Source organism: Arvicola amphibius, chromosome 5, assembly GCF_903992535.2.
Source record: "Arvicola amphibius chromosome 5, mArvAmp1.2, whole genome shotgun sequence".
Classification (NCBI taxonomy): domain Eukaryota; kingdom Metazoa; phylum Chordata; class Mammalia; order Rodentia; family Cricetidae; genus Arvicola; species Arvicola amphibius.
Window position 1 is genome coordinate 85,845,197 of NC_052051.1, and position 144,179 is coordinate 85,989,375.

Here is a 144,179-nt window from a genome sequence, read left to right on the forward strand (position 1 = left end):
AGGATTCCCCCTGTGATAAAGGCAAAGGGCAAAGCCACAGAAGCTTCTAGAACTGGCCGTCCTGTCTTTTTCACAGCGCAGGCTAAGGTTTCCTGAGTCTGAGTGGTGTGTGTTCCCGGCTCTCCTCATCTTCTGTGGCCCCTGTAAAGCTGGAGTCGTGACCATCAGCTCGGAGTGAAGGCACTCCCTCTGTCAAGTTAAAACAAGGCTCCCGCCTCCACACACACAGTGCTTAAACCAAAAGGGAAAAGACTAGTGACATCTTGAATCCATCTATAGTTGCTCAAACATGAATCATCCCAATTCCAAGAATATAAATCTGGTTTCAAGATACAGGGCAGGACTTGGTCCCCCAAATCCCAGCTTGGCACCTGGGAACTGTTTGGGCCATCTCTACCTCCAGGAGTCTTTCTTTCTCGGGGTAGTTCTTTCTCCGGCAGGTTCTAAATGAGGGGCTGGGAGTCCAAAAGCACACCTGGGTGCGTGGTGACAGACACCACCAGCAAAGGATGGCCATGGACATCCTGAAGGCCAGGAAGCAGAGAGTTTGGAGGCTTTGTGCTTCCCAGTTTGCTTTGTAAGCAGTGTGTTCCTTAAACATTAGTTGAACTTTTGAGCAACCAAAAAGACCATCACATCCCACCCAACTGATACTTGGACGAGGAACCTCGCTAGCAAAATATTTAGGACTGAATTCAGCTAAATTAAGCCTAAGAGGTTTCATGTTCTCATGGCAGCTGCAGCTTCTCCACCTTGTATGGGCCAGGAGTGCTCACGGCAGCTGCAGCTTCTCCACCTTGTATGGGCCAGGAATGCTAGTGTGCACCTGTCGTTCCAGCTCCTGGGAGGCTGAGACTGGATAACACAGTGAGACCATGTCTAATAACAAGTTTCCGTTTCATAGATAGGGTAGGGCATGCCTACATCACACTGGGGAGGCTGAGGCAGGAGTTCACGTCTGAGGCCAGCCTGGGCTACAGAGTGAGTGCTGCAAACACTTGCTTCCTCCACCCTTCTTTCTCCAGGGGTCTCAGCCTGCGACCTCACCAGGACTGACAAGTTCTGAGGTGGCATGGGTGCAAGGAAATTGGCTGTAGAGGTGTGTACTGGGTGGTGTGTGTGTGTGTGTGTGTGTGTGTGTGTGTGTGTGTGTGGGAACTTGACACAAGCTAGAGTCTTCAGAGGAAGGAGCCTCAGCTGAGGAAATGGCTCCATGACATCCAGCTGTAGGGCATTTTCTCATTTAGTGATCAATGGGGAGGGCCCAGCTCATTGTGTATGGTGCCCCCTGGGCTGGTTGACCTGTGTTTTACATGAAGGTGGGTTGAGCAAGACACATGGAACAAGTCAGTAAGCAGCTCCCCTCCATGGCCTCTGCATCAGCTCCTGCCTCTGGGATCCTGCCCTGTTTGAGCTCCTGCCCTGAGGTCTTCAGTGATGAACAGCAATGCTCAAGTGTAAGCCAAAGAAACCCTTTCCTCTCTAACTTGCTTTTTGGTCTTGATGTTTGGTCACAGCGACAGAAACCCTGAGTACAAAAAGTGGCTGAGACTTGATCTTCACACACACATTTATGTATATACAAAAGAACAAAATATTTTAATTCTTTTTTTCCAAGGCCATAGCTTTCTTCAGTGAAGAAACACCTGTATAACTACCAGGTGACAGCATGGTCAGTACTTCAGGACAGGCAGCCCCAGAATGAATCAGGACAAGTCACAATTTTGTAATAACAATCAACTTAACCACAGCTTGAAAGGTAGTTTGTCCCAGCTGCAAAAGCCACAAGACTTCAATCATGCGTCTTACCCCCAATACAGACTTTTAAAACATATACACACATATGTATTTAGCACAATAAACGCGCTCATTATGCACTCTAACATAGAGTACAGGAATACACGCTATGGAGTGCAGCCCTCATGTCTCCACAGGCAGGAGCTAGAGAGTTAAACAGAAGCCCGTGGTGTGGCAGCAGGAAGTTCCGAGCGCCACTCTACACGACTTACCCTACACCAGGAACTGCTGCCCCTCTGGTGGGTGGCAGGCACAGTCTCTAAACAGTGTTATTTCCTAAGAGCAGAGATGTCACCCTGGATCTGAGTCATTGTTACCTAGAAATCATTGTAAGTCAGCTCCATAGAAGGTGGGGATTGGCTTGGGAGTCAAGTGTCTCAGTGCCCCTAAGACACTTGCACACCTACACCCTTGTGCCCAGGGAAAGTGCACTTCCGATGGCAGATATAAAAATAGATTGGCACGCTCTTGACACAGGGAGAGGGAACTTTAAGCAGCTTCTCCCAACCTTGCACATTCGGCTCCCTCTGTCCTAGCACAGCATGTTCCCAGTCAGAACCAGTCTGCAGGAAAGGCCCTGAGCAGCTTCGGACTTCACATGCGCCTGGGACCCGGGAAGGCCTCATCCCCAGCACACGCTCCTCCTGGTGAGCCTGAGCGACATCTCCCTAGCTGGTTCCAGGTACGGCTTCTCCGTAAAAAATACAGCTGCCAGGAGACCAGCACGGTAGGCCCAGCTCTAGCCCTCCTCTCTGGTAGCAACGAGGCCGCTGCCCTCAGAGGACGGGTCCTTGGTCCTCCTGGGGCCTGTGCTAGGAGCTCTGGATCAGGCGTCTGTAGTGGGGCATGACTTCGTGCTCTGGAAGATGAAGCGCGAACTCCAAAGCCACCAACACCGGAAATTCAAAGGCAATCAGCTCTCTCCTGTTCAGCCGGAACTTCTCTTCCAGTTTCTGTAAAGTCAACAGAGCCATTTTAGTTTTGCATTTAACAACTCAGGCTTTTTTGTTTGTTTTTTTTTTTCCAAATGCAACGTTTCTACCATCAAGCTAGTGAGTATCATGGACGCATCTGCTCTCCACTGCTGTAACAGAACTTTGGGTTCTGGGGGATTTTAAAAGAAGAGAGGTCCTGGAGGTCGGGCAGACGCGTCTGGTAAAGGCATTGTGCCGTTCCATCTCGGGCAGGCTGTGTCCACGCCCTCCAGAAATCGGGACGCACATGCTGCTCTTGTAGTTACTCTAGCTTCAGGAGATATCAACTCCCAAAAGATGGCACAAGTCCTCCTTGGTGTCCCCTCCCAACACCACTGCAGTGGAAATCAAATTCCAGTGTGAGTTTCAGGGGTGAGGAAATCATGCCCAGACCATCGTCCATCTGTCCGTCTGTCCGTCCAGACAGCGAACCGTCCCCAAGGGCCAGCCGTCTGTCTGGGGATTCAGGACAACTCCATTCACTACTCTGTTGATGTTGCCTTTGTGCCCACTTTGCAGGTGGCTAATCTGCAGTCACGTGGCCAGGAAACTGCTGCACAGAGCCACCTAGCTGGGATTCTCATTGCACCTGCCATAACTGAGTCAGGCTTAGCGATCAGAGACCTTGGCTAGCAAGCATCACAGGCAGTCTCGGCATGGCATGAGATTTGGGATTTAGTCTTTTCCTCTCTCATGGGGACCCAAGTCCCTGTGAGGCTGTCGGCTGAGTGGCAATGATGCCTCACCTGTTCATTCGGCAAGACAGGCTTCCAGGATCAGAACCAGAAGAGACACGGGGATAGAAAGTTCCCTCTTTGGCTAGAGCACTTGGTCTCAGTTTAAGCTCAGCTTTTGGCTAATGAAGAATCTCACAGAGCAGTGGCTGATGGTACTGAGGTAAAACTGAGAGGAGACCTCACATCAGGGTGCTACTTTCAGATCAGAACTGTTGCTCTGTGTTGATACCATCAGCTTCTGCCATGTGGCAGAGTACTGAGCTCTGATAAATGCGCACCGTATGAATATGCTTAGAACTGTATGAGCGTTACTTCTAAAGATGCATTCGTTATATGCATAGTATGTTTACTTCCCACTTTATCTGGGGACTCCCAAGTCCTGAAAACAAAATACCACATCCTCTCGATATGTAATAAAATAGTATATCTATAGTAAAACTTGACTTATTGTGCCCGATTTATAAGTTCAACAGCAACTGAAACAGTAACTATAGTGTAGAAGTTCCACAAACGTGTTTTCTCTGTTGCTTATTCTGGGCTGAGCCATGCAGTGCCTGTGTGATGAGAGGAAGACATCGTGACCCAGGCTGTCATAGACATGCACACTATGATGCCGGGGCAGTCAGTCTAGCAAACACGGTGGCGACAAGACACATGGCGATTCGCGTCTGAGGTGGACAGGGAGAACTTTCACCACACTCTGAGCCTGGTGCACAACATAAAACATACAAATGGCATTTTAGTACTTTCCTATGCAGTATTTTGGGCTGTGGTTGCCTTGGGTAACTGAAACCAGGAAAGGCCAATAGATAAAATGGGAGAACTGTATAAGCCTATTGATGCTCAGCCTGGGTTTGCCACTCAATGGTCACTTCCATGTTCATGTATCTACTGCACACACTGGACCCTGTACCATTTCTGAAAATTAGTAAACCATGACCTAAATAATATTCTTTCTTAAAAAATATAGCAAGTACCTACCTTACTCTCTTCATCAGTAGAGACAGTGGGTACTCAGATACATAGGACATCGTACCAACTGTCTGCTCGGAGCTGTCAGCTTATCCTCATTGCTGTCCCTGCCTTCCCTGAGCACACTCCTCCTGCTGCCCCCAACAGTTAGTCATAGCCTGTGAGCCCGACATGACATCCTGGCAGATCTGCCCTGTGGCTAGGATCGCTTATCAGAGTGTGACTCCTGCCCATGAACCTGGTGAATCCAGCTGCTCTGAGATCTCAGCCTTGCAATGAGTCTGCCTTGAAGCCCTTTCTTTGGGACCATCCTGGAACCAGGTCTGCAGAGTTTGCAGAGAGCACAGCAGAGCCTCGGGACTTGAGCAGTAAGCTGGATGATCACTTTTTGTGGACGCAGAACTGCTAACATTTACAGGGCACTTAATTGTGCATGCCAGGCTTTGAGCACTTCTGACACCCACTCCTCAAATGCTCCAGTCAGCAGTGGACACTCCTGTGAGGACACTTTTAAAACGCAAGCGTTCCAGATCCTTCCTTCACACTGATGAGGCTGCTGTTCACCTGCAGGCAGTCCAGCACAGACAGGCATTCTTCAACCTGGCCACTCCTAGGCCTACACACCCGCCTGGTGAGAACCCCTTCCTGGAAACAATAATGAAGACTCTTGCCCACAATTCTTCCCTTTCCTTCTGCCCCCACAGGGTTCTGATCATATGCACTGAAGGCGTGGCCTTCACAAATGAACGGTGCTAACCTTGGCCCCAGTGAAGAGCAGTTAGGAGATAAGGCCTCTGAAGATAATTAGGCTCAGAGGAGTTGGGTGGTCTTAATGAACTTGGTGACCTCAAAGGAGACCTGATTCAGAAAAAAAGGCACATCTGGCTTTCACAGCGGTATGATGTCAGTTTCTGTTGTTTAAACCAGCCGTTCCATGGCTATGCTACAGCAGCCCTCAGGAAGGTCCTTTCTCTTGGGAACTGTGAGTGATAGCATATTTTCTCAGTGGCTCTTGATCGGCTTTTCTTTGTTTATTTATACACTACAGTACACACACAACATATAATATACATTTGTGTATTAGGAATGGGAACCTTGGGCCTCACATGTGCTAGGCACCCCTGGACTGAGTGCACCCTCCACCCCCCATCAAGACCCAGCTCACTTACATCAATTAGATGCTTGACTTCATGCTTTTTGAGGTCACTTCCGACCTTGGCTGCCAGCAGCACACACGCTCCAGCACAGAGCTTCCGGTTCTGCTTGTTCAGCTTCCCCTTGAGGGCGAGCTTCTCAAAGTAGACAAAGGCCATGGCCACCGTGGGCTCCTCAAAGCCACAATCCTCCTGGGCAAGCTTCCGCATCTCTCTCTTCAGACTGGAGAAAGACAGGAAGCAAGGAGTCCTGAGAGAGCTCTGGGGACCCACAAGACGACTATGACACCATCTGGAAAGCATTTTCTCTATTTCCGTCCCGCAGGGGGATGTAGGCTGAGATTAATCCACACTGATGTGGGAGCAGACCGTGTAGCTAGGGCTCTGGCCCCTCTGTGGGTCTACTAACACAGACACAGCAGGGCCTAGATCACCACTTCCAAGGATTACGGGCAGGCAGGGTTCCAAATAGCAGGAGACAGATGCCACAGAACATTGTGTATATCTGAGTTCCCTGGAAAATGGGCGGGGTTCCTCAAAGTGAAGAAAGGGATCCATGCTTATTTTAGAGCTATAGCAAGTGCTTGGTCTAAGTTCTGCCAAGTACTGATTAGACTCTAAGTCAGGTAGAAGTGTTCGGCTAAAGGCAGAACCACTAGGGTCCTTGGGAAAGTGGCCTAGCAAATGCACAAAGCATGGGTCTTAATTCTTATTATTCTTTGGCTTAGAAAATGCCAGAATCAAATCTGTGTTAGGATACACTAGGGTAAACCCTGCACATGCTCCAGCATCTCAGAGGTGGTGAGCACACGCCTATGATGTTGGAGGCATGTGGATGCCACAAGATGAGTCGGCACCTCTCTAGCTTGACAGGGTAAGCAGCTGGCAGATGTGGATCACCGCAAACCCATCCAATCACCTGCATGGGAAATCTGGGCCTGTGTCTCTGTTTTGGCTATTTTGGTGGCTGTTCAAAGATAGGGCCTTGAAGTCATGTCTAGGTAGGTGGAGTTATCTCATGCCTTCAGGTGCCAATTCTGTGCACTTCTGTTTTGCCTGCATCTCAGAAAGCTGAGACCTGAATGCTGCCCACCACGGTTCGATTGTTTTTAGACATGACTCGTGTTTTCAGATTTCTGTCTCACTCTCCCAAGTGCTGGGATTACAGGACTGTATAACACACCTGGGTTGTGTCCTGAGGGAGCATGAGCCCAAGTCTCTGTGCATGGAAGCCCAGCACTCTGCCAACTGAGACCCATCCCCAGCTCCATCCTCTCACTTCTTATAACCTGTTTCTCTGAGCTGGCAAGCTACAGGCAGACAGCATGAAACAGTTTTTTCTCACTGAATGACTCCCCAAGAGCTATGCCAACTAGCAGGTCAGGAGTTTGGCCTGATGCCTGATGCCCTGGGTTCTCCCATGACATCCAGACACGAGTCAGTCAGTAGCAGAAGAGTGCCTACTGAACGTGACTGTATTTCTTTTCCTGAGGAACAAGGAGAACTATAATACAATGTGAGCTTGAAGCGGGCCTGGAGGGGGCCTGGCTGGAAAGTCCAGGGTGATACATAGCTCCCATACCTCCTGATTTTGCTGAGTGTTAACTTAATATGAGGAAACTTTTCCTTAAAGGTTTCATTCATGTCCTTCTTGAGATCTGAGGGCTTCACGTAGTCAATCACCGTGGTCTGTAATAGAGGAGGCAAGAAACGTCACTGTAATCACGGGTCAGATGTATGAACACTGTACAAGTTAGGTCCGAAGCAGCCAGTAGACAGACCACAGGCACGTGTCTCAACCTGCTGTCCATAGGGGTTAGGATTCAAAGGCTCCACCGTCAGCCTCTCCCTGGCTTGACTTTGGGAGACTCATTTACCTCACATCTCACGTCCCACCTCCCCTGGTTATCTTGGGAACCACGAGAGGTGCTCTGTACAAGTCCCGGCACATTACAGATGATCAACACATTTCAGCCACTGTTTAAATATTTTTGTTTTTGTAAAATGCGACAAAACATGCATAAAATTCACCATTTAAGGCATCATATAGTGTCATTCAGGACTTTCACCTTGTTATGCAACCGTTACCACAACTGTATCCGGTATTCCATCCAACCATCTCCCTGTTCACTTTCTTGAGCCCCAGCAAGCATTTTCGTTTCTTTGCTTGTTTCTGAGACAGGGCTTTAGTAGTCAAGACTGGCCTTGAACTCTGCATTCTTCCTGCTGGGATTTCATATGTGAGTGCTATGTCCAGATATTTTTTTTTTCTTTTAAACACTGCCTGACCCATTATCTGTAGCCTCTTATTGGTTAATTCTCACATCTTCCTTTAACCCATATTTAGTAATCCGTGTAGCACCACGAGTTGTGGCTTACCAGGAGAGATCTTAACCTGCGTCCATCTCAGAGAGGAGAATCATGGTGACTGCCTGAAGCGTCTCCCCTCTCTTTCCCAGAATTCTGTTCTGTCTACTCCACCTACCTAATTTTCTGTCTCTTAAAGGGCCAAGGCAGTTTTCTTTATTAATTAACCAATGAAAGTAACATAGATAGATAACTCTCCTCCATCATTTCCCCTTTTTCTGTTTAAACAAAAAAGAAAGGCTTCAACTTTAACATAGCAAAATTACATATAACAAAACAGTTATCAAGCAAGTATTACAGTTACAATATTTAAATCTATTTTATCTTTTATCATAACTAAGGAAAGCTATAACTATCTATTTATTTTTCAACTCCATCAAAGACTCCAGAAGGATATAATATTACCTAAGTAAACAAGTCGTATGCAACTTTCAAACTCTAGAAATGACAGAGACAACTCGCTGCCTGGACAGTCACCCAAAGTTCCTCTGTACTGTTGGGGCATCCATAGCTCTGGCAAGTGCTATACCACTGAGCTACACCCTAGCTTGACAAGACTTAGAATAGGCACATGAACTGCATTTGGTGGCAACTAGAAGCCACATATGCCCAATGAAGTGATCTCAATGGCATTTTCCTTCCCTGGAACACAAATACTGTTAGCTATATTAACTTGATTCTGCTAATCCAGCTCACATTTGGGGAGACGAGAAATCAGGTAACACCAAGCAGACATCCAATTCAAATGGGCATTTGCATCTTCCAACAGGTCCGTCCAAACATTTGAGGAGGCCCAGATCCTTTCCTGCAGTTAGTACTACAGCTGGCTGGGTGTGGGAATCTGAAAGCTCACCTAACGCTTCTCTGAATGCACCCCATTTCAACTTGCATGTGACGAAACCGAGGCCCAGTGATGTGGGGAAGCTTGTCCCAACCTCGGCAAGCTGCAGGCAGGGCCAGCAGTGAAATCCTGGCCTTCTACTTTGGTCCTTCCAGCTCCCCTTACACACTGTCTTCCAGGCTGTTTTTCCCTAATCAGACGATGGACAGCTGACAGTAGCTGCCTTCTCATGGGGCTGTCACAAAGAGGTGTGACTACAGACAGGACCAGAGAAGTGATCACCTTAGCAAGTCAAAAGTCACCCATCTCTGGTCTAGGAGCCAAGATATGTCTACCACGACTTATTTTTTAGTTGTCTTCTATGCCTGAAGTCTAGAGACTTGCGTATCAGATTATCCTTGCCACGCAACAATCCTTTCCATTCTATTCTGTGACGCTACATCCCGAGACTCATCCAGCTAAGTTCCCTAGCACACAGGCTGTTTTCCCTACAACTAACTTTCCCTAAACTTTCCATTTCATTCTGGGAAGCTTTACTCCGTTACAAAGACCAAGAGCTAGCAGATATGTTTCCTGACTCTTGCAGCTGGGATGACAAATACATTTCTGACTGGAGAAGAGGTGGCACTCCTGTTATTTCTGCTACCGGGAGAGGCTGAGCAGCTCTAGTTCACTGGCTGTAGATGTCTCTCTTGTAGGTGAAGACCCCAGCAAGAGCAGCGCAGCCTGCAGCCGGCAGTACTGCTAGTGGGTTCCCAGCTGCAGTAGTTGGGAGTGGACAACAACCAGAGGACAACCTCAAGTAGCATCTTTAGGAATGCTGTGACAGGGCCCTTCGCTGACCCGGAGTTCACCAATTAGATAGGGAGCTTTGCGGAATCCTTTCTGTCGCTCCGTCTCCCCAAAGATGGAATTACAAGTGTGATGTCAGGCCCAGCCTTTTTCACATGGGTCCTGAGACCCAAGCTCAGGTCTTCAGGCTTACAAGGCAAGTACTTTCCCAACAGAACCATGTAGCCCCACCCGGAGTGGATGCTGAGTAGTCTGTAACAGACACATATGTGCAGTTGGGGTAAGGAGCTCGGGTGTCCTTCGCTGGTAGTGAGGTGAGTACAGGAGGGCAACTGAGTACTGATGAGAGACCCTCAGCCCAGTCCTTAGTCTTCAACTCCCTGGATGGCAAAGCTCTCAAGTTCACAGGGATGCCACTGGCAGGCACAAGTGGCATCTGTACCACTCTCAGCCTACGGTGTGCTTGTTTCTAGCTGGAGTCCCATGTCCTCTCGACTGTTCACAGCACATAAGGCTCAGCTCCAATCTGACATCTGATCTGCTCATTTATTTGGGTTCCACCTGTCCCCCTAGTATCACCATGTATCCCAGGCTTGCCTTCAACTCCCAATCCTCTTGCTTTAGCCTCGAGTGCTGCCCCGCCATGCTGTTGACGTCAAGTCTTTCCTGAGTTAGATAATTCATTTTGAGGCACGTGTAGGGTCCTCTGCAAACATCAGCTGTGGTCAAAGCCCAGTAATAGGCACTGTGAAGACGAGAAACCACTTACTTGATCTTCAGGGAGGCTGTCTCTCTTCAAGCTTCAGCCTCTGACTGCCAAGAAGTTGGTAGTCCTCCAGGAAGAGTGACAGAGGAAGCCCAAACAAAGGTGTTCCTCACACGAAGCATGAGATCGGCGCATGGCCAGGTGGAACCACTGGTCCAGGACCCTAGAGGGAGGTTGCTGTACTCTAGACAGCCCACGTCACTGAGGCAAGGGCCCAGTAACAGCCACTCTAGCCTGTCTGCCTCAGTCTATTTTGGGGTGTGTAGGGGGCAGTGAAATGCCTCTAGATAGGAGGGGAAGATTAGCAGTGGTAAGCTGTGCTCTGCGAGACTGGCTGAGAACAGGAAGTGGCCGCTTTGGTTTCCTGGCCTGCTGTAACAAGCTTCCACCGTCTGGGTAGCTTTGAAAACCGCAGGTTGGAGACCTAGTTGAAAGTCTACAATCTGGGCAGGTCAGCAGGCTGTACTCACGGAGCATCAGAATGTTCCTTGCTCTGACCAAGCTTCAGATCTCCAAGACTGGCAGATGCTTCACTACAACACCCCGTCCTTTCTTCCCTTCCTACGACACAATCATGTCAGACCAGGGCTCACATTCCTCTCCACTCACCTCACTTTACCTCGTTCACATCTACAGAGAACAATGCCCTTAGGTCAGGAAGTCACAGCATCTCTTAGAGGGATAGAGTCCTGGCCACAGTCGTGGGCTGGACCTCACGGTGCTGCTGTGTAACCTTGCTAGCCTCTGACCCCACCTGTTTCCCCCTGTCCCAGCGCCATCTTGGCCTCCCAAGAGTCAGCCTTAACCTCAGTCTGCGGGGTAGGGGAGCTTCACAGGCACCTCCTTTCCCTGCTTGCTGTGGCAGCTCTCCTGGTCTCACTGTTGCTGCTTCTCAGGGAGACTCAGCCAGAGCTCTGCTTCTGCACCCAGCTCTGCCACATGGTATCCAGGTAGCCTGGAGCACACGGTTGGAGTACTCAGCCCTCAGTTCCCTCCTCTGGCATCTCTACAAGATAGCTGCTTTGTGCTGATGGCCACAGGACATCTGATCGGGAGGGCTGTCCCTGTGTTCACCTGCCTGGAGTTAATTAGGCTGAGTGGGCAGCCCCCAGTATAGTGGTCTGACTCTGAACCTTGTAGACTGCAGAAGGACTACCCTCCACCCTAGCCACCACTGTCTTCTGAGCTATAGGTCTCCATGGAGAAAAGAGCAAGACAAGCCCTCTTGAGGGAGCTGTACACGGCTGACCCTCCCAGTCACCCCACAGACCACTGTTCTTGCAGTGCTGACATGAGCCAGAGAGGCGGTAGTGGGAGACTCAGCAGGCAGGCACGGGATTCCCAGTCCCTGCTAGCCACACTTTCTGGTGCGAGGAAGGACAAATGAAACACAGAGCTGATACTTTAGGCTTACTACAGGTCTAACACACCAGTGACAGAAACTTACAATGCTGGATTTTGCCAGGCGTGTTACTATCAATCAAAGCGCTAACCAAACAGGGTACAGCTCCTTCCTGGCCTGGAAGCACAGCACATTATCACCTAACTCCAGGCCACAAGGGGCCAATCAAAGGGAGGTCCCTGGATGCACTTGTGTGCAGCTTTCTGGCCTCAGGAAGGAGTGTGCACTCAGCTGTGTAAAGGAAAAGAGGAGGGTCAGCTGAGGGGAGGACCCCATCCCAACGACAGCTTTGCGATTCACAAAGGAGAGTGGGCCTCACCAGAGGCAGGAGCAGGGAGAAGTCGGGGGGAGGACCCAGAAAAAGATGAAAGGCCTACAGCTGACACTGGGTTACACTGCTTTCTATAGTTACTCCACCTTGACTCATGAAGGAGGGTAGTCCAAGAGGTGAACTTGGACTCCACTCAGCCACATCAGCTATGATAATGTGAAGAGAGACCCTGGAGTGCAGTGGCGGAGGGGAGGGGCCATATGCCTCAGTAATGATCCCGGAAGAAGGCAGAATGTTAGGAGCTAAGAGGTGGCTGAGGGTGGAGCGCTGGCCTCCTTCCGCGAGGGCTTGGAGTCTGAGCATCCTCACAAGCAGCTCCGAATAGAGGCAGGCATGTTGCCCACTCTGCTACTGTCTCTTGGGGCCAAAATTCACCCTTACCCTAGTGGGAACATTCCAAGGAAGTGCCTGCCTCAGTTTCCCCATCGTGCCTTAAAAGGAAGGAGCAGTAGCAGGCAGTGATCTGGGCAGCCCTTTCTAGTCCTACAAACATGGGTGCCCAGTTCTGCTTTGGCTGCACTTGTCCGAGAGCCATGAGCATCCTCAGTAGAGTGGAGCAGCGGAGAGTGGATGTTCTACTTGTTCAGGGTATTAGACGGGGCACTGGGGACGAAATCCATCTGACTGACACCGGTGGGCATTTAATCTGCTTTCTGGAGACAACAGTGAACGATAAGGAGAAGGATAACAATAGGGATAAGCTGGTGGCTAAGTCTATGTCTGGGATTCCCAACACTGGAGCCTTGAAGGAAGCAGAGTGTACCTCACACAGACACATCAGGGGGGGGGGGGTCCTGCTGTCAGTCAGCGTGTCCACTGTCAGACATTTGATGGGCAGCAAATGCTTCACGTCTTGGATATTCTGCAACCAGGTGGGCACCTAAGCCACCAGTATAATTCTTAATGAAAACAAGCAACAAGAATAATTCTATCTATGGAGGTGGGGGCAGAGTCCAGCCACCAAGCACCAAGCAGAGCAGGCCAAATGAATCTTTATACCGAGTCCTCCATTTCCCATTGCTTAGCATTTCATAGTGGATTGGAAATCAGAATCCTAAAATACATTTCTACAGCTTAAGGGTGATGCAAGCATGCTGTGGGCTTGCCAAAGGGCTAGGATGCTTCAGGTAAGTACATGGAATGAGAAGAGTATCACCACAGACCTATCTACCAGGTATTCTGTTGAGATGTGAGTATCTACAGACATCATCAAGAATGTCTGTCAGTTTTTTATGTCAGAGCAGAACAAGGAACAAGGGAACAGAAAAGAACTCACCAATCCATTCATTAGGATTAATTTTGTTGCCCTTAGCTCAGTTCTTTCTCATAGTCTCTCCTTAATTGCTTTTCACACCCACAAAGGAGAGAGGAAACCAGGTAATAACGAGACCACTGCCAGTACAGGCTGCCAGGCTCTAATGATAAAGAACCACTCTCCAGTGAAACTCAATTATGCAGCAGGCAGTGCAAGGCACAGGAAGCGTGGTCCTGACAGGACTCTCTCGCCCTCTGGCTGGACATTAGCTAATGCCCGACAAGAGCCTGCATGCAGCCAAGCAGCCTGACGTGCCTTCATGGTTTGTGGTCTCCTTTTATGACGTGCTTTCGTGCTCTGCGGTCACCTTCTAGAAGTTTGTAGGCTGAACCACAAGCACAGCTGCACTGTGGTTTCCATACCTGCCCTGGGAGGTTGCAAGTTCAACATCTAGTGCAAGGTCACCTTAGTGCCACTTCCACTCTGAAGTGAGGGACTTCTCCTGTAACCCCCCCCCCAACAGGCTGAGTGACAAGTGGCTCTTTGACATATCACTTGGAACAGTGGCAGTGGAAGCATCTATCCATCTACCGCCTGGATGGCTGATGCTGAATGACCACCCATAGGGACTTATCCAGGGAAAAAAGAAATCCATGCCCACAAAAATCACACACAGAAATATCGACGGCAGCAGTTTTTAGGATAGCCTTACACCAGAGACAGCTAGGTGGCCATCGGTGGGAGAATGGGTAAACTGTGTTTATCCAGCACTGCTCAGCAATTAAATATAACTCTCTGGGTGAGTTTCACTAACACCAAGTTGTGTGAACAATGGACCAAAGAGAATGTATGGCCTCGAATTCCATTTGCACAAACTTCCAGGATAGGTGAAAAACTAAATACAGTTCCAGAAGTTAGAAGAGTAATAGCCTTAGTGAAGATGGGGAATTAGAAAAACAGACTAGATCTATACTGGGACCAAAGGACGGTGACAGAATTCATGAGACTACACACTTAAAATGGCTTTAATGGGGCCTGAAATGCCATGGCACACAGTCCCAAGGCCTCAGGCTTGGGTTCTCCACTGGTTTAGACAGAACTGTGGTCTGAGAAGATGATGCTGAACAGCAGTATCCAGAGGTTGGTGGTCCCTTGCTCCCCTGAGCTGGCAGAAGCGGCAGCAGGAAGCGCTGGGGCCAGCAGACAGGAGAGCCCAGCCTCAGAGACCTGGCATCTACCTGATGGGATGGTTGTCGGGGTGAGGAAGCACTGGGGCCAGCAGACAGGAGAACCCAGCCTCAGAGACCTGGCATCTACCTGATGGGATGGCTGTCGGGGTGTTATTCTTCCTCATGGGCCTCAGGTTTCTACTGAGGGCCCTTCAGCAACTGCTCAAATAACTCCAACTCTCACCATCCCTCTTGGGAGTCATCAGCCCATTACAGATGCAGGCTTGCCACTCTATGGTCTCAACTCCACTCTGCACACACCCTTGCCTTCCACAGGGAACCACCTCTGACCCCCCTTGTCAACTCCTATCACTTCTCTAGGATGGCATCTTCCACACCCTCCTCACGAACACAGTCATTTGCTTCCTTGCTTGCTGCTGGGCTTTCCTTCTCATTGTAAGGCCCATGAGAGGGGACTACAGATGGTTAGTTCTCCAATAAACAAGAACGCAAATAGTAGGGTGGCAACTACATTTGCGGAACAAGCAAATTCTATACTTGCTCCCCAGCATACAAGTCAGGCAAACCTGTGAAAAGAAAGAATCTTGCACTCTAGTTCCTAGGAGATCAATCTAAATCCCCTGTAGGCTATAGGCTCCTCTGAATTGCAGAAGCTGGCCTGAAGCTGTTTGTCATACATTGTCAACAATTTAACTGATAACACAAAAGAATGGACTCCTGTCTTTTATCAAAAGTACCACTGTCTGGTGCCAGAATAGGTGGAGAAGCCTCATGGCGTGGACTAGGAAATGTAGCCAAAGAATGATGGCATTCTGTAAAACATAGACTCTTCCTGGAAGCCCAGTGTCAGCACATGAAAAACGACCCACTTGGGAACACAGGATGAGGAGGGCTGGACACATATTCTCACTTGGAAAGCCATCCAAGTGTCCAAGGGGTGCAAATTAGCTGTGTCATCTGTGTCTGCACAGATTGGGGCCAGAACTTCAAAGCTCACGATAAAATAGGGAGGTATATGGGATCTGGAACCTGCCATTCTTGTTGAAGGGAAGTCAGTGCTGCCACAAGACAACCTCTCCATAGGGGAGTCCCCTGCAGGACCCCACCATCAGACACAAGCAGTGCACCTTCATACTCTCTCAAACTTCTAGACATCTGTTCATCTGCATCTGCCCTTAGGTCTCACTGCTGACTGCACAGAGACAGGCCATTCAGAAACAGGCAGGCAAAATCATTGAGCTGAGCCCGACTCAGGAGCCAGCCTCTGGCTCCTCACTTCCTGCCAATAGCAAAGGGTCTCCCTGGGGTTCTGAGCAAGTTTCCTGCTCAAATTAGTTAATAAAGTGATTATCCATAGACAAAGTGGGCCACACTGAAAATGCATGTCCTCATGCAGACAGCCACTCCCCAGTGGCTCCTTTAGCACGAGGCACAGGATGTTGTCACTGAGGTGAATGAGTCTTGCTGTGTTCCCTGCATGAACAGGGCATGGAACAGAAGCAAACAAAAAACCCTGCGAACATTTAAACCCAACAATCTCCACCTATACACAACCATGTTAGGAGCTGAGGGGTAAGTAGTAAAAAGTAAGGACAGAGGTCACTTTAAATTAAATGACTTTGGAAGTGCATTCTACTCTGACTGCAAACACTGATAGTAACCGGCAAAGACCCAGTGCTCACCAGGGGTTCTAAACTCAAAACACAAATACAGGAGTTGCTTTGCTTCTTGGCATCTATAGATGCAAAAGACCTTGGTGAGACTCCTTGGGCTCAATGCTGAGGGTAGGGCTTCTAAGATAAGGAGTTAGAGTGAGCCAGGGGAGGAAGTGCCCATGGGATGCAGAAGGCATAGAGAGGCAGGGCATCTGGGCAGATGTTCCCTCTGCTGATGCTGTGATTGACAGGCCTGGTCAGGCCATTTCTCTGCACAGTAGACTCTTTCCTGCTCCCAGCAATTAGGACAGCTCTACCAGAGCCCGCCTCAGTAGGGAAGCAGCCAGAATGTGTCATCAAAATCACACAAGGGAAACCAGGAAGTCATAGAATACACACAGCAAGAGCAGTGTTGCTTGTAACACCCGTGTCCTACTCACCCGTGGTTTGGGGTATTGTGGAGACTTACAGTCACTGAGGTGATCCAAACACAGCTCAGCTTGAACTTGGTGCTCTCGTGGAAAGGTCAGACCCTTCCCTGGTGGAGTCTGGGGTATGTCTATTCTGGCATGCCCTTCTCAGAAGTGAAGACCTCTAAAGCTAGGTGGTAGCTTTCATGTCCACTGGACCCAACTTTCTCAGCCTCTCTCTAAGCGGCATTCCTAGGCTGGTTAACCAGAATCCTGCAACTCTGATTAGAGAACTCAATAGAATGTCCCAGGTGCAAAGTCCAGAGAGCTCCCGAGGCCTCTGCAGGATGCTGTGAGCACTAACAGACCCTCTAGCCCGTCAGCAGGCACCACTCACCATGTAGGAAGGGAAAGTCAGGACGCGCTTGTGCTTGCCGCAGGGCCACTGGGGGTCATCCAGGAGATTTGGGTCATAGTCCAAAAAGTCTCCCAGGTCACTTCCTGAACGGCACAAGCAAAAAGGTAATTAGGGACCCCAGACTCCAGCTGAGGCTGCTGGGAAAATGCTGAGGACAGTTACTGAAGACAGGTGGCTTCAGGGCCACTTGTCTCGGAGTCATACCAATGGCTTTGACGTCTAGGGACCGCCTCTGCTTGGCAATTAGGTATTATCCACACGCTTACAAAAAGACTGGCCAGTTCTTACCATTCTGATGTTTTGTAATGCTAGTAAATTACGTGGTCATTTCCCTGACCCAGAAGAACACAAAGCTTGACACAGCATGTGCCCTATGCTCTTGTAGGTCACAGCACATGGTCCTAGACCAGCCTCAGAGAGAATTGCTAAACTCATCTGTGACATTCGGGGCCATGACCTGGGTAAATGCTTCCAGACAGGCTGCTGTGTGTGAATCATGTCCCAGCTGTGATAGCTACTAGAAAACACAGACACAAATGACTTTTGCAGGTGATGGGGAATTGGGACAGGGGCAGACTGACCGAGGGAATTTCAGCTTCACTTGGGATTTCGTGTGTAAGTGTATGCATGAGTTTGTAAGTCTGTGTGCAGGTATTCAGTGTGTGTGTAGAGATCAGAGGTTGATATAATGTTTCTCTTAATTACTTTTCTACCATCTTTGAGGCAGGGTCTTTCATTGAACCTGGAGTTCACCAATACTGCCAGACTAGTGACCAGCAACACTCGTGGGTCTGCCTGTCTGTCTCCTTAGTGCTGGCCTTTTTTACATGGCTGCCACGGATTTGAACTCAGGCCCTCATGTTTCTGTGGCTGGTACTTTGCCAGCCATTTCTGAGACTCTCACCTGGAATTTCACTAAGAGTTTCCATCCTTGTAGCTGTGTATGGGCAAACACGGAACGTGCAGCTTATCCTTCAAAAGTCATCCCCATTCATAACTGTGAGCAACGGAAATGCGCACCCAGCCCTGCACTTCAGGACCCAGTTATGTGGAAAATGCAGAAGGCAGAACACACAACAGAATACAGAAGCATAAGGAGCTGGGAGGCTGGGAGAGAGCAATGGCTTTGGCTTCTCCCACATAGGTAGGCCCTGAGGGCTGGTAACAGAGCAGCTAATTAAGAGAAAGGTCTTCTGGGTATATGTTTGAGCCTATGTGACCTGAGCTCATACCTGGTGCCTCCCTGCCTCACCTCACCCGTGGACCTTGTCGCATTTGTACTGTAAACTGAGGCACCTCCTGCCACGAGTCACCAGACCCTCTGAGCTAACGTACCTGTGTCAAGGCTCCCCTGGGTGCTGTTGGCCCGGCCTATGGAGAGGCTGCGGTGGCTCAGGTTCCGGAACTGGGAGAAGGAGGAGGTGGAGTCGATGGTATTTCTCCGGGTTCCGAAGGCATTGGTGGGTAATAGGAACTGGGTATAGGACACTGTCTAAAAGGGAAGAACAAACACAGAGCGGTGGTTATGCCTGGGGTGGCCAGCTTGTCTTCTGCTCTGTTGCTACTCTAAGATCAGGTTTGCTTTTCAAAAAACATGCAATTCTGGAATCTAATGGGATTGGAAAAATGCAACTGGTGGCCGAGCCTGGTGGGCCCGTCTTTAATCCTAACACTCTCGAAGCAAAGGCAGACAGATCTCTGAGTTCCAAGGCAGCCTGGTCTACATAGAGAGACCCTGTCTCAAAAACAAAACAAAAGAAAGGAAGAAAAAGGCAGCTTGTTTGGTATTCATTTTTGCCAAATTGGTGCCACTTTCATACCCAAGCCTCACCTGAACAGATTCTGAACTGTGTAGTTTAACTGACCCTATCCGGTCTGTCTTTCCTGGTGGGTGGCTGAATGTTCACATGCCAGACAATAAGGCACCATGTCAGAATGTGCTGGAATGTTATGCCACGTACAAGGTATCTTATAATCCAGGAGAGGATTCAGGAATACACCAGGCCTCAGGAGTCTCCGATAAGGACTTCCGGCTCCTCTCATGCGTCCCTGAAGGTGCTGGCCGTGACCCCCTGCTCGACCCCAACCTTTCTCCTTCCTCAGTGAACACTCGCTCTTTAGGATGAAGACGAGCACATACCCCACATACAGCCTGGACTAGCGACTGACACAGAGGTGACAGCTGCCCTGAGGCAGGCACACTGGGAGCTTCCGCCCAGGGGTGCGGGCTTTTGGAGGTTGTATGGAGACGACCTATTACCCAGTACCAGAGGTCACTATATAACAGCTCCCTGTACTGTGGGTGAAAGAGGAATGTGCTTGTGTAGTGGGACATCAAACCGACCACGGTTTAGTGGCCACTGGGCTGGTCCAGGATCAGGAGAAGACCAAACTTCACTAGTGGTTGGACCACTGCTCACCAGTACCTCCAGTTCATAGATAGGCGAACCATCACCCCATCCTGGAATGTGGACGTGTGCTCATGTGTGAGTGAGTATTGCACAATCATCTATAAACAGTGTTAGCAGAGAAATGCACATACTTCGGAGCCTCCTGCCGGGCCTCTGCTGACTTACTGACTCGCGGTTTTTGTCTGCACACTAGCAGAATTGCAGTGATGTGGTGCAGCTTTGCAAGTAAGTCTTACATCCTAGCTCTCTGTGTTGCATCCTGGGCCTGGTGTCGGATACCGGAAACCTTACCTTCCCATCAGCACCCAGCTCCACACCATCAAGGCCAACGATCTCCTTCAGGCTCATGGCCCCTGCTGACTGCCTCCCTCCATCCAACTTCAGGTCCCTAGGAAGGACAAGCCAAGAGGAAATGCTTGTGTGTGTTTTCCAAAATGTGACACTTACTGCATGAAACAGCAGTCACCCTGTGAAACAACGGTTTTTCTGCCTTTCTCTGGGGGCTTCAGTGTGCTCCGGGGGTCACTCTCGCATACCGTCTTCAGTGTATGTGAAATCCAATGAACAGAACAGGTGAAGAGGAGGGGCTCGGAAGCCCTTGGCTACCAACATCCTCAGCATGGCCCGTGTTTTGAGGCACGCAGGCTTTCCTGGTAAACAGTGGGTCTCTTGGCTTCTTTTTGAAGTTACTAAGATGACCTTGCCTTGCCACTCTATCAGCTGCGACAAATCCAGCTGCTAGGTGCTGGCTAGCAACGACAGGGTCGGAGCCACGGTAGTTAGGCCAAGCTCCATAGCAGTGCGCGTCCCAGTAATAACAATGAGCCTTCCAACAGCATGGCCTCTCACCATTACGTGTTTGGGGATGATATTACCATTAACCCATTTTACAGAGCACGAAATTGAGGCTTGTCAAGGCCACCAAGACAGCATGTTGTGGGGAGTGAGTCTTTATAGAATGCTCGTCCTGACACTTAGCGCCACCCCGGAGATGCGAGATAGGGTCACTGTGAATACATTCAGGTAGAATTACTCACTGTGTCAAAGGATGAGCCCTTCCAGAGTCACCTAGTGTCGTTCTGACTACCTATGACAGTCGTCCAGGCATCCTGTGTTAGTCAGTACAGGACTGAGCAGGAGATCCAGGGCTTTCTGTGACACCCCAGGGCTCTAGACTGCAGTCATGTCTGGCCCTGCCTTCCAGCTTCTGTCAGATACAGTGCTTGCTGGTGAAGGCCTCTTTAGACTGGCAGAATGACTCACCATGGGACCCGGACGGAGACTTCTGAGAATCAGCAAGAGAAAGCCATATGGAAAGGCCAACGGTAACCCAGGAAGACAGAAAGGGCTGGGAAGTGATGAGCAAAAGAGAAGGGAAAGAATACCACTTCCAACACAGGAAAGCAAACACCTCCGGCTCAGCTGAGTCACTGCTTTGATCTGTGTACCTGCCAAGGATGGCCTGGGGCAGTCTTCAAAATCAACCAGCAGACCTAGGCTGGTTGTACCTAGGTGCACTACATTCTTAAAGCCATTTTCTTGAGGAGATGGTTCACCACGCTCAAAATGACATCACAGTCACATAGGAGAAAGGCAAGCAAATCTTAGAATTCTCAGTTTATAGAGTCTCCTCCCTTTCTATATGTCTGTCCTTTCCCCGTCTCTTCCTCCCTCCCTCCAATGAACATTATAAATACTTCTCAAGACCCACCCCATGTATGTAATTCCCAACATCAAGCTTGCCTTCCATGTTTGGGAGTATAGCATAGCAAGACTTAAAACAAGGAGCTGGGTGTTAGTAACACACATATTTAATCCCAGCACTTGAGAGGCAGAGACAGGTGGATCTCTGAGTTCGATGCCAGCCTGGTCTGCAGAGCTAGTGCCAGGAGAGGCTCCAAAGGTACAGAGAAACCCTGTCTCGAAAAACAAAACCAAACCAAACAAACCAAAAAAAATGTAACAAGGAAGCACAAGTCATCCAAATGAGGACTTCAAGAATGTTCTAGGCAAGGCAACTGCTTTCATGTGTATCGAAGTCCTTCTGTGATGTCCTCTCTGATAGAGACTACCCTCCTTGAGGGCTAGGGTGTCCAGGATTATGTGTATAGCTTTTCAGAGCTGCTCTGCTGACTTTGAACCTGCTGCTAGGAGGACAGAGCATGCTAGGGAAAGAGAAATCAGTGCCTACAGAGGCCACCGGGTCCCCTGGAACTAGTTAACCCCAGAGAAACATCACCTGACTGATCTGCCTGCACATGAGCTACCTATAGTGATTCTCAAAATCTATCACAAATATTGGGGGAGGGGCAGCATGCGTATCATTAAAACCATGAAGGCTGACTTTGTAGAAAGGTAGGTACCATCTTCTGGGGGTATGGAGGCAAGAAGAACCAGAGAAATAAATTTCAAAGCCACCTGTGTGCAGGGGCCTATGGGAGCGTTTTATGTCTCGTCCATTTGCACGTATCTCATAGGTAAAGAAGCTACGGCATTTGCCAGTGACGGTGTGGCTGTCTTGTGGTGCTCTGTGGCTCCCAGCAGGCTCCCTCTCAGCCGCCCGAGTCCTCAGGACAGCCTGACTCCAGTCAGTTATTAGAAGTGCACAACACAGTGGACAGGACGAGCCAGTCATGCCTCTTTCCACACAAGGCAAATAAAGCTATAACAAAACTTCTTCATACAGGATTCCTCCCAGGAGCAGACCCACAATCTCTGTGTAGAGAATCACAGATTCATGGGCCCAGCAAATTGTCCAAGTGTTCAGGGACACTTGGGTCCTCAGAGGTCAGGCTAGGCTCCACCCTAGGCTTCCCTGCGTGTGTCAATTCATGTGACCTGCTAGTGTCACCATTTCCCCCTATGTCATTTTACCTTCTAATAGAATATGCGCCGTGCCTTGGCCAGGGTCAAGCTGGGTGAGAGATGAACCTTCAACTCAGAAAGCTAATTTTTCTATAAATGGAGACTGTGCTTTTGTTTCCTGGCCCCCCGGACCTGAATATCATACAGATAATATATAATACAGTATATATTATAATACTGTTTGGCCAATGGCTCACGAATATTTTTAGTTAGCTCCTACATCTTAAATTAACCCATTCTATTAATCCATGTATCACCATGAGGTGGCTTATCGGTAATGTTCTGGCATCTTTCTCCTTCAGCAACTACATGGCATAGCCTCAACTTCACCTACTTTCTCTATCTCTGTTTAGATTTCCTGCCTGGCTTTGTTCTGCTAAGCTATTGGCCAAAATAGCTTTATTCACCAACCAATATAATCAAGACATATACAGACAGGCATCCCACATCATTTTTCAGTTGTATAAATTGTGTATGTATGTGTGTGTGTGAGCGCGCACACGCACGTGCGTGCATGTGTGAGAGAGAGAGAGAGAGAGAGAGAGAGAGAGAGAGAGAGAGAGAGAGTCTCACTCTATAGCCTATGCTAGTCCACGATCCTCCTGCTTCAGTTCCCAGAGTGTGGAGGTTAGAGGTATGTACTACCACCATGCCCATATTAAGGGTATGAAATTTTAATAAGCTTAATGTAAATATCCATTGGTGGCTAGTGGCTACCATACTGGGCTTAACTCTTAGTCCTTTCCTGTAAGGACTGTGACTTCCATTCATTGGTAACTTCCATGATAAAACTATACAGTCACATACAATGTGTTTAAAAATGTGGATCTGGTCTCCCCATTTATTTCCCCAAAGTAGCCTGGCCATTTGCTGTCTGTAGCCTCAGGGATGTTTACCTTTCAAGCCAAAGTTCTCTGAGGAGGCTGTGCAGGCATCCTCAGGGCAGGAAGAACAATGAGAACAGCAAGGTGACCCTCAATGGGGAGGCAATGGTGAAGAAGAAGGGTCTTCTTGCTTGGCATTCTGTCAGTACTCCAAAACCCACAGCTACAAGTGGCCCAGGGCATACTGGAGGGCCCATGGGGGAGGGGGTGTGGTAATCTACAGTGCAGGTGGCACAGGCATATTGAAGGGGCCATGGGGGGTGTAGTAACCCACAGTGCAGGTGGCACAGGCATACTGGATGGCCACGGGGGGGGGGGGGGCTGTAGTAGACTGTTGGCAGTGTCAGGACACATCAGTAAGCAATGATCAGTGTGTGGCCCCCCAGGTCCTAGGCATTACAAAATCCCCTGGCCAGCAGCTTTCAACCTGTGAGTAGCAACCTCTTTGGGGGTCGAATGACCCTTTCACAGGGGTCACACATCAGATAGCCTGCATTAAGATTTATAACAGTTATAAAGTATCAATAAAATAATTTTATGGTTGGGGGGTCACCACAACATGAGGAACTGTATTAAAGGGTCGCAGCATTAGGAAGGTTGAGAACACTACCCTGTGTCTGTCTTCGTATAGCCATGGAGATTGGAAAGGGAGGTGAGGGAGGACAAAGCCAGCTACTCTAGAACATAACTTTGTGATGTTTGGGATACAGGCTTCTGTGCATTCTCTCAGGTTGGCTCTTGGGCGTGAGTTAAGAGCACACACACACATATGTGCCTCGAGAGTCAGATCCAGAAAACAGCTCACTCATGACATTTCTGATCATCACTGAATGTGGTTTTTCCATTTTAGGATCTGATCTACAGCCCAGGGTGGCTTTGAAACTCACTAAGCAGCAGAAAAGGATCTTGAACTTCTGGTCCTTCTGTTTCTACGTTCTAAGGACTGGGGCCACAGGTGCGTGCCACTATGCCCAGTCGTCTGTGGTGCTGGGACAGGGGCCACAGGCAGGTGCCATGATGCCCAGTCATCTGTGGTGCTAGAGACCGAACCCAGGGCTTTGCACATGTTAGGCGAATATTCTACCAGCTGAGCTACATCTTCAGGAATGTATCCATTTCCTTTCCTGAATCCATACGTAGCAACAATAGCCAGCATCTGAAAGCACAAGGATGCTGGCCATCCATCTTCTCTGGGTTGGGTTTTTCCCACTAAGTGCTCCAATAAATGTCACTGAAACCTGGCATTAGCACGAATGCAGGAAATTGCCGTTGGAGCCATACTTGACTGGCATAATAACAGCAATTTCACAATGCGCTCCCTAATATTACAGCTAACTGCCTTGGCCTCATGTGTGGGTTAATAGAGCCACGTGTGTTGCCGGCTGCTCTCTCAGGAGCCTGAATGACTGGAAGTGCCCGCAGAAAGGAACTAGGAGTTGCACTGATGTACCCAAAGACAAGCTTCAAAACAATATCCAGTGAAAAAAAATTAACCAAAGTCCCACTAGAGTAGGGATAAAATCTTAATGTTTTCTAAGACCATTGTTGTAAAATCTTATAAAATGTTATTAAAAATATAATGGGACTCACTCACCGCCAGCCTTAAACTCATAGTATGGACAACAATACAGAGCGATGGCTGAATGAAGCCATTAAAAGCAGATTCAAGCTGGACGTTCTCTGAGAAGCCTAGGAGCTTCTATCAATATATATATATATATATATATATATATATATATATATATATATATATATATATATATGTAAAGTTCAAATGTTAATTTACTGAGACTCCAACTGCTTTTAAAAATCAAAAAGGCAGTGGGCATGGTGGCATATGCCATTAATCCCAGCATTTGGAGGCAGGGGTAGGTACCAGGCCTGCAGTACCTGTCTTTTAAAAGCATGGCAAGTTCAAGTCCCGCTTGGGGTAGTCCAGATTTGTACATATTAAGGCTCACATGTGGTACTTTTGCCCGGAGACAAATATGGCTTATGAGGTTGTAGGAGAACATCTACTTACTTCCATGGGTGTCACAAAGCACTGGTGAAGAGCCACGGACAACTTCGGGTTCTAATTCCTTGTCACCCCAGCTCCAGGGGACACTGCAGCTTAGCCCGGCTTCCCACTCAGCTCAACTCTCAGGCTAAACAAACTTGAACAGTTTGCAAATGCAGGGAGAAGACCAACCATGGAACCGGTCAGTTGGGGAATGGAAGGGGATAGAGACAGGACCAGGGTGGCAAGATGAGAAGGGGATTATAATAGATGCAAGCATGTTCAGGGAGACAGCCAGCAGCAGTTACATGCTTAAAAAAAACCAGGCTGGTTCATCTGGGGCTCCAGCGTCCTTCACAGCAGTGCGCCACAACCCTGAGTCCTGTGTGTAAGCAGGACAGCCCCTGGACCCCAGGCTTACCCTCAGCGGCTACAGCACAAAGCCAGCACATCACATTCACCACTGCTGAGTCACCTGATCAAAGCCACCTGTCAACCTACATTATCATGTTCTTCAAGGTTGTGCACCCCTCCCCCATTAATCTCTACATAGCCAGCTCCAACTCTGTGTTTTCTAAAAGGCTCGGCTGGCTATCACTAATGCACACAACTGATCTTGGTAGGAAAACAGGGTTCCCTACCAGACGAGAAGTTCAGAGTCCTTTCTTTCCTTTGGAGGCAAAAATCAATGACCCAATCTAAAAAAATACGATTGCAAACCAGTGTGTAAAGTTGGCTGCAATGCAAACCAGCTGAGCTAGTGTGATCCCCAGGACGCATGGAAAGGTAGCGGAGAATCACCTCCAAGAAGTTAACCTCTGACCCTCACATACATGCACCCCCCATCACATACACTCCCCCACAATAATACTTAAAAAAGTAAAAAATTGAAAAAATTGAATACTTACACCTGGAAAGTAGACGTGTGATCCAGTTAGGGACTTTCCAAGGCTTTCTGCTTCTAAGAGTTGGCTGCCCTGACCTCTGTCCATGGTGACATCTCTAATGGTGTCTTAAGCTCAGACTCACAGAGCAGCTGGGAGCACCAGCTGGGAGTACCACCCAGTGACTTGCTCTTTAAAGGACCACAATGGTTCAAACCCTTGGATGTGTAAATAATTTAAGGGCCAATTAAATATTAACAGGATTTCTAGACCCTTCAAAAAGAAGAGACCAGGAGAAGGCCGAGCTCTGAAAACTGGCCTGGGAAAGGAAATACCACTTGTGAGCGAGTCTTAATTAAGAGATCACATACCATGGGACTCCAGGACACAGGTGCGCTGTCAGGAAGCCCCATTTGTAGTCTGCTGTAGTTTGTCCCTCAAAGGTCAAGTGCTAAATGGCTTGCTCCCTCGCCTGGTGAACTACTGGGAGGTAGAGGAGTCCCTAGGAGGGCCCAATGGAGGACTTAGGTCAGGAGGTGGCCCTAGAAGGGGCTACTGGGAAAACTCCCATCCCCACATCCCTACCATGAGGGCCTTGACTCAGCTCCAGCACCTGTAGTGAATGAAACATGGACTGAAAATGTGTATGTGCATGTACATGTATGTGTGGGTGTGTGTATGTGTGGAAGCCTGTACATGTATGTGAGGGTGTGTGTATGTGTGGAAGCCACAGGGCAGCTTTGTATGTTGTTCCTGGGAGCAGTGTGCCCTCTTGAGACAGTGCCTCGCTGGCCTGGAGCTTGCCTGATAGACTAGGCTCCCTGGCTACAGAGCCCAGGGGATCCACTTGTCTGCCTCTCCAGCAACAGGGTTTCAAATATGTGCCACTGATCTATGGCTTTCTCATGTGGGCACCAGGAATCGAACTCAGGTCTTTATGCATGACCTACCCCCCAGCCCCAGACTGAAACTTCTAAAACCACAAACATATTAACCTTTTCCTTTTCCTAAGTTCATCATATCTAGTATTTGTCAGTTACAGAGCTAACACTACTCCTTCAAGTACAGTGGACATCCTGGATCAGTTTCTCCCGCTCGCATGGAGGCAGAGTTATACCACCAAAGTTCAAAGTCAATGAACAAAGGCCACAGCAGACAGAAAAAAAGTGAAATCAAAGGCAGCTTTTAGCTGAGAAATCTTGGCCTCTCAGACTCTGCACATCACGGGAAAGTCATCCCCAGAAGGGCGACTGGCAGACAATGAAGAGGTCTTAACGGAGCTTATACCAAACTCTGTCTAAAGGCAGCTCTTGCAAACAGCCCGATAATGGCATGATTCACCCATTAGATCATGCAGAATCGGTCGCTGTGTGGGAATATGCTTGGTGTGAGGAAAGAAACAGTTTGGAAAAGAGATGTTTCTGGGGCGAGTGGGTGGGTGGGGGGGCAGACCAGGCAGTGCACTTAGGCTTGACAGCTCTCTAAGAATAGAATTTGTTCTGTGTCACGGAATGACCACTTATCAGGAAATGGGCCCAAGCAGATGACCTCATCTGATTGCCTCATGCCAAAAGCTTAGGACACAAACACCATGTGGAAGCTGTTGACAATTTAGGACACACCCCCAAAGACACCTTGCACCCCACTCAGCAATTGGCCCCCTGCTGAGCTGGTAGACAGTGGATTCAGTACCTACTGGTCAACTGAGGACTGACACACAAATGGTTCTGTGTCCACACAGCGTATCATAGACACTGGTTTGTCCAGAATCACCTAGCTTGTGTTTCCAACTCTCCAAATAGCAAATCAACCACCAGGTCATTCTTACTTTCTTCTTTCTGGTCAGATGCCTAGGCAGAATCACCCACTGATGTCTGCATATTTCAGGAAAGAAGCCTTTGGGCGCAGATGCAATACCTTTAGCATGGAAACAGTGCTGGGATAACCCTTTACATTCTGCCAGTCTCACTCTAGTGCATTGTGCTCTAAAACCCTCAGAGCGGGCAGTCTGGAACCTGAATGCACCTTCCTAATGGATGCAATGTTATAAAGGGGGATTGGCCACACTACACCCTTTCAGCCTCTAATGGAAGTGAGCCAGCCTCGAATTACAAGCCAGAGGTTTGAAGTACAAACTCATCTGAGCAAAAGGCCAGGGGAAAGACACTAGAGGAAGCCAAGTCTCTCTCTTGATTTCCTAGTTTGGGACTGACCCTTAACCAAATGTTTAAAAGGTCAAATTTGCAGTATTCTACCTTCCTCTCTGATCTGCCCTTGCCTTCTTTCTCCGAGGCCATTCCAGCTTCCATCACCATTTCTTCCATGTCTATATCTAACTCCACAAATCCTTTGTGGCACCTAGAGGTTCCACTCCTGGTCCCATGGTGGGGGCACCAAAGCCCAGGGTAGGGGCGGGAGGGTGAGAGGAGAGGAGAGTCAGGTGGGGCGCATGGCACGCTGGTTATGAAGTGAGGAAGAGTCCAGAAGTGCATGTCAGTCATTTGATGTGCTGAGAGCTTCCAGGCCTGCCTGCAGGGCCATACTACAAGGCAGAGGGCAATGACTAATGTGGGTAAAGCCTTGGCAACTACTCGCTGGAGGAGGAGGAGAAGCTTGTTTAGGCTGGGGACTCTTCCAGAGAATGGTACAATTTACAAGCTCCATCGGAGAAGTGTGCTTACGGCAACGAGAAGGCTTGAATTCAAGCCACGGGAGAAGAGATGGGCCACATCTGTCACCTTCCCTATTACTGTGCTTCACCAACCAGCATGCTGTGAAAGGTGGGGTCTGCCAAAACAAACCAACCATGAAAACCACCTCTGTTGTGTCCTGTATTCGTGAAATCACTAGAGGGAAAGACAATTTTGGAGGAAAATGGACCAAAATGTTAACAATGGCTTTGTTGAGGTCTGGCTTGCTAATTTTGACCTTATTTTTATGTATTTTCTAAACTTGCTTTAACATGCATGTACTGAGAGGGAAAAAATAAAAGAAAATCTGAAGATGAACACACAGTACCTGGCGAACCGCACTGCTGGCTGACTGCCTGGAAGCTAGGCTGGATTGCATCTGTTACTGGACAGAATGACCTCCCATTGATGTAACCCATATCACCACCGCCTGGCAGGTGCTCTGAGCCCCCTCACGTGAACACCTGAGTCCCCTAACTGGAGTCAGCAGGGCTGCCAGCTCCATCCCCTGGGCTGACCCCTTGCCTGGCTTCAGGTGCCCATTGACACAGATTGCCAAGATGGCTCTGGGAGCAGTGGACTTCCCCACCCCTTTAGAGCAGTTTTATGGGGAACCTCTTTAGGAACTGGAGTTCCAAGTAAACTTGTGTTGCCAGAACTTCTAGGCACCGTGAGGTGAAAGGGGGACAGCTAACTTGATGTCACTAAAGTTCTTCTCCAAGCCTCCTGACCTGAAGACGCTGCCTTTGTTGAAGCCGCTGGAACTGGCATTGCTGGGATACCCACCATTTCAAAATCCTTCACAAATGACCTCCGGGAAGGGCTCCCATGTCCTCAGAAGCACTTTGTTCTTGAAGCTCTGCCTGTGAGCTGCTGGGTGAGGTGGAACCCACCCTTGGTGACTATCGGTGGGACACCAACCTCACATCTGGGTAATTTGAAAAAAAATGGGCACAACCCACAGCCCTTTTCAGTCCAAGTGGGTCAGTATTCCTGCATCTTTCTAAGGTGTGTACTTAGACAGAGAAGGAGCCAAGAAGAAAAAACTACAGGGCGTGATTAGGATGCATAATGGCAGGGATGTCACCTCGCCCCAAGATGAAATACCCTGTCTCCACTCTGTCTCCACAGCACTGACCTTGGGAAAACTGCCCCCTTCTAACTAGCTGGCTTCCACCTAAAAGGCCTGTTATTTAAACAAAAGCAGGGTACAACTAAAGAAAAAGTGTGTTGACCTGCGGGGGGGGGGGGGCATGTGCTATTTATCTTTTGATCTGTTTTAGATACAGTCCAGCAACCAGCTCTGACAAAAGTCAGGAGACACCAGTGGGGCCTAGGAAAAGATAGAACGCAGAAGCCACGTGACCTTAGCAATGAGCTTGAATGCCCAGCATGGCTCACCTGCCATACCAGTGAGGTAAAATGCAATCTGCGCCAGCTGTGTGGACGTTGGGTCATCTGGCTAGTGAGCACAGAGGAGGGGCCTAGCTGGGGTTCACCAGAGCATAGGGTGTAGCTGTTTCTTGTTGCTGTGACAAAGTCACTTGGAGAGAGGCAGAGTCCATGGCCCCAGTTGGATCACCTTATTAGTCCCTCCAATGGCCATCTGTCCAGCTCTCTGCTTCTCTGGAGATGCCCCTAAGGAACACGCCAAGGGCTCCACAGAACACCTGCTCTCACCAGAGCATGCTTCCTGTCACATTTGGTGGTGCCGTGCTCTGCTTCCTCCATGAAATGAGCAAATCCTCAAAGCCTAGAAATTCAGCCCTGACAAACATGTCACCCATTCGTTCAGTTATCTAGGAAAGCGATGTGTTCACTGTGTTTCATGCAGAACTCTGGGGCTCCTTTGAGAACTAAGACACAGTCCATGTCTACAAGTTAAAATACAGGTTGTGACCCGTGCGGTGGTGGCGCACACCTTTAATCCCAGCACTCAGGAGGCAGAGGTAGGTGGATCACTGTGAGTTCGAGGCCAGCCTGGTCTACAAGAGCTAGTGCCAGGACAAACCCTGTCTCAAAAAAACAAAAAAAAAACACAACAAAAACAAACAAACAAACAAAAACCCAAAACAACAACAACAAAAACCATGCTATGTGCACGTCCAGAGGCCTCACCAAAGGCACTGGACAGAGGTTCTTAGCAGAGCCTTGGTGAGGTATGGGGGTGGGGAAGGAGCCTACAGAAGCTGTTTGGAACGGCTGACTTCCTTCAGACTAGGCTGGGATCAGCAAGTGACAGAGCAGGATTCCAGATGGAAACCCCTAAGGAAGGGAAGCCGAACAAACATGTACAGGCATCTTGCTGGCTGAGATGCCATGGGGAGAGACGGTGCTAGAAAGACCCTTGCCGATGTGTAGATGCTCAGGACCACAAAAGAGGGTGAGCAGAGGCCTAGGCATTCAGTGAGAAAGACGATGTGATGATTAAATACCAAGTGCCCACCCCAGAAGGCTCATGTATTCTGAGTGGCTCTGTCGACCTTGACTGATGAGACCTAGGTGGAGGGAATGGGTCTCTGGGTGAAGGGGGTGTTACTGGGGCATTATATCATTGCCTGCCCCAGGCAAGGAGACAAGAGCATGGGGCTCTCAGAACAGTCACACAGAGAAACCACACGAGAGTGATGGAGGATTCTCATTGGCTAATAAACAAACTGCCTTGGCTTTTTGATAGGGCAAGATTTAGATAGGTGGAGTACACAGAACAGGAAAAAGGAAGTGAGGTAGATGGCTCAGACAATTGCCCTGCCTCTCCTCTCTGGCACAGACTGCCGTGCCTCTCCTCAGGGAGAGAGTCGCCATGAAGCCAGCCATCAGGACAGACGTGCTGAATCTTTCCTGGTAAGACACCACTTTGTGGTGTTACACAGATTATTCGATATGGGTTAGTCAAGATGTGAGTAAGAGGCTGAAAATAATGGGCCAGGCAGTGTTTAAATGAATACAGTTTGTGTGTTGTTATTTCGGGTGTAAAGCTAGCCATGTGGGATCCGGGCACGATGAAAAGCCAGCCCACAGCTCCTCACTACGAGAGGCTCACGTCAGTGCTACAGGAAGGACTGAGCGGGCAGATCAGGGACCAGTGTCCTCAGACACCACCCCAAACCCCAGGCTGAGGGTGAATGAATGGATGGATAGGTGGTTCTACTTGCTGCTGAGCTCAGGGCCCAGGGAATACAGCTCCCTGCACTTGAGAACCCTCCTTGGATGACTGGAATCTGATGAGCAGGTGTCTTTAAGGGGAACAAGGGGAACACACCTGGGGGGGGGATAGAAATTCTTAGGGATCTGTGTTGCCTTGGGAGCTCCTTCTGCGAACGATGCTGGAAAGGGGGCTTCTTCACTGGCCTCCCCAGGTTCAAAGTGAACACAAGAGGGATCTTCAGTGAACCGAACCACTGTTGCCAAGACCACAGGCTCCAGAAAGCTGGAAAACCACATTTCCCAGCTCACCAGAGGTGGCCCAGGCTCTGTTAGAGTTAAGTGCTCCAGTGAAGCCTGCTGGAGGAAATGAGTCACACCTGGGCAAGACAGGCATTCTCGGCAAGCCCGGGGGACCCACGGGAACTGCAAGGGTAGTGTTTCCGTGGGAGAGGCCCGGAGGTGTGGCATCTGTCTGCCTTGGCTGCACTGCCTCCCACTGGGCTATTCCTGGCACCGATGCCAGTTTTTTTTCTTCCTGGAGAGTCTGTGAGGTCTCGGGTGCCTCCCACAACCCTGACCATGATAGGAATTCTGCATTTGCTGCTCAGGACACCGAGTGTCCACTGCGACCCTGCATGCACTCGTGTGTGCAGGGCCACTGTAGGGCATGTCACATGGGTGTCCTACTGCAGGCAAGACCCGTGTTTCTAATGTGAAGGCTCAGAAAAAGGAGCTATCAAAATAGTAATGGATGATTTTCTGAAATGTAACATATAGGCAACTATGTAAGTCAAACCACATTTAGGAGCAGTTAAAGCTTTGTGGGGTCTGGAGAGATGGCTCAGTGGTTAACATGTACTGTTTTTGCAAAGGACCTGAATTTGGTCCCAGCACCCATATAAGGTGGCTCACAATCACTTGTAACTCCAGCTCCAGGGGCGTCTGATGCCTCCGGCCCGTGAAGGCATTTCCACTCACACATGCCCCATACATGAATAAAATTAAGTTGGGTAGAAAGAAAACTGTTTTGAAAGTTCTGTCGCCCATGGGGGCAGTGATGACATGTCTTCTGCTATGAAGAATGACCCCTCTTACAGAAACGCTGGACCCCCAAGAGAGGCAACAGTCACACGTTGGGTCTAGACTTGGGGACAAACATAAGTCCCGAAATCCCTTTCCAATACTAGAAGAGGAGTCCAGCAGCCTAGATGGGCCCTGTGGGGAGGTGCTGGGAGGATCAAGTGGGAGCACCTCAGGACAGCACCAGGAACAGCCATTCCTCCCTCTGTTGACTAAAGACAGGAAACACCAAATGGGGAAATTATTTTTCATTTAAGACTCCCCCCAGAGCAGGCATGGTGGCACATCCCCATAATTCCCATTACTCAAAAGCATCATGAGTTTGAGGCCAGCCTGGGCAATGTAGCAAGACCTTACCTCAAAATAAAAACAAGCAAGTAATCAGGGCTGCAGCTGTGGTTCAGTGGTAGAGAATTTGCTCTGGGTTCAGCACAGGGAGAGGGAGGGTCTTCCCACTGCTACCTGGAGCTACTCTCGGGGATGTTAATGTCATAGGGTAAATAGCACCCCTCACCTTCTGAAAGCCATCGCTCAACAGCTTGACCATCAAAGTTCCCAGGAAGTGACCCCTGTGTGACCCCTATAAGTACCATAGTCATGAGCCAGCAAGTCCAACCCTAAAAGTGTGGTTGAGGGGGAGGACAGCTGGGGCTAAGTGCTGTGGACTGAGCTATCCCATGGCAGTGGACAGTCCTGCTACCCTCTGCCCTCACTGTCCTCAGCTGAGGTTGCCTATTCCCACTGTATCTCATCCTTCTCAAGTAAAATGATAACACAGAACCTATCTTATCCAGTACTAGGAGAAAGAATTGAGCACACACAGTGGGAGGTGCTAGGAAATGGCCCCCCATGCTTAGTACTTTGGTTTTAGCACACAAAACTGTAGCTACATCCTCTGAGAATCATAACAAAAAACGTTCTCCCTAACAGCTTTCCCTACACACTGAGGGAGTCTGAACTTTGGGGCAACTGTCAAATAACCAGGTCATCTGCGTTATTTGCGTGCTGGTGCTGGAGCTCCAGCCACGAGCTAGCACACACCTGGAGGCTTGCATGTACGCTGAGTATTCCACATTGTTCTCAAGCCAAGGAATTCAAGTCCTGTCTCATCACCCAGACTGTGCATGCCTGCAAATCTGAAAGTTTAAAAAGCCCCATGAAGAATAATTTTTCAGGTGAGTGCTAGAAGCCACTGATTGTTGACAGTGGGGAGTGTGAACCACGTCTCGCTCACGGACTCTCAACAGGACTTTACTGCTACCATACCAGCCGTGCAGACAAGGTCGGAATAACCACTGGAGTTCACAGCCGCCTGGGAGACATGAGCCAAATATTCCAAACAGTAATCATAAGGGAATAGGGGTGAAGGGCTGAGTGATGGTCGGTCCTGTGAGACCTGGGGACTCCCTATGACCGGGACTCCTGGCAAAGCTTCCATCAGATTTCTTCTGTACCAGGGTGGAATCCTGGCTCCAATGCAGAATCCCAGCTTGGACATGGTTCTCTATTGAATTCTTTCCATGTAGCAAGCCGTTAACCATGCCAGAAGCCATCTTACCCTCAGACATCTTTGGAAATTCACAGTGTCTCAAACATTACTATGTCCCCACGGGCTCACACATCCAGCGCAGTACACCTGCATGGGGGAGCACCCCACTACCCAGCTGTCTGGATTCTCCCAGTCCCTTCTTCTGGGCGGACTCAGCTGTTGGTTGGTTGGTTTGGTAGGAAGTTTGTCTAGTCTCTATGAGAAGAGACACTTTTGTGCTCACCATGCCCGCTGCCTTGAACAGGCCTGGCAACCATCAGGCTGGCTCTGGATTCCAAGAACAGGACCGAATCCTGCGGTAGTGAGGCCTGAACACGCACACAGGGAGAGGAGAGGGGGTGGGGCCGCAGATCCTACACGGCAAAGGATTCTGATGATGATTTAGGGCAAGGACGTGTTCTCTCTCCATCAGGGCTTCATGCACACTGGCGACTACAAAGGACTGAATGCAAAAACAGTGAGAAATGGATGGGGAAACCTAACGACCAATCTGGCAGCATCACTCAGCTGGTGTCAGGCACCAAAATCAGTGTTCACTTCAGGTGAAAAAAACCACACACAAGGCTCCGGGCCACAGCAGGAGATGAAGCAAGACTAAGGGAGATGGAGCTGGGAAGTTGCCATGCCGTAAGAGAGGTCAGAAAACACACCCAGGAAGACAAGGCTGCCTATCTGAGAGACACTTGCCCAGCAAAGGAGATTCAAGTACATGCAGAGGAACTAGGGAGTTTCCTGTTTTTGTGACCCTCTTGTGATGAAGCTAGGGGTGTGTAGCATCTCCCCCATTGGTGTGTGCTGTACTCAACAGTCTGGAATAACAAGGTCCTCTTCCTGGTCCACACAGAGAAACACAAAGGAGACACAGGAACCAGAAAACAGCTCAGGGTTCTACAGCTGATACACAACTCCCACCTTGGTCCCACCTTGGCCACCCCGGAATCAAAGCAGGTCTTGGACTGCTGTGACAGATGGCTATGTCACAGGACAAGCTTCCTCCACGTGGAAATGTATTGTATAATAGGTCAGTGTGTGCATGAGCTAAGACAGCAAGTGTTGTTACTAACAGATACTACCGTGGTGGACTGACATGTATGCTTTCTTAGATGTGTCTATTAATATACCTTTATTTCAACAGTTATTTCCCATTAATCATTAATGAAAGAACTGTAGTTATCAGTGGATAATTATGGCAAATGGGTTATTATTTATTTATAAACAGGATGTCTGTTTATTAAAATGTCAAGAGCATAGTACACCACCTGGCCACTCACAGTTTCCTTGTTACTTTGGTAGAAGGTAGCTGTTACAGACAACAGGCTGGTCCCCCTGTGGGTTTTCCAAAGAAATTGTATTCTTTGGGTATAGAATTCATTGTTGGGCCCCTTAGTTTCCTCAACTAAAAACCTTTGAGAAATGGTAGACTAGAATATGCTCACATCTAAGACATAAGGTTACATCCAAATGTCTCTCTCTCCAGGGCCACAGTGCAGAACAGCCAGGCTCACAGGCGGTTTAAGAGGCAGGCAGGCATTCCTAGCATCAGGGACACCAGGCATGAACAGACGCTGTTCAGGGACCAGCTACCTGGCAGCCCGCATTTCCCAAGGTATCTAAAAATGTAGAAGGCCACATGGAGCCACGTTGAGACAGATGATTTGGATAAGCTCCATTCAAACATCTTTAAGGAAAATACCCAAACCTTCAAAGCCACAGCTGAAAAACATACAGTCTTCAAAGTTCTCCACACTGACTCTTCATTTTTGCTGTCAAAAAAGGGGGGTCTTGACCAGTGGGCTCCACTCACTTACCTTTCAGCAGCCATGTGCCATGCTGGGAACCTTGTGTCCACAAACCCCTGTGAGCCCCGGGTGCCCTCTGGGAAGGAGATAACATCAATGCTCCATCCCGGAAAGATTGCCACAGTAGTGGAACTTGTGTGGCTTGTCTGAGGGGGCGGGGGTGGCAATTCAAATGGTTCCCGTTCCCACTCTTGCCTGGGACCACTGCTCTCACAGATCACAGTGTGAACTGCTAAGCTCTTGGTACAGCAGTGAGTGGTACCTGCATATGGAAATTAACCCCTGGGGAGTGAATCTAATGTGAACATTTCAAAGATGAATTGTATGGAGAAGCCAAATTTTCTTACAGAAGTGGAATGAGTCCTCGGCTAGGAAGGGGCAGTGGTCCTGCTGGAACATCTTCAGCATTGATTTAAAACAGTGACATCATATATATGTAATCTGATTTGTCTTCCCCTCATAGAGTAAGTTCAAGAGGATGGGTACCATGCCCATCCTCTCTCCATGCATCGCCAGTGCCTGGTCATGTGGTTAAGTAGTATGCAAAGAAATGAAAGAATGGGCTGGAGCAGGAGAAAGAATGCGTCCATCAGAAGGGTCAGCAAAGGAGGGCAGAGAAATGAGGAGGTTCCCTAGGACCCATCCGGGTCATGGCCAGAAGATGCTTGCCCAGAGAGATCCACCGGCTGCTGGCACAGACCTCCCCGGGGCCGCAGAACAGGCAGGCTGTTCACACTCAGATGCTCTGGGCCTTGCCACAGTTGGTTTCCCTGGAAACGGGCTGCCTTTCTGATACAGCTGTGGCCATGGCAAGTTAGGCAGGTAAAGAAAGCTTCTGTGGGACATCCTTCAAGCCAGCCCATGGCTGCTCCTACATGAGCCCCAAACCTCCAAGCCATAAGATCTGCTGCTACTTTTTCCTAAACATACCTACTTTGAAAGGTTGTTCTAAGGGTGTAGAAGTAAAAAGGTCGACACTTGGTGGCTCTGTAAGTCATTTATCTGGCCAGTAGATGCTCTTGTTGTAATCACGTAGAGTCCTCGTAAGGATCAGGCAAGTTTATCAGGCTAAACGCTTAACCCACAGGGAGGAGAGTTCAAAGCCGGCAGCAGAGCCTTGGGACAGCTTGTGGGACCGGTGCAGGGTGGGTAAGCAGTGAAACAGCAGCAGAGCCACACTGTCCCCAAGGGCTGTGATCTACAGAGTCTGTTGTCTCAATGACAAGAGGGCAGCTCCAGTCCCTAGTGAACAGGCAGGAGTCAGCACCCAGTGATGTGCCTGACACAGGTGGCACACTGCCCTCCCCAAATACCAGCAGCTCCCATGACAGGTGCTAGAGCAGGGCTGAGTCTAGAAAAGGGAGGAACCAAAGGCTGCAGGCAGTGGTGAGGAGAGGTGATCATGCAAGTCCAGAGCCCCTACCATTGCTTTCTGCTCAGAGTCAGAGGCAGGGTAGGTTAATCCAGCGAGGGGAGCTTTTCTCTCGCCAGACTCCAGTTATGCACATCTGTTCCTGGTGCTACTTTGCTGTGACATGTTTGCCCTGCGGTGGCAGTCTCGCTCCAAACCAGAGCCAAGACACAAGATGTAGTCCAGTCGCAGGACTGAGGGCTCACCCAACCTACCTTTTCCAACAGTCAGAGCGAGCCAGGGGCATACGGTGAACCTCCTATTTTTCTTGGTTTACAGTGATGGACAAGGTGATAAAACGGACATTTAGAAACAGGCAGATGGTGGGGAAGTTGCACTCATGAGTGCACGCGCGCGCGCGCGCGCGCGCGCGCACACACACACACACACACACACACACACAACCAAGAAAGTTTTCTGGCTTAAAAGAAAGTAGAACATACCCCCAAAATCAGACACTGAATTTGTAACATCAAATTTAGGCAAATTCAGAACAGAGAAAGGCAAGTCACATTGTGCACATTGGTGTCTGAGCTTTTCACCCAGAGAACTGTAAAGCATGCATGCATATACATACCCGACTTGGGTACTGTCTCGGTACGGCAGCACGGAAAATATACTACAGAAGGATCTTCTGCCACTGATAAGGACTATTCTAAAAAGTAAAAACAAAAAACAAAAAAAACAAACAACTAACTAAATGCAAAGACTCCAAATTAAAAAAAAAAAACAAACTTAAAATAAGTTCTACAGCAAATTAAGCATTCACGGAATTCACAGCAGCTTCTGCATACTCCAGCACCTCCTCCAACAGATGGCATTCTGCTCTTCTTGCAAAACACAAGGCTCAGCACAGCAGAAGTTTGCTGCCTTTCCCCACCCAAATATTAGCACGTGCGAGACCAGCCATACGTGAGAGGTGCTGCTGGGGACGTGAGCTGTGCAGACAGGTGGAGCAGACCGCACTGAATCTTGGGTGGCCAGTTCAGGCATGGTGAACACCACATCAGGACTACTGATTTCTGCCCCACAGTAAACAATGTGAGGGCAACCGTGCCCAGAACCGTGAGTTGGAAAGATGTCCAGATCCATTACCATCGTTAACTTTTCATATTCTGGCAACATGTGAGGTTCTGAGAATAGACTGAGGGAACAATTATATAATCAGCCTTAGCCACCATCCCTGATAGAAAGAATCCACTGGAGTGAATCTACACGATGTTCTTATGCAATCAAAGCCACTTGAAAAAACACTGAAAACAAAAACAAAACCCCTCAAAGCACTTATCCTGCCATCTGAGAATAACTTTTGCCAAGGGGAATTGCTAGTGAAAAAAATAAAGAAATGAGTGGAAGAAAATAAAAATCATTCTTTCTGGCACGAGGTCAATAGAGTTCACATATGGAGTTATTTACTTTTCAAATTTCCTTCAGTATTACAATGTCACAAGCAGGGAAAACAGCACTACTGAGTGAATCAGGGTTTGGAGATCTTAACCTTGTTTTGAAACTATGATGTTAAATTGCCCACAGCCCTGGGATGAAGTCAGCTCACATTGCTGGCCTTGCCTCTCCAATGTAGGTGACATGGTTTTTCCCATGCGTCTTACCATGTCTGCATGCTGAGTACTTGCAGTGCTCCACCTACTGAAAAAGCCAGTTTAATCCTGTGTCTTTACATGCTATTTCTTCAGTCTGTGATGTCCTGCTTGGGCATACTCGGAAAACTCCCACTGAGTCTTCCAAACCCAATTGGGAAGTCACCCCACGGCCAGGTGAGTGGCGCACACTGGGGAAGACAGGCTCCTAGTCACTTGTCTCCTCTTCTAGAGGGCAAGACCAAGGGGTCTCTACAGATGTGTACCCAGTGTGTCTGACACAGTCTGGAAGCAGAGAAGCAGCTAAGCACCAACCAGGGAGACTTAAGACTGTAGCTCTCCATTGGCCCTATAATGGTTCCTATTTGTGGGGACAAAGAGGATCAAGGCAAAGCTCCCAGCTCCTGATACCAGCCTTGTCACCTTGTCTCTCTTTTGAGCCTTGATTTCCCCATCTAAAAAATGGTACTGAGTTGGGCATGGAAGCACATACCTGTTTTCTCAGTACTTGGGAGGCAGAGGCATGAGGATCCGGTGTTCAAGCCCAGCCTTGACTATACAACAAATTGAGACTAATATGGGCTGCACAGGATTCTGTCTGAAGAAACAAAACATGAGTGAGTGAATTAATGAATGAATGAACAAATGCGTGAAATGGCGTAAAATCAGTAATGATCTGATTGGGAAGCTGGAAAAAGAAAATGAATTTGTAGTAGAAAAACCCTTGGGGCATTGCCTGGCAGACCCGATGCATGTTAAATAGGATTCACTTCCAGTGTAGACAGGTTTCTTGGGTGGAATTGCATTTAGAATCTCTCCAGATCTCAGTGCTGCTAAGAGGAAGAAAGGCAAAGCTGGAGGCAGCTGAAAGAGCGAACACAGGGCCCAAATGATGTAACACACAGAGCTCATTAGCTATCAGACCCAGTGTAAACAGGGTGAGGGCCAAGACTGTCACACCTGAATCCCAGAGAGAACTTCCCACATGGTGTGTCTGTGCAAATGTACTTGCACTGACACAATAATGATTGAAATGATTATGTGCCAGGAACTAAATGCTGGAGTCAGTAGGGCACACACTAGTGAAGGGCTCACTGAAGGTGAGCAGGCATGGCAGCCCCAGGTAGGACCCTGAGCTCTTCCTGGCCATGAATTCATCTCCCTAACTTTGTATAAGATCTGCCTTCAGGCACTTAGCTGGGCACCCATGGGCTTCCTGGACACCAACGAGCCTGCCTTTACCTGTGTGTTCCATAGTAGCTCTCTAGTCCTGCCTGCAGGTCACCCTGTGAGTGACGGATCACGCACTACCACCATCAGAACTGCTGGAGCCACAGAGGCTCCACCCTCCACTCTGCTCCACCTTGACCCTGGCTCCCCAAACCCCCAGTCACTCAACATCAGTGACCCTGAAACACAGAGGAAAGAGGGCGTTGACCAAACTCAATGGTCTTACTACTGCGGCACCTTCTTCGTTACTAGTACTGATGTGTCTCCCTTTCCCACACACCAAATCTGTTTGGACACCTTTAATAGAAGAAGAAAATGAGAGACGATCAGTGCCAAGGGCAATCCAAGTCTTCTGTCTAACATCTCGCCCACAAAGGCGCCCAGCAGGAAATGTTGATACTATGGATCTCATTCAGAAACTTGTGTTACTATATTAGTGAGCCAAGTTTAGCAAACAGGAACACAGACTGTTTCCCAACAATTCCACTAGGGTGGGTTTCTCCTTGGCCAGTCTGGAGAGAGGAGCCCTGTATTTTTGAGTCGTTCCTGCCATTTCTCGGCTCAACCTTCCCATGGACTCCGCTCTGGACAGTGACCAGAGGAAGAAGCCATGGCAGAGACTCATGACAACATCACCAGCATTGCCACTGGGGTTCCTGGGAACACGTCTTTCACATTTCCCGGAGTGGATGTGGCCTCCAGCAGGGACTCCAGGCCTTAGCCAGAACAGGCAGGCAACAACAAGTCCAGAATGAGACTCCTCATGCAGGCAACTCTAAGGCATGCTAGAACCAAAAGCTCATGGGAATGTGCAGGTTGGCTCTGCTCTCAAGAGCCATCCATCACAAGGGAGACACCTTAGAAGAAAATCCAACTTGTTTGCCTCCTTCAAGGGTGTCTGCTCTTTCTGAGAGAATTAAGTTCAACACTGGTGGTCATGAATGGCATGAGAAAACCACATACCATTTCCAGTGGGCTCTGAACTGAACACGCCCGTGTCCTTACCTCCAACCGCAGATGCTACCTTCGTCACACATGGCACACAAAAAGCTCATACGACCTTCCCCATCTGGGACATCTAACGCTATATTGAAGTCAAGATGTCCCGAAAGCTTATTATGATTTCAATAGCGGAATCAATCCCAGGAAGATGGGTCTATGAGAAAGCAAAGGTCACATTTCCATATAAATGTCTCCAGAGAAAAGAACAAACAGCTAAGGAGAAGCCTCCATGGGGCTGTGGGTCAGGCTGACTCTGGATACACACAACATTTTCTAAAGCCTCCAGGAGGTTCCGAGCATGCCCAGCAGCCTGGGACAGGCTTGGGTTTCTTACCCACAGAGGGTCATGCCCACGCTCTTGGGGCGTACAACCTGTCAAAGGGATCTTCCAACTTCTACACAAACTTTCCATGGCCATCCTCTTTCACGGAATTTGCTTTCACACCCTTAGTGTTGGTGACCTTCTATAACATCACCCAGGATCTTTATGTGTTGCTTGATGCCAAAAACCATCTTTTTGTTCCATTTCCTTGAGGACTCTGCTGATCTTGAGAAATTTCAACCTTATTCCATAACAGCAGAAATATTCCATAATGACAAGCAGTTCAATGGCATTAAAGAAATATCACACTTCTAACATTGGGGGCAGTGTTACAATGTAACAGCGTCTAAACACAGTCCAGGTCTATATCAAGATCTGAACAAATGCAGATTCACTCTTTCCACGCCTGGGAAGTGCTGCGGGAGCTCCTTCCTCGCCTTCAGCCAATAGCCGCTGAGATACCAGCCCACTGGGGCGTGGTCTCTTTCTCTTTAAAAAGCAGTGGCAGCCCTCTGCTCGCTCTCTCTTGCTCCAGCAACTAGACTCCTTTCCTGGCTGTCTGTTGTGTAGGACGGTGTTCTGTAAGTTTTTCCCCTCAAATAAATAACCCTTTGAATCCAAACTGGTGTGGGATTGTTTTGCGCTTTAGGGAAGCAAGAGAAAATAGTGATAACGGTGGTACTGGGCGCTGACCTGTGAAGTCCCGGCCCTGCCCTCTGTGGATACAGCCTGTGTGAAAGCCAGGGTAGGAAGAAACGCTGCGCTGAAGCTGGCCTCACGTGACTGTGAGACAGAGATGAGGTGATGCTGCTGAGGCGGAGGGTGCCTAGGACTACTGCCAACCGCGATGATGACAGAAGTTCTCCCTGGAGCCTCCGGGGAACATGGTCCTGCGTGCCAAGCCTCCAGAAATGACAGAACCACCCCGCTCTGGGTGCTTTGTAAGGCAGCCCAGGAAATGAATATCGCTGCCATTTGGATCTGTTCCTTCTGGCTGGATCTGTGCCCCCATCCCACCCGGCATAGATCCTCTGAGCACACATTGTGCTTCTGTGCCTAGAGGAGGTCAAAAGAACAGCATGGTGTCTGGAAAACCCAGTCCTTTCCCAGTTCCACTCAGACCGCCTTTCCCACAGCCGCTCCTTCTTCCGCTCACAAAGCTCAATTAAAAGCGGGCAGGACTTGACCCCTTTCTCTTGTGCCTGAAGTTGGTAATTGCATAATGAGTGTTGAATGAACACTGCCACAATAACAAAAAAACGTTCTTCTGTGCCCCATTTACACACTCGCTAGCCACTGGGGGACAAGTTCCCTCCTTTATGTCACATACCCTCTCCCTATTGGATGGCCCACTAAGGACAAGGGCAAAGCAGAAGTCTATGGGGCTTCCAAGAACATTCTTCACAAAGCAATATGTTCCCATTCATCCAGAAATGGGATAGATACTGTTTCTGTGTGAGGAGTTGGCAGGAAGAAAGAGCCCTGAGAAAGGCTGCTGGAACCCTGCTGTGAGTGTTTGGTACCTGGGGCAGGCTCTAGATTCTAGCAGGTAAGCATATTGGGACTCGGGCAGTGATGTGGCGCTACAAGGACCTCAGGAGCCCAGGGACTGGAAGACAGCTGGTCTGGGTTAAGAGGGATGACGCACTGAAGATCTAACCTAAGTGTCCCAGTGATTCCTGCAGCGGCAGGTGTCGGTTTGCTCCTCTATTCCTGCAGCACCTCCACCGCTATGTCCTTCACTCCTAACGTAATCCTACCACTTCCCAGGTCCTTAGAACCGCTAGGGAGGTGAAGCTTATCTTGCCATCTAGGGAGAGGCAGGAGGCTTCTGAGAAACAAGCTAGCTGGTCCTCCGTCCTCCCTCTCTCTTCAACAGACACTTTCTAAGCACACCTTCCAGCCAGGCATCGGACGATGCCTTGGGGATCTGAGGAATGATGCAGGCAAGAGCCCTGCCCCCAGGAAGTTGATTGTTGGGTGGAAGGACAGATGGTCACCTGACACAGAGACAGACATTCTGCGATAGGCAAGCAGAGGGGACTGCTGAAGAACATCCAAACTAGATGAAGGTAGGCTGCCCGAGGAACCGACCTGTGGGCGAGTGACAATCAGCCTAAGATGAAAAAAAGTGGAGGGAGCGGCCCGGGGAGATAAACAAGACAGAGCTAAGAGAACTTAGAGGACCACAGTGCGGAGAGCAGCACTGCCTCTGGCCACCCGACCTGACCGCAGCATTCTTACTTAGGGCCTGCACGCTGGGTTGGAAGGCTCACCACACCGAGTCGGGCTAATAACACTCAGTTTTATGGAGGCTCCATTTCTAATTAGACTTGTCCCATAAAGACTACAAAGATAAATGGGGTATGACAGCACACTCCTGCAACCCCAGCACTCTGGAGGCTAGGGCACAATTACTGCGAGTTCAAAGCCAGCCTGGAATACACAGTGAGTTTAAGGCCCACCTGGGCTACATTTACTCCTGAGTGGTTTAAACATCAGGATTTCTCTCTCAGTCTTGGGGCCAGAGGTCCAAGATCAAGGTGTAGAGAGGGCCATGTGCCCTTTGAAGAGAATTCCGTTTACAAGGATGGCTTCCAAACACAGGGCTTACTAAGGCCAAGTCCTCCCTGAGCAGGGTCTTCTTCTTAAGGCCATCACTCCCACTGGACTCCGCCCTCTAATCAATGACCTCAGCTTACCCGATTACACACACAAGGACTCCGTCTCCCACCCTGAGGGATATGGTTAGGGTGTCAACACATGAATCAGGGGACCCACCAGCCCAGGACTGTGGGGTCTGGGGATGCTGAACACAATGTCATAGAAGTTCGTCTCCTAGGAAAACTAGCTCCTCCAGGACAGCACTTGGAGCCATAAGGTGGCTCTGGCCTGAAGCCGCTGGCCAGAAGTAATTATAGTTTCTCCTCTGAGCAGTATCACCTCACTGGCCAGTACCAAAGCCTGGCCTCCCCCAGTCACCTGGAAACAAAGGAGAGGATGGACACTAACCATCAGCAAGAATGGCAGTGTGCACCTGCAATCCTGGCACTTGGGAAGCAGAGGCAGGAATATTCTAAGGACTCCCATCACTCTGTGGGACAATCATAAGGTCCAGACCGACTGGTCTGGGCTGCACAGGTGGTCTCCACAATAATACAATGACCTGATACACCCAAGAAAGATTTGGTTCAAATGGAACTGGTTCCCACCTAAAGCTGGCTGTCCCCTGTGACTGGATTCTTGCTTCTTATAAATTTCTAGCTGAAAACAGCAATAAGGACCTACAGGCAGCAAAGACAGGCAGACATACACACTCACACTTACACACTCACACACCACAGGGAAGCCGTGTCATGGCTATGCTTTCTATAGACTGGTTTTGTTTGTTTTGGGACAGGGTCCTGCTATGTTGCCCAAGCTGTCCTCAAATAACCCTCCTACGTCACCCTGGCAAGTCACTGGGAGTAGAGGCATGCATGTCTGCGCCAGCAGTCTGTACTGTTCCGGGACTTTTAAAGACAGGCTGGCCTGGACCTTACGATCCTCACACCTCAGTCACTTGAATGACAGGACTACGTGTATCCCCATCACAGTCAGATGACCGCCATGCTTTTTTTTTTTTTTTTTTAAAGCATACTTTCTAAAAAAAAAAATTGTAAGGTCAGTGCATGTGTTAGGTGCTGAGTGCCAGCTAGGGGCAGCCTTCTTCCTCCTACCATGCATCAGCACTGGAGGCAGTTACAGGGAACAAGGCAGGCAGGGGCTGCTGAAGATGAGCGGTGAGCACGGACAGGGATGGAGGTGTCACCCATTGCCTCCGCACATGGCGGTGACAGTGAGATCTAGTCTATTCATGAGGACAGAACTCTGGGAAGACACACACCGTCTACACAGTAGATGGATTTGCTCCGTCGAGGGGCGATGCCATCTTCTTTGGAGGCTGTCAGGTTGCTTGTAGATTTTGAAAAGTGCCGCTTTCCTCGAACTCATTTTCCCAAACTGTGTTAGTCTTGGGGTTAAGATGAAGAGATCACAAGCCAGGTCTTCATGTTTTTCTGACCGAGATGCCCCTTCCCCTCCAAAACTTTCTGGTCCACAAAGGAAAAAGCCACAGTGTCATTTCAGCTCCTGTTCTCCTGTCCCCTTATTCTAAAAAGCTGCTTTAAAAAAAGGGGTTCTTTTAAACACTTTGAAAGTTCCTCTCACAGGACACAGTGGCAGAGAGTGTTTCTTGATCTTTCACAAGGAAATGATTCTCAAAGCAGTCCCATCAGGAAATGACACTTTCAGGGCACCGTGGCAGCTACACCAGGCAGCAGGGAGGCACTCAAAGCCAGCCAGCTTAGGGCTCCACACAGGTGCTTATGGGACTCGAGGGCTGCAAGCACCAAGAGGCGAGGTCTATCTTTCCTAATAGACTGTACAGGTGAGAAGTCATGATAGCCATGTGTTCAGCGTGGGAGCCTGTCACTCTGCGGGCTCAGGTCCAGTTTCCCAGCAATGAACTTTCAAGGAGGCAGCAGATCCTTGCTCCTGTGAGGCTGTAAGGGCCTGTTACTGTCCCAGTGCATCTATACCTGACAGAGACTCTTGTTTAACCTTCACCCTTCGGTTCACAGTAGGACATTCGGTGAAGATGAAACTAGCAGGAGCTGACAGTTCCTCTGGCAACCACCCCGACCCAGGGCATCCAGGTATTACAGCATGGGGCAGCTGGCCACCCTTCTTCCTCCACAAAGGGCCATCTCGACAAAGGGCTGGCACACATGTCTGCAGATGGCTTTTTACAATTTCAAGTTGTTTTAAAACTTCATATCGAGATGGGTTCACTTTAAGGAGACCATTTACACCACTCTTTAGTTTTTGACAAAAGTCACTCTAAGTGACCCCTACTATTTGTCCTTGGCTTCTGGTTGCCTTGACAAAGCCAAGCCAGACCATATCCTCTTGCCTCCATTCATGAAGGTTCCTGCACGGCCAGCTCTCTAAGTGGGCAATTCCCAGTTCTCAGGGCTCAGCTCCTCTTTTTGTCTCTGTTCTCACTCTGTCCCACCTTGCTGGTTTTCCTGCAGTTTCTCAAATACACCCTACATGTTCTGTCTCCACTTACTAGATGCTCCTCCTACTGACTGCCATAGGGCCCTTACCTCCTTCACACCACTGCTGCAAGGCTTCCTCCGATGTCTCTCACTCACCACCCTGCTGTATCTCCTGGTATGTATTAAACCATTTACCGCCCGCCTCTCTCCAGATAGGCTCTGACTCCTAGATGCAGGATGCATTGAATTGCATTGGATGAACTGCACACATGCACCACTGCATCCCATGCAGTCAGTAAACTGCTAACTAGAAAAAGGGAGGTGAAATTTCAATACAATCACCTGACAGCAAAACATATTCCCTGTATTGAAGGGGGCAGTGGGAGGGGAAAGCTGCACACTATAGCACGTGATGGTGGAGGGCGGGAACGAGCTCCACTGACTCCTCATTTTTAAGTGTGTGTTTGTGTGTGGTACATGCATATGAACATGGAGGGCATGTGCTAGGAACGGAGGATATCACATGTCATTAGCACTCTTGGCTTTATCTCCTTGAGACAGGGTACCTCGCGGAGCCAGAGGCCACTGTTTTGACTAGGTTGGCCATCTCTGAAGTCTCTGGATGCCCCTGCCTCTGCACCCCAATGCTGGGAATATAGCTAGGAGCAATCATACATGAATTTGACATGGGTCCTGGGGCTCTGACTCAGGTTCTCATACTTATTATACAAGCACGCTTGCTCCCATACTTAAAAAGGGATTAGTCAATGGTCAAGGATTTAGGAAAAACTGGCTCAAGTAAACATGTATGAGAGGTGTGAGCAAAAGAAACAGCATCTAGAATGGACTATGAGAAAGGAGACAAAGTCTGACTCCCACAAGGGCACCTGGTGTCCGGGTGCACGGGGCTGACTACCATGGGCCACCCTGTTACAAGCTAACATCCTAAGTAAGACATGACACTCACATCAGCCACAATGTGACTGTTGGGACTAACTCTAACCGGGTACAAAAGCCATACATGTATCAGGGCAGGCGAACATAGGCTGTACTGTGGTTAAGTCAGCATCCTGTCCATCTTAACACCGACAGCCTTTGACATGGCGCCTCGTCTATACCACAGCTAATACGCATCTATTCTTGATAAACTTGATCTCGCTGAACTAGGCCCAGTACTTCTAGCTGATGAAGCAATTGCACCTCGGTTCCTGTCTGTACCAGACATTCTCCACTCTGGTCCTTTGTGGGCTGGTCACGAGAGTCATAGCTTAGTCTCCCATCTCTGTTCCACACAGCAGAGCTCATGCTTACCCCGTGCCCGTCTACTCTAGGCCCTATGGTGGAGGGTGGTCAACCAGCTAGCAAACAGGCCAGTGCACACGCACAGTGCCAGTGCACACGCACAGAGCCAGTGCACACGCACAGAGCCAGTGCACACACACACAGTGCCAGTGCCCACACACACACAGTGCCAGTGCCCACGCACAGTGCCAGTGCGCACACACAGGGCCAGTGCCCACACACAGTGCCAGTGCCCACGCACAGTGCCAGTGCCCACGCACAGTGCCAGTGCCCACGCACAGGGCCAGTGCCCACGCACAGGGCCAATGCACACACACACAGTGCCAGTGCCCACGCACAGTGCCAGTGCGCATGCACAGTGCCAGTGTGCACACACAGGGCCAGTACACACACACACAGTGCCAGTGCACACAGTGTCAGTGCACACGCACAGTGCCAGTGCACACGCACAGTGCCAGTGCGCATGCACAGTGCCAGTGCGCACATACAGGGCCAGTGCACACATACAGGGCCAGTGCGCACGCACAGGGCCAGTGTACACACACACAGGGTCAGTGCGCACACACAGTGCCAGTGCACAGCTGCCCCTCCGTCCCACCCACTGGGATTTGCTGTAATGAAGAACAGCCTCATGTTTTGCTGAAATCAAGAAATGCAATGTCTATAGCACTCTCCTAATTTACTAACCTAGTTATTCCATCAATGAGGAAATGAAGCTAATTTAACAAGACTTCTCAGTGTACTTATGTGGATGGCTAGGAACCTCCACTCTCTCTAAAACACACACCATCTGGTCCTTGTCTCTGCCAGCACACAGCCAGAGGCCTGTTGGGCTGATAATTAAAGTTTACCCTCTGCCACCATCACAGACTCCTTTAGACTTTCTTAAGGTAACGCTTGCTTGGCGTTAGGCTAAGAACTTTAAAAATTCTTCATGGTGTACCGAAGACCATTTCATATTGTTAATTCCTTCCACCCCCAGGTTCTGGTCCTGAAGCTGCAGCTCCGCTCCCACGGCCTCGGTACTCAGTTTGTCCGTGTGTGTGGGTACCTACTGTGTGGCTGGCACACTGCTTCATTTCTGTGCTCTCCAGTTCTCCTTGAGGAGGCTGAGCCAGCGGCTGACCTTTAACCCTAACAAGTACATTATTCTTCTCTTCCTCTGAAATGGTTTTTAAAGTCTTGTCCCTATTGTCAGTGTTTGGTTATTTTATCTTAGCAAAATATAATAAAATGTAAAACATGCCATTAGACAATGTGTCAGTACAACTTGGGGTGACAGCGTCTAGTCACAGTATGTGCACAAGTCACCCCAAGCTCTGCGCCCTCTCCTTGTGACCTGTTAACCTCACCTATTTTCCGCCTCTCTGAATTCACTGCACATTTCGTAGAAATGTGGTTCTACAACATCTGGCCTCTGTATCTAGTTTAATCCACCCGTGCCACAGCTTTTCGTAAAGTCCAGATTAGCTGCACTGGGTGCCATTCGGCCCTTCGCATGGCTGGAGAGCGCCCCTCTGCGTGCAACCATGCTCGATCTCTACTCTTCTCCAGGCCTTGGTTACCATGAAGACCGCTGCCCTGGTGCACAGACGCCGGTCTGGACCCTTCTTTTCCATTCCTGTAAGCGTGTGCCTTGTCTGTTACAACCACTTGATGCTCTGCTGACTGAGCGTTTCCCATGGCAACCAGACCGCTTCACAGTCCCACCTGCGCTGCAGTGGATGGACAGCCCGCTCTCACATGATGAAAGGGTGTGCAGTCACACAACTGGGCTGCAGCTCCGCCTTCCTCTTTTCAGTATTTGCTCTGTTGGCTACCAGGGTCCATAACGTACTGGCTTAGAGCAACAAACCTTTTACCTTCTAATTCTAGTGCCAGCCGCTATATGGGCCTGCGGGCACCAGCACCAGGCTGGTCACGAGAAGAACTGGTTCAATGGTCCATTTAGCTGCTTGTGGCCACTTGCATTCCTTGTCTTTAGCCCTGTTTCTGCCTTCAACGCCAATCAAGGCAAGAAAATGTCACATCCCATCATAGAGTCCCTCTTCCGCCTTGAAGGACTTTGATTTTAAAGGCCTCACCTCCAACTTGAAGGTGAGCTCTCATTAGTAACTTCAGAGTCTCCTTGAGATGCAGCTGTTCCATGCTCAACAGGTGTGGGACAAAGAGGGAGACACCTTAGTGGTGAGACGCTATTGTGACAGTTGTCTGTGCCCACAGGTGTGTGTGGGAGACACCTTAGTGGTGAGACGCTATTGTGACAGCTGTCTGTGCTCACAGGTGTGTGTGGGGCACCTTAGTGGTGAGACGCTATTGTGACAGCTGTCTCTGCCCACAGGTGTGTGGGGGGACACCTTAGTGGTGAGATATTATTGTGACAGCTGTCTGTGCTCATAGGTGTAGGGGGCACCTTAGTGGTGAGACGCTATTGTGACAGCTGTCTGTGCCCACGGGTGTAGGGTGGGTGGGGAGGACACTTTAGTGGTGAGACATTACTCTGTTTAAGTACAAACAAGGGAGTCTTCCTTATAAAAATCCAAGGATTACTTCTCCGTGTTGTGTTAATTGGAGATGAAGCCTGGGTCTCACACATGTTAGGTAGGTTCTCTAGCACCAAGCTGTAGCTCAAGCCCTGATTATTTGTATTTATGGTTCTTTCCATTCCTTGAATGCTGGCCCTGAAAACTACAGCTCATTCCAAAGGCACCTACTCGTGTCCAACAAATACTGAGTTATATTTTTCAGTGCTGGCATCAAACTCAGGGCCTTCTACCTGCTGGGTAGCACAGATCTCCAACAGGCTACATCCCCGCCTTTGTTTTTGTGACAGGGACTCCCCTCCCAAACGCTGAGATCACAGGCGTGCATTACACTTGGACAGCCTACTGAGGTTCCTGAGTTTTGAGACAAGGTTTTACTATGTTGTCCTGACTGGCCTGGGACTCAAAGAGATCCACCTGCTTCTGCCTCCTGGGTAGTGGGATTGACGATGTGTGGCAGACCACCTGTTGAGTTTTTAGTTGATAAAACAAAGTGTATCAAGGGCTTCCAGACTGGCACCCGTGCTACTGAGCCACCTGGTGCTAGTGAGCGTTGCTCACTGGCATCTCACGATGGTGGCTACTTTCTCAACTCTTTGGCGATGTAATCCTTGCTATAGGACTCCACGTCTTAGCTGGGACCACGTTGCTTTCCTATTATTTTCACAACAACCTGCTTCCCCCAGGGCTGGAGCATCAGCCTGCCTCCCATGCGGGGCCTAGAACAGCAGGTCCCATTCCAGTTCCCTTGCCTGCCGGTTACCTATCTCACAGGTTTATCTACGTCACAGGGACGCTGTTTCTCAGTAGGGAATAGTGCACCTCAATGCCAGGGATTATTCTTCAGCAGACACTCTGATGCTGCCGACTAAGAGGCCAACTCAGGTTTTATATTCCTTGTGTGTGTGTGTGTGTGTGTGTGTGTGTGTGTGTGTTTGCTTTCCAATGCTATAATACTGTATCCCATTATATAGTTCTCAGTTTGGGAGTACCTTTTTCTCATTTCTCTCTAAAAATTATGTGTCAAACTCATTTCTAGCCCAGAGTCCTGTGCTGACATTCTTGTTTGTTTTCTGAGAGGCCAACTGGCTTCATTGATGGCCTCTATCACACTGCCAGACATCTTGGGGTCAGGAGAGCCCCTACTAGCATCTTCAGGGGAGATGAGCCAAGGGCCCATGGTTTGCACTTAGATTAAGAAACTAGTCTATGAGTTCAAGAGAAATCACCAGAAGGCCTGGGGAATTGTGCACAGCAGTAAGCAGAAATCCACCATGCCAAGAGCCATGACCGATACTGCTCAGATGGGAGCCAAGCATTCATACCCCTACTCCTGAGGCAGGATACAAGGAACTTCAGCCACCACACAGACCCACCCCCCAAAGCACATGACTAGAGGTCCCTCTACCCAGTGGGGCTGGGCCTGAGGCTCACCTGAATGTCTGGGCAAATCCACAGGAGATCTGCATCCAGGCAAAGCGGCTGGTCTGCTTTCTGAAGGGCCAGCCCACATTCTCCCTTTCCTCAACCCCAGTCACTGATCCCTTCTCTTCCCTCAGAAACCTATTTTCTTCCTGGCTTCCTTCCTAGTTTTGTTTCACACAAGGACAACCCGTCCTTACTATAAATCCCAGGGTGTAAAGTGAACGCCAGTGGCTCACTTACAGCCTGTGGTTCTTCTTCCAGCTCTCTCAGGTAGAGCGCCCCCTACAGCCTGTGGTTCTTACAGCTGTCAGGTAGAGCGCCCCCTACAGCCTGTGGTTCTCACAGCTCTGGTTTCCACCTTTACCACCTGTCCCAGTTCTTCAGGGAGGCTGTGTCCTTGACAGCGGCTTGTGGCTCATTAGCAGAAGTTCTGACCACAGCCTCTCTGGACTGTAACTGTTAGTTATAATGGTCCCTGGGGGAAGGGGTGTCAGCGCCACACTGTAACTTCAAATCCCATTCTATTGATCCTTCATCAGCTACATCCTCTCACTGCCTGCCCATGCCTGGGGACCCTCTGGTGGTGTGCCTAGGTGGTCAGGACTGAACGCAGAATCCTGTAAACTGGGCTCATCTCTGGGAACCCTCTCGTGGTGTGCCTGGGTGGTCAGGACGAAAGCAGAATCCTTTAAGCGGGGCTCATCTCTGGCTTTGTCACTGATTTGATTTGGGAATTACAGCCTTTCTGTGTTTATGTTACAGTTAAAGAGATACTGGGGAAAAACCCCAAAGATTTAAATAAAGACTTAAAATGGCATAAAAACAGCCTCAAAAGCAAACAGAAATGGTGAGTGAATGAACGTGGCACAATGATCTGAGAGAGACAGCGAGCATCAGAGTCAAAACAAAAATTCAAAAAAATCGCACAATGCAAGCACTGGCTGGAGAACCATAACGGGAAGATCACATAAAGTCTGGAAAGTATGAGGGGACCTTGATGGTGCGGTTTTGACACCATCACAACCGTTATAAAGTTATATTCTGATGTGCCTCAAAAAATAGAGGTATAGCCGGGCGGTGGTGGCGCACGCCTTTAATCCCAGCACTCGGGAGGTAGAGGCAGGCGGATCTCTGAGTTCGGGGCCAGCCTGGTCTACAAGAGCTAGTTCCAGAACAGGCTCTAAAAACTACAAGGAAACCGTCTCGAAAAACCAAAAAAAAAAAAAAAATAGAGGTATAAACCTTGAGAAAGAAGGCCTTTAAAAACCTACTCCCCTGTGTCCCTGTACAAGACATAACTGTGTCTCCTACCCAGTGTCACTGCACAAGACGTAACTGTGTCTCCCACCCAGTGTCACTGCACAAGACGTAACTGTGTCTCCCACCCAGTGTCACTGCACAAGACATAACTGTGTCTCCCACCTGCAGAAGAACAGGAAAGCTGAGCCTCAATGAGCATCACTGAGACATCTCAGCTATTTCATTTTGTAAGAACTGGTGAGTGTTGAAAAGACCACGTGGTCTTCTAGAAATCCTATCAAATGAGGTGGGCTTGGAACCAGGCCCTCTGCTCTTAGCATGCCAGCTAAGAGGACATCCTTTAGGGTCAGGGGGCATCAGTGGACACCAGAGGTCTCGGATGAATGGCTGGTAAAGATGCTAGCAGCAATGCTATTCTCTGGAGAATTTTAATATGAAGGTTGTACACTTTTTGACCATAATTGTTATTTAGTGAAGGGATGGAGAAAGCTTTCCAATAAGTGTCAGCAGACCCAGAACCCGCTGAGGAAAGATCTGCCTGCCAAAGTCCAGATTCCATCCTCCTAAAGAGTTGCCTACATAGCCAAGGCCAAGTTCAGGCATAGATCTGGCAGCCTTTATTGACCAGCCCAGACAGTGCTGCTCAGCAATGAAAACAAACCCAACAAAACAGAAAACAACAACAAAAAGCAACTGTTTCTCTGTGCAAAGTTTTCTGTGAACGCATACTCATGTCCTGTCAGAACTCTCTTCGGGTTCTCCAGGTGGAGATGTCTGGACGCGTGGCATTGGCTATGACCTGCTTAGCTGTGGTCACTAAGCGGTCCTCTCCCTTCCTCTGCCCACCCTCCTGGTGGCCCTGGCAGCTTGGTGCCGCTGTGGTACCTGCCGTTCCTGGTATCGTGCTGGCGCATGTTCTTGATAAAATGAATCTTCTTAAAATTCTTTGGTCTGGGAGAACCTGAGAGTGTTCGACATCTGAAAAAAAAAAGTCATTTTAAAAAACACTATCCTTGCCGAGTGGACAACTGAGCCATCCACACAAAGACAGGAAGGAAAGACCAGACAAAAGGCTGAGTCACCTCGAGGCAGGCAGGAGTGGGGGTGGGGTAGCCTAAGGAAAACAATACAGCCAGCCCAGAGCAAGGAAACTTTTAAAAACCCAATGACAGACAATTTCCTTGCTAATACTGATAACATTTTATGTGCTTCTCTGAAAAGCTAGCTAACTGTTGTCCCCAGTTACAATAATGTAACCTAAATGGGTCCCAAGGACATTAGTCTTGCTGTCATCCTAAATCAACCCAGGTAAAGGGAATAGAACCTTGTAAATTTAAAAGATTTGGGGCTGCAGGGATAACATGCAACATTCATTTCAAAAACAAGCCTGAGTCATTTTCTTCTGGAGCAGGGTCTGGCCTGGAAACCTTGGACAGCTGCCCCAGCTCCTGACTCTGCTTGGGAAGTCACAGCTTAATCTGAATGAGAATTGGGACCTATGTAGTTTCTGTTTCATTTTATTGCTTCAGAATAAATTTTAATAATCAAATACCTATTGAACCAAAGCGACCAAATTTAAAAAGTAAAATCCCTCCTGGAAGTGGGCAGCATTGCTGACTGTGCTTCTCTGCCAGACCACAGCTGAGGAGACTGTTGTAAACTGGGAATGCTGACTTACAGAACCACATGGACACCACTGCCAGAGCCAAAAATACCACCACGACGAGGCTGGAGTTTTGTCTTTATTGTGCCCAGAGTGCGGAGCCCCCCAGCACCAACCAGGAGACCGAGTTCTGTATGCAAAGCAAAGAGCCTTTACTCTTATTCAAGTTCGAACTTGGACTCTCCGTGTGTCTAATGCATCAGCACGATCAGAGAGCCCCAGCTCAGTTGGGGTGGGGGTTTTCTAACAGCAGAGGTTGGGGTGAGGGATTTCTAAGGTTCAGGACCCCTGACTGGCTGACATTTGTCTGGGTGCCCTGGTTAAAGCAGATGGGTGTGTGCTGGGCTAAGGGACATCAGGTGATCCTATCTACAATGGTTGGAATGTTAGGTACTTTCCCCAGTGGATGCGGGTTAATCCATTCCTGGGTGGTCCCAGTTTGTGCTTTTTTCTGGAGTCAGGTGTTGCCTGCCTACTTTCTGGTTGTCTCTCTAGAGCCTGTCTTGGCTGCCCAGGGCCCCACAGTCTTGTCTTGACAAAGCGGATTATGTCCCTTCTATGAGAATCCTTCCTGACTCTGAGCCCAAGAACTGGCTCCTACTGTAGGATGTGGATGTCTATAACCTCACGCTTTCAGAAACAAGCTCTTGAAAAGCACTCCCCACTGAGCTCTGGGTGCGGACAGATCTGTCTCAAGGCCACAAAGGAGGACGTGACTGCACGGGGGGGGGGGGGGGGGGGGGGGGGGGGGGGGGGGGGGTAAGACACCACTTGTGGTGCTACACAGATTATTAGAAGTGGGTTAAGCAAGATGTGAGAATTAGACAATAAGAGGCTGGAACTAATGGGCCAGGCAGTGTTTAAAAAAATACAGTTTGTGTGTTGTTATTTCGGGGCATAAGCTAGCCAGGCAGCCGGGAGCTGGGAGGCAGGAACATAGCCCACAGCTCATCACTACACTAGGCTACAGGGCAACTCCAGTCTTTACTCTCCTGCAGGGCAATCTCCAAGATGGGGGTGGGCCTGGTCCACCCCCATTTACCCTGACTAACCCCTCCAGCAGAGGCCAGCCTTTCTGGAAGCCCTTTCTTAGAGTCCAGATCACAATATATTTAAAAAACAAAACAAAACCACCCTAAAATATAACCTCACAATAATGCAAATCAATGCAGGCCCAAACAAAGGCATTACAGCCAGACAGTGTCCTCTGGTGGGTTTACTAGGAAACACCCTCCCGTGGGCTGTGTGTCCAGAGGGAAGCCCCACTTCCTGTCACTGTTCATTCCAGTGGGCTGAAGCTTCAGCAGACCATGGTCCTCCCAGCCTCCAACCCTGAAGTTACTGTACCCTTGATCACGACCACTCAGGGTTCGCAACTAACAACTCTGTTAGCAACTCTTCCAGTCCCCAACGCCATTAACACTGTGAGAACTAAATGTATATGCACACATGTGTGTGTGTTTCATAAACGGCCAAGTAACCATTGGCATGAAGGCACTTACACACGTGCATGCACACACAGTCATATACAAATCTCAAGTGTTACATTATTAATAAGCTGTGAGGTGGGTGGGAGGAGGGGGATGGGCCTCCATATTCTCAAGACAGCAACCCTTATTAAAGGCTTGGAATTCGGAGCTTTAAGCGGAATTTCTTTGGAAGCCTTCAGAGTGCTGCCTGAAGAAAGCAAGTAAAGGCAGAACCAGAGGGGGCCTCCACCTTTAAGAAGGGGCTCAAGGGAACACAGAATGAAACAGACCCAGAACCCCAAACTGCTCCCATGCTGACTCCAGGTTTACCAGCCCCTTGAGGTTCCCACTGTCTTACACAGAAGGGGTGGCCGAGGGGGAAAGAACGGTTGAGGTTTACTCATAAAAGAAGCTGTGCCTCCAGGGGATTCTGGGTAGGGCCGTAAGTTTAAGACTGTCCTGTTCTTCACTCTGCCCCAACCCCAAACCAGAGCTTTCTGCACCAGCCAGTCTGACCCGAAGCAGGATGGTGAGCTCACCAAGTCTGTCACCTGACAAGCTCTGGATCCTACTGGGCCCTGACGACAGAATGAAGGGGAACAACCCGGGGGCTGCAGAGAGGAACCCTCATTCCTTGGGCTGCCGTGGAGACTGGAGGCAGCAAGAAGGGCCACAGCTGGATGAGTAGGTGGCCGCAGCGACAACAGAGGTGGCTCCAACACCCAAGTCTAGGAAAGCGGGCAGACGCTGGCGACTGCCACGGCCACAGGAGGCCAATCAAGGCTGCGTTCCTAGTGTGCTGTTTGGGGGTCCCCAGTAATCACCAAGCGGTGGCAAACTCCTCAAAGTCCTCCCATTCTTGGAGCTCTGGGTGTGCTCAGGAAACACTGACTGTGATACACTGAGAAAGGATAACAATAGAAGTCCTATCTCTGGGTGTCAGCTCCATGCACCCCACTAACCTAAGCCTTACTCAGCAAGCTGCGTGCTATGCTGCTTCTTAAAAAGCATCTAACCAAAACACCAGGGAATCAAAGACACGCTTTAAGAGCGCTATTAGCAACAATTGCCAAGGAAACTGGAACACTGGGCCACAGGTGACAGCAGGTCAGGCAGAGGATGATTCACAAAGCTGGCTGCATTATCATGTAAATACCTATTTAAAAGCACACACTTTGAGTGAAGCTAAATTAAATGAGGAGAGAATTAAATTAAAAACTAATTCAATGAACATTTAGCTCTTCCTTGTTAGCGCTGATTATAGGATACACTTAATTACGCTTTAATAGGTGCCAAGGAGGCAACTGCTTTGCATACTAACCTTAAAAGCAGACTGGGCTCAGAGCCTTCCTCACACCCGTGTCTTCCCACCATCCCCAGAACACTTCAGTGCCACTGCTGGGACATTTCCTGTCAGAGGCGGCAAACCGACTTCACAGGTCAGCCTTTCTGGGCCTTCACATTTTATGGATGGGAGAACCGAGGTTCAACTACTGCCAGCGAGTCCTACACTCCCAACTAGCGTGGCTTCTTCTACATGGCTTATTTCCTGGGAGCAGGACATCTTAGCAAATGCGAACGCCTTTTCTGTAGTGGTCACGCTTATTTGCTTATTTATGTATGTAGGTACTGACTAATGGGGCACACGTGGGCCACGCAGCGCTGTGTGGAGACCAAGAACAATCCTATAGGTTGTTCTCTGCTACTTGTGGGCTCCAGGGACCAAACTCCAGGCAGCAGGACTGACGGCCAGTGCCCTCGCCCACTGAGAATTTCACTGGCCCTGAGAAGTTGGGGTTTTTTATTGTTTTGTTTTGGAAGTTCATTTAGAGAAATAAAGACTTAAAAAACTGCCTTTGTTTTTAGGTTACTTTTAGATGTTTACATTTACACAAGTTCCCTTTGAAATTCAGGAGAATCTTCTGTAAGCACAGTCCGGAGAAGTCAGTTACTGCAGGATAGGCTGTTCTCACTCTTCCTCCAGTCTGGGGCTAATGGGACCCAAGCCAATCTCAGCCCTCTAACTTCCTGGGGACAAAATGGCCTGATCTTGAACCCTCGTGAGGGCAATTTTTACCTCTACCCAGATCGGCTGGGGTTCTTCTGCTAACAATTGTCACACAACTCCAAACACTGGCTTGGAGAGCACTAGGCCCCTCTCCTTTCTCCTTGCTGAGGTCGGGGTGGAGGCAGAGATGACGTGCCGCTCTGAGGCCAGTCACGTGCTGCCACCTGGGAGCGTTGCCTTTCCTCCTCCCTGCTCACCAATTACTTGGACCAAAGCCAGTTCCCAGCCTTGCGTTTCAATGGAGCTGGTGTGTGGTGCCTTCAGGGAAGTGGCTTCTTCCTGTCCGCCTCACAGAACATGTCCTTTGGGGCTTCTGGGAGTCTGGTATATTTCCAGAGACTTCAAAAGTAGAGACCAGCCTACCAGACCCTGGCCTTCAGGATGATGTCAGTGACCACATTCACAGTCACCTGATATCTGGGTTTGTTCCTCTGCTCCCCAGATTGGTGAGGAGCCCTCTCAGGACATCGCTCTGCCCTCCACCGTGGCACGGCCCAGGCTCCAGGGAGAAGCTACATCCTAGAGTGTAGCCAAGCAGATGGAACCCAGATGCAGGCTCAGGAAGGGCTGAAGTCAGTCCACACCTGTCTCCTTGGCCTTGGCTATTTCAAAGGATGGAGCCAGACACTTTTCCCTTGCCAGCTTGGAGCTGCAGGGAGAAGGCAAGAAGACACAACATGCAAGTGTTTTCTCCTTCACAAGGAAAGCCTGAACAGAGCTGTGCATCGATGTGGGCCAAAGGAGAGGGCAGGACGAGGGGAGGGAACCTGCCGTCACAAGCAATTGCTGTCATCCCAAAAATGTGCTTTGCTATGCTAGCACGTTTTCTAATCTGGAAGGAAAAATGGAATGGAATGCTGCCAAACCCAAGGGAGTACTTGCAACTATCTTCACCAGGTTGCCCCAGCAACTAGCTAAGGAGTGATGTCACTATCACCTCCTGAGGAGATCTGGTTGCTTCTCCTGCTGAGAGAGAAGCCTAAGATCTTAAGTACTGTGTAATGCCAGGGCTAATATGGCTCTGTTTCCATAAAGAGCCACTTTTAAGATGAAAGGGCAGCTGGGGCTGAGACTCAAGAGCCACCACAGATGGCAAGAGGAGGCCTTGGGTGCCATCCTCAGCTCCTCAGATCAACAACAACCACAGGAAAAAGAACCACCAAGTCTGCAAGCAGCTTGGCCTGCCCCAGTCTATTGATGGAGCATCCTAGTTTTCACGTCTTCAGGGTTGGGTTCCACATAGAACTCTTTGTCCCTGGGAGTCAATTACTTATCCTCAAAATTTAGTTCAGAAGATTAGGAGCTAAAAACTGCCAGCTGTTACACACATGAAGCACGGAGAACTTACCTCCGGAGAGGGGCATTCTCCTCAATATCTTCCAGGGTCTCTAAAGACGATCTCTGGGAGATAAGGCGACGCCTACAGAGACAGAAATCCAGGAGTTATTAGTGCACAGTAAAACTGATCAGAAACTGTGGGAATTTCTATCAGGAGAAAAACAAAACAAAAACAAACCCCAGCATAATGTGGCTCTCAGTACATTCTAAACAACTGTCCTACGCCCACAGGCAGTGTGGTCCTCACCCCTCATCAAGGAAACTTTGTGGTGATATTTCATTTGCGTTTGACCAAACAAAGCTTGCCTGAAGATCAGAGTGCAGAGTTAAGCCACTAGAGGCCAGGGAGTGGTGGCACACACCTTTAATCCCACGACTCAGGGACAGAGGCAGAGGGATCTCTGTTAGTTCAAGGCCACTCTGGGCTACACTAGATTAATCCAGTCTCAAAAGAAACAGAGACAGGCAGTGGTGGCTCACACCTTTAATCCTAGCACTTGGGATCCCATGCCTTTAATCCCAGCACACGGGAGGTGGAGACAGGAAGGGATACGGAGAGAGGAATATAAGGCAGGAGGAGACAGGAGCTCAGTGCAGTCTGAGATTTGGTGGAGACCGATGGAGTCTGGAGATGCATCAGTCTGAGGACAGCCTGAGGGTCTGGTGGAGGTAAAAGGTTCTCTCTAGTGGCTGACTGCTCTGCTTCTCTGATCTCTCAGCTTTCATCCCTAATATCTGACTCTGGGTTTTTATTAAGAACAGTTAGAATCCGTGCTATAAAACTTCACTTTGCAACAGACACAGACCACTACAGAAAGTCACGGCCAATCAAAATGCAAAGCTGTGGAGCCCAGGCCCAGTGGACACAAAACACCCTACCCCTAAGGGTCAGGGAACATTGTGGGAGAGGCAGTAGAAGGATTATAAGGGCCAGAGGGCCAAGGAGTGCTGAGCCGGGGTCCCCGAGCAAAGTCAAAGCCTCACCAACACGACTGCCTAAACACGAGCTGAACAAGGACAGCAATGGGCATATGTGCAGTGTGCAGGGTGGGGAGGGGAAATAAGAAATGCTGAGAGTGGAGAAGTCTTCCCCAGGGAGGAACGTACCAATTGGCTATCTAATACCAAGTAGCTAGCCTTGAAAACATGTACCTGTAAGTAACATTATCTAGACTGAGCAGGCTATATTTATGTATTTAAGAATATATGTATACATACACATATATGCATTAACAACAATTAATAAAAAAGAGGTCAAGAATCGGAAAGAGCAGGGAGGGCTATATGGGAGGACTCAGAGGAAAGAACAGAAAGGGGGAAATGATTTCATTACAAAGAAAGGAGTTCTGGCAAGATTCGGTGGGTCCTGAGAGTTCCTTCCCGTGTGGGAGAATTGATGCCCCAAGTTTGCCATCTGACTGCCACATGTCCTTGGTAGCACGTGTGCACCTGGCCCACACCCCACATAATAATAATAAACAAAATTAAAACAAAGCAGATTAAGACAAAAGCTATCTTTAAAGAGGCTGCTGTGGGGGCTGCCACGCCATCTTGCTTGCCTGCATCTTGATAATGCCACTCAGGAAGAGGTCTCTTTGTGGTGGTTATAGAAGCAGAAGACCTGTTTCAAGCATCCATTGCCAAAATGAAAATTTGGCATTCTTTTTTTTCCCTGAAAATTCATGACAAAAACAACATGATGCCTCTTACAATACACAGGATTGCTGAGGCACCACGAGCTTTCCTGAGCATATGCTGTTAAGAATTCAAACGTTGATCATTTGAACTGATGGAAATTCAGTTTTGAAAACACATTTTATCATTTGTGTACCCGTGTCTGTCTACATGTGTACGTGGGTGCATGCATGTACAAGCCAAAGGGCAACTTTGGATTCCGTTCCTCTCGGGAACTACCCATCTTTACTGAGACAAGGTGTATTGGTTCAGGTTTCTATCACTGTGAAGAGACACCATGACCACAACAACACTTAGAAAGGAAAACATTTAACTCGGGTGGCAGCTTACAGTTTCAGAGGTTTAGTCCTTTATCATCATGGCGGGGAGCATGGCACATGCAGGCAGATATGGAGCTGGAAAAGGAGCTGCTCCATGCTGATGTCCAGGCAGCAGGAAGTAGACTGAAACACTAGGAGGTATCTTGAGCACAGGAAACCTCAAAGTCTGCCTCCACAGTGACACACTTCCTCCAGCAAGGCCATACCCACTACAACAAAGCCTTATCTCCTACTGCCACTATGAGATTATGGGGGCCAATTGCATTCAAACTATCACACAAGGTATCTTACTAGGACTGGGGTTTATGGATTCAGCTATGCTGACTGGCCATTAGGCTCCAGGGAGCTTCGTGTCTCCACCTCATCAGCATGTGAAGGCATGCCAGCCTGCCCAGCTGTTGACATGGGCACTGGGGATTGAACTCAGGTCTTCATGCTTGCACGGCTAGTGCCTGAGCTCTTGACTCTTGCCTTCAATCATGTGTAAACAGTTACTATCTCAGAAAGGCCATGACACTTCTGGAGAGCTGGGAACAAATGATTGAGGCTAACCCTCAGAGACCAGTGAGAAGGAATACTTAGCACGACAACTTTTCGGTTGTCCAACTGCATATGGCTTTTCCAACCTAGTTTCTTTTGGCAGGCCGAAATAAGACATGGCCTTGGTAACTAAGAAGATCTGCCTCCATGCCTCCATGCCCTGTCTTACTGCCCATGCCTCCATGTCTCCCATGTCTGTGGAATTGTAGTGTACCCCTGGCACCACCCAAGCCTTGAAGTCAGAAGCAAAGGATTAACAGATTAATGGGGTGCATCCCTAAACATCACTGGACACAACAGCCACACTCAGAAGTAAATGTAAGTTACAGATACTGAAGTCTCAACCAGTCCTCAACCAATACGCTCAGCCTCCCTTTGTAGAACAGGAGTTTGGGGTGAGCACTGAAGGGTGTGCCCCTTGAGAACTGTCCTCCCTCCCGTAATCACCCTAGCAGGTCCCTGTAAGCTCTGAAGCCATTGCTCAGGAGTAGGCGTAATCCAGGTCCCAGTCAAGCTCAGCCAGGCTCCCCCAGCCCCGAAGACACTGTCTGTCCAGTTAAACAGTATGACTGCTGGCCTGGCTTTGGGACACGTGCCTGCCATTCTTTAGGGGCTTGAGTTCAAGCAGGAATTCACAGAACCACTGGAAAATTCCTTAATCTTTTGAGACTACCTTTCTTAGAGACAAAATGAAGAGTAGCTAAATCTCCCCGAAATCCAGGAGCCCCCCTCCCCAGGCTCCTCCTCCACCTCTCTGGTCCACCAAAGTGCAGATTCCAAAGGCACTTCTGTAGAAAAGCTGCATCCAGTTCAGCTCTTCCCACCCAGGGAAAGAGGGCTGCATATTTGGAACACATTGCGTTAGAATACATCTTCTATACTGTTCTAAGAACTTGCTTTTTTTCTTAATCAGCACATTGGGTATTTTTCTCATAAGCTGAACAGGTATAGAGTCACACATGAACGTTATTACAGACTAAATGTTTTCTTTCCCCAACCCAGCCCCTCGGCTCACATGAAATCCTAACACTCAATGTGGCAGTATTAAGATGTGGAGTCTGGGAGACAATTAGGTCATAAGAGAGGAGCCCCCAGGAGTGGGATGGGTGCCTTTACAAAGAGGCCCCAAGAAAGCACTCCAATTCCTTTTCTGCCACATGAGGTCACATGGGGAAGTCAGCTGTCTGTAAACTCACCAGTCCAAACACCAAGCTAGCAGACTGTCTACAGGCTTCCAGGCCCTTACTGTGAGAATGCAAATTTCGTCTCTGGTGGTTTGTTACAGTGGCCTAGCTAAGACAGACAGACAGACAGAGACAAAGATAGATGGACACTCAAGAGTTCAAACCTTTAAAAGGCGAAGAAAACCTCAACCTTGAATGTTCACCTGTTCCTTTAAATCAATGGGCACTTCCCTTAGTCATGAAGATTTCTTGAGATACAGGTACACAACCTAGAAAAACCCACTATCGGTCATGGTAAGAAACTCTAACACAGTGCCAAGACAAGCCAGCAGCAATGCTTGCCCTTCTTAAGATAAAGACCTGCTTGTTATTAGAAGGCTGTGTCCTGTGAGCTAGCCACAGTGATCATCTCCACCCCTTACCATGCTGAACCCTTACAGGAGCCATGGCAACGGCTTTTCCCTACCCTTCTATCTGCAGGAAGCTGTGTGGATGAGGTAGCTGAGGGCAGGCAGCCAGCTTTCGCAGCCACTTTCACCCTGCAATTTGTTTCCTAGGCTAAGCGCATTACTGGGCCACCCCTCTACCATAGACACAGCTGATAAGCAAAAGTCTTTGCATATTGTAAAGACTGATAAAGAATACTTAGCCTTTAAACAGCATGCTACTTTATTAACCACACAGACATTCAGTAATAGAACCACAAGACTCAGACACAAGCATTATGTGCTGAAGTCACTGAATCAAAGTACCTATGATTAGCAGACCGAGCCACACCTAGGGACTGCCCTCTTGTCTGATAATTATATGCAAGGACCTACCATGCCGGCCACACTGACTGCAGTGTGGTTCACACTTAATGTCCAGTGTTAGCCAGCTTCCTAAAAGCATTTCAGACTCATCTCAAAACACTAAACACAGGATGCTGAGCAAGAAAGGAGCTGAGATCCACGAGAGTGATCTACATATCTGAATACACCCAGATGATCCAAAGTGTTCTACTTGTAATTAAGCACATACAGCTCATCTGCAAGAGGTCACTGGACACCCCAGGGACCTGCAGATGGGCAGAGTGGCCATGTACACTGAGAGCTTAAGAGGAAGTCGCTGGGGGTAAAGGAAGAGAGTTACACAGTAGATAGTGAGGGTAAAAGAGGGGGACCCAGCATCCCTAATGCTTCTTAGCACAGGAGAGCCATTATCTCCATCTCTAGGGCAGGAGCAGCTGTCATCCATCCATCCTGTCCTGGGGCACGTGGCGCCATGGCCTAACCATTCTGAAAGGCTCCCTAGTGGCCACTGTCTTCATCCTGCCCAGCAGTGACTCTGAGGACCCTGGGAGAGTGAAGGAGGCAGAAACCACAGTGGCCAGGGAATCTTAGAAGGACTGGCCAAGGAGTGGAAAGCCCTGGCCCAAGAGTAAGGACCAGTTTATGTGTTAAAAGTTGACTCCTGGGCCTTGGTGTGTGCCCTTGTGTAAAACAAGGAAGGCACCTTAAGCCAATGCACTTGAGCCTTGCTGCATCTCAGAATGGCCCTTGTAAAGTCTGCCCCTTGGGCCTGCCTCCAGAGAGTCTGCTTATTTGTCTGGGCTGGGCTAAAAGCATTTTCTTAAACCACCAGGGGATTCTAATGAGAAGGACAGTAGATTCCACTAAAGGAGGTCACTGCCAACAGCCTGCTCTGGTCAAGGGTGAGTGACCCTCATTTAATTCCCTTACTCGCCTGCATCGGTGGCACACTTGGAATCGAGGTTATCATAACCAGCCCCGAGCAAGGACCTGTCTCCTTCATCCTTGCATGGAAAACTTACAAAGGTCACCGAGCAAAGGAGAGTAGATCACTGAGGCTAGGGAGGACACAAGCAGGGACCTAGTACAGTGCACTTGGATGCCACACACATACAAAGGGCCAGAAGAGTGAGGATCTTGGTCTGTTTTCTCTGGAACCAAAACTGGGTGGACAGGTAGGGCCCTTGTGCAGCAGCCATGCCAAAGGTTTCCTGCCTTGACGTTCTGTCTGCCTGCGTGGAACCCACTCACACAATGTTCCGGGCTATGAGTTGGGCTACTGGAGGGCAGAGTTAGCTCTTCACAGGTGTGGTAAGTGATGGTAGAGACCTTCATTACATAAGCAGGTGACAAGATGGGGACATGATGATCACATCTGTTCAGATGGTTGTTAAAAATAAAAGGAAAAACATTTAGTATATCCTCAAGCATATAATTTATCTGCCTTAGTGTTGTGCCCATTGATCAATCTCGTCCCTCCCCACAAGACCAAATAAGACAAGACAGAGGACTTTTGGACTAGTTAATTTTCTACTGCTCTGATCAGACATCACAACTAAGACAACATACAGAAGAAAGAGTTTGTTTGGGGCTTACGGTTTCAGGAGCCGATGACCGTGGCAGCAGGGAACAAGGAAGCAGGAGGCAGGCATGGAACTGAGCAGGAGTTCAAACCTCACATACTGATCCACAAGTACCAGGCAGAGAAAGATAATTGGGAATGGCAGGGATGTTTATTTGAAAACTTCAAAGCTAACCCCAGTGACACATCTCCGACAAGGCCGCACCTTCTAAGCCTTCTCAAACAGTTGCACCAGCTGGGAACCAACTGTTTTAGCTAAGGTTTCTATTGTGAAGAGACACCATGACCACAGCAACTTTTTTTTTAAAGATTTATTTTATTTATTACGCATACAATGTTTTGTCTGCGTGCTTGCCTGAAGACCAGAAGAGGGCATCAGATCTGTAAGATGGTTGTCAGCCACCATGTGATTGCTGGGAATTGAACTCAGGACCTCTGGAAGAATAGCCAGTGCTCTTTACCTCTGAGCCATCTCTCCAGCCCCGCAGCAACTCTTATAAGGAAAACATTTAATTGGGGTGGCTGGCTTACAGTTTCAGAGGCTCAGTCCATTATCATCAGAACAGAAAGCATGGTGGCGTGCAGGCAGACATGGTGCTAGTACTGAGAATCCTACATCTTGCAGGCAACAGGAAGCTGATTGAGACATTGGGCAGAAACCTGAGCATAGGAATCCTTAAAGTCCACCCCCACAGTGACACTGCCTCCAATAAGGTCATACCCACTCCAACAAAGCCACATCTACTAATAGTGTCACTCCCTAGGAGATTATGGGGGCCAATTCCATTCAAACCACCACATTCCACTCTCTGGTCCCATAAGTTTGTAACAATATCATAATGCCAAATACACTTAGTTCAACTTCAAAAGTCCCCATAGTCAATAACAGTCCCAATCCTGCTTCAAAGTTCAAAGTCTCTTTTGAGATTTAACTACAATCCTCTGTAAAATCAAAATCAAAAAGCAGATCACATACTTCAAACACACTATGGCACAAGATATACATTACCGTTCTAAAACACAGGAAAGGGAGAATAATAAGGAAATACTGGACGAAAGCAAGACCGAAAACCAGCTGGGCAAACTCCAAACTTTACATCTCTATGTTTGAAGTCAAAACACTCTCAGACCTCCAACTCTGTTCATTTTTTACTGCAACACACTTTCTCTCTTGGGCTGATTCCACTCCCCATTAGCAGCTGTTCTTGGCAGGTATCCCCAGACTCTGGCATCTCCAGCATCTTGGGTTCTCCAAAGCAACCCAGGCTTCAACGCCACAGCTCACACAATGGCCTCTCTACTAGGCCTCCATTCAGGGATAGCCCCGGCACATGTCTGGCCTCAGTAGCTTTCCTTTGCCATGGAGGCAAATTCCATAGCTCATTCCTTCTATCCTTAACTCTAAAGCCAGAAGCAGGTGGCTGAAGCTGCCAAGTTCTGCTGTTACTGGGGCAGGAGCATGGCTCCCTTGTTTAATTACATCATCACCAGCTTTCTGTCCTTTACTGCCTAAACTTAGTTGTTCTGAAACTAGATCTCTAGACCAGGCTGGCTTCAAACTCAGAGATCCACCAGCCTCTGCTTCCCAAGTGCTGGGATTAAAAGTGTGCGCCACCACACCCAGCTCTAAGCTTTTCTTTGTTTCTTTGCACACATTGGAAATTTAGCTGGGTGGGATCTTGCCCTGAGCTCACCACTCCCTTTATTCCATCTCTTAATCCATTTATCTCCTTGAACTCAGAATTTAGCTCCATTCCACTTCTTGGTGCTCTTTTTCTTCTCAAAAGTTATATTTTGTAATTTACCCTGCTCAGCTTAATCCTTTTCATTATAAATCTTCATTAGAGTAATATCCATATAATATCATAATATTATTACCAGTAATATTCACATGACAGAGTCTATACTAAGATGTTTTGAGATTTCTTCTGCCAATGGAATCATTCCAAAACTCTTCACTTTAACTTCAGGCAGATACTTTGGACAAGGGCAAAGAGCAGCCCCTTTCTTCACCAAAATATCACAAGAAAGGTCTCTAGGCAACATATTAAAATTCTTCTTCTCTGAAATCTCGAAGGAGCCCCAACAGTTCAAATGACTCTCAGCCTACTGTCTTCCATGTTCCTACTAGTATGGTCCATTACGCATCACTTAAAGCATTCCCCTGCTTTCACAATCCAAGGCACCAAGTCCAAATCTCTCCAAACAAAAACATGGTCAGGCCACTTCTGGTACCAACTTCTTAGGTAGGGTTTCTGTTGCTGTGAACATTTAATTGGGGGGCTGGTTTAGAGTTTCAGAGGTGCAGTCCATTATCATCTCAGTGGGGAACACGGCGGCATGCAGGCAGACATGGTGATGGAGCAGCTGAGAGTCCAACATCTTGTAAACAACAGGAAGTCGACTGAGACCTGAGCATAGGAATCCTCAAAGCCCGTCCCCACAGTTGACACACTTCCTCCAACAAGGCCATACCCACTCCAATAAAGCCACACCTCCTAATAGATTGTGGAGGCCAATTACATTCAAACTACCATACCAACCATTCAAATAAATGACCCATGGGAGCGCTTCTCATTCAAATAATCACAGCTGCCTAGGGAAGGGCTATGCCACCCTCTCCTGGGTATTCCTGGGAAGGGACCAGGCTCAGTAAACTACAGAAGTCCTTCTTTAGGCAGGTGGGCAGTCCCAAACTTCCCTTAGAATGGTACTTGGCCTTCTCCTTTATATATAATTAGTGAACAATGTTTGATGTCTGAACCTCCATTCTACCTCATAAGACCCAGAGTCCATTCTTGGAAAGTTCCCCACTGCTGAATAGGGAAAAGGTGGGCTGGATAAGGCAAAACCCCACCTTTATCTTATAAACTAGGGAAGCTTGAAACCCCAGGCTCCTTCACAGACTCAGAGACTTTAAAAGTCTCGGGCCCTTGGGTTGAGGCTTGCCAGCCTAGAAGGCAGAGCAGGCCTTTGTAAGATGTGGGAAGATCTCCTATTTCTTGAGCACAAGCCTCGTGCCCTGACTCATGCCCCCTGCCTCAAGGACATAGTCTTTGCTCTGCCAAAAAAAGGTTGTAGTGTCCTAAAACACATGGCATTTCTCTGCCATCTGTCGCTGGTTTACTATGGATGTCTGCTATTTAAAGGAACCCTATCTACGGTACAGTGCTATATAGAAACCTGCATCTGCCATCACTCCTGTGTTTCTTGTGAACATGATGTTTCCCAAAGACAAGGCTCTCAAAGCAAAGCCGAACTCCCGAACGTTCTGCTGCTGCTTCTTTTTCAGCGTTTTAAACTCCTAAGAGCCACAGCCTCTGAGTTGGTGCTACAGTCTGCAAATAAGGTAAGGTAATGCAGGCCATGCGTTGCAAACTTTAAAGTCAAAATTCAAGAGGATTCTTAGTGGATGTCAAATCGCTTCGCTGAGATAGGCCTTGGGTCCTAAAGCAAAATGGCCTTCACTCCCAATCACCAGACAAGCTTTGTCCTGTCGCTACAGATCAGAAGCTTCATGGAGAAAGCTGCTGAACTTAAGCACAGCCCCTAGTGGCTCAGCTAGCAACAAGAAGTGTTTAAAAGAGTAGAGGGAACCTCAGGCTAGCTGTGGAATCTGACAGGGCAGTGACATACTGCCTGGGCTGGGTCAGCAGTCACAGAACCAGTCAGGCTAACACCTCCCCAGCAGTTTACTGGGTAAAGGCCTCCCAGCCAGCCTGCTGCGCACACCAGCCTCCTTCCCACATTACTGCTGACTGTTCTGATGTCAGAGCCATCCCAGGATACAGACCACAGTGATTAGAAATCCCCAGGGGCTATTGGAGTCTTCCTCAGAAGGAAGAAAAACAGGTTCATTTTTTATGAAAAAAGAGAGGTTTTCTAGAGAAAGCACATAATTGGTTGTCCAATGCCAAACAGTCAGCTCTGAAAACACACACACAAGAAACAACATACTACGGACTGAGCAGGCTCTATTTAGAAATATATAAGTATATACATATATGTATATTATAACAATGAAAAAACTGGCCATGAGTTTGGAGGAGAGAAGGGAGGACATATGCGAAGGCTTGGAGAGAAGAAAGAAAGGGAGAATGTTATATTATAATCTCAATTTTTGTTTTGTTTGCTTTTGTTTTTCGAGACAGGGTTTTTCTGTGTAGCTCTGGCTGTCCTAGAATTCACTGCTACCTCAGAGATCTGCTTGCCTCGGCCTCCTGAGTGCTTGTATTAAAGGTGTGTGCCACCACTGCCTGACTCAAACCTACTTTTTAAAAAGACTCCATCTGATGAACCAGGCAAAGAAATCAAATTAAAATGAAAACACCAGGTGCTGCGACCAGCTTGTTCAAATAAGATCTGTTTTTACATTATTCTGGGTGGGTTAAGAAAGACTCTCTAAATGTTTGCAGAGAATACAAATGGTACTTGGCTTCTTATTCTTGCTGCAAGGGTTCTCAGTAGACTTGCCAAATCCTGGAAAGCCCAGGTCTGAGATCAGTGCAGTACTTCTAGCTATTTGGGGCAGACAAGCTGTGAGCAGATTTACTATCTTGCCAGGCATCCGCCATCAGCCCCTGCTGGCCACCCTGTGCACCCAGGCCCTGCAAATGTGTCACGGAAGCCCAAAGTCACTAACTCCCTCTGGGACAAGTTCAAACACCTCTCCCAGGGGGTGGAGGAAGACTTGAGAAGCTACTACACAGGTTACCACGTCACTTTGAAGGTATCGATCTCTGGTATACTTCTGATGGTCAGAAAATGCAGGGGCTGGCCTGGGACCACTGGCTCTGTTCCAGATCACACAGACCCGACTAGGGAAGGGCCCGTGCCTGCAGCTGGAGGACACACGCTGATCAAATGCTCAGAACAAAACTAGGGAAAGCAAACGCACTGGCTCAAAAAGTCAAGATCCAGACCAGTCTTGTGAACCTGACAAGACAGATGACACCAGTCTTCCTATGGAATATACTGGACTCTCCTTTGGTGACAGAGGTGACAAGTGGGAGCCAAGACAGGCCAGGGTAAGGGTGGAAAGGAAATAATAGGGAAAAAAGCAGTCAAAATCTAGACTCAGAGTTGAGCCCTGCAGACTGAATGCAAGCTCTAGAAGCTTGGGGACAGGTCAGGGATGTTCTGAGAGGACATTCAGATTCCAGGAATCAAGTTCTGCATTCCCCAAGGCAGGCAGGCAGGCAGGCAGGCAAGCACTGGCAATCCTGTACTCCTAGCAGGTGCTAAGATCAGAAGAGTCCAGGTGTAGAGGGGGCAGGCAGAGTAGGCCAAAGGCTAGACAAAACACAGCCAGAAGCAGAGGCCCTGACAATAGCGGGAGGTTCTGGGGAGACAAGACTCAGGGGAGTGTGAGGCATGGCATTCCTTGGAACAAAGTCTAGTCTCAGGAAGGAGCCTAGGGAGCCCAGCGATGGGTAGGTTCCCAGGCTGATGGAATCAGGAGATACAAGGGCCCAGGAGCCACCGTGGCTACATGCAAAACTGTGTGGGAATGGTGTTAGTCACAGAACAGCTGTGCACACACTGTGATTCAGAGGCGGCCCAGAAACACCTGCAGAGGGCTGGAGTGCTGGGAAGGGGTCATGCAGCAGTCATCCCTGAGAAAGGCTTCTGAGTACTAGCCCTGGCCCACAGCTTCAGCCTCCTCAGAAGCCAGTTCCATTCTCCATCCTCCTTGCTACATACCCCAGCCTGACAAAGCCCTGAGCCTTGGTGACATCACCTTCCTTAGTTTCCTAGATCCTGGAAGACCCCTTAAGAAGCTACACACCTTCCTAAGCCACACATGCATGTTTCATTAGAAAGCACAGAATCTGTGCCCGATTCTGTGAAGACTGATACACAAGGACAGAGATGCAAAAAGAAAAGGCAGACCCCACCTGGAGGTGAGCATCCCACCCTCCCTTAGGGCTGGCAGAGCTGTCTGTCTGCCAAGGGACCTTTAGCGGACAGACATGCTGGCGAGGACACCACCATTAAAAGCTCCTGACTCCTGGTCTGACCTTTCTCTGTTCTGAAGGACCTGCAGCAGCAACGGGTGTTGCCAGCTCGCAAACAGTGGGCAACTATTTATAGTAAATTCAAGATTAATGGGGTTCCGTAAATCCCAGTCTTCTAGGAGCTGTTCAGATGACCTGCAGTGTATCTGCCCACAGAGCATCTGCCTCATCCCCAGTGCCTCCAGTTCAGGCACTTGGGGAGGTCAACTCCTTTCTAGAAACTTACTGTAAAATGCCTGTTTTTCTTTGGTTTCTCATATTTATCTCTTTTTGTCAAAGCTTAACAGGGACCAGGCACTGAAGCATGAGCCTCCTAAGTGGGGTGTAAAAGATGCCCCAGCTAACCAAATCCTAGTTCAAAAGAATTGGCAGCATCCTCTCTCCATCCACCAGAATGCCACCTTCATCTCAGACACAGCACAGTGCCACCTGGTCCAAGAAGCTGTCCTTGGTGTTTTCTGAATTCCTACAACATTTGGTGTATTGGCGCTACCTGCAAATTTTAACACCTAGATACTCGTACTTTGGATGACTCTACGCTGATTATCTTATACTTACCTCCAGCCAGACTACAGGTATCTTAAAAACAGCTAACTTGGTCTTTCCTTCTTTGGAATCCCTTCAAAGACTAGCATGTTGGACTTTCAATAAATCTGCAGTCACAGATGGAGATTTATCAATTATCATGACTGTCACCCACAGATAAGCCCACAAGCCAACCTGATCTAGGCAATCCCTCAGCTGAGACACACTTCTCAGGTGACTCTAGAGTGTGGCAAGCTGACATTTAAACCTTCACAATACGGATATGTTACATACGTAAGCTTATTAAATTATACCTAGCATGCTAAGCAGCTACCTTACACAATCAGCAGCTCCACTGTTTGATATGATCCAAGAGAAACGCAAGCACTGTGCACACAAGAACTCACCAGGAACGCTCACAGCAGCAGTCGGCACACAAGCCCACGTGCCATCAACCAATGAATGGCCAAATAAAATGCAGTGTCAATCAGCCTTAAAAAAGAAATAAAGTATCGACGTGTGCTACAACATGAAACTTGAGAACCTTCTAAGGCACAATTACCTAGGAATCCATTTAGATGAAATGTCACGAGAAGCAGAGCCATAGATGAAGCAGGTTCACAGGGCAGGGAATTGGGACCGTCCGGGACTACAGGGTTTCCTTTGGAGGCGATGAAAGCTTTCTAAGATCAGACAGCAAAGATGGTTCCATAACCCCATGAATGTGCAGTGAGTGCAACACTCATTGGCTCTTAGTAAACAGATGGCAGCAGAGTTTACTGCAATAAAACTGTTAAAATATTTATGTATGATATATGAAATCTATAGATGCACAAGAATATGAGGAAAAAACACATATTGAAAATGAACCAACCACTTGTGGAACTCCAAAAGCTCCTGCTGAGACCCTCAGAATGTCACTGTAAAAACTATGGGTTCAACTTTTCCTCCCTGGGAGGTAGAACGGCTTGCTCAGGTCAGCAGTAGACAGTAGGGACACCAGGATGAGGGCCATTGTAACACAGGATGAGGTTCCTATGAGTCCTATTTCCGGTGCACTCTGGCAGGCACCAGGTTAGACCTGAATGCTACTGAGTGGGCATGTGAGGGGCCACCCACAACTTACACGGACACTACAGCATTGACCTCAGGCATAGGACTGTCACCCAACTCTGCACACGGACAGAACAAGCAGGAGGGCTTCTTGCCACTTCTGTTTCTCTCCTCTCTCCCTTTCCCCTGGCCTTTGGGAGAAGACAACTTTGAAAATCAATGCCCTTCTTTCAGGCTTGCTCTGGTCTGTAGAAAATGAGCCACGCATCTCTCCATCATCCAGGCTGCTCCATCAGCGTCTGCAGAGAGGAAGCATCCTCCTCCCCAGTCTTTGGAAGCTGTGCTAGTGCAACCGCCTCACTGCATATATAGTTAGCAGCTGCAGTTCTAATGACGAGGCTGTTGAGGGAAAGTTTCCAAGGTCACCCTGCAGCAAGAGAGCTGTGCTTAATGCCACTCTGCAATGAGGAGTCTACCACTTATTGGATTCAACAGCCTATCTCAAAGGTCTGAAAAGCCCCTTCATGTCAAGGCTTTAGGGATATCACACAGATGCTGTGGAAAAGAATACACACACTTATACATACATGCATACATACATACATACACACACACACACACACATATATATATGCAAACACATATATGTACCTGTGTGTGTCAGAGAGAGAATGCATATGTGTTTGGGAGTGCCCATACAAGTGACGGAGCTGAGAGGAAAGCTGAAAGCCAAGCGCGGGAGATAAGGTGCCCTCTGGGAAACGAGTAGATTCATAAGAGTCATAAGGAGAAATACTATGTAGACAAACTCAAATGAAAAGCGGGGGTAGCAAACTGGAGTGTCACCAAGGAATCAGCATGTCAATCCTGTCTGGGGGGCGGGGGCTGGAATCAGCATGCCTGAAAACAGGGAAAGCTGACCAAAACAGCACGCACCACAAAAGGTCAGGCGGCATGACCCCTCCATCAGCACCCCACTCCTTCCACCCCCGGATTCTGAGCAAAACAAAGAAGTCACCCTTCATTTCCTAAACACACACTGCAAGGCGCCAGGGTCACGTGGATTATGAACGACCCGACTGGCAGACACAATAGGAGCTAATTACAAAACAGACTGCAATGAACCCTGGGTGTCACAGGAAGGAGAGAACCCCAGCCTAGCTCAGGGTAACACATGGAGGGAATCAAAGACTTCCTGGATTCTAGTGTGAGGATAAACCCCAGAGGTCACTAACCTGGGTGGGGAATCGTGCCCAGGCACACCCTTCATGTGTGCACCAGCCCCACCTGTACGAATAATCTAATCTATTTGCATGCAATTGCTCGCTCCCTGTACAGCTATGGGAAAAGGAGGTCTCAACCTCTCTTCTACAAAGCACAGCGGTGGTCCTTCCCACTGATTCCTGCCTCAGGCTCATTTGCATTTTCACAAAGTCCTTTGAAACTTAGGCTGGGAGCACTGGGACATGGCAGGTTCTTCCTGATGCTGAACTGTGTCTGTTAAATCAGGTCTGAGATTTAAGGTCTTGTAATCATTAAGAGGCCATTTTCCTGGGTTCATAAAACCCTAGCGGTTTAACTTCAGCTGTTAGTGCAATAAAAAGCATGTGCTTGTAGATGGGCCTGAAATGCACAAGTCACCTAAGGGACATGGAACTCACAGGTAAGGTTTGGGAGCAACCCTGGCCGTCAAACTCTTCAGTTGGCAAATATGGCAGAAAGGGGACTTTGTTTTGCATGTGGCCACATAGCCCTTAACATAGCTTTGAAGTCTCAGGAAGGACATAAGGACAGTGGTTCCTTAGGCTATGAGATGGACTACGTCTTCTGCTATGGGCTTTATGGACAGGGCAGTGTTAACTTCTCAGGGCACCTCAACATGAGTGCTCTTGAGTTCCAATTTGCAGATGGAGAAACTGAAGCTCCCATGGGGCACAGACCTCGCCCAAGGCCTCAGATCCAAAAGACGAAGGCTGAGGGAATGTCTGAGGTCCCACTCTTCAAAAGGGCACAATCTTTTATCTTCTGAGCCAGTAGGAAAACACGAGGGCTGTCTTCCAGAGAGAGAATAACTGGCAGGCACACAACATTGTCTGACCAGCCTGTTCCCTACTGTGCCCCTCCTGATGGTAGCTCTCTGCTCTGTGCCTATGCTGGGTCAGTCTGCAGGCCAACATCTGACCTCATCTATCCATGGCTCACTTACCCATCAACTAGCTGTCTCTGTGACCCGCAGAGGAGCAGACCCTGATCATCATGGGAGACTGCTGAAGAATATTCTCTCTCTCTCTCTCTCTCTCTCTCTCTCTCTCACACACACACACACACACACACACATGTCTTTGTATTTACAGGGTAACAGTGCCATAGTTTGATAGGTATCATGATCAAGTCACATAATTAGCATGCCTACCTCTGCAAACATTTGGCTTCCAGAAGTGTCTGAGAGCTTCAGGGCTTCACGCTACTTCAAACCCCCTTAGTACTTATTCTAGGGACCAGGCTCCAGCCTCCCTTCTGCTTCTTTTAAATTCTCCTCGGTCCTCCTGAAGTTTATTTCAAAAGAAGTGAAGCTCTTTCCTGCTGCTTCTGCCAAAAGCAGGCTCTTTTACCCTCAACTTCACAGCTTATTTCCAAGGGGACAGTGACTTTGCCAAAAGGTAGACACAATCTAAGCTTCAGCCAAGTGAGAAGATTGGCTGGGATTGCAAGAAATAAACCTAAGAATCCTGGGCAGGGCTAAGGTAGCGTTATCCCCACAGTTCTGGGGTGTCATCGTGAGAAATAGCCTCTTCTCTGGCCAGAGAGGCAGTTGTCTTAGAAGCAGGTGGCAGACAACATGTATGACCTGATGTGGTCAGGTCCTTAGGCGACTGTATTATTTTAGGTACCTAAAATAATTCTTCTGAGGAGTCCCTAGTGCCGAGGGGCACCTGATGACCCTGGCAGGAAGCACAGCATACTAAAGATCGGCGGTGAGCCGTTTCTCTCCAGGCTCCAAGCTCCATGCTATCTGTGCAGGTTAACTCTGCGGTACATGTGACGCTCACCATCATGGTCACATCTAAGTGTGCTAAATATGGACATGGAGGCATGCACACTATCGTGTGCTATATACAGACACGGAGGCAAATACACTGTCGTGCAGTCATCAGTACCATGTATCTCCTGTCTCATCACCCCAAACCCTCTGTACCCACCAAATGCTAGTTTCTCATCACCTCCTCCTGCCCTGGCTGCCACCTTTAAACTCCCTGTCCCTTCATCTGACCATGCTAGGCAACTAAGGAAGTGGAATCACAACATCTGCCCCTGGGTGAATCGTCTGTACAGCCAACATAATACCTCATCCAATTCCCTTCTTCTGAAGACCAGACGATACTCTGATACTCCGTTGTGTGCACAGACATCACCATGCCTATGCCCGTGACTCCTCAGTGAATACTTGGACTGTGTCCACCTTTGGCAGTCAACAATGCTGTGGGAAACACGAGGGTACAATACCCATTCTCCCCCCACCCACTTTCTCAGGACAAACTGATGTCAGTCCCACCCACTGCCTCAGGGTTAGACTTGTCCCTGGGTGACCTCAAGAAGCCTCCAGAGTGAAAAAAACAGAGGCAGCCTCAGAAGGTCTACTGTCTTCCTTCTCAGTGAATGGTGGCACCCTAGGAGACATTTCCCTGCCTTCTCTGTTGTGTTTAAGGGTGGCTGTAGGTGTAGAAATTGACCGCAAGCTTGTATCTCTACACACCAGGGTCCCTTCCGTTCCCGTGCCCCACAAACAAATGTGGTTGTGCCAGGTGCAAACATCTCCAAGGCACTGAATGCAAGGCCTGGGTTAGAATGCCCCTCCCCCCCTCGCCTTCCTCCCAGCCCTCCCTGCATATAGAGCCCTGTGGACACTGCCCCCCCTCAGCTGCAGCCCTGCACAGCAGGGCAGACACTCCCGTCTTGCCCTCTGAGGAACTTAGGGCTCCTGGGTACACAACAACTGTCTTGCACAATGACTGTACATAGAAAATACTCTACACACATAGGCTCCTAGTCACCAAATAATTAGCACCAAACTACCAAGCAGATTGTCATCAGTAGACTCTAACCAGGGATTTCCATATGGATGCTGTCTGGTCAGTCCTTTGAAGTGCATTTCGAAACCACCAATAAAACGACAGACCCTGAAAAACAATGGCCCTCAGCTGAACTGTTCAGAACCCGAGGACTCCTGGGGTGGACTCCCGGGGTGGGGGTGGACAGTGTGAGGACAGCAGGGCCGCTCCTTGAGCATATCTTGGTTCACTTCGTGATGTAGCTATGCACATTCCTATCATACATAAGGGAAGACTCCGTGAGGCTCCAGAAGGAGCCTAAAAAGTTTTCATCTTTACTTAATTAAAAAAGCACAGAATCAAATTATTGTAAATCAGCATAAAAATATTAAAGCACGCTCCCAGGAGATTAAGGGAAATAATTTCCGCTGATAATGATCTTGAGGCGAGCTCTATCACGTGAATCAGGCAGACACAGGAGCGATCTGGCTTCTATTTCCAGCTTCCTGCCTCCTGGTCATTCAGAGATGGTGCCAAGTCCTACATCCACTTTGCTATAAAATGGGGAGAAGAGGCCCCCTCTCTATTAAAGAGGACACTCGGCAGAGATGATATACAACACAGACTGTAGGGGACTTCGTCTTTGGGCAAGGAGTCACTGTGGGCAGTGTGCAGTCAAGAACTCAGCCACTTCCAGACACACATAGACTGGAGCACAGCATGAGCACAGCTTACCCTCCCCCAAGTGCATGCGGTCTGCTCTATCATTTTAAAACTACTGACTTTTCATGCACATAATATAATTGACAGTACCCAACCCATCTATATGTGTACGCCCTAAATCAAACATTAGCTGGTCACCTCTGGAGGGGTTTAATGAGTCATCTGATTGGCAGACATGGACCTGAAGGAGAGCCGGTCCATCCTAAACTGCCAAGTGAAGTTCCTTACTGATGCTGTCTCTGTGTGGTATGAAGTAGAAAGGGCTCCAGAGGCTCCAGAAGAAAGCCCCTAAAGCGTTTCCACTTCTGAAAGCTAATCCGTCCAACCACAAGCCCTGAGATGGAGGCACCATGCTTAAAACCTCAGCCCCAGACCAGCATAATAGCCTCTTGGTCCTGGAGTTTTACTTCTTAAAGTAACATTTATTTATTATGTGTATTGTGTGTGTGCAGGCCACTTGTATATGTAAAGGTAGAGGACAGCTTCCAGAAATCGGGCTTCTCACCACCATGTCAGTTCTGGGAATTGAACTCATGTCACCAAGCTTGGCAGCAGACACCTTTTCTCACTGAGCCATCTGACCAGCCCAGTCCTCAGACCCAAGATGTGTTCAACAAGCTCCCTGTGCCTCCTTTCTTCGTGGATAGGATGGTAGTAACTGGACCTACCATAAAGACACATCCACACACTAACATTTGAAAGTAATTGCTTTTAAATCTTGGTAAAGAAAACAAATACTAATGAACATCCATGTCCGCACAGCAGGGGCTGCTGAGAGAGACACGTGCTCATCCAGGCGCTTCCCAGGCTGAAGAGACCCTAGGTCTCAGCAGCTACAGGCTCGTCTGCTGTCAACCAACCACAGTCAAGCTGTTTCTGTCATTGCCACTGCACAGTCATCTGCCAGCCTCATCGGGAATGCCTCTGTGCCCCTGAGCCTGGGGCCTCTGTGCAGCTTCATCCTCTCTGTACCCCACATACTTGCTTCTCCCCATTCACAATTGCCCTCTTCCTCCACACGGTGGTGACAGCCCAAGTTCTGACCCCAGGCTTTGTGAACTTCTAACTATGTAGCCCCCCCCACCCCCCGTCACCTCGGTCCTTCTACCACCGTCACAACATTTGAAGCATTCTTTATGCACTGGTGATGCCTATGCCTGACCCCTGAGCCCTCCTCAGTTCCCAGAGGTATCTGCATAAGTGGCTCTCGCTCACATGCCAACCTCAGCTCCCGGTGAGACCAGTTCCCTCAGGTTGCTCCACCTCAGGAGAGTCACTCACCTCCAAGAGGTCAGGTCACAAACTCAGCAGTCACTTCTGACAACCTTCCCTTGTGTATTTCTGAACCACGAAACATCCACATTCCCGCCTGCTCCTACCTGACCAGTCGCTGGCCTTCCCGCTCAGCCTGCTGGGAGCTAATGCAAGCCCATGCCGCTCCCTGCAGTAAGAAAACGCTGCAAGGGTTGGGACTGTGGCTGAGCAAGCATCAAGCCCAGCACTAGGAGATGTGCCTGCATGCAATCCCAGCATTAGGTGATGTGCATGCATGCAATCCCAGCACTAAAGAGGCAGAGGCAGGAGGATACAGTTTCATGATGCGTTTGAGGCCGGCCTGCGCTACGGAAGACCTAAAGTCCACGGTCTAAACAGCCTTGTCACTTCTTCCAACTGCAGAGCTGCCCTAAATGTTCTTGATTGCCACATGGTCTTGGCACTCTTTCCTCCCCATTTCACAGCTGCTGGCAGGAAATAAGATGTTTCTTCCAGGACACTTAACTGTGGCCTATATTTGTAATTGTTTATTTACTCCTTTGTCCTCTGTCCAGAACAGCAAGCTCTCTGAGGGTAAGAATCAAGGATATCTTTGTTTAAGTCCTACGCCCAGCCTTTGGCACACACAGGTAGACTCAACAAACACAGCCCAGAAGCTGCAGATCTGTGGAGGACTTGGGACATTGAGCAGTTGTCTAACATCTGTCTCACCTTTGTTCTTGGTCGGCCATGGTGTGAACAAGACAGTTCCCACTGCCACAGTTGGAGCCATGCCTCCCCCACCACGGTGAACCCAAGTCCTTCTGCCCTCAACTGTTTCTGTTAGGTGTTCTGTCTCTGTGAAGCGAGAGTAAGCAACACAGGGGCCTCATTCTGAGGCCGCTCCTCCTCTCTGCTAGTTGTCTAACCAATGTCTGGCTTTAGAAGCTCATAATGCACCCAGGACAACTGCTAAAGACAATTGTCTATGTCTTACAAAATAACTAAAACCTTCCTGTTGTTTTCCTGGCATTATATTTGTTTGCTATTGTTTTTCTGAGACTGGGTTTTGCTATGGAGCCCAGGCTGGTCTGAAACTTGCAAACCTCTGAAGCCTCCTATGTGAATGCTGGGATATTACAAATGCGCTTGCCTTGTACCTTAAAATGTGATAGGGGACTGGGCACATAGCTCCATGGTGTGGTATGAGCTCAGCATGTGTGTGGCCCAGAGTTCAAGCCCCAACATCTACCTGCTTCCCAGATTCTGCTTTAAGTAAAGAACAGAGCAATTCAAAGATGTGCTAAGCACAGCACCAAAGTGTAGAATGGTGTAGCTATGTGGGGAGTCTCAGACGGTAGCCCTCCATGAGGGCTGTCGTGAGCCCGCTCTAATGAGTCGAAGAAATACAGAGGAACAGCTGGATAAAGATGAAATCCACCCAAGGAGTAAGCACACCAAATTAGCAACGACACCATTACTGACATCCAATGTAGTTTAATCAGTACAACTCCAGACAGAACCTTTCTGGACACGGCACCCACACAAAGTACTGGTCAGTAATTTTAGGGCAAACGGTTGACAAGCCATGACAGCTAAAGTGGGATGGACTATTTCCCCCTAAATTCACAAGGTCTTTGCTTTTAATGAGGTCTTGCTGGGATGCCCAGCAGCCCCAGCCTCCCAAGTAGCTGGGCAGCAGAGTAAGCACCAGTGGTCCCAGGCTGTGCTTCACGCAGAGGGACCCGCAGAACAGAGGAGTGTCTGAGTGAGGACTCTCACCTCACTGCGACAGAAGCGCTAGCAGAAACCACCGAAATGAGGACTGGGCACGGTTTCTGAGGTTACTGTGGTGGGGAGGCATGGCTCCACCCACGCCAGTGGAGCTGCTGCTTGTTCCACCTCGGCTGACCAGGGGCAGTTTTCCAATGGAGGACATCATACACGAGCTGGAGCATCTCCGGATGCAGAAGGCCAATGCTAACCAGACTCCACTCATTTTTTGTGACTTTTTTCTTTTGTTTTTGTTTTTGTTAAGAGAGGAAAAAAACATGTCGTTGGGTGGGGAGAGAGCGGGGTGGGGGTGGGGAGGGAGCAGGGTGGGGGTGGAGAGGGAGCAGATAGGGGGACTAAAGGCTCTAGGGTGAGTTAAAGGATAGAAAAGAAGGATACAAATACACTGTATGCAATTCCAAAATAATTTTAAAAAAATAAAAGGCTCACCCTGGTGGTCTATGTCTATCAGTTCCATGTCCTAAAGGGACCATAACCTCTCAACACAGCATCACCTGTGTAGGACCAAGCATTCAAACACGCGTGTCTAGGGACCTTTCAAGTTCAGCCCACAGCTGTTCCTTCACAGCACATCTTGAGCAAGCTCCTGCCAGTGGCCTTGCTGACTCAGACAGCGATGTATTCGATGACCCTGAACATCTGGCAAGCCATATAGGTGCTTTCATCCACAGCAGATGTCCACGGCTTTCTATACACGCTCTGCCTAGGCCTGAACCTGTCGTGGACAGTCTTCTGAAAGACAACTTTGCCTGTGCCTTCGGAATGGTTGGTGTGTGTGTGTGTGTGTGTGTGTGCGTGTACGTGTGCGTGTGCGTGTGCGCGTGTGCGTGTTGCATGTTTTGTGTGCCTGTGTATGGCCATGTGTGGTCACACATGGTGGTCAGAAGACAACGTTAGGTGTTGGTTCCCACCCTCCACTCATTTGAGGAAGGCTCTCTCTGTTGTTTACAGGCCGGACTAGCTGGCCAGAAAGTTTCCCAGGGCTCTCCTGTCTCTGCCACCCACACTTGCGCATGCGTACAAGGACTGCAGATGCATGCCACATGGGTGCTGGGATCTGAACCTAAGTCCTCAGCCACGCTCTCCAGCCTCCTCTTGGCCATGTCTGAAGTCAAGCTGCCAGCAATGAAATCAGTGTCTCACCAAAACCCTCACTCAGTCTCATCTTCTCCTAGATAAGAAAATTTCAAAACGGCAAAAGATGAGAGTTATCTCTGGGTCTCCAGGAGGAAAAGATTCCGGGGCAGCGGAAGGTTAGTATAACTAGGTAACTAGACAATAAACGTATCCTTTAAAGGGAGCAAAGAATCAAAACTTAATTTTCTTTAAATTTTTATCTTTAGATGAAATAAAAAAAAGATTCTTTTGAGAGACGCAGAAAATGCCAGTGGACAAACTAGTCTCGCTAGGAGTAGCTTCTGTCCGAGTGTGTGTGTTAATTACTTCTTTCAGACTTAAACAGACGTCTTTAACAAGCTCACACACTGGATCATCTGACTGGGCTCTATTTAGCAGAGCATCTTGCACCATTGCCCCAGGCAAAATAAACAGACAGGAAGAAAGAAGTTCTTGTTCGCTGATCGGAAGTGTATATGCTGCAGAAAAATCCTCGTCTAGTGGAAGTCGACCTAAAACAGGGCAAGGATGCGTGCATGCGGGAGTGGCGCCCTCTCCTCTCAGGGAGAGCAGTCCTCCTGCGAGCAGGAGCATGCCTTAGTTATGTAAGCAGGTTAGGCCGAGCCATTTCATCAGATGACAGGACAAATGTCCACACAGGAGGAGCTCCCCGGGGCCCCTTTGACGGAGGGTTAGGAGACCCTCCGCAGGACAAATGTCCACACAGGAGGAGCTCCCCTGGGCCCCTCTGACCGAAGGTTAGGAGACCCTCCGCGGAATCTCCTAGGCTGTGCCACTCGCCTAAGAGCCTACTGAGTTGTCCCCAACTACCCCGTACTGATTTTGTGCCACTCGGCTGTGAGGACAGGGTCAGAGGAGGGAGAATTGAGTAAGTGGTTCCAAGAGACAAGAAAAGGGCCTAAATTTCTCAAGTTAGCATAATTACACAGATGTGGAAACTGCCCACCCTTTGTCGCTGTCACAGGAAGGTATCCTACCCAGTGCATGGGTCCGCCTGGGTTCAGGGTGTCTGTGGCTCTCTCCACCCCATACGTGCTGTTCTACTACGGCTGGGCAGCAGAAGGGAAGGAGGGAAAATGGGCAAGTTGGTTAACGGGGCAGAGGGGGCAGCACAGAAATGAATGGTGCTCTTCCTTGTGACCTCCTGAGTTCTAATCCTCTATTGCTCACCCTGTCACAGGTCCTAGGTGGGACGCAGCAGGTGTCCCTCTGATTAACAGGCTTTCTGATCACAGAAAAAAGTGAAAAAGTGGCACAGTCTAACCTGCTAGCTGCCGGCAGTCAGACTGAGGACAGAAAGCTCAACATGAACTTCTCAGGCTCAGAAGAAGCCACATGTCCCAAAGGGACTGAACTTTTTCAAAATCCTCCTTGACTTGGAGCCATGAAATCACAGCCATACTGTGTTGTTTCTGTGTTCATTCGGGGCTGCGGGTGATGGCCCAACCTCATCTCTCGAGTACTTAGCATACTCAGTGCAGTTCTGGGCTAAAATACAGGCTCTGTGGGTGCAAGCCCCAAATAAATCCGTTCACTTGAGTCTCTCATTTAACCCACTGGTTGGGTTTATAGCTGTCTTTATTTCATAAATAGGGAACCAGGAATCAGTCTCTCGGTCTGTGTGTGTGTCTAAGTGTCATGCACACACGTGTGTACAGAGGCTACAACTTACACTGGGCATCTTCTTCTCTTACTGGGACCTAGGGCTGGCCTTCCAGGCAAGGCTGGCTGGGTTCTAAGCCCCAAGAATCTGTCTCTCCAGTGCTGGACTACAGGCGTGTGCTGCTGCACCTGGCTTTCTACACAGCTGGAGGTGAAACTCAGGTTCTCCTGTGTTTATGACAAACTCTACCACCAGAGCTGTCCTCCTGGTCTTGTTCTACCTTATTTATGAACCACCCCAAGTCCAGAGCTGAGGCCACAATGCCAGGACCCAAGCCTGGGAATTTTGGCTCCAGAATTTATACTCTTAATCACAAGGATAATAAATTATACAGAAATCATTAGGGGGAATTTTTTTTTAAAAAAAATACGGTATCAAGATATGCATCGCCCCGTCGTACCCATCCCCTGTCATATCTTCCCGCCCACCCCTGCCGCATGCATCCTCCCGTCGCATGCATTCTCCCATCGTATTGCATTATTTATGTCTTGGACTTTCCTTGAGAGCACAGCACCACAGGCTAAAATCAGATTGGAGCCAGGAGGTCTTTTTTTTCTGTTGTGACCCCAGTCATGTAATTGTTCTCATCTTCATCCATGAAGGGAAGAGGATGGGGCTAGCCCTCACCCCTTAAGGGGCTGGTGAGGAATGCATGACATTAGATGAGGCTGGCCTTTAAAAGGAACAGACTTTTTCTAGCCATTGTCCCCGAAAACACAGTAATAAGTACCTGATCAAAATAGAGTCCTCACTATTTACACATTCTAGGGGCCAGGTATGTAGTAGGCACCGTACCCTTGTTTTGGTCCCCAGCACCAAGTAAACTGATGAGGCTATCACAAAACACAAGTAAATTTGCAAATATAGAACTCATCTGTTAGCTTCTATATCAAAGCCACATCCTGCTCTTGATGAGGATGAGCACAGGCAGAGTGGAAGAGCATGAGCTGCCCAGTGACTGAGGGACACCGTAACACTGTGCTCTTATCAGTCGGCACCAGTAAGCACCTGTCCTTCCCCTCCACACACACTTGGTAATTCAGTTATTTTTTTAAATTTTTGTGTTATTTTGTCATAATTTGACTGTTTAAAATGGTCCAAACCATAGAACTAATGTTTAGTTTAGTGTTCCCAACCACGAGGAAGCTCTGATATGCCCTGGGGACTAAACGCGTACAAGACCCTTCATTTAAGCCTGAGTCCCAGGCTGTCATGTGTGGGCTCAAGCACACATCACCAGCACACATTCATCAGATGTCTTTAAACACATGGAGAACAGTGGTCAGGCTCCCAGGACCTCTGTGCAGAGGGTGGTGCCCACTGCCCTCTGGGTGTCCTGTTCACAGCTTGGAAACCTTTGGCCAAGATCAGCCAGAAGTGCAGAGCTGAGCTGTCTCATCCTCTCTCATTCTGTGTTCTTGTGTGAGAGTTCCCAGCCTGACCAGAGGCTATGGCACAGCCCAGATGTGACCACTCATTTCACTGTTCACTGACTTAACCATATGTTAGCGCACGCGCCTCTCAGAGGTGCCTCTCACGATGATTCCAGAGAGGAGCAAAGTCCACCCTGGATGCTTGAGGCACCACTTCGTGGGATTCCAGACTCAAAGTAAACTGACTCCCAGCATTCTCTTCTTCCTGCTGCAGACAGCTGGACCCCCTGTCTCATGCTTCTGCCACTGTCTCCCCACCATGCTAGAATGTAACTCCACCAAGCTCCCTGCCACCAAGCTGCAGGGTAGGGTCCTTTGTTACAACAATGAGAAAAGTAACTGTGTTGTTTGGTTTTACGTCACCTTGACACAAGCTAGAGTCATTTTGAAAGAAGGACCCTTCAATGAGAAAAACCTCCCCACAAGACTGACCTGTGTGCAAATCTGGGCTGCATCTTTTCATCTTTTTGTTTAATGATTGATGGGGGAAGAGTTCAGCTCACTGTGGAAGGAGCCATCCCTGGACTGGTGGCCCTGGGTGCTATAAGAAAGCAAGCCATGAGAGCAAGCCAGTAAGCAGCACCCTTCCATGGTCTCTGCATCAGCTCCTGCCTCCAGGTTCCTACCCTGGCATCTCTGGGTAATGAACTTCCAAGCTGTAAGAGAAACCCTGAGACGCAGTGACTCGTGCACTAGTTGGGGGGTGGGGGAACAGCACGCCATCCTCCAGGTCAGCACGCCATGCTCCAGCCACAGTCACACATGCATTTCACTTTCTCAGGCTGAGCCCCAGATTGTCAAAGTCTGATGGCACCCCAGCATCAAAACCTGAGCAGACTTGACTGTCCCCGTTACCCAGGTGATTCGACAGCCTCAAGGGAAATCAGCTCACATTGGCATGTGGTCACCCCTCTGAGAAAGTGTTCCAGGCCTAAGGAGGTATCAGACCATTCAACTTTATTTTATAAGGTATTTACATCCAGCAAGAAAAACTGCCTGCAGCATAAGAAAACACGCTGAGACTAAACCCAGAGCTCAAAATGAAAAGCCACTGTTTTCAACCCTAGGGAGAGTGCACTTGACCAAGCCCTAAAGTCCAACAGAGGCACTCTGTTTCTCCTGTGCCCTGAGGTTGGAGGACGATGGAAACAGAGTGGCCAGGGTCGGACATGGCTACCCCAGGCTGAACTAACTCCTAGTTTGAGAGATGCCATCCATCCCTTCTGCCAGGGCTAGAGAAAGATGCTGGAGACTCCCCTGGGGCGTCTCTCGCTAACCACCATTCACAAAAGCGCTGCTTTAGAGCTCTCTGGTGTGCATTCTTGTTCCTTTGAAAACAACAACAAGAAACTTCCAAAATATATCAAATGGCAGAGTGATTTGCTGTCTAACTTGGAGTCTCTCAGATCAGCTTGTGAGTCTGTCTGAAAAGGCAGGCATCTGCTACCAATTTGTGACAATAAAAAGAAAATCAATGTAGAACACTCATGTAAATATTTCCTCCTATGCCAGGTCCCACCAGCCTGTATGTGTCTTACTCATTACTCATTGCCTTGTATTTCAGTCTTGACTTTTCTTTTCCTGCTCCAAAGAGCTAAAGTTCAGCATTTCACTGAGCTATGCAGGCTAAATTCTTTTTCTGTGTAAAGGCCTGCAGGATAGCTGGAATGAGACTGACCATTCCTGATGCTTCCAATCTGCCTGGCCCCCATGAAACACCTATGTCTGAAGAAAGGGGTAATTTGTAAACTGTGGCCTCCTTATCCTGCGTGAAGGCAGCTCCCCGTCAATACAGCCTTCATCAAACACCACATTGTGGAGTGACAAGTGATTATCCTTAAGACAGTGTTAAGAATGTGTTGGACATCTAGGTCCTAGCGGAGTTCAAAACTCATTTAGATAAATTATTACCTTTATCAAATGGTAACAGTGCAGAGGGAGAAAGCGTGGCTTCTGGGGTCAGGTGGGGCCCCAAGCCTGCTGGTTTTAGGGACTTGGGGAGAAAACCAAACTCCAGCAGGTTCAATTCTCCCATTGATATGATGACTTTGGCCTCCATAAAATCTGCAGAGAATCAAGAGGGTATTTTGTTTCTATAACCACTTCAGACTTAGTGAGGATTACAGTCCATGTACCTCACGGAGGTCATGGTCATAGGGTTTGGGCTTCAAACTCACTACAGCACCATGTTCTGGACACATCTGTGGGGGGGTCTCTGTAGTCTTAACAGGCTGCAGAGAGATGAGCCTTAGGAGAAAGGAAAGCAGTTTGCCTCAACACACCTCAGGAGCTGGTGCAGGTTCAAACTCCAGGAATCTGATCCCAAGTGGTTTATCTTAGGCGTATTTAAGCACAGCACAATTTGGTGAAAACTATTCTGGCGATGATTAACTCAATCCTGCATGAACAACAAAGCAATCATAAATCTCCTTAAGGGGCAAAGTAAGATAAATACAGATCAGATGTGATACCCGGAAACTCTTTGTAAAGTCCATAAAGGATGATGGGTTCTATAGACTAAGAGAAACAAATCATGGATAAGGGGGTGGAGTGGGGATTCGATGCTGGAAAAGTCATTAGCCACATATGCAGGGCAAAGGGCACCAGGCTAGTGATTGTGTCTAGATGCTCCTAGACTTCTGGACAGACAATAGGTATTACATTCCTGCCCTTGAAGGGACAGAGCCCTGTGTGCTCAACATTCCAGATTCCCCCAGTGCTTCTCTGTGAGCACAAAGACGTCTGTGCCTCCTACACCTGCCCTGAAGGGCGCTGCTAGGGAACATATTCAGAGAATTATGCCTCTAAGCCAGCCAAAGATTTGAACAAAAATGTCAATATCCAGAATGGAGTCGAGATTCTACCCCCATCTCGCAATCAAACCCCATAGCTCAGGCACCAAGCCATCTCCTTTACCCTAATTTTGGTTTGGTAACTGATTTTGTTGTAATTTAGATCTATGTCCCTCAAGGGCCATGGTGTTAAATGCCTGTGCCCTGGTTACCTTTGGCCTTTGGCTCCTCTGGGAGCATGCTCAACAGAGCACTGTGGAAGCCCAGGCTCTCTCCTCCCGTCTGCTGGACACAAACTGCACACGATCATTTCTCTCACCCAAACAGTTTGCCTACTAGTGGCCCAAAAGATCACGGCCTGCAACTTCCCAAACATTGAGTCAACCTCCCCATGGAGGTCATCTCAGCCATTTGTTAGAGTGACAGAAAGCTTACTTAAAAACACAGGACTTCTGTTCATCCTGCAGGCAGAGGAGAAAGGCTGGTACATCCATGTGAGAACCGACTCCTAGCTCTGACTACAGTTCTTAGCTCTAAAGATGAAAGTTTAAACTCAAGGTGGGGTAGGGCTGATTCCCCTGGAACTCTAGGGAGATTTGTGCCCTCCGGCTCCCAATGTTGCTAGCATTCCTTAACGTTCTCTGACTATGCTATACCAACCTGCCTGTCTGTGTGCTCACATGGTCTTAGGAAGTCACCATTTGGAGCTCCCTGGTTCAGTGTAAGCTTATCTGAAGTACTCATAGACTCCTTTCTGCTAGGTCCCAAGCCCAGCAACATCTAACTGAGGTGCCTATGTAACAAAACAAGTGGAGCTGGGGCCAGGCTCTTCCAGCATCCCTCAGTCCATACCTGTTACAGGATGTGGCTGGCACCCCTGCACACACACACACACACACACACACACACACACACACACACACTCTGAATTTTCCAGCCCAGGCTGGGGTCCTGCCACCAGCTGCCCTTCCTTATACAGTTCAGTCACCTTGGTTACCTAATTCTTTTGTCTACCTTTTACTTTCTTGGCTTCTTAGCCCAGGTTGCCTCTCAGTCTGGGGCTCTTGCTCTCTCCTCCCGTCTCCTCTGTGGTCCTGTTTAGTCTGCAACCACGTTCTGCCTGGACCCTTCCCTCTGCCCGCTGTCTCCCTCACTGCTACAGTAAAATCCTCTCCATTCTTTAAGAGCAGCTGCGTCCCCCTCCTTTGGTTTCAGTTCTTCATCCCAAGAGGTTCCACTCTGCAACTCCCAGAGGGCACAGGGAGGGGACACTGTTAACCTGCATACACCCTGCAAGAACAAAACCTAGGTGCCACAAAAGCAGGTGACTGTTGTGGGCTTTTCCTGGAGAGTCTGCCTGTCCACTCCAGACAAAGAGGGCATCAAGAGACCAAAGGGACAATCCCACCCATGTTAAAGCCAGGCACTTATTTGGGTGACTTACAGGAGGCATGGATGACTCATGTGTGCATCTCTGAAAAGCTCAGAAGTGTCCCTGTTCCCACTGAAGTGAGACTCACTCTCCCTAAGGGAACATCCAATGGGTGGCAATGCCAGGTGCCAACTATGGTATGGCATATGTTCTGTAGGTCCAACTCACAGGTCAGTCATCTCCAAGACTGTCACTGGCTCGCACCTCAGCCCGTGACAACTCACGCAGGCTGTCTCACTGGGGTTGCCTAAAGATCCGAAGGGCAAAGTTAAGCACTAGAGGGCAGGCAGTGGTGGCACACACCTTTAATCCCAGGATTAGGGAGACAGAAGCAGGTGGATCTCTGTGAGTTCAAGGCCACCCTGGTGGTGGTGGCTCAGTACTAGTCCCAGTACCAGGGAGTCACTCCTTTAATCCCAGCACTGGAGGAATATAAAATGGGAGGAGAGAGGCTGAGTCTGTGGTCGCCCAGCCTTGGTAGAGGTAAGGCTTCTCTAGTGGCTTGGCTGCTTTGCTTTTCTGGTTTTTAGGTTGAACCCCAATATCTGACCCTGGGTTTCTACTGTTCATGATATAGGAGTCCTCCACTCCAGTTAATCTGACCCTCCTAAATACTGTGTTTCCCAAGCCACGTGTAGCTGGCGCAGAACTGCATGCAGGAGGGAGCAGGAGGCTGCATGCAATCTCAGTAAAGGGTCTCATGCCCTTCTCCCAGCTCCTTTATGAGACAAAGGTAATAGACCCAACTCGTGAGGGTGTCACTGGGCATTCTCACTGGGTACTCTCACTGGGTACTCACACTGGGTACTCACACTGGGTACTCACACTGCTCTGATTTCAACAGTAAGGGCCAGCTCGGGCCCAGAAGGCAGTGTTACCACAGAAGACAAAAGAGGTGTCGTGCGTTAGGAATAATCACGTGTCTCTGGACCACTGCATTCAATCGTCCTCTTTCACTGACCCCTCCATCCTCTCTCCTGACCTCCTTAGGGAGACATTTCCAGAGCCTGCTTCAATCTGAACCCTAAAGTGGGAAAGGTAGGTGGAAAAATGAAATTCTGGGCATGCCCAAATGCATTTTCCTGAAAGGACAACTCCCACACCAAAAGAGGTAAAGAGTTTTCCTGTGGGCTCCACTCCACTGGTGGCCCCGACCCGGGGCACTGACCCCACCTCAGGACTGGTGGCCCCGACTTCTGCTTCTCTTCTAGAACAAGAATTGGGCCCCATTTGAATACGCCAACCCTGTCTGGATCAGACACCTGGGCAAAATTGATCCTAAAACTGCTGCTGTCCCAATGATAAACAGACTATACCTAGAAGCCTCAACAAAGTTCTAAGTGTTTGTCTGGGGTGCAAAAGGGGAGGTGGGGGACCCGTGAAGAGGAACTTACAACAGGAGTCAGCCAACTCCCTGAGTAGCAATGGACTCGAGGCTATGTGTCACAGCCACACTGTTCTGTCCATTCCCAAGGAACCCTCCTACTGGAGGGGGTAAGCCACTTGGAGCCTGCGAGCTGAATAAACAGCACCTGACCTCAGGGAAGAAGTCTCCCTGGCTTGCCCTGAGGGCGCCCAACAGGGCTGAGAGAGATCCTCTGGCACGGCATCTCCTGTCTGTGCCTTACACACACAGACAAGAAGGGCTATGGTATCTCACCTTACCACTCCCCGGTGCTGAGTCAGCAATGGCAAATAGGCTGCATTGGGGATACAGAGGCACGGTTTCCCATATAGGCTTGTCTTACTACCAGTTATGAAATAATAAAACTGCAGGGACTTAGTCCCCACCACCTTCCCAGGCCTGACCCAGCTTCTCAGTTGCTTCCTGGTGAAAAGCATGGCGTAGTTAGCGGGGTTCAGCTAACTGGACAGAGACTGAGGCTTCAGCTCCACAGCCCAGTCACCTCTGTGACAATCTGCCAACAGGGCCAACGTCATGGAAACACTGGTTTCCACATACCTCTGGTGTGTCTATCAGGGAGTTTCTTGGGGTAAACTGAGAAGAAGCCTACCCTGAATGCGGGCCACACCATCCCACACTGAATAAAAAGGAAGAAGGGAGAGGGCTGAATGTCAGCATTCATTCCTCTCTCTGATTCCTGCTGCAGAAGCCACGTGACCAGCCACTTCGCTGTCTCTGTCATGAGGGACCACATCCCTTTTGACTGTTGTTATCTGAAATAATCCATCTTCAAGTTCTTCTTGATAGATAATCAGTTGCGGCAACAGGAAACCAACACATTCTACAAGGCAGAAACCACAGCCCCAATCTACAGATGAGGGGCCACACTGGGACACAGGGAACGTGAGTGTTGGTGAGGTTTGCTAAGTAGCAGCGCTGTACAACTCCACGGCTGGTCCTTCCCTTCTCAGTCCATTCTCTCCCAATGTGATGGCAAAGCCGGGGAGAGGCAGAGGAGAAGGCAGGGGTGCCAGGGCTCATTCCCCGTGGGAGAAGCTGCCCTTCTTGGGTTCTCGGGAAAAATTTCCATCACTCCTTCCAACCCAGGGTGCTGCTGGCCAGCCCAGGAGGCTATCACCACACTTGATGGGCAGGATGCAGTCCCAAATCTTGGCATAGCACTACTGTTCTTGTCCTTTTCCACACTGACCGCGGCTAACTTCAGGTCCAGTCTGAAGCTCTCTGTGGAGCCCTGGGACAGGATGGAGGGGCCGAGCTGCAGTGCTCGGCAGACCCCTTTGGGTTTGTTAAGTGATGTGACTTAAGGGGTAAGACCTGGATGCTTTAAAACTCCCAGAATTGGGAAAAAGATTTTACATTGTAGTGTTCTTGGTGGCTTTCTAGCCTGTGCTGCCCCTGCCACCTTGGAAAGCCTTGATAGGGAAAACCTATAGAGGCCCTTTATGAGCTGTGAGCTCCAAACAAGTCAAATACACAACACCCGCCGGACAGAGCAAAAGCCACAACACCTCACGCATCTGCCACCTCTCTTCTCTCCTTTCTTCATGGCAGATCCTAAAGCAAACTCCCCTCAACTTGGGAGAGCAGGCTTCAGCGTGAGAGCTCTCTCACCTGGAGCAAAAGTTTAACTTTGCCCAGTCTTCTATCCTTCATAGTGCCAGCCTTCCTCGGACTACAAAGTAGACATTTTTGGTTATTAATAATTGGGTCAATGAGGAAATTGTTTTAAAATAAAAAGAAGTGTTAAGGCAGACAGATCTTTGGTCCTTGCAAACATTCTAGACCCTTGCTGTTTTGTTGTTTTTTTTAACTCTGTCATGAACTCCATCTCCATAAAGTACACAGAGTCCTTCAACTCAAGAGTGAGACCGAGTCCCTCCACGTACTCACATAACACTGCAATGCTCCAAGCGCTAAGGCTTTCTAAGCGTTCTTCCCTGTGGCTAAACATGCAGCAATAAGCCTCAGGGCACCAATGACAACCTCGTTCCATGTGAACTAGTGTGCGATTATCCAAACTACTCGCACAAACAGTAGGGCTGGGAACCCCTTATCAATGCTGTGTTCCAGGAAGTCTCTGAAAACCAACCAAAATCAAAACCATGGCACTGTAGTTGGTAAATGAAAACTTAGCAATGAGTTCATGATTCCCACACAGTGTCAAGTGCTGGGCACAGGATTCTAGGTGCAATATCTCAAAAGATTTTGTGGGCTTTAAAACATATTTTAATTTTTTTTAAGTTAGGTGGTGGTTTAGATACCCAAAGAGGCCAGAGAGGGTCTCAGATGAGTGGACCTGAAGTTAAGGTGGCTGTGGATGGACTGGTGTGGGTGCTGGGGTCCAACTCAGTGCGTGCTCTCAACCACCGAGACATCTCTACAGCCCTGAAAGATTCATTTTAAAATTACAAAGACCAAACTCTTCTGATGGGTTCGCCTTTTGTTTCCTTTGTGGTGCTGGGGACTCAAACTAGGGGCTAGTACACTAGGCAAACACACTACCAAATGATACAGCCACAGCCCTTGTATTGGGAAGTAGAAAATATGACAGTAACCCTGGGGACATTTAGATCACCTTCTGTGGCAGATCCTTTGTTCCCTGAAGCATTTTTGAGGCAGGGTCTTGCTATACAGTGCAGGCTGGTCTTGAACCCACACTGGTCCTCCTGCCTCCATCTTGTGTGTGGTTGCAGGTATGAGCCACCACGTCCAGCTATCCAGCAGATTCTTCAGAAACTGGCTTCCCATGTGTTTCCTTTGATGTGGACAATGGCACAGCCTCCAGAGGGAAAAATTCATGGGTAGGCCTCAGGGCACAGCAGCTCCCAGGAAGCCAGGAAAGGGACCAGCTGGTGGTCTGGTGGAATCCTGTGGTGTTAACAGTCCTGGTCCAGAGCTCACCATCAGCTCTGTCAATACCTCCGCTAGGCAAACCCAGCCCCACCCATAGCTAAGGGATTTTCCGAACATGCAGCAATGAAAGGCGGTGAGAGCCTTGTCCTTGTTTCTCACCTGCTGGAGGACAGCAGGTGGGAGGTACAGGCCACACAGGCAGCCTCAGCTAAGGTTGGGATGGGTCCTTCAGGTTGCAGGACAGAGTGGGAGGTGGTTAAGATTCCTGCTTTACCAAACAAGCTGGGGCAGGATTGAAGGCCTGGGGATTGGGAGAAGATGGTCTTGGGAGAAAAGGATGAATTTGCACTTGGAAGAGGCTTAGTTGAGCCATCCAGTGCATGGGGGTGGGGACAGGAGGGCAGCAACCAGGAGTCAGCCAGGGCCACTTTGTAAGAAATACGAAGAATAAGACTGGTGGGGGCTTAGATGTGGGTCTTAGGTGAGTCTCCCACCCAGGGAGAAGGAATGATGGCCAAAAGAAGAAAGAGGTTATCTCAAAGAACACATGTTATCTAGAGCAGAGTTGCCAATGGTGGGCAGAAAGGGGCCTGGGATACCTGCACACCTGGGCACTGAGAGCCCACCAGGTCAAGCCAAGGAATAAATAGCTGAGGCTTCTGTTGATCTCCTAGTCTCTGTTACAACTCCTTGATTCTGTCATCCTAGCACAGAGAGCCAAAAACAACAGACATGTGAGGGTGTGGCTGTTTCCGGGAAATCGATATGTAAAAGGCCAGTGGACCACACCTTGCTGACCCCTGGTTGGGACCTGCACAACACTGAAGACAGAATGTTAAACAGAGGAGGCCCCTTGATAGAGGCAGTGTGATCAGCTAGGGAGGGCAGCAGGGATGGAAAGGGGAGAGAGGCACCTGAGGAGGGGATTCCCAACTAGGTACCTGATTTCACTACTGTGGTCACAGAGAGTCCTGCTTGCCTTGGCCCACAGAGTTCCTCCTTAGATGATACAGAGGTAAGAATCTAAACAAAGATGTCAGGGTGGGCAATGATCTTTGAGGTCATCAAGTCAGCTTCTGTGGGCTAAAGTTGACGAAAGAAAGTGCAACACAGAGGTGTGCAGGCACCAGCAGATTCCGAAGGCCTGAAAACCATGTCCCAGTATGGACTGAGGAACCTCAGGCAAGTTACTTAACCTCTCTACACCTTAAAACTGGGCTGATAACCAGCTGGGCGGTGGTGGCGCACGCCTTTAATCCCAGCACTCGGGAGGTAGAGGCAGGTGGATCTCTGAGTTCAAGGCCAGCCTGGTCTACAAGAGCTAGATCCAGGACAGGCTCTAGAAACTACAGGAAAACCCTGTCTCCAAAAAAAAAAAAAAAAAAAAAAAAAAAAAAACAAAAAAAACAAACCAGGGCTGATACACTGTCTCAGGATGGCCATAAACAGGACTCACCAAATCCTCATGACTTGCTACATGTGTGTTAAATAATAATACTGTGTCTAAAGTCTTGCTCCAGGAGGGTGAAAAGTATGCAGGCTCTGTGGGAAAGAGCTTACCTACCATCACTCACTGTGCTAAGACACGTGCTTACCTGGGCCACTCAACACAGAGAGGGACCCAATTTTATGTTTATACCTCCTGTGGTCAGCACTGTGGGGCTGTGTGACTGAGTCTAGCCACGGTCAGCATTTGTTGAATCATACGTGATGCAGGACGTGAAGACCCAGTACTGGAGTTTCTTCTACACACCTGACAGAAAAACAAAGTACCCAAGGTCGCCCTCTGCCTGTGCATGACCTTGGACTCCTGATGAGGGAGGGGTGCTGGCTGGGAATGGTGGCCTCCAGAGTCTGAAGTTCAATGTCACCCTCCAGTTTCTCAGGTGGCACAGCGGAGGAGGCACCTGTCTATACTCCCAGTACTTAAAAGACAGGAGTTGGGAGGGGCAGAAATTCAAGACCATCCTTGTGGCAAAGCAAGTTTGAAGTTGGTATGGGCTTCTTGAGACTGCTCCCCACTCTCAGAAAATAAACAAAAGTCTACCCTACACCGAAGGGACTCACTCGGCTCCCTCAGGCACCCATGCATGTTTCCCAAGCATAAACAAACTCACCACCGCTTTGCATCTAATTCCATAGTTAAATTATCCTACACTCCTAAGACAGACATGCCCTTGCCCTTCACAGCCCACAGGCCTTACACTACAAGCCCTGGACAAGCAGGCTCACTTATCCTAAGCCTTTACTACCATGAGGAAACAGGCTGAAAGCCTAGAACTCTCCAAGCTGGTCCTGGGTCAGGTCAGCAGCTCTCACTGTTCCCTCTTGCCCATTGTCACTGGCCACTCCTCCTCACCTCAACTCCCCAGGAAGGTGACTTTGAGCTAGCTGCTGGGTGAGCAAGGCAGAGCGGCTTCCACTCCTCTCCTGGCGAGCAAACACCAGGCTTCCCGTTTGCTCAGCCTTCCAGGATCACACACACTGCAGACTTTGTCACTATAGAAACACTGTGGAGGCCTGGGCCATATGATAATGTTCCTCAGCTCAGTGGTCAGCTCAGTGGTCGCTCAGCCCTTGGAAAGCACCTGCCTGGAGCCTGGCTCTGCCAAGGCCACAGCTCTGGACTCTGGAACTCGTGTTGCTGGAAGCATGGCTCAGAGGTAACCTGGGTTTGCTGACAGCGGAGGAAATCATCCACAAAGCAAGGAGGTGACAAAGTTAGGGGAAATGACCATGTCCCTTCCCAGGCTCTGGCTCTCAATCCCGGATGGTTTGCATTTTTCTTCACGCTAGAATCTCAGAGAGTACAGTGTACAGCGGCAGAAGCTGTGAGGGACGGCACAGAGCAGGGCGGTGGAAAGCCTGAGTGGCTGGAGAAGCAAACAGAAAGGACCTTGGGTTCTTCCCTGAAAGGCTGCACGACTCAAGCCAGTAACCTCGGAGCTCAGGCCTGCGGTTCAGGAAGTTGTCAGATCTGGACAGTGCCTCCCTCCACAGCGGCTTCTCCTTTATCCCAAGGCTGGTTAGCTGCTCAGAAAGGACAACTAGCCTTTGTTTCGGGCAATAAATAATCCAGGCTGGCCTTGATCCTCCTGGACTGGGATCCTGAGAGCCAGTACTGCTGAAGAAAGCTACCCTGCTTGACTGGACCACCTGCTTTCTAAGAGCAGATCCCCAGGGCATGTTAGCTGCACTGGCACATGACCTAGAGCACACTTAACATTCAGGAAATCTTAGCATTCAGAAAGGTAAGTACAGCCAAGGCATTTGCAAGGGGCCAAGACACAGGCCAAAGAGCTCAAGAGGAAAGTTGCCGATTCACCTGCCTGGGTCACACACCAGCATTCCAACCCAAAACATGGGTCCTCCATCATATGGCTCCTTCCCCTGCCCAGGGTCATACAGCTATCATGGCACCAGCTTTCCAACCCAGTACATGGGTCCTTCATCATATGACTCCTTCCACCGTAAACGTCGTTCTGCATGGGACACAGTGATCATTACATGCAGAGCTAACTCAGGTGTTCTAAAGGCCAAGACCTGTGCTATTTTTAAACAGTACAGTTTAAAAACAGTGCCCCTGGCTGGCACTCATGCCTGAGCCCCACTGAGAAGCCCTCTGGCTGGCACTCACACCTGAGCCCCACTCTGCACCCCCTGGCTGGCACTCACGCCTGAGCCCCATGCTGCAGCCCCTGGCTGGCACTCACGCCTGAGCCCCATGCTGCAGCCCCTAGCTGGCACTCACATCTGAGCCCCACGTTGCAGCCCCTGGCTGGCACTCATGCCTGAGCCCCACGCTGCAGCCCCTGGCTGGCACTCACACCTGAGCCCCACGCTGCAGCCCCTGGCTGGCACTCACACCCGAGCCCCATGGGAAGCCCTCTGGCTAGCATTCATGCCTAAGCCCCACGCTGCACGCCATTCAGCAGCTTCCAAGGTTCTCTGAAGCCTGCTGTGGCCTTGGATGATGTTTTTAAAATAAAATGTTTTAAAACCTTACCAAAAATCTGCTCCCTTTGTCTATTTAACACCTTGCCCATGTGGGGCTCAGCAGTGTGTACAGTTAAACTGCAGCTCAGAAACCCCAGAGCTGCACAGAGATCCTTTCACAAGGGCCGGCAGGATTCTGGGAGCCCTGCAAACACAAGGGAGCCTAGGAAGTGGTAACAAAGTTGGAGGATGAAACAGAAAAAAAAATCAGACCATCAGAAGAGGGCTACAGAATCACAGGAACAACTGGCCTGCTATGCTCCAGAAAACTGTTACAGTCAGGAGTGGGCCTACTGTGTGCAAGACAATGATAAGGCTGAGGGGCAGAAAGGAAGGGGCTATGTATGGATGGCAAAAACCCAGGTTCCTCTCCAGTCCCAAGCCCAGTCCATGGCCAAGGTGCCTCTCAGTGGCTGGGCCAGTCTTCAATCTGACCCTGGAGTCTCCCTGTCTGCGAAAGAATTCACACTCAGGGCAGTTGCGTGTGTGTGTCGGGGGGTCAAAGACCTTTGATGTCCAGTTTCTGTGTACAGCGGTGGTGACCACCGCTTGGATTCATGGCTACTGAGCTTGCATCCTAAGCTCCGACCACAGAAATGCTCCTCCCACCGCAGTTCCAACACGGACAGCAAGGCGATTCATTCTAATTGGTTTTATGAGTCCAGATGAGCCGGGGTTACAGCAGAGTGGCTGAAGGCTTCTCTGGCTTGCCTAAGGAGCTGGGTTCCGCCCCTGTCCCTTAAGAGTGCAGAGGGAAGAAACCAGACGCAGTTTTGAGAGTCCAGGCCTTGAAGTTGTGATTTTTATATATCCATGACAAACTCAATATTGAAGAGCTTCAACTCACTATGAAGAGCGGACTTGAGCCCACTATGGCAGCTCTTATGAACCACCTGGGGAACCTGGGCAAGAACTCGTGTGGGACATAGTGGAAACAGACTGCTCTTTTGAACTCTCCATAAGTCTAAGGGTCCAGAGTTCACAATCAGGAAAAAACAAGGTTCCATAGACTTTCTTACAGAGCTAGGAAAGAATCCACAGAAACTCTGCATTGATTGGCAGCTCACCTCCCAGTAGATTTTGTAAAACAGTGTATTGAGAGGGCCCACTGGCCACTGGGCTTCAGAAAGTCAATACACCAGGAAGGCAAGGAGCAGCAGAGGGCTGGCCCTACCAGGGCCACAGGTGAGCCAGCGCAAGCAACCTCGAGCAGGTGAAAGTCCTCTTGAGGGGCCATAAAACTGACACACCTCGGAAAAAGTCTCAATGGTGACAGTGACATTCCTCAAACACCTCAGCCTTCCCTCTGCCCCCTCCCCCAATTAAGAACTGCCAAAATCAGGTTGCCAAATACAGGCTATTCAGAAATAGTTTGGTCAAGTATGACTGTCAGGTAGACACATCTTTAGGATGTGTGTTTGGACAGAAGAGATCTTAGTCAGGTGGTGACAGTGCATATCTTTAATCCCAGCACTTGCAAGGCAGAGGCAGGTGGATCTGTGAAGTCAAGGTCAGCCTGGTCTACAGCGTGAGTTTCAGGACAGCCAGAGCTACTTAGAGACACCCTGTTTAGAAAAACAAAAATAAATAAGTAAATAAGGCACCCTAAAGTTTTCCAGGACTAGGATTAGCAAGGGAGCTCAGGGTGTCCTTTGTGTTCCACACCTCTGGAACGAGTTTCCAGGAGGAAGTGTGGAAGGTAATCCCATTTCCTGATGCTGTCAGCACATCTGCCCTCCAGGCCACATGCTGTTTTAGCATAATGCCTGTCATAAACTCTGCGGGACTTAGGCTCAGACTCCAGAGTCACTAAGAGCCAGGGTGTGAGGTCAAGTGCTAACACTATTTCGCCAGCCTAGGGCTGCCCAACCACTCATAGGCTTTCCAGAAGATGCATGCTCTGACAAGAAATGCCAGGGCAGGATTGCCACTTGTACCCGGAATCACTCATTCATTGGTGCAATCAGGAGGCTGACTCCCCAGACTCCACCCCCGTGCCTAAGTCACCCCCACCCCCACCCCGTACACTGGAACTATCAGACCCAACAGCAGCATGGTTCTGGCTACAGCACTGGGAAGCCACCAAACTCCTGTGTGCACCCAGCTGCTTCTTCTCTCATTCCATTCAGAAAGGAAGTTTTCCAACAGCGGTCACCTTCTTATTCAGGCCATAGCAAGTCTGAGCCCTCGCTGAAGCGTCAAGGAGAGCATGGGCAGCCGAAGTGGTCTCCCTCCATCCCTAGGTGCCCACAGAACGTTGGCAAGGGCCTAGCCCTTAAAGGAAACAGAGGTTCTGGTTCCCTAAGTTTCTGCTAGTTAACTAAGATGGGATAATTTCTTAGGAGGCTTTTATTAGCTAGGAAGGGCTCTGCTGCAAGCGTCTCACTATCCCACACGGAACCAAAGCCAACTGCACCAACATACGGCAATGGACTACAGCTATTTCTCCATTAAGTAGATTTCACGGTTTTGCTAAGATGTCACAAACCCGCAAATAACTCACACAAGCATATAGCAAGCTTCTAACTCTCGCCAATTTTTCTCCGAATTTAAGTCTCAGGCCATATTTCCTTTCTGCCCCCAACACCCTAGGCCTGGACCAAGGAAATGCCAGAAAAAAACTTTCCACTTCTTAGAAAAACAAAAGGAAAACACGATTTCCCGGGCTCCACAAAGTTTTCCAGTGGATTCCCACGTGTCTGCTACTAGTTGGGGCTCCGGAGCGCCGCCCAGTCCCGGCCCCACCCACTGCACCCGGCCTGCTCGCCCGGAGCTGGGGACGCGCCTCCGGGTCTGGACCGGTTTTCAGGAAGCTTGCACCGGGAGGCTTGAGAGCAGCTTTTTAACTGCCTCTTCCAACTCCCTGACCAAAGCAGGGGCATGGTGCGCCTTCGGCTAGTGCCGAGTTCATGCACACGTGTGACCACATACTCCCTGGGCCTCTTCCCCTTTTCACATGCCCTAGTAGTTCGGGATTCCAGCCAGGAGCCCGGGATCTAGTCAGGCGCGGGAAGGTGGGAGCGACCCCCGTGGGGTTCCTGTCGTAAGGACACCGCAAAGCTGGCCGCTCCTGGCATCCAGAATACTCACCGGGACCTCTGCAGCTGCTCCAAGGCGCTAGTGCTGCCGCCCTGGCCAGGCTGCTCCAAGGCGCAGTAATTTTGCGAGTTCTGCCTGGAGAAGGCGATGGGCAGGATTCCCTGAGTGAACGAGTTGAGGCGGCCCCGACTGCCGCTCGCACTCCCGGGGGTCCCAGGGCCCAAGAAGCTGGCCAGAGGCACCTGCACGTTGATAAAGGCATCGTCCTCCTCCAATTCCTCCTGTCCGACGCCACCCGGACCGTCGGGCAGCTGCAGTTGAGCACCCGTGACAGCTGGGGCTGAACGGGGAGGCAGCGATTCCCCCGACGGCCGGGGGACCAGGGACGGAGGCAGCGGACAAGGGCTGGAACCGGAGACCGCGGTCCACGGCGCGACCGCGGTGCCCGGTGCCGAGAACGCGCTGCAGCCGGCGGCCAGCAGGCTGATCCTAGCCCTCGCTCCGGGTTTGGTCGCGCCGCCCTCCTCGCCGCCGCCCCACTCGTCGTCCTGCAGCAGCGGCCGTCCATCCAGAGAAATGTTGGTGAGGAAGGACAGGGCAGCCTGGCGGCGCCGCGGGTCCACGCGCGACTTACGGAGAGGCTCGGATTTAGCGGTAGCCGGAGGCGGCGGCGGCGCCTGCACCCCGCTGTTGGCCGCCGCGTCCGTGCCGCGGCGGCTGCTGCTGCTGTTGCTGCTGCTGCAGGCGGCCGTGCCCGCGGTGGCAGTCGCCGCCGCCATTGTGTCCGTCTGCGGCGTCAGTTCCGCGGTGCCCAAGAAGCGAGTGGCGGGTGCCTAGTGCTAAGCGGCGGCCGCGAGCTTCGGCGACCGGGGCTGGGCAGGGCGCGGGGCGCGGGCGCTGTGCGAGGCGGCGGCCCTGCCCTCCCGAGGCCTGGCCATGCTCGGTCCTGGGCGCTCGGTCGCCGCTGGGACTCACGCGCTTCTGGTTCGCCCTCCACGCCCGGGACCCACGCGCACTGGCGGGCCCTGCGCGCCGCGCGATCGCGTGTTCCCCGGCCCGGCCGGCCGTATTTATAGGTGCGCGCGCCCCGCGCTCGTGCTCCCAAGCGCTCTTTGCAATAACACAGTATCACGTGTGGGGAATGAGACCTGGGAGGAAAACAAAGCCGCAGGCGGAGTCCGCAGCGGCGGGAGGCGACCGTGCTGGAGGAGGAGGAGGTGAAAGAGGAGGAGGAAGGCAGAGACCGGCGCGTGGCAGGGCGGGGGCTCGCCCGGCCGGTCCTATTCCTGGGGCTCGCGGAAGCCAGGTGCTGGAGGCGAGCACGTCACCTCTGTACGCTCGGGCGGAGAATCGCGGGTGTCCACAGAGCCCAGTGAGCCACAGCCCAGGCTTGTGCTCGCAGAAGAGTTCACAGGGAGATCACCTGGAGCCTTTGCACCGCGAACTAGTAACCGAATCTAGCGTTACCCGTGGGCCTGGGCACACCGGTCCTTGTTAACAGTTACGCGGGAGGGCACAATTTTCTACGTGGACATTCCCACCGAAATAGTCGCTAACCACTGGGATGTGCCCCGACTCTTTCGCAGACCCAGGGGGTGGCTGCCAAGATTAAGGATGAATAAAGGCATCTAGCTGCCTAGGTTTGTGAGCACCTTCTATGTGAGCCAGCTGTTTTACATACACACCCCGGGTGCTCTTAGCAAAAGATAGCAGGATTTTCATTTGGTCCCTGAAAATGTATTGCATTTTCTTTGAAGATCTGGGTGGGCTAAAATAATCTTGCACTTATGTTCCTGTCGTCACCTTTAAATGTTTGCGAGTGTAATCTCTTTACTCATCTGTAAACGGGGACAGATACGGACAGTTATTTCCATTTATCTCATAAACATCCTTTTGGCTCCTGGTTATATGTTCCAGAAATATGGGTTCCTGCCTAAGGACACTGATTCTGGACCCACCCCGCAACAATTTTTTTTTAGGACTTGCAACTGTGGGACTACCCAGGGGCTTCCCAAAACGTCCACCCAGTTTTCTAAGCCAAAACTAAACACAGTATGGAGCAACTGTCTTCCTGAATTAGGCTCTGCGACACCTAAGAAGCCTTGCTACACTTCTCCGCGGGAGGAGCAAAGTGTTTAAGGTGAACGGATTAATTTAATTAGAGGTTTAAATTTAGCCTTGGAGCTAATGGGTAACTCTACATTGAAATTCCACTCCATTTTGGCAGAGTAAATTAAGTAGTGGAGAGCAAGCATACACGACTCAGAGAAGTGCAGCCAACCTGGACTCAGAAATATGTGAGTTTGAGTTACACATACCGGGGACAAACAGGTCACATGGCTGTTTGCATGAATAATTGTTCATATGTAATTCTGAGCCATATTTAGGCCTCATAAAAAGTATGCCAACTCACAACAGTTAAGTCTAGCGACCAAGTCTGGATTTTATCAGGTTTTTAATTACTTTAACTACCTTGAAACTTCAATTCACTTTATTACAATTGACTTAATTTACCTGATCACTGACCTAGCTTTTCTGGAAAGGAATGTTAAATGAGACTCCAATTCTGCCCCTGTAAAAGAAAAAAAAAGTTGAACTATTTTATAACAAAAAATTGATGTTTTAAATAAACAGGAGGGGGACTCACTAACAATCTCATTGTCTATGAAAATATTTTAATATTTTTATTATTTTTTGTTTTGAATATTTTTAGTTTTATCTTATTAAGACAGTTTTTTTTTTTAATTCTGTCCTGGGCACATTTTAAAACAAAAGGGAAAGCAGACTGCTTGTGCCTTGGGAGTTTGCATGTTGTGTGGTGATTGTCTTTCCACATCACTGTAATGGTTCGTGGTGCTCAATTTGATGGAGCACTTATAAGTTACTAAATCCTGTGTTTGTAAGGTTGTTGGCACCATTACTGCCATCAAGAACACGACAGTAATAGTCTTTTAGTCTTTTGACTATAAAATATACCTACCTATCTATATTTATTTATCTATCTATATTTATTCATTGCCTTTGGGGGTTGCACTCATTCTTGGTGAGCACTCCCCCACTGAGCTTTATCCCCAGCTCTCTTCTTGCTTCTAGATTTTAGACAGAGTCTCTGGAGTCTAGGGTGGCACTGGAGGCAGGCCTTAAACTCCTGAACCTCCTGCCTCAGCTCCCAGACGGCTCATCACAGGCCTCTTACACAGAACCCCAGATGATCCTGCAACATTAGCATGTTTTAGTTTAAACAGTTTCTGGTATGGATGGCATGCCCCATTTTAAGGCCTTCTGTCCAGAGATCTAATTGCCTCCTGAAATTCTTGCTGGGTACTAATACCTTTTCAGCAATCCGTTTATTTGACCATTTGATGTAACTGCTTATTTTAAGTTTCAAGTAGGCAAACTGATTTCAAATGTTTATTAAAAGCATCAAACAGGAACCAGTGTCTGCTTAGTTTCCATGTCTCTGTGATCGCCTAGTGGGGTCCTGAGATATGGTTTATTGTTCCCTCACTGTGTGTCAGCCAGAGTACGTCTCTGTGATCGCCTAGTGGGGCCCTGAGATATGGTTTATTGTTCCCCCACTGTGTGTCGGCCACAATGGACTGGACCACCCAGAGGTGATGGTGAAGGGGCATTGTTGCTGGGATTTTAAAGACAAAGCACAGAAACACTCAATAAAGTCACTCATGGTGACTGGGCCAGCACACAGGCCCCACTGGCTCCCAGACACAAGCATGTTTCTGCTCCCTCTACTGGTAAGGCTGTTTTACAGGCAGGCAGTCATGAGAGTCAACTAGAGTGGACACCCGAGCTGCAGAGTAGGAGATCTGGGTTTCCAGAGGAGTCACGTAACCTCTCTAAGCTCATTTCCTCTATGGTCGCTCTGCTTTCCAGGGGACGCTGCACTGGAAGAGTCTGCTCATCTCCGATGCACGTCAAATGCCAGGCCTTATCCTCGTAGGTCCTGAGATATTTCAGATTCATTCATCTTTAATTATTAGTTGTTGGATCATTTATTGAGCAACTTCTCTGTGTGTGTGTGTGTGTGTGTGTGTGTGTGTGTGTGTGTGTGGTGCACATGTGAGACAAAGGAATAAAAGAAGTGTGGCTTGTATGCACTTGTACCCTTGATAGTTAAAACAGCAGACAACACGAGCTCAGGGCTACATTTAAAGAAATGTTCTACGACTGCTGATTGTCAAATGAGCAATGGATCATTAGAACGGGAAAATGGAGCTTTTAGGGGTGGGGGGAGATTTGGGACAGGTTTTCCCTGGCTGTGCTAGAACTTGCTCCCTTGACCAGGCTAGCCTTGAAGTTATAGAGTTCCACCTGCTTCTGACTCCTGAGTGCTGGAATTAAACCCACCACCACCACCGCCCAGCTTTGGAAAGGGAATTTGAAATTTGAAATGAGACCTGTTTGGGGAGGCATTAAGCAAGGTCAGAATCTGAGATGCCCTAGAAAGTTACTATGGTCTAGACCCCACAGGTCCATGTGATAAAGGGCTGTCCCTCAAGGAGGCATGGTTAGGAGCTGGGTTGGGTTTTTGGAAGGTCAGCATTGCTGCGAGAAAGTTAGGTCATTGAGTGCATACCTCTGGAAGGTTGTGGGGTTCTGATGCCTTCTGCCGGTCATTTAGCACCCCAGCCTTGAGGTAGGGGTTTTGCTTACCTCATACTCACCTCATTATGCTGTTTCTTCATGGATCAAAAGCTTTTGGTGCAATCATTTATGACAGAAACCTTCAAAATGGTGAGTTAAAACACACCTTTCTTTTAAAATATGTGTGTGTGCATGCATGTGTGCCTGTGTCTCTGTGTGTGTGTGACAGTACACCTATGGAAATCAGAGGACAATCCTAGGGAGTTGCTTTTCTCATTCCACCATGTGGCCTTTGGCATTAAATTCAAATTATCAGGCTTGGCAGCTAGAGCTACCTCTTTCAAACCTTTTCTCTATAAGTTGATTAGTTCAAATTTTTGTTAGAGAAATAGGTAACCAACTACACAATTTTGTGTTTAAATTCCTTATGCACTGTGGCCATATAGGACTAGAAAGTGAAATGCAGTTTTCCCCTCAGCCCACCCTCATTTGCACTTTCATAGTTCCTTTTCATATTTAGGTTTCAAGTCTGGAAGCTTCCTTTGCCTCCATGGACCCAGATGCATGCACTGTTTCGATCAACAAATTCAGTACCTGGGCTTTTACAAAAAAAAAAAAAAAAAAAAAAAAAAAAAAAAAAAAAAAAAAAAAAAAAAAAAAGAGGCAGGGGGAAGAGCCTACATAAAATTGCTGGCCCTTAGAAATAATACAGTGAACCAATAAGTCTGAAAACTGGCTTAGAAATGGTAGTGGACATCACTCAGAAGTTGACAAAGGAGATATAAGTCTGTAGAGTGAGAAACATCCAGGCTCCGGTGCCGATTTAGACGAGCAGGTCTCCAGCTTGGGTAAGTTCTCGGCTCTGTGTCTCAGTGTTCTGGTGTGTCAAGGTGAGGTTGGCAGCATTTTACCTTGCGGGCTTGGGAGCATTGCTGGTAATGTGAGTTATATAACCAGCACCAGGCTGTCTGGCACTCATAGTTAGGTATTTTTAGAAAGATTCAGCCTATAGAAGCCTCATAGGAGGGCCAGGATGCTTTGGGTCCTAGCATTTGTAGCTTCCCTCGTGTAGGCAGGATCAGAAGAGACCCTGGTTATTGGCTCCAGTTCAGATCAGGTTATTTTATATGTGTTCCACCAAAACAGAGGCTGTCCCCCACTGCTGGACACACAGAAGACTGGTGTATCTTAAAATCGAGGCCTGGTGTCCTGAGAGGCCTGCTTTCCTGTGCCCAGTGAAATGCCCTAGGCCAAGCAAGGTCCCAGGCTTTGAGAAGTTGACCTTGCTTGAATATGTTCAAGAATGTGTTATGTCTGTTGACTTGAGAGAATAGGGACAGAAGGGAAGATAGGGACATGTCCACTGACTCCCTGTTGGTAACTTGTCATGAATATCTTCATTTCTTTCCTTGGTTTTCCCTGGGACTTCTGGGATGTGATACAACATTCGAATAAAATCAGAAGTTGAGGGACAGTAAATGATAAAATAGGTCGCTGGGTAATCACAGCCCCAGAAAGCAGCTGATGAAATGTGACTTGTAACTCTCATCCCTGTATTTCCTAAACGCCAGTCCCTTGCCACGTTCTCCTTGAGATTCTGTGACTTCTAGGGCAGATTGGAAGTGGGCCTCTCCGTAGCTTCCAGTGGAGAAAGTCGCTGTCGGCACTGTGATGCCTTCGGTACTGAAGACAAAGGGACGAAGAAAGCAGCAGAACAGAAAGCCCCGTGCCGGCCTCTGGCATAGCTCCTAAAACAGCGCTTTTCAGCCTCTGTACCCAGGCCACTCTTCAGCACAGGGCTTCTGTTTTTGGTTTTCAAGACAGGGATTCTTTGTGTAGCCCTGGCTGTCCTGGAAATGGCTCTGTAGACCAGGCTGGCCTTGAACTCAAACCTTTAAATGAACTCAATAAAGGCATGCACCACCACTGCTTAGTACAGGCCAGGGCTTCTTAAATGCTTCCTCTACACAAACCCTTTTGCCAAAGAAATTTTTATGTGACCACAGCACTTAGGTATATAAAATATGTACACAAAACATTTGCTGGTAATAAGTCATGAAATTTATTTGAAACAGTTTTGATACTCATGTAATTTTGCCATTTATTAAAGATGAATTCAAGTTTGCACACTAACGATGTATTTAAAGCTGAACCTTGTCTGATATTTGACACTGCAGGATGCAAAGCCTCTTGCGATTTTCAGAGTTATCCATCAATGCTGAGAACACCGCTTCATGAAGATACGCAGCACAAAACAACAGACATACACCAGTTAAGAGCACTTCTTGCTCTTGCTAGAACCCAGGTTTGGTCTCCAGCAACCAGTTGGTGGCTTACAATCATCCTTAATGCCAATTCCAGGAAATACAATGTCATATACGTAAGATAAATAAATCCTTATTCTTTTTAATGACAGAAGTATCTTCAGGGCCATTTCAGAAACTGTTGACTATTCTGTCTTAGTCCCAAGCCAAAATTCGTTTAATGATTGTAATTGTTGTCAATTTGACTGGATTTAAAATCACCTAGGAGACATGACTCTGCACAGCCTGCGAGGGTTCCCGAAGTGCTACAGAAGGATGCAAGCAGCACCAGCCATGTGCTGGATGCTGCTCCATCACTCCCTGTTACCTGCTTGCAGATGCCTGTGACCAACCCCTTGTGCCTCTACTGCCAGGTCCACTGTGGTGTCCTGCACACCCTCTAGTCTTTTCCTTAAGGTTATTTTGTCAGATATTTTGTGAGCCCAGTGACAAAATAATTAATATGATTTTATAAGAAACTCATCAGCAACTCAAACAACAAATTTTTAAACCAAATATTCTAACAGTACAATAAGAAGATACACTGATTTGATACTATTATGCTGAGGAGTACCAGTATGATAATATTTAAAGTCTTTGACTCTCATGATTAAAACGTTTTATTTCTAGAAGAGCAGAAAACTTTGGACATACAATAAAAACACCTTAACACAGCGGGGTTTGGAAACACCTTTTCCTCCCAGTAGTCAGGAGAGGCAGAGGTAGGAAGATCTCTGTGACTGGGGGCCAACATGGTCTTCATAGAGACCCTGTCTAAGAAACCAAGAGAAAAAGGAAAGAAAAGAAAAGGCAAAACCACTGTAACACCTAACATACAGGTCTCAAACCTTCAAATCTGAGCTGTTCTGGCAGTGATCAGCAATGTTGCTGGTAAAACGGCATGCGTGGCAGAAAGTGTGTGTGTTCTGTGTTCAGAAGCAAGGCCTCAGTGAAGTCACGGGGCAACACAACAGCACCACCTCTACTAGAAATGTCTCCAATCTGTTATATGTTTGATTTTTTAAATTTTTGGTCATTGATAATTCAGAAACCCTTTAATAATGATGAATATTTTGCAATCTCCATGTTCAGTTACTTGTCCCAGAGTTAAGAAGCAAGGGTCTAGGACACCATGAGTATCTCCCTACTTCCTCCTATGGTTTTGACCTCCAAGTCTCTGCTTCCTGCCTAAGAACCCATCATTCCCTCATCAACAGCGCCAGCGACCTCCAACACTGTTCAAGCACAGGCTAAATGGGAGCACTTTTGTTAGACACCTGATACCTCTGGAGACAAGAAGACCTTGTTGTGGGGTAATCTTTTTGTACACTGTGAAAATGTGTCTTTGCTAAGACACCTTCTGATGGTTTAAAAAAGAGCTGAACAGCCAATAGCTAGGCAGGAGAGGATAGTCAGGACTTCCGGGGAGAGAGAACTCTGGGAAGAAGAGATGTAGAATTTGCTAGTGAGACCATTAGGGAGTTGGATGTATAATATGAAGGAAAGATAATGAAGATGTGGCAGAACTTAGATTAATATAAACAGGTTTATTTAAGTTCTAAGAGCTAGTTAGGAACAAGCCTAAAATAAGGTCAGTACTTAATAATATGTTTTCATGTCATTATTTGGGACCTGGCATTTCAAAAAAAAGTCCAGCTACACAGCATGTTACTGCATTCCCTTTCAAGGACTGTGCACAGCCTTGGTTTTATGACTTGTATGCAAAGCTGAGAAAATTAGCCAGCGGTTTATCCGCCTGAAGGAACGGACAGCTCTGTAAATGCAGGACTGGTTTGTGAGGAGCCGTACTTTATGCCAGGAATGGGGGTCAGTGTCTCACCTACCTGAGAGCAGGTCTGGGCAGCCCTTCCTCCCCTCAGTCTCGTTAAAGGACAATGACAACAGTGCAGGAGCATTTAGTCTTTAGTTTTCCTCAGATTTTTTCCTGGGTGTAGCTCCACCAGTTGGAGAAGAGGGACACACAAGACCACTCAACTTCAGTCAGTAATTAGTTTCTCCTCCTAACTTCCTTAGCTCATGGCCCCTGGGCTTCTCCTCAAGTATAATAATTTGCTATGATGCTACAGAAATCAGAGAAATAGTCATGTCTACCAGCTTATTAAATAGGGTGTTATCAAGGAGCCCTTGAGCAACTAAGTGAAGAGGTACGCAGGTGACAGGAAGGGCCTTCACGGAAGTGGTGCATACCATCCTAGCACAGTGTGGATGAGTCAACCACCCTGGAAGGGCTCCAGACCCAGAGGCTTCTGTGGAGGATTGATCAGACATGCGTGCTGGATTAACTCTGGCCCTCTCACCAGAGGAAAGGGTTGAGGCTGCAAGTTCCAAGCTTCTAATCATGGCTTTATCTTTTTGGTGACCAACTTCCATACTGAAGCTGTCCAGGAGCCAAGGGTCACCTCAGTGCTGCAAAGTGTTCTACCATGCAGGCGATTTTATAGAATGTAGGCGCTCTGAGTCAAGACTCAGCTCAAAGACCAGTATTAGAAAAAAAGTGTGTTTCTAGGCACTTGTTAATCAGAGACTTATGGGGATGGGGATCTCTATGCCAAGGACCAGGACCAGAAACCAAATGTGTGCTTCTTAGTGTACCACACTGCTTCAGGCATTGATTGCCATGGAAGAAACCTGGCAGAAAAACTGATAGAAGAACTGCTTCAGATGCTGTTGTGAGGAGGTCTCAATCGGGTACTGTTCATTCCCTCTGTGATCAAGATGCAGAATTTAAATGATATTTTGATTGACATAAGAAAACCCAGAAATTTTCTTTCTTCTATACCATTGCACTTAAAATATAGCAAAGGAAAACTAGCTTTCTTTTCTTTGATGTTATACTGGGACAAATGAAGAGCCAGCTTATAGAAACCACTTATAAGAAACCACTTATAGAAACCAGCTTATAAGAAACCACTTTTTCTGGAATTGCAGCTTGTAAACACAATGGTCTCTGTGGATGCATGGACCTCTAGACAGATACAGACACACACATATGCACACAACATAAGCACACACAAACACACACATGCACACCCACATATACCCTCGCACAAACATGGCAAGGCATGAATCAAGGCTGGCCCCAGGTCTCCGTGTCCTCCAACACAGCCAGTCCCTTCTGTATTTGCATTTCCTTGGATCATTTACACATCCAAGTGGGACTGAGGTGGCCAAATTCTGTGGGAGGTGTTGCCAGTGTGCCTGCTGCTGGGATGCTGGATGATGGTGTTGCTCCATCCATGATGATGGTGGTCCATGGAAGTACTCTGCTGTTGAATTACACTTCCAGAGAGAGGCAGCTCACAAAGGCGAGAAGCAGATGGCTGGCGATCATCACTTGAGTGTGGAAACTCATGTTATTGGGGAAGTGTAGGTCAGAGTGACCTCTCTGAGGAGCCATTGATTATTGTGAATGACTGTTGAGCCGGTGGTGTGTTCCTGGAGTCTCAGCACCTGTAGACTTAGACAGGAGGATTGCTATTAGTTCAAGGGCAATCTGGCTACCTGATGAGAGCCTGGTTCAGAACAAAATGAAAACAAAAATATAAGAAAATGTTCAAGACTGAGCACATGGGTTTTGGTAGGAACAAGGTTAACTTCCACTCTTGCTATGGTGTGAATATGACTTGACCCCACTGGAACTCATGTTGGAGTTTAATATTGTGTGGCTTTGAGAGGATAGAACTTAACTGTATTTTCAAGAGAATGTTGAGCACTGAAGACACTCCTCTTGGAATTTGTTTTCTTCTTGGCAAGGAAATGCCCATGCATTGACCACTGACAAAATGCACGATGTCTGGACAGGACAAGCAGGATACAAGAATAAAGACTGTCAAAAGAACTTGCCAAGACAAGGTAAGACGGTTTTGAAATTTTTCAGCCTCTGAAAATGGTCTGTTAGTTACTCTAGGCCTTACCCAAAGTTGGTTGTTCCAACATTGCAAATAAGAACTTGGGTGACTGCCCAGGTAGCCAGTTGTCTCTGTCATTTGTTGCACATTTTGGAAGTTGCTTATGATGCACTTCCTGTTTACCTAGGAATATTATATCCTTCTGGAGTTGTAGAAAGGAGTGGCGGGGCTGCATCCCACCACCCGGCTAGCTTTACCCAAAATAATTACACAGAAACTGTATTCTTTTAAATACTGCCTGGCCCGTTATCTGTAGCTTCTTATTGGTTGATTCTAATATCTTGCTTTAACCCATATTTAGTAATCTGTGTAGCACCACGAGGTGGTCTCTTACCAGGAGAGATCTTAACCTGCATCCATCTTGGAGAGGAGAGGCATGGCGACTCACTATGGCGACTGCCTGAAGCATCTTCCCAACTCTGCTTCCTTTCTCCCACAATTCTGTTCTGTCTACTCAGCCTACCTAATTTTCTGTCTCTTAAAGGGCCAAGGCAGTTTCTTTATTAATAATGAAAGTAACATAGACACTCCTCCATCATGGAGTCTTTGATGGAGTTGAAGAATAAATAGTTATAGTTTTCCTTATATATAGTAAAATATAAAATAGATATAAATATTGTAACTATAATTCTTGCTTGATACCTGTCTTGCTATATGTAATTTTACTATGTTAAAGTTAAAACCTTTCTTTTTTGTTTAAACAGAAAGGGGAAAATGGTGTGGGAAGTTTTTCTGTCTATGTGTTTCTTTTATTGGTTAATGAGAAGCTATTTTGGCCAGTGGCTTAGAAGAATAGAGCTAGGTGGGGAAAACTAAACTGAGTGCTGGAAGAAAGAAGGGCAGAGTCAGGAAGATATCATGTATCCCCCAGAGGAGAAAGACGCAAGCTGCCAGCCAGAATCTTGCTAATAGGCCACGAGCCTCATGGTAAAATATAAAATAATAGAAATGGGTTAACCAAATATATAAGAGTTAGCTAGCAATACGCTTAAGTGATTGGCCAAGCAGTGATTTAATAAATACAGTTTCTGAGTGATTATTTTGTGGTCTGGGCAACTGGGAACGAACAAGCAGCCTCCTACTACAATAGTGTTTAAAAATGGAGCCTTGGGGCAGGAAAGTTGTCTCAACAGTTAAGAGCACTGGCTACTCTCTCAGAGGATCTAACTACGATTGCCAATCCCACACAGAGGCTCACAACAAACTATACCTCCAATTCCTGGGGCCCTAATATCCCCAGCCTTTGTTGGCAAAGGGTGCACAGGCATTCATGTAGGTAAAATGCCCATGCACAGAAAATTAATTAGTAAAAATATGAAATGTTTTATAAATTATTGAATCTTTGAAAGATTATTAGGAAGAAATAAGGTCATCAGGGTGAGGCCCCGAGAGCAAATCAGGTTTATAAGAAGGACAAGCCAAGTAGAGGCTCTAACACACCTGCTTATTATCCTGTAGTGTGATTCCTTGTGCTGCTTCAAAGCTACCAGCAAGAAGGCCATCAGCAGATGCAGCCCGTTGGCCTTGGCACATAGCCAGGAGCCAAAGCAAACATCTCCATTACTCACCCGGCCTGAGGTGTGATAGTTTTAGCAAGAGAAAACAGACAAAGCCAGCATACTCTTAAGGTGTATGGAGAGCATTTCTCTGCTTTTGTCCTCTGTGGGGTGGAAATGACAACATCTCCTTCAGAACACTGCTTGAAGGTCCAGGGCATTGGCAAAGAACTTTTGGGAAGAAATGGAGTCACAGTTGTAGTTCCCAAATGTGTAGAGAAAAAGGGTCAAAGATTTATGCTAGTACTGTTTAAGGAAATAAACTTGAAAAAAATGACTACATATGAAATATGGAGAAGATAATCCATGGCGCTTACGTAAACCAGAGACACTGCACGTCTATGAAGAAATCTGCAGGAATCGTTCCCACTATTGTGAAAATGATTTTGAAATAATGCTAAGCAAACAAGTCAGGGTAGAAACTAGGTCAATTATAATAACTTGATTTTGTTTCAAATGAGTGAGATTGTTTAAACAACAAGATGTGTCTCAGAATATAGAACCAGAAGGTCAAACCACTAACTAGTAGAGATGGCCGCTTTCACTTGTTTCCTTCTGCTTATATAAATAGAAATAAATACATGGTCAAATGATATTTTAAACAAGAAGTGACATGCTTGTTGAAAACCAAATTGGAAGAGCACCCATTTGGCCACACGCAGAAGGGATTGAAGAGAAACTGGAAGGAACAGGAGGGTACGTATTCATTCTTAATTCAATGTCTGCTCTGTAACCACATTCTGCTGCACAAAGGACCCAGGCTCTGAAGAGTTAAGCAAGCAGAGGGAGCTAGGGCAGGCTAGCTTTGATGTTTCCATATATGCGATTTCTTTCCGTCAACCTCAGCCTGCTTTTTGCTCTCTATGAGATGAAGTCGAGGATCTACAAAGCTCAGAGTGGTGAGACCCCTCAGGTCACACGGTTGACAGCCGGAGAGGCAGCCGGTGTTATCTTAGGAGGTTTGTATCAGGGACTATGGCCATGACTCCTAGGAGCCAAAAAATCCCCATCGGGAGAGCCACATGTGAACAGGGCCCAGTTTACCTGTGAGACAAGGACATTTCAGGACGCACAGAGGCACAAGGGCAGCAGCATGATGGATATTGTGGCAGCTCAGGCCCAAGGCAGTAAAACCTGGACTTGGCAACGAGAATGGAAAAGAATGGTCAAGGGTCAGAGACATTATGAGGGAAAACTGGCCTCACGATCTGCAACCTGGGGAGCAGCAGTTACTCCCCAAAGAACCAAGAGTGCCAGAGAAAGGAGGACAGATTTGAAGGTGAAAGACTGGCGCATTTGGCATTAGTTAATTTTCTACCTTCACAGAAGGGACAATGAAGAGACTCAGCCGAGCTTCCTGTGTTAATTCACGATTTTACCCATCTTCATCCTCTTGAAGGAAAAGTAGGCTTTGGGTTTTACTGGCATGACCCTCCAGCATGGTCATGTGTCCTCAAACCAAGGCCAGTTAAGGATATTGGCTTCTGGAGACTCCTACCCTCAACAGACCTCACATAGTTCTTTATCTGAGGTTGCTCTTTCTACTTCTGTGTTACTATTGATCAACCATAATCCAAAATATTAAAATTTGTCTGACTCTTTCAAGATAGAGCAGTTATGTTCACATAAATCTTGTTATCAAACGCTGCTACAAGGGTTCGGCTTTATTATTAGTGTTTATCTCTTACTGTGATGAATGTATAAGCTGGCATTGTCATAGGGATGTGTGGATAGGATTTAACATCATCTGCTTCAGGAACTCGCTGCAAGGTTAGGATGCACCCTTTGGGTAAGAGGGGCTAGGTGTTCTGTGAATTTGCTTTGTGAGTCAGAGTAGAACCAGCATCCTAATACTTTTCTTTCAGCGCTGGAAACCAAACCCAGGCCTCACACATAGCAGCCTGGAGTCAACTGCTAAGTGGCAGTTGCAGCTCTTTTAGAAATTTTTGTTTTGGTGAGTCTGGGGAGATAGTGCAGTTAGTCAAGTCCTTGGCATATAAGCATGAAGACCTAAGTTCATTCCCTGGAACCCATTTAAAAACAAAGCAAAACAAAGCAGGCATGGCAGGGTGACCCACATTTATAATCTGGGTGCTTGGCAAGTGAGGAGGACTGATCCCTGGGCCTGAGTGGCCAGCAAAATTAAGCTGCCTGGCAAGCTCCAGGCCAGTAGGAAGCCTTGTCTAACAGAACAAAATAAAACAAAAACAAAAGAACCAGAGGGGAGTGAGCAGTGTGGTGGTTCATCCATTACACTGGCACAGAGGCATAGAGGGAAGGACAATCAGCCTGGAAAATATAAAGAATTATGGGCAAAGCATTGAGATTCTATCTCAAATGAACAAAACAAACCAAAACATAAAACCAAAGAATATTAGAGTCAATAGCATCAAAGAAAACTTCATCTGGCCTACATACACATGCATGTACACACACACACATGCATATACACACACATACACATGCATGTACAACACACATATGCATGCATGTACACACACACACTTTATTTTGATGCAGAGTCTTGCTAATAGCATAGGCTAGCCTTGAACAAACTTGTAATCCCTTTGCTTTGCCTTCTGAGTAGCAAGGATTATGTCATCTGTCCTGCCCAGTCTTGTCCCATCCCCCTCCATGGTATGCTCAGGAGAAGTTATTGAAAACATTCCAAGGATGCAGGAGGGCTAGAAGAGCACAGGGGGAGATACAGCCTGGTGAACTCGAGCAGAGGTGAGCACAAGCTTGAGGAGGTTGTCCTGTGCCTGCCCCCAGCTCTCTCTGCACTCCTCATGCCTCTGTGGTCCACTGGGCAAGATGTGATACCCTGACAAACTCCCAATTTCTAAAGAACAGCCAGTCTATGTTTCCACCACAAACTTATGATTGGCAAGGCTAGGGGAGTAAGCATGGACTGGCCAGTTGAGTTGAGAAGTAGGTGGATGGTCTTGGAACAGCATACTCCAGGCAAAGAGATGTGGATATGGGGTACATAAATCAACAGGGATCTCTCACCAAGACTATGGCTGAGTCTAGACCTAATTTCCTCACTGTGAAGTAGAGATAGCTATCTGCATTGCAGAGGACTGCTATGATCATCAGAGCACAGATAAGGGGTTGATGAGATGGCCTGGTGAGTTCGGTTCCCTGGAACCACGTCAGTCATTCACGACCACCTGTAACTCCAGTGGGCACCTGCACACTGGTAGTATACACACAGAGACACACAGACATACAGACACACACACACACAGACACAGACACTCACACACACATGCACACACATTAATGCCAGAATATTTTTGTAGTTAGTTAATGCCAGAATATTTTTAATTGTCTCAGGTACGGGAGCAGCGCTTCTAAGTATGGCATTAGAACCCAGAGCATGAAAACAAAAGGCAATTCGACTACAAAGTAGTCACAAATGCCACAAATGACAATGTGGAGGGAAAATAAAAGACAAACACACTAGAGGGAAATATTTGCTATTCATATCACAAAAAGTATATTTCTTCCCATTTTTTTCCAGGCTGGGAAGTTGGCCTAGGACTTCACTAGACAGGTACTTTAACACTGAGATACACTTCTGGCCCCCTTGTCTTAAGATAACTACTATGAGAAATTCAAAACGTTGATAAGAAAAAGCCAGCAAATACCTTTAAAGGGCTCTTCACCACAAACAGATGCCTGACTTGTGATAACAGGCAAACAGGACTCATGAGCAGCAGATATTGCAACACTCAGATTGGTGGATGTGGGGAAGGGTAGAAGTTGCAGAACTTAGCACTGGATTAGAATAGCACGGACGGTCGATTCGGTGACAGGATAACATGGTCTGTCTTGTGAATGTTCTTAGGAACACACAGGCAGATGCACCATCAGCATGGGTAGAGATGAAAGACACACAGTGACCATTATCTTTACCCTCCTCCGCTGATTTATTGACAAATCCTGCTCATCTTGAAGACACTTGCCCAGTTTAACAGTTCAGCTCTTTCATGAAGTGGATGTGCCAGAATTTAACTGGCCCTGTCATGGCTGAATATTAACACATAGCCAGCTTAGTCTAATACAAGAGCCCAACCAATACAACCCTGGATGTCTTTCATCTCTACCCATGCTGCTGGTGCCACTTCTAATCCAGCTATCTGAGGTGGGAAGATCCAGCTTTAATCTGGGCCACACCATCTGCTGGCAGCCCAGATAAAAGACATGGAAGAAGGAGGTGTGTTCTCTGTCTGTTAGCTTTCCTTCTCGACAGTAAATCCATTCCTTCACTGGCATTAGCGTTTACTTCTTTGTGATTCTGGGGTATACTGAAGACAGCTGAGACATCCAGCCCAATGGGCTGAACAACTACTGGGTTATTGGACCTTCTGTTGGTAGACAGCCATTATTGGACTAAACCGAACCGCCGCCTATAAGCCATTCTAATAAATCCCACATGGTGTGTGTGTGTGTGTGTGTGTGTGTGTGTGTGTGTGTGTCTGTGTGTGTGTGTGTGATCTCTGTCTATATATATTCTATAAGACCTGTTGGTTCTAAACTTTCCTAATGCTTCAACCCTTTAATACAGTTCCTCATGTTGTAGTGACCCCCAGGCATAAAATTATTTTCAGCGCTACTTCATAACTGTAATCTTGCTACTATTATGAATAGTAACGTAAATGTCTATGTTTTCCAATGGTTTTAGGTGACCCCTATAAAAGAATAGTTGAACCCCTCAAAGGGTTTGTGACCCTATTTATGACAACACAATGTCAACACTCCTTAAACATCTACGAAGCCTATTATGAGCACCAGGAGTCTAGACTACTCATTCCTGTTGGGTACCACTGAGTTCCAAGAAGACTGCAGGACCCAGTACATGCACTGTGTAGACCCAACAGATGTGGTGCAGGTGTGTGACTTGGCATCAAGTTGGTCTGGGTACTGGGGATCAAACACAGAAAAGCAGCAGTTTTGAGGCTGAACTATGCTGCTAGCCCTAGTGTGAGCAGTTTGGATATGAAGAACCTGTTTTCTCGGGAATCCAAGACTCGGGCCTCAACCTGGACTGAGCCCTGAAATCCCTCCTCAGGTCTGCCAGCATGCAAGCTTGGGGTCCCGAGTTATCTGCCTGTCTCTGTAAGGTCTGTGGTCTTGGGCTCTGCTTGGGGGCTCGAGTTATCTGCCTGTCTCTGTAAGGTCGTGGTCTTGGGCTCTGCTTGGGGTCCCGAGTTACCTGCCTGTCTCTGTAAGGTCGTGGTCTTGGGCTCTGCTTTGTAGGCCAGCAGAGTAGCTTCCAATGTGGCAGGATACAGGTCACACAGTGCCCTGCTGATCCCCAGAAGCAGGTGTGAGAAGCAGGCAGTAAGGGCTCAGTGAAGCTTAGGGGTGACAAATTAAACACAGCGGCATTATCCACAACAGCTGGAAGATGGAGGTGCCCACATTCCCATCCTATGGTGTACAAACAAAACAGGGTGTGTACACACAGCGGAATATAAGTCATCCTCCAAAAGGAAAGACTTCCTGATGTGTGCTGAAACCTGCACGAAACTTGATCATGATGAAGTAAGCAGGCCATACTTGATTCCACTGCACTGGGCCCTAGAACTGTCAGTGACAGTAGCAAGCAGAGGTTACCAGGGCTGTGGGCAGGGAATGGGCATTAGGTGGAGTGGGAAGGTTTGAGTGAGCCCAGTGAGTGAGTGGTAGTGAGGGCTGCAGAGCAATGCAGCTGGGACTTATCACTACAGAACCACTTTTTTTTTTTCAGCGAAGATCCACAGGGGCCAGTGCTAGGAAGAGGCTCAGTGCTTAAGGGCATTTGCAGCTCTTGCAGAGGACCTGGGCTCAGTTCCCAGCATCCACATGGCGGCTCACAACCCCCCATAATTCCAGATTCAGGGGCTCCAGCATTACTCTGGTCTCTGTGGACAGTGCATACTTGTGGTACACATATATACACACAGGCAAACACTCGTTCACATAAAGTAAAAATAAAGAAACTTTTAACAGGTATATGCCTAATTGAAAATAGCGAGGACCATGAACTTTCTGCTTTGTATCTTCCCCCATATCTATTTTGTAGGCTGTGCTCTGCTCTGCTGTTTACCAGGGTGTAGAGTGGGGAAGAAACCCAGAGAAACACTTCTCTCTACATTTAACCACCCCTCACCATCCCCACATTCCCAGACTCCCAGGGAGAGTTGGTAATTGTCAACAGCAATAACAGTTCATTTTCTTTTGTTCGGATTAAACAATAATTTGATTCGAAAGTACTTCCTAGTACAGCAATTAAGGCCTAACTGAAGGTAAAGCCTAGGGCACTTACCCAGGTACTCATTAGCTCCAGGAAATGTTTGCCCTGCAGGGCGCTCACTGTCAGTGCCAACTCCAAATGGTGGGAAGAAAAAGGGAGAGATGGTAATGAAAGGTTCAAAACTGGGTTGGAGTGTCGCCATAGACACGACTTCTGTTGGCCAGGACTGTCCTGTGTCTGCAGCGGGGACACAGTGAGTGGACAGTGTTTAGCACCCGCAGCTGCACTTCCCAAGTGCCTACAATGAATAGCTCTAGGCTCCTACAGAAGACCTCAAGCCTTTGCTTGTCACCGTAATTTCCTTGGAAAGTGCTTCTAATGACAGTTCTTGCTGCTTGCTCCAGGTCAAGTCTTGTACACAGTACACATGAAACCGAAAGGCAGGGATCAGACTCTGGAGTGGTCCCAATTGCCATGCAGTCAACTTAGGAGCTAAGCATTAGTGGGCGGTGAAAGCAACATTTGCATGGGCCAAAAACAGCAGTAAAGGAACAGCACGGATCTAGTTCTCTTCAATCCTCTGCAGGGATCAGAACCCCTCCGAGCAAGATCTCTTATGATGTTTGCTTTAACCAAGTAGGTCAGGCTTGCTTAAGACAGACTTAATTACTTTGTTACCTTGGAATTACTATTGATGGTTTAGTTTCTTGGAAGTGAGAACATCATTACCTGGGATTCTCGGAGCGGAAGAGATTTTCTAAGATAGACGTCAATGCACTTCAGCCATTCTTGGGGCACAGCCTGGAGTCAAGAATAGCCCAGTCAGTGTTTGGAAGCTTGCAGAGTTTATTTGTTTAGAGTTGAGCAAATTCTCTGGCTCTTAAAAAGGGCAAAAATTGGTTTTCTTGAAAGAGGGTTTAGGCTGCGCAGTGCAGTTCCAGGCCTGAGGCTTTGTGTGGGGGAAGAGGGGATCTGCAGGGTGGATGGAGGACCAACAATGGCAGAATGGCAGGAAGTAAAGCCAAGAGCACTTGCCCTAGCTGGTCAGCTGCTCTGAGGAACTGGGAGGCCATCACTGTCACTCTTGGTAGCAACTCTGAAACTGGTGGGACCAATGGGGACCAATTCACAGCTGAGCTACATGTCCACCCTGAGAGTGAGCAGCTTGGTTTGGATTGTGTGGGTGGTATCCAAGCCAAGTCTCCAGTACATTAATCAGGCCCTAGGACTCACAGATACAGGCTAGCCAGATGCCAGCACCACTCAGGGAAGGTTTGGGCTGATTTTCCTGACTTAAGAACCTGTGCTATGTGAAATAAACCAGGACCTGAAAGTCAAGTAAAGAACAATTTGGATATGGGAAACTTTAAAACTGTGGAGCTGACGTGGTGGTGACCAGGTATGGGGACAGGGTATCTGATGTGTGGAGGTGACGTGGTGGTGACCAGGTATGGAGACAGGGTATCAGATGTGTGGAGGTGACGTGGTGGTGACCAGGTATGGGGACAGGGTATCTGATGGCCGTGGGAGTTCAGTCATACAAGGAAAGTGCAATGGAGGCGGTTGTACGACGGGGTGGCACATGGAAGTCCATGGAAGAATATACTTAAAAACTACTGAAATAGTAAACCTTGTGTGTATTATTTTCATGATTTTAAAAAAATATGGGAAGTGGAGGTGGGAGGAGAGGAACTTATTCTGATACCACTTCCTAAGAAACATAAGCCAGAAGTGGTAGCCAGTTCAGGAAGTGGCGCTTATTCCAGGCTTCCTCTGACCACTGGATCTCGGAATGCTGAGTCTTCAGCCAGCCTAGGGTTCTCTCTTGCTCCCCAAGTCGCTCAGCTGCAGTGTTCGGCATCAGATGGTGCTGTCCAGAGGTGGTCTCGTGACCCGCCCTTCAGAGAATAATGTGAATATTCCATCAAGAGAAGGGGGCTGCAATGTTGGATCTGAAATGAACCCCAATGGCCACATACTAAAGGCTTGATCCTCACCATGGTGCTCTTGAAAGGTGGTAGAAAATTTAAGAGGGGGTTCTCAGTGGGTGGCTTAGGGGGCATCAGAGGTGTGACCTCAAAAAATTATGAGATCCAGCTCCCTGTCTTTTCCTCTTTTGTAGCTCCACCATGAAGTGAGCCATGCTAGTGTACAAGTCCAAAAACAGTGGTCACACTATGAAAGAGCTTTTGAGTATGTGCTTGTGTGACAGCCTTGGGAAAACAGAATCTTCTGCATCATCCAAATCATTTAACTTCTGAGATGGGATGGGTGGGAGAAGCTATGTAGAAAGGGAAACAGAGTGAATGCACTTAGCCTTTATCTAGATCTCTGTCTTACAAGACTACAGAAAAATGATGCACCCAGGTCTGATGGGAATAGTCTCCAAAAAAGGAAAAGGTAAAGCAAAAAGACTTTCTTAATTTCTTCTATTTCTAAATATACATATGCCTGTAGTTTGAGGCTCACTAAAACAAGGGGAAACATACAAAAGAAGAAGGTTTTTTGTTTTCTGAGATAGGGTTCTCTGTATAGCTTTGGAGCCTATCCTGGAACTTGCTCTGTAGACCAGGCTGGCCTCAAACTCACATAGATCCACCTGCCTCTGCCTCCTGAGTGCTGGGTTTAAAGGTGTGTACCACCACTGCCCGGCTAAGAAGTTTTTAAAAGTACTTGTTAGTCCACAGTGCCAAAAGATGTGCTGTCCGTACACAGTCAAGGACATTTCCGTCAATCCAAAGGCTTTGTTTTCCTCCTGTTTTACTGTTTGCTGATGGCAAAGGGTCAGGAAAGGCGTTATGGACTGACCTAGTGTGAGGTTGTCTTTGATTCGGGGAGCTTTGAGGATACAACTGGACTCTAGGCAATGTTCCTAGGAAGGCTGTGTGTGCTCAGCTCAGAGGTTGCAAAGGCATCACCCCCTCTAGTCACACCTCATGGTACCCAGGACAGGTGACAGTAAAGCCTAAGGTGGTTGTAATTACCTCACAGCCTTCTTCAGGCTTGAAGTCCACGGCAGTATAGAAAACAGCACACCCAGTGGCATACGGCTGGCATCTTGCTGGGTCACTAGCACATCTTTGGGCTCTCAGGGTCCTGGTGGTGTCTGATGACCACTGATAAATAAAGAAACTGCTTTGGGCCTATAGCAGGCCTATAGGGAAACAGAGCTAAACTGAATTCTGGGAGAAAGGAGGTGGAATCAGAGAGAAGCCATGTAGCTTGCCGGAGACAGATGCTGGGAACTTTACCCAGTAAGCCACAGCCATGTGGCGATACACAGATTAATGGAGATGGGTTAAATTAATATGTAAGAGTTAGCCAATAAGAAGCTAGAGCTAATGGGCCAAGCAGTGATTTAATTAGTATAGTTTCTGTGTGGTTTTTGTTCTGGTCAGCTGGGATGAACAAGCGGTCTGCTGCTCCAGGTGTCAGCAACTGGGGAGAGAGCAGAGAGATGCAAGCCGCGGGCTGTAATCTCCTTCTGGCTATTCCCATTCCTACATCATGTGTGGACAGGCTGAACAAAGGAAAACGGTTTCTAACAACCTACTTGAAAAGAATAATTGTCTTATTTAACAGATTACCCCGAAAAACGCTAAAGGGTGTTATGATAGCCCAAGGTCCCAGCTCTCTCTCTAGTGTCCATATCCCATAGTGCCCCAGAGAGCCTCCTTTTCTCTCACGCTCGTTTGCCCTCAACACTGTCTCTTTAGACTCTTTTTCTCGTCCTTCTCCGACTTATTTCCTTTCTTCCTGTAACTCTCTGTTCTTTTCTCTGCAATCCAATCAAGCCAAGCCTGGCCCTTCCCCTTTCCTAACGGTCCACCACCTCCACACAAAAAGGATGCAGAATTTACCCAAACAAGTAGAATTCTTATTAGATGTGATAACTCAGGGTTACATGCAGTCAACTGTTCCTAGAAAAAAATAAAATTCCAGACTAAGGGTAAACAACTTGTCCAAGGCCACATGGCCAGCAAGAGCAGAAGCAGACTCCATACTTCCTGTTCCCCAAACTTGGGCTGTTTCCAGAGCACAAGGAGAAGCCCTGGGGCGGGGTGGGGGGCTCTGGGTAGATGAGGAGCAGAAATGTGATGTATTTATCAGTCACCACGCACCTTCAGATTCTGGGGTGGATCTGCTTCCATGTTCAGGACAGGAAACAGCCCTTCTCCCAGGGAGCAGTACATGCAATGACACATACAATTGACACCTCTTCTGGGTCACTGGTCCAGCTAGGACCTTCCAGTAGCTGGGGTGAGAATGGAAGGAGCCCCTCTCAGCCTGGTCTGGCCCAGCATGCACTACTTCCCCACATACAGCGCATTTGGCATGTGTGAGGTGCTTGGATCCTGGCCACATAGTCCTTTCCTCCTCCGGGTGTTTTGCAGAACTGTGATGTCTACTTGGGACCGTTTCCCAGCTCTGCGGAAGTCCAAGGCCCACGGCTGTTCCCAAGTCATTAGCTTCTGAGCCTTCCCACGAACCTTCAGATCAGCCCCACCCTTAAGCACACGCTGTCAGGGACCTGTGAGAACAACTGCTCTCTGAGAAAAGGCTCTCTCAAATACTTAGGTAAATATGTGGCCATGCTCTCTAGAAGTCACTGGTGGGAACTTCAACCATGGCCACTTTTAGAGGGAGTCTGGGAGACATTTTCTCCACATAAAGTCTTGTGCAATACGGAGCATGCACTGTTCCTGACATCTTTGGGAAGGACTGCCTGATTCTGCTGCTCTTTCAGGAGTCAGAATCCCAAAGGGTCACTGTGGTTTCTCAGTCTTGCCGCTGGCAGCTGGCACCCGGGTGAACAGCAGCTGCAGCAGGCGCCAGGGAAGCCTTCTAAAGCACAGGGCTACCTGCCTCAGAAGCCACTCAGCCTGGGACAGAGCTTGGTGGTAGAGTGCTCACCTAGAGTGAGGAAAGGCCTGGGTTTGTTCTCCATTTGTCATAGTCATGAAGAATACCATCTGCCAGTGAGCTTCTCAGACAGGATTAGGAGTCCTGAGCAAAAAGAAGGGAGAGTGGAATCCCTGTATCCAAGTCAATACAAACAGAAGTCTCGGAGTCGGGAAATAACTCAGTGGTTAAAGTGCCTGCTGGGTTTGTGTGAGAACCTGAGTTGGGAGACAAAAACTTCTCCAAATGCCTGGCGGGCATGGTGGCTTGCTTGTTATCCAGGCCTTAGAAGGCAGATGCAGGAGATGCCCAGAGCAAACTGCCTGGCCAGACCAGCCATATTGGCAAGCTCTGGCTTGATTAGGAGACTCCACCTCATTTAGTAAGATGGAAGAACGATTAAGGATGATTCCGGACTTTCTTAGGCCTCCCTCTGTGTGTGCTCAATTATGCATGGGAGCACACCCATGTGTGCCCACAACATAAAGCATTCATACACACAGCATCACACACGCGTGCATACACACACACACACACACACACAGAGAGAGAGAGAGAGAGAGAGAGAGAGAGAGAGAGAGAGAAAGAGAAAGAGAGAGAAAGAGAGAATGCAAGAATAGAAAAATAAAGCAACTAGCAAACTTTTGTTACCAGTTTCATGTTCTGAGGACTGAATAATTCTGAAGCTGAGAAAGTTAGCCAGCCTGGAAACAGGGAAATAAATGGAGGCAGCACACTGAGCCGGCTTCTGGCCGGCTTAACTCTTGTTTCCCTTTCAGTGATTACGGAAAATGCTTTTAAATAGGCTGTTTGAGAAAATGACTTGTTTGCTTGAACTTCTTTGTGAGTTACATGAGAGCTGATACACGGTGGCACAGGGGCGACCCTGGAGTGTCCTGCCAACTCTGAATGGTGAGAAAGGCCTGGCGTTCTGGAACCCAGCTATGACCTGCTGGCAGGGTTGGTGTGTCTAGACAAACGGCCAGGCTGTAGACAACACACTCAGGGAGTGTTTTCTCCTAGCGGGGCACAGAAGCCTGTCTGTAGCTGGTAGGCTTGTTTTCATAGCCACGGTAGGAGCTACTTCCAGCAGGTGATGCTATAAATCAAATATATCCACATACATACTCAAAGTTACTCACAAGCACTCTGACAGTAAACTATAACCCGCCCTTGATTTTTTGGTATATGGTCTCACTGTGCATCTCAGGCTGGCCTTGAACTCACAACCCTTCTGCCTCCACCTCCTCAGCACTGAGGTTCATGTTATGCCACCGTGCCCTGGTAGTCATGTTTTTATGCTCTAAAAATTTAACAGTTTTTTATCGTTATGTTTTTTAGAATTGATACGTAAACCATGCAGAGCTGACAACATATTCCCTAAATGTAGCTGGAAATTTTTAAGAAACTAAAATGAGATTTTTAGAAAGAAGCACATTTGGTTTAAATGGGCTCCATGTACTTGATGTTAAAATAAATCTAAGATTTACCATTTATTTTGAACAGTTATCTTTGATCTTCTTTTAGCATAAACGACTAATGGACATGGGAGTGGTACTTGAAGAGCAACTGAGGTAGAAACAGTCCAACCCGGCTCTGAGGAGAAAAAAAGCATTTTTTCTAGTATAGTGTATAGAAAATCTCTTCATCAGTTTATGTTGGTATTAGCAGCTCAGAGTCCCTTAAATATTGGCCAGAATAAGACTGAAACCTCAGACTAAAGAGTTGAGTAGAGGTCTTACTAAAAACTCCACAGTCAACACACGGACACTGTGGGTCCAGACTGCAGCTTCCCTAGACACTGTCTCAAAAACTGTCCACTCCATTATTCACACACACACACACACACACACACACACACACACACACACACACACACTATTTCATACAGAATTAGCAAAATTTAAATATTGTCAACTGTTTTTCTGTCTCTAATTGCTTTTCTTAAGGAAAATCTGCCATTGTTACTAAGTGTTTGTATGTTGTGAAAAATTTTAAAGCCTTTCAAGAGCTCTTCTTTATGAGAAATGTGTGTCTATAAAACAGCATCACACGCACATGTGTGTATGCACACACATGCACACACACACACACACACACTCACACACACACTTCCAGAACGTTCTTGCCTGTGTTAGCAGGATCGCAGATAAGCACAAACCCTGCTGGCTGGCAGAGCAATCAGCAGAGAAATGCTTCACGGCTCTCTCGTCACATTGTGTGCCCTGTATTCTAACTGGATATGTTTTTTGGTGTTGTTTTTTGAGACAGGGTTTCTCTGTGTAGCCCTGGTTGTCTGGAACTTGCTCTGTAGACCAGGCTGGCCTTGAACTCACAGAGATCTGCCTGCCTTTGCCTCTCAAGGCGTGCATCACCACTGCCTGGCTGAAAAAGTGTTAATTACAGTCTGTGAATGGCAGTTACTGAAGGATGAAAGGCCTGAGATAGGCACTCTCAGAAACAAGCATGACGCTTCATCACCAGATCAGCACGGACGTCACCGACTCCTGACATCCACATAATTACTCACTAGACTGATTTTGATTCTGACTTCTTTTAAGACTCACTTAATGACTTTTGGCAGAACTGGAGGATTAATGATTTAAATTGCTTAAATTTATTGTTGTACATGCACATGATGTGTGTTTGCGGGTGTGTGCCACAGGCATGTGTCTGGGGGTCAGAGGACAACTTTGTGGAGCCGGTTCTCTCCTTTCCAGATCTGCATGGATCCTGGGAATTAAACTCGGCTCACCAGACTTGACTCACTGAGCCATCTTGCTGGCCTTGGATTAATGCTTTTTAAAGTTGATTCTAGGTATATTATTGCTAAGAATTCACTCACCAATATTTTTATAAATCTTCAAAATTATTCTACCATTTATGATACACTGGGGGAAATTTTTCTGTCATTTTTAGTGTTGCTTTTTTGAAAAGAAAAATAATTTAAAAAAATTGTCTACGCATAGGGAAAGAAGAAAAAAATGACGTGAATGTCAAGCACTGGTGCCCCTCCCTTTCTCATAATTACATCTCGGCTGCTGGCTCAGTTGTTTCAGGTCAAGACATCAGTGACTTGTGGCTAAACGAGCTGTGTGGGAAACGTGACAACCCAAGGACCTGAGCAGCCAAAACAGAAGCAGGTGACCTGTGGGAGTCCAGAAATACTGGAGGGAGGGGCAAGACAAGGAGGCCAGAGTGCGTGTACCTGCCACCTAGGCAAGGACCTGCTCTCCCCCTTCCCCCGCTCCTTGTGACCCTTCCTCAGGGAACCCTCTCCTCACAACACGAAGACCCCCTCAAGTTCTAAGCAACAGACATATGCCTCGTGGCTGTGACTTAAGTCATTTACCATCTGTACCACTCTCAGGATTTAATCTCACACCGCCTTCAGACACACTCAGAGTTGTTGCCATGAGTCTTTGTCTCCTGCAAACAAACCATAAATGTGTTAAGGTTACGACCCTGTCAGTAAAGTGAAGCCGGGCAGGACTCGTACTCCCAAAGGTCACATGCTTGCCCATGGTGGAGCCACTGCTCAGGTAAATAGACACACAGAAATGGTAAGTATGTTCTCTCAGACTGGGAGGGAGAGGTGGCAAGGACCATTCTGAACTTGTTTTTCCCAAATCTCTTAGATATGGAATCCAAGAAAATTACTAAGTATGAACACCCTTGGAAATTTTGAAGTCAGACTTTAAATGTGAAAAGGGAATATTTTAGGTAGTGCCTCCCAAACCGATATGTACATTTGGGGAAGAGGTTGAAGCTGGCTTTGATATGTTGCCCAGGCTGAACTCAGTCTGCATGCCTTGCTGCCCTAATGCTAGGACTGTGAGAGGAAGCCATGCTGGCAATGTGCAAATTAGTTTTAAAATGGCCCTGAATGGAGGCAGTTTGCTCCCTGAGTCCATGGTGGCTGTTGAGTCTTCGAGGGCTAAGTGGTTCTAGCGTGTCCTTCATGAGCTCACATGTTTACATCCTTGATGGTGACTTCTGATATGCACACTCCTGAGCACACGTGTTTACATCCCTGGTGGTGACTTCTAATATATACACTCCTGAGCACACGTGTTTACATCCCTGATGGTGACTTCTGATACGCACACTCCCACATTTTTTCTCCCTTAACTATGTTAGTGCAACCTTTTCCTGATTACAAGAAATTCTTCCCTCTTTCTCAATCCTGCAAGTATTTTCTCCACGACATGTTGATTCTTCAGTCTTGACAAGTCTCCGATTAGTCAGGGATTTCAGAATTTATGGCCTTTTTACCTTTGTGGATGTGTTCCTTACTATTCTGGGTGTGTCTGTCGGATTCATTTTTCCCTGTGCTATGCCCTGAATGTTGACCTCACACTTTCAAGATGGAATCAGTAGAGAACGGCTCAGCAGTGGCTCCTGCAAAGCACCCGTTCCCTCACCCCAGTGATGCTCAGCTGGACATTCACGAGAGGTGGAGACATCTAGGTCCTTGGTCTAAAGGACTTTAGATTCCTAACCCCTACCCACCCACCCACTGAGAACCAGTATTGCTGCCAATGAATAGAAGCAAAAATGCACCCCACCCCCTGCTGCAAGCTTCCAAATGTCTCCTAGGGCTGGTGTGCCATGCCCAGGTCAGTCAGCTGGTTTAGACATGGCCTGTAGCCTGTGTCCACACCACATCCACTTTCTCCACAGGGGGATGACTGTGTGTTTACTCAGAGTTTCCTTCCTAAAGCGTGTCCTATCTCTGTCATTCTTGCCACATTTCTCTTGCTTTAGAGTGAGCCGTATGAGACATGTTCGACACCTACAAATAGCGTAGTGTTAACACACCTCTGTGGTCCTTCCAGTTTATTTCAACAATCAACCAACTTACAGACAATGCTCTTCTTTCTGTGTCCAAATCTACCTTCACCCTGGGCCACTGGAGAATTGTGACAGCTCTCACATCATTCACTATATGCAACTTTGGGTTTGGGATAAACGTGCATGTGTGTGCGTGCGTGCATGCGTGCATGTGTGATGGACATGTGCACACGCAGGTCAGCAGTGCTAAGGTCACACATGGGGCGTGTCACCTTTCCCTATCAACCAGCATTCCTCTTGGCAGGCCAGACTTCGTTCCAAACAGTGTCAAAGTTTCTGATATGGTTTCCTCTGTCTTCTGGGATAAAACTGTGCCGACAAGAATGATAAGCAGAAGGACCCTCCCAGCAGAGCTATTTGCAGGTGTGTATGTTTTGTTACTGTCTGGTTTATCTGTACTAATTCAATGATCTGTGTGGGGCAACTGTCGTCCATATCTTCACTCTTGGGTGGAGAGAAGCTGTGTTTAACAACATCCAAATCCCTTTGTGTATGAGACTCTCTAGAGCAGGGGCCCTCAACCTTCCACATCATGCTGCGACCCTTTAATACAGTTCCTCATGTTATGGTGACCTCCAACCATAAAATGATTTCACTCTACTTCATAACTGTAATTTTGCTGCTGTTATGAATCATAATGTAAATATCTAGTATGTGACCCCCAAGGTTGAGACACACAGGTTGAGAACCACTGCTCTAGGCGGTCCCTCCAGGCCGGGAATGCTGACTCATGGTTTTACCAGCTCTCCTGTTTTACTCCTTGGCAAGGCTGTTGATTTGGAAAAAGTGCATCCGGCTGCCGAGGCACTGGAGGGAGTGGCTGCACCACCTTGGTTCTTAATGAGCTGTTGCTTTTCTGTTTTGTCTACAGAAATACCTAGAAAGTGGGGTGGGGTGTTGAGCCAGTTAAAGGTGGAGGTCAACGAGCTGCAGGAGGTTGAAAAGCTGGTTCTGTCTTGATTGCTTCTTAAATACAGGAGACACTGAGTGACACATTGTTCTTCTCTGTCCCCTCCTATCTGGGGACATCTTGCTAGCCCTTTGCTAGTTAAACTTGTTTCACTCTACTGATTCTGGCCGGAAATGGCCAAACCCTGTGAACACTAAATTTGACTTTGGGCCCTGGCTGTTCTGTTTATCCTGGGACTCACACGCTGAGTTCTTTAGGTACCGTCTCACTTAGTCCTTAGAAAAGTCACAGTGTTCTTGCTGGGATTGTCATTTTTACATCTATTATAAATAAGTAGCTTGTATTTAATGACAGGTTTTCGTGCTATAAAATCTGGTTGGGACGACCTCATTTTAGTCACTGAAGCTGACTAGGAAAGCAACAAGGGGACAGAGAAAGTCATTGAAATGAATCAGGGCGCGTCGGAACCGGCCTTGGCTGGCATCGTTTGTCACCACAGCAAGGACTGATCTAGTGACGCGTGAGAGGGGTTTTATTGTAGTTATGAAGGAGAGACAAACAGAGGCATGCAGAAGAATCAGACTGAACCAGGCCATGAGAGGAGATGGGGGGGTAGTGAGAAAGAAAAGAGCCAAGGGGGCAAAGAGGCCAAAGGTAGGGAAGGAGCGGAGAGAGAGAGAAGATAGATGGGGGCAGATATTTGGGGACATCAGATCTATAACCAAAACATTGTATATGAACGTCTCTTCTAGGTATTTCCAGAAAAGACAGGACTGTGAGCTGATGGACCAAGTGGCACCCTCAGTTGGCTAGTGGGCTGGCTAGAACTGGCATAGTGAAGGAAATCTCTCTCTCCTGAGTTGGGACAGCCTTTCCTCTTGCTCTTGGACAGAAGAGTTTCAGGCATCAAGTGCTCTGGACTCTGGGTCTTACACCAGAGGCTTCTCTTTCTTCAACTTCATCTCAGCTGAAGTTGAGACCCAGACCTCCTTGGGCCTGAGTTAGACTGACCATGCAGCGGGCGTGCCAGTGTATCCAGACTGTAGGCAAGATGGCCGCTGCAGGCTCCTGGTCAAATCTGTAACTGAGTTAGCCAAATAGCCTAAGAAATATATTTACATATGAAATATACTTATCATATATATTACATTAGTACTTTCTCTCTGGAGAAGCAAGACTAATCTACTAAACATCTAATAATACATCTCCTTAAAATTATAATGTCAGCAGTGACATAATTTTATATAGTGACAGAACTTATTGTACTCAAAGCCATCATTTTAACATAATCCATTGTCATTTCTGTAATTGAAATTACCTTTTCATTTATCCTCATTTTTTTTTTAGTGTGGAAAAAGGAGAATCCACTTAAAAAATAAGTGGATGGATTTGGGGGCTCAGTGGTTCAGAAGATTACAGTCTGGCTCCCACCTCCCATTCGGTATGGCTTGTGACTCCAACTTCGGGAGTTCCTTCTTCTGCTTCCCTGGGCATCTACACACACATGTACACACATGCAAATAAATCTTAAAAATAAGTGGATTTGAAAACAGAATAGGGCTGGGCAGAGAGAGGAATATAAGGCAGGAGGAGACAGGAATTCATTGCAGTCTGAGATTTGGTGGAGACCGATGGAGTCTGGAGATGCAGTCTGAGAACAGGATCACCCCTTCAATCTGAGCATTGGTGGGGGTAAAAGAACTCTCTAGTGACTGGTCTTCCTGCTTCTCTGATCTTTAGAGTTAACTCCTATATCTGATTCTGTGTTTTTAACTATTAAGACTAACTAGAATTCTTGCTATACATACATACACACACACACACACACACACACATATAAATGTTTGGTCCCCAGTTGGTGGAATTGTTTGGGAAGGATTAGGAAGTGAAGTGCGACCTTATTGGAGGAACTTGTCACTGGGGGTGGACTTTTAGACTGAAAAGGGGGATGGCAATTCACACTGGGTGGTGCTGTGCTGGTAAGGAGGTTAGACTGTGACAATTCACACAATTCATACTAGGTGGTGCTGTGTTGGTAAGGAAAGGTTGGGGGATGACAATTCACACAACAATTTATACTAGGTGATGCTATGGTGGTAAGAAGGTTGGGGGTGACCACACTAGGTGGTTCTGTGTTGGTAAGGAGGTTAGGGGGGGGTGACAGTTCACGCAACAATTCACACTAGGTGGTGTTGTGCTGGTAAGGTGGTTAGGGGATGGCAATTCGAACTGGTGCTGTGTGGTAAGGAGGTTAGGGGTGACAATTTACACTGGTGCTGTGTGGTAAGGAAGTTAGGGATGACAGTTCACACTGGTGCTGTGTGGTAAGGAGGTTAGGGGTGACAGTTCACACTGGTGCTGTGTGGTAAGGAGTCTAGGGGTGACAGTTCACACTGGTGCTGTGTGGTAAGGAGTCTAGGGGTGACAGTTCACACTGGTGCTGTGTGGTAAGAAGATTAGGGGTGACAGTTCACACTGGTGCTGTGTGGTAAGGAGTCTAGGGGTGACAGTTCACACTGGTGCTGTGTGGTAAGGAAGTTAGGGGTGACAGTTCACACTGGTGCTGTGTGGTAAGGAGTCTAGGGGTGACAGTTCACACTGGTGCTGTGTGGTAAGGAGGTTAGGGGTGACAGTTCACACTGGTGCTGTGTGGTAAGGAGTTAGGGGTAACAGTTCACACTGGTGCTGTGTGGTAAGGAGTCTAGGGGTGACAGTTCACACTGGTGCTGTGTGGTAAGGAGGTTAGGGGTGACAGTTCACACTGGTGCTGTGTGGTAAGGAGTCTAGGGGTAACAGTTCACACTGGTGCTGTGTGGTAAAGAGTCTAGGGGTGACAGTTCACACTGGTGCTGTGTGGTAAGGAGTCTAGGGGTGACAGTTCACACTGGTGCTGTGTGGTAAGGAGATTAGGGGTTGACAGCTTGCACAAGGCAGTGCTGGGGTGGTTTGAATGAGAAGGCTCACATGCTTTAATACTTGGTCTCCAGCTGATGGAACTGTTTGTAAAGAATTGGAAGGTGTGTCCTTATTGGAGGAGGTGTGCTCTGGTACAGTATGGACTTTGAGACTTTGAAGACCCCTTTGTCGTGCCCAGTGTTCTTTCTGCTTCCTGGGTGTGAGTCAAGATGTGTTCTCTCATCTGCTCTGCTCCCATGCCTTTGCAGCTTTCATGGACTCTAAACTATGAACCCAAATAAATGCTTTCTTTTATGAGCTGCCTGGGTCATGATGTCTCAGCGCCACACTAGAACTTGCTGTCCCCTCTCTGATAACATGCAGAAACCACAAGAGCCTGGGCTGTTATGTTAGAGATAAGAGTGAATCATAAGTATATGTTGCAAGAAAAACAGTCAGCTAATTAATAGTACAGGTGCAATGGCAGTTAGCTGGTGGGATGTTTCTTGTGAGAAGATGTCCATTTCCTCAGGAAGAAGCCTGCTGGTGCCACGTAGCCTCAGACAATGCCACACCCTTGAGAAGAAGTGTTTGGGGGTGGGGGTACCCTAATTTAATAAAATTTAAACAAAGCCGGGAGAGAGGAGGGCATCTCCCATGGCTGTGCTGATTACGGTGAGGTAACAAAGCATCTGTGAATTTTAAGAACCGCTCAGAGATAATTACTAGCTCCTTTTTAAAATTTAAAATTCTCAGCACTGTACTTATTACATTAGGATTGTAGTGTGTGGAATAAAAGAATTACCAGATGCTGCAGCTCTGTCACCAAGGGAAACCTGTGTGCAGAGGCAGACAGCAGTTACTACTTGTACCTCACAGAAAGGAGGAAAGCCAGGTGGTGGTGACACACTTCTTTAATCCAGACGGATCTCTGTGAGTTCAAGGCTAGCCTGGTCTACAGGCTCCAGGACAGGCTCCGAAACTACAGAGAAACCCTGTTTTAAAAAACCAAAAAAAAAAAAAAAAAAAGAGGAAAGCAAGTTCTGCTCAGCCCACAGTGGCCAAAACATATTTCTTTAATGAAAGCATACATGTCTCAAAGAATCAAGAAGCAAAAATGAGAGGTCATCCTGCCTCAGACAGTACCTTTTACACTGAGCTTTGGGAAATCGTGCTGGCGAGTGCCAGCGGGATTCTAGGAAAACCTGAGTGGTGATGTGCAGACAAAGTAGTCTGGAGGCCAGGTTAGAGGCAGGGGATGGGGCGGGGGACCTGGGGGTGGAAAATGTATTCCACACTGTCTTTTTTGTCTGCATTTTGTGGGGTTCTGGGGGGAGGAAGGGAAAGAAGACCTTCAAGCTAAGGAGTGGCATAATTTGACGTGAGATTTCCAAGTCCACTGCATGCATAAGTTCCATAAATATTTGTCAAACTGACTTTTCAAAAGGTAATGGAACTGTAGCTAAAAATTCTTCTGAATATAATTATAGTGCTTTAGGTTGGGAACATTTTTATGCCAGGTGTAGTTAACACCTATTGTTGGTTTCCTAGCAACCCTGCATCCTTCCATGGAGAAATCTGAAGAGTCACTTGAACATCTCCACTATATAATTACTCTAAGAAAATGCTCCAGAGAAACATTTGTCAACTTTATTGCCTATGTCCAGAAAACTCAAGTCATGTGCCGGAGAGATTATTGAGGTTGGCTATGGGGTGGGATAGTGCTTCTGCCAGTCAGGTTGGTAAATGTAAGACACAAGACATAGTGGAGTGCCCTCTAGGTCTTCATTGCTGAGAGAGAGCTTTAGGGTCCCACAGGTCACCAGCTGGATTCCTGGGATGATCTGAAGGAGGAAGACAAAGATGAAGGAACTAAGGACTTATTAGGAAATGTCATCGGTTGACAAGCTGGCTCAGTGGGTAAAAGGGCCTGCTAAAGAAGTCTGGGACCCGAGTTTGATCCCTGGAGCCCACACGAAGGTGGAAGTTGAGAACCAATTCCACAAAGTTGTCCTCAACAAAACTGTCCTCTGACCTTCCTTGGTTGCATGCATGCATGAGAATAATTAATAAAAATTTAAGGCATCAGCAGGATGCTGAGCAATTTTTTTGTTATTCTCAAGAAAGGTAGGAGAATATCCTCAAATATGCCACTTTGACATAGGGGTTATTTTGAGTTGGGGCAATTGAGAAGCAATTACAAAGAAACCTTTGACCTCTTCGCACAAGCAGAGTGAAGGTGATTTGTCTCCTTAATCAACTCTAGAGTCAACCCAAGGGATCTGCATAAAGAACCATGCTGAACTAGCCCTTGTCCTTGTCACTGTTAGAAGCGCAAAGTCACTTTCCTTTGTCCTGTCCCTTCTCTAAAAAGTTATTAGAGGCACACATATCTATAACCTGGTGCTTTTTTCGGAAGCTGAGGCAGGAAGATCTCAAGTCCAAGACCAGCTTAGAACTGACAGCGACTTCCCGCCAAGGCCAGCCTCAGCTAAACAGAAACATCAGCCTTAAAAATGAAATAGCTGTCCTTTGGCTGAGCTGCAGCGTCGGCCCCTGTCGCAGTCGCCTGTGGAGTTTCTCCCACTGTCTCCGTTGGGTACCCCATGCCTGTTTCTGACACAAGTGTTGATAAACTTCTAGCTAGTCTCTGTCATTTGATTTACTGGGCCCTTGACAAAGAACCTAGGAGGGGTAGAAGAGAGAAGTTTAATTTCCCACATTGCGTGGAGCAGTCCTTCAAGAAGTTATTATCCTCAGTCTATAGATTACAGATGCTGAAGGCTTAAGCAGACTAGACCAGACCAAGGCTTACTCACCCAAAGACATATGATATTATATTTATCTCCCCAGATACAAAAGGACCAGGGAACAGTTTACCAACTCACCATGGGTAGCTGTGATCAGCTATGCTCAGTCAGTCCACACACCTGCCCGTCTCTGACCCCTCTGTGATACAGGACTCCTACTTCTCCCCAAAGCATTACATGGCTCCTCATGGCTCCTTTCTCCACACACCCCATCCTCCCATCCCCCCCTCCTTGCTGTCTGACTGTTTCTTATAGACATCCTTGGTGTGGGAAGTCCTTCTGTGTATGTGATCTTTAATTGGTTAAAGATTAAAGAAGCTGCTTTGGCCTGTGATAGGGCAGAATAGAGGTAGGCAGGGAAGACTCAAATGAATGCTGGGAGGAAGAAGGTGGAATCAGGAGAAGCCTTGTAGCCCTGCCAGAGACAAACGCCAGATGGAACCTTGCTGGTAAGCCACAGCCACGTGGCGATATACAGATTAGTAGAAATGGGTTAATTTAAGACATAAGAGATAGCCAGAAATACGCTTAAACTATTGGCCAAACAATATTGCAAACAGTATAGTTTCTGAGTGATTATTTTGGGTCTAAACAGCTGGGAATGAACAAACAGCCTCCGCCAACACATCCTGGGTAGAATTTTCCTTGGTCATCTCTTCCTTTAACTGGAATCCCCATGAGCTTAGTCCCCAGCTGCTTTCTCACAATACAAACCTTGCAGCCCCATCATGGCCGCCTCTCTGCCATCCAGGCTTCCAGACTCTGTCTGCTTCCACTCCAATAGTCCTCAAGTCTACCTGGGTAAGAAGAAGCCTTCGGACCAGCAGCATTGAGGGCCAATAGAAAGATGGGAAATTAAAGTAACATAAGAAAGAAAAGAGGTCTTCCCTCATCTGGGTCCACATCTCTCATTTGCTAAAAGTCAAGAATTTGGGTATAAATTGTTAGAAATAAGTTGAGATCAGCTAGGTGTTGTGGTTCATGCTCTAACCCCAGCACTCTGGAGGCAGAGGCAGGAACAAAATTAAGCGTGTATCCAAATCACTTAGATGACCTGGCTCAGATTCTTGAGTTTGCATTCCTAACTAAGCAGAGATTGTGTCTCATGCCCTTAATTTCAGCACTTGGGAGGCAGAGGCAGGATTTTACGTACATAAAATCGCAAGAAAGACAATGCATAGATGATAATCTTTTTTTTTTCCTCATGGTTTATTTTTTTTATATTTAAAAATTTCCATCTCCTTCCCTCCTCCTCCCCCCTCCCTCCCCTCCTTCTCCCCCTTCCCTCCCCTCCTTCTCCCCCTTCCCTCCCCTCCCCTCCACCCATACCTCCCCTTCCTCCCTCTCAAGGCCAAGGAGCCATCAGGTTTCCCCACTCTATGCTAAGACCAAGGTCCTCCCAACTCCCCCCAGGTCCAGGAAGGTGATCGACCAAGCTGAGAAGGCTCCCACAGAGCCCGTCCATGCAGAAGAATCAGAGCCCAGAGCCATTGTCCTTTGCTTCTCAGTCAGCCCCCGCTGTTGGCCACATTCAGAGAGACAGGTTTGGTCGCATGATCCATCAGTCCCATTCCAACTGGAGTTGGTGATCTCCCATTAGTTCTGTCCCACCGTCTCCATGAGTGAACGCACCCCTCTCGTTCCTGACTTTCTCCTTCATGTTCTCGCTCCTTCTGCTCCTCATCAGGACCTTGGGAGCTCAGTCCAGTGCTCCAATGTGGGGCTCAGTCACCTTCCCCATCTGTCGCCAGCTGGAGGTTCCCTCACAGTCCTGACTTTCTTTCTCATGTTCTCTCTCCTTCTGCTCCTCATCAGGACCTTGGGAGCTCAGTCCGGTGCTCCAATGTGGGGCTCTGTCATTTTCTTCATCTATCGTCAGGTGGAGGTTCTATGCTGATATGCAAGAAATTCATCAGTATGGCTATAGGAACTGGCCTTTTCAGGCTCCCTCTCCTCAGCTGCCCAAGGAACTAACTGGGGGCGTCTCCCTGGAAAACTGGGAACCCCTCTAGGGTCAAGATATATGCTTCCCTGCTCCCATATCCACCCTTCCTATATCCCAAGCACCCCATTCCTCCGAGCTCCGCCCGTTCTCCCCTTCACACTTTTCTCTCCCCATCTTCCCTTGGCCCAGTCTTGCCCAACCCTCAAGTTCCCAATTTTGCCTGGCGATCGTGTCTACTTCCAATATCCAGGAGGATTACTATATCTTTTTTTGGGAGTTCACCTTCTTATTATCTTCTCAAGGATCCCAAATTTATAGGCTCGATGTCCTTTAATTATGGCTAGAAAACGATTATGAGTGAGTACATCCCATGTTCATCTTTTTGGGTCTGGGTTACCTCACTCAGAATAGTGTTTTCTATTTCCATCCATTTGCCTGCAAAATTCAAGATGTCATTGTTTTTTACCGCTGAGTAGTATTCTAGCATGTATATATTCCACAGTTTCTTCATCCATTCTTCCACTGAAGGGCATCTAGGTTGTTTCCAGGATTTGGCTATTACAAATAATGCTGCTATGAACATAGATGAGCATATGCTTTTGTTGTATGCTTGGGCATCTCTTGGGTAGATTCCCAATAGTGGAATTGCTGGGTCCTGGGGTAGGTTGATCCCGAATTTCCTGAGAAACTGCCACACTGCTTTCCAAAGTGGTTGCACAAGTTTGCATTCCCACCAGCAATGGATGAGTGTACCCCTTACCCCACAACCTCTCCAGCAAAGGTTATTATTGGTGTTTTGGATTTTAGCCAATCTGACAGGTGTAAGATGATATCTCAAAGTTGTTTTGATTTGCATTTCCCTGATAGCTAAGGAGGTTGAGCGTGACCTTAAGTGTCTTTTGGCCATTCGAACTTCTTCTGTTGAGAATTCTCTGTTGAGTTCAGTGCCCCATTTTTTAATTGGGTTAATTGGCATTTTACCGTCTAGTCTCTTGAGTTCCTTATATATTTTAGAGATCAGACCTTTGTCAGTTGCAGGGTTGGTGAAGATCTTTTCCCAGTCAGTAGGCTGCCTTTGTGTCTTAGTGACGATGTCCTTTGCTTTACAGAAGCTGCTCAGCTTCAGGAGGTCCCATTTATTCAATGTTGCCCTTAAAGTCTGTGCAGCTGGGGTTATGCGTAGGAAACGGTTCCCTGTGCCCATTTGTTGTAGAGTACTTCCCACTTTCTCCTCTATCAAGCTCAATGTGTTCAAATTAATATTGAGGTCTTTAATCCATTTGGACTTGAGTTTTGTGCATGGTGATAGATATGGATCTACTTTCATTCTTCTACAGGTTGACATCCAGTTATGCCAGCACCATTTGTTGAAGATGCCCTCTTTCTTCCATTGTGTACTTTTGGCTCCTTTATCAAAAATCAGGTGTTCATAGGTTTGTGGTTTAAGATCCGGGTCTTCTATACGATTCCATTGGTCAAATTCTCTGTTTTTATGCCAATACCAAGCTGTTTTCAATACTGTAGCTTTGTAATAGAGTTTGAAGTCAGGGATGGTAATGCCTCCAGAAGAACCTTTATTGTATACGATTTTTTTGGCTATCCTGGGTTTCTTGTTTTTCCATATAAAGTTGATTATTGTCCTCTCGATCTCTGTGAAGAATTTTAATGGTACCTTGATTGGGATTGCATTGAATCTATAGATTGCTTTTGGTAGAATTGCCATTTTTACTATGTTGATCCTCCCAATCCACGAGCAGGGGAGATCCTTCCATTTTCTGGTATCCTCTTCAATTTCTTTCTTCAGAGACTTAAAGTTCTTGTCAAATAAATCCTTCACTTCCTTGGTTAGAGATACTCCCAGATATCTTATGCTATTTGTGGCTATTGTGAAAGGTGATACTTCTCTGATTTCCCTCTCTGCTTCCTTATCCTTTGTGTATAGGAGGGCGACTGATTTTTTGGAGTTGATCTTGTAACCTGCCACGTTACTGAAGGAGTTTATCAGCTGTAGGAGTTCTTTGGTGGAGTTTTTGGGGTCGCTTATGTATACTATCATATCATCTGCAAATAATGAAAGTTTAACTTCTTCCTTTCCAAATTGAATCCCCTTGATTCCCTTATGTTGTCTTATTGCTATTGCTAGAACTTCAAGCACTATATTGAAGAGATAAGGAGAGAGTGGACAGCCTTGTCGTGATCCTGAATTTAGTGGGATAGCCTTGAGTTTCTCTCCGTTTAATTTGATGTTAGCTGTCGGCTTGCTGTAAATAGCTTTTATTATATTTAGGAATGATCCTTGTATCCCTAATCTCTCCAAGACCTTTATCATAAAAGGGTGCTGAATTTTGTCAAATGCTTTTTCAGCATCTAATGAGATGACCATATGGTTTTTTTCCTTCAGTTTATTTATATGATGGATTACATTGATAGATTTTCGTATGTTGAACCAGCCCTGCATCTCTGGGATGAAGCCTACTTGATCGTAATGGATAATTTTTCTAATGTGTTCTTGGATTCGGTTTGCCAGTATTTTATTGAGAATTTTTGCGTCAATGTTCATGAGTGAGATTGGCCTGTAATTCTCTTTCTTGGTTGAGTCTTTGTGTGGTTTAGGTATCAGGGTAACTGTAGCTTCATAGAAGGAATTTGGCAGTGACTCTTGTGTTTCTATATTATGAAATACCTTAAGGAGTATAGGTATTAGGTCTTCTTGGAAGTTCTGGTAGAATTCCGCATTGAAACCATCTGGTCCTGGGCTCTTTTTGGTAGGGAGGTTTCTGATAACAGTTTCTAATTCTTCGCGACTAACAGGACGATTTAGAGCATTTACCTGGTCCTGGTTTAACTTTGGTATATGGTATTTATCTAAAAAACTGTCCATTTCTTTTACATTTTCCAATTTTGTGGCATACAGGCTTTTGTAGTAAGATCTAATGATTTTCTGAATTTCCTCTGTGTCTGTGGTTATGTCCCCCTTTTCATTTCTGATCTTATTAATTTGCGTGTTCTCCCTCTGCCGTTTGATTAGTTTGGCTAAGGGTTTGTCAATCTTGTTGATTTTCTCCAAGAACCAGCTTCTTGTTTCATTGATTCTTTGGATTGGTTTCTGTGTTTCTATTTTGTTGATTTCTGCCCTCAATTTGATTATTTCCAGTCTTCTACTTCTCCTAGGTGAGTCTGCTTCTTTTTTTTCCAGAGCTTTCAGGTGTGCTGTTAAGTCATCAATGAGTGCTTTCTCCGTTTTCTTTAAGTGGGCACTTAGTGCTATGAACTTTCCTCTTAGCACTGCTTTCATTGTGTCCCATAGGTTTGAGTATGTTGTGTCTTTGTTTTCATTAAATTCAAGAAAGACTTTAATTTCATTCTTTATTTCTTCCTTGACCCAGGTGTGGGTCAGTAGTTGACTGTTCAGTTTCCATGAGTTTGTGGGCTTTCTGGGGGTAGCATTGTTGTTGAATTCTAATTTTAATCCATGGTGATCCGATAAGACACAGGTGGTTACTAATATTTTTTTGTAACTGTGGAAGTTTGCTTTGTTACCAAGTATATGGTCAATTTTCGAAAAGGTTCCATGAGCCGCAGAGAAGAAGGTATATTCTTTCCTATTTGGGTGGAATGTTCTATAGATGTCTGTTAAGTCCATTTGGTTCATTACCTCCATTAAGTCTTTCAATTCTCTGTTAGGTTTCTGTCTGATTGACCTGTCCATTGGTGAGAGAGGAGTGTTGAAGTCTCCAACTATTAGTGTGTGTGGTTTGATGGCTGCCTTGAGTTCTAGAAGTGTTTCTTTTACATAAGTGGGAGCTTTTATATTAGGGGCATAGATATTCAGGATTGAGACTTCATTCTGATGGATTTTTCCTGTTATGAATATAAAGTGTCCCTTTCCATCTCTTCTGATTGATTTTAGTTTGAAGTCAACTTTGTTGGAAATTAGTATGGCCACACCCACTTGTTTCTTAGGTCCATTTGCTTGATAAACCTTTTCCCAACCCTTTACTCTGAGTAGGTGTCTGTCTTTGTGGTTGAGGTGTGTTTCTTGTAAACAGCAAAATGTTGGATTCTGTTTTCGTATCCAGTCTCTTAGCCTGTGCCTTTTTATAGGTGAATTGAGTCCATTGATATTAAGTGATATTAATGACCAGTGGTTGTTAACTTCAGTCATTTTTAGTAGTAGAGTTTGTGTGTTTCCCTTCTTCTAGTTGTGCTGGTGAAGGGTCGCTAGATTCCTGAGTTATTGTGGGCGTTGTTGGACTCCTTGGTTTGTGATTTTCCTTCTATTACTTTCTGCAAGGCTGGATTTGTGGCTGCGTATTGTTTAAATCTGTTTTTGTCCTGGAATATCTTGTTTTCTCCATCAATGGTGAATGCAAGCTTTGCTGGGTATAATAGTCTAGGCTTGCATCCATGTTCCCTTAGTGTCTGTAGCACATCTATCCAAGCTCTTCTGGCTTTCATGGTTTCCATTGAGAAATCAGGTGTAATTCTGATAGGTTTCCCTTTATATGTTACTTGACCTTTTTCCTTTGCAGCTCTTAATATCTGTTCTTTATTCTGTATGTTTTGTGTTTTGATTATTATATGGTGTGGGGATGTTTTCTTTTGATCCAGTCTGTTTGGTGTTCTGTAGGCTTCTTGTACCTTCATAGGAACATCCTTCTTTAGGTTGGGGAAGTTTTCTTCTATAATTTTGTTGAATATGTTTTCTGGGCCTTTGAGTTGTAATTCTTCTCCTTCTTCTACCCCAATTATTCTTAGGTTTGGTCTTTTCATGGTGTCCCAGATTTCCTGAATGTTTTGTGTTAGGAATTTGTTAGATTTGCTTAGTTCTTTAATCTGTGAGTTTATTTCCTCTATAGTATCTTCAGAGTCCGAGATTCATTCTTCCATCTCTTGTATTCGGTTGGAAATACTTGTCTCTGAAGTTTCTGTTCGTTTACTCAGAGTTTCCATTTCCAGTCGTCCCTCAGATTGTGTTTTCTTCAATACCTCCATTTCATTTATCAGGTCTTGTACTGTTTCCCTTACCTGTTTGATTGCTTTTTCTTGTTTTTCTTATTTTTCTTGGGTATCTTTGAGAGATTTATTTATTTTGTCTACCTTTTTGTTTGTCATCTCCATTTCTTTATGGCAGTTTTTTACCTCCTGTTTAAGGTCCTCTATTATTTTCATAAAGTATTGTTTAAGGTCGGATTCTTCTATATCTTCTGGGGTAGGGTGTTCAATTCTTGTTTTTCGGGATGTCTGGCTTGTGGTGATGTCATGTTGCCTTTCATGTTGTTGGAGGAGCTCCTGTATTGGTGCCTGCCCATCTCTTCCTTCAAAAGGAGCCCGGAGGCGTTTGGTGTCCTAGACCAATCTTTGCTGTGACTGAAACTGGTTGGATCTCCCCAGTGCCAGAGGAGGACCTATTCCTTGCGTCACAATCTGAAGAAGCCCGCACTCCCTTACAGGAATCCTCAGACCTGCCTGGAGGCCAGAGTCTGACTCCTCTGGGTAGATGGCCTTAGAACAGGAGCAGGGCACCTGAGAACACTAGGGAAAGCTTGGGAGACACAGGGACGGGAGAAACCTACACAAGCCTGCAGAGGGAAGTCGGGGTAGGGGGTCTGTGCTCTCTTCCAGGGCAGGTTGCCCCAGGGTCCGCATTCACTCACCAGTTCAGATGGAATGTAAGGGCACAGGATCAGGGATTCCAGGCAGCCCAGGGTTGCAGCCCAGACAAAAGGGCCAAGGTGGGGGCAGGGCGGGATGGAATACCACACAGCGAACCTGGAAGCACAATCTGAAGAAGCCCGCACTCCCTTGCAGGAATCTTCAGACCTGCCTGGAGGCCAGAGTCTGACTCCTCTGGGTGGATGGCCTTAGAACAGGAGCAGGACACCTGAG

At 48.0% G+C, this 144,179-nt stretch overlaps 1 protein-coding gene across 2 annotated transcripts; it reads right to left on the minus strand.

Moving 5' to 3' along the window:
* Positions 1-1,552: 1,552 nt before the first annotated feature.
* Positions 1,553-102,363, minus strand: Cables1 (Cdk5 and Abl enzyme substrate 1). 2 transcript variants are annotated; one of them, XM_038329522.1, is made up of 10 exons: positions 101,392-102,363; positions 60,053-60,124; positions 54,390-54,482; positions 38,358-38,435; positions 19,764-19,860; positions 18,397-18,553; positions 17,041-17,144; positions 7,217-7,323; positions 5,650-5,857; positions 1,553-2,750 (listed from the first exon to the last, which is right to left on the minus strand). In XM_038329522.1, the coding sequence occupies exons 1-10, from the start codon at positions 102,117-102,119 to the stop codon at positions 2,610-2,612; spliced, it is 1,785 nt and encodes a 594-aa protein (XP_038185450.1). In that variant the 5' UTR covers positions 102,120-102,363; the 3' UTR covers positions 1,553-2,609. The 2 variants fall into 2 exon arrangements, with proteins under 2 accessions (XP_038185450.1, XP_038185451.1); XM_038329523.1 differs by lacking the exon at positions 38,358-38,435.
* Between the last annotated feature and the right edge of the window lie 41,816 nt (positions 102,364-144,179).

Coding starts and splice junctions, on each gene's coding strand:
- Cables1 (XM_038329522.1), bottom strand. CDS start 102,119: ATGGCGGCGGCGACTGCCACCGCGGGCACGGCCGCCTGCAGCAGCAGC. Junction 54,483..60,052: donor GAGAATGCCCCTCTCCGGAG/GTAAGTTCTCCG, acceptor TTTTTTTTTCAG/ATGTCGAACACTCTCAGGTT. Junction 7,324..17,040: donor TGACTTTCCCTTCCTACATG/GTGAGTGGTGCC, acceptor CCTCTATTACAG/ACCACGGTGATTGACTACGT.